The 117655-nt window shown below is 39.8% G+C and overlaps 4 protein-coding genes across 7 annotated transcripts; 1 reads left to right on the forward strand and 3 right to left on the reverse strand.

Moving 5' to 3' along the window:
• The first annotated feature begins 1866 nt into the window (after nucleotides 1-1866).
• Nucleotides 1867-5776, forward strand: LOC103718847 (cation/H(+) antiporter 15-like). Of its 2 annotated transcripts, XM_026809193.4 has the most exons (4): nucleotides 1867-2996; nucleotides 3099-4124; nucleotides 4250-4834; nucleotides 4976-5776. In XM_026809193.4, exons 1-4 carry the CDS (start codon nucleotides 2727-2729, stop codon nucleotides 5474-5476), a joined length of 2382 nt encoding a protein of 793 aa, XP_026664994.4. In that variant the 5' UTR covers nucleotides 1867-2726; the 3' UTR covers nucleotides 5477-5776. The 2 variants fall into 2 exon arrangements, with proteins under 2 accessions (XP_026664994.4, XP_089781431.1); XM_089925305.1 differs by having other exon boundaries at nucleotides 2658-4124; nucleotides 4976-5599.
• Nucleotides 5777-9749: 3973 nt separating this feature from the next.
• On the reverse strand, nucleotides 9750-78872 carry RIF10 (polyribonucleotide nucleotidyltransferase). Of its 3 annotated transcripts, XM_017845649.5 has the most exons (25): nucleotides 78406-78872; nucleotides 77916-77984; nucleotides 76354-76460; nucleotides 76234-76276; nucleotides 72629-72712; nucleotides 56271-56335; nucleotides 55977-56133; nucleotides 51291-51347; nucleotides 49370-49483; nucleotides 45776-46039; nucleotides 41717-41791; nucleotides 38280-38393; nucleotides 36551-36643; nucleotides 26158-26336; nucleotides 25799-25982; nucleotides 25608-25655; nucleotides 25349-25421; nucleotides 22826-22899; nucleotides 22610-22717; nucleotides 22435-22529; nucleotides 19864-19927; nucleotides 19498-19551; nucleotides 19373-19414; nucleotides 10331-10864; nucleotides 9750-10048 (listed from the first exon to the last, which is right to left on the reverse strand). In XM_017845649.5, the coding sequence occupies exons 1-24, from the start codon at nucleotides 78760-78762 to the stop codon at nucleotides 10454-10456; spliced, it is 2931 nt and encodes a 976-aa protein (XP_017701138.3). In that variant the 5' UTR covers nucleotides 78763-78872; the 3' UTR covers nucleotides 9750-10048; nucleotides 10331-10453. The 3 variants fall into 3 exon arrangements, with proteins under 3 accessions (XP_017701138.3, XP_088560319.1, XP_088560318.1); XM_088704193.2 differs by lacking the exon at nucleotides 76234-76276 and having other exon boundaries at nucleotides 78406-78861; XM_088704192.2 differs by lacking the exons at nucleotides 9750-10048; nucleotides 10331-10864; nucleotides 19373-19414; nucleotides 19498-19551; nucleotides 19864-19927 and adding an exon at nucleotides 21346-21575 and having other exon boundaries at nucleotides 78406-78866.
• A 5253-nt stretch (nucleotides 78873-84125) lies between these two features.
• On the reverse strand, nucleotides 84126-92203 carry LOC103718835 (DnaJ/Hsp40 cysteine-rich domain superfamily protein). Its single transcript, XM_008807826.6, has 4 exons — nucleotides 91890-92203; nucleotides 89857-90118; nucleotides 89186-89283; nucleotides 84126-84265 (listed from the first exon to the last, which is right to left on the reverse strand). The coding sequence occupies exons 1-3, from the start codon at nucleotides 92043-92045 to the stop codon at nucleotides 89216-89218; spliced, it is 486 nt and encodes a 161-aa protein (XP_008806048.1). The 5' UTR covers nucleotides 92046-92203; the 3' UTR covers nucleotides 84126-84265; nucleotides 89186-89215.
• A 12820-nt stretch (nucleotides 92204-105023) lies between these two features.
• LOC103718846 (pentatricopeptide repeat-containing protein ELI1, chloroplastic-like) lies at nucleotides 105024-108060 on the reverse strand. Its single transcript, XM_088704194.2, has 2 exons — nucleotides 107364-108060; nucleotides 105024-106855 (listed from the first exon to the last, which is right to left on the reverse strand). The coding sequence occupies exons 1-2, from the start codon at nucleotides 108053-108055 to the stop codon at nucleotides 105658-105660; spliced, it is 1890 nt and encodes a 629-aa protein (XP_088560320.2). The 5' UTR covers nucleotides 108056-108060; the 3' UTR covers nucleotides 105024-105657.
• Nucleotides 108061-117655: the final 9595 nt, after the last annotated feature.

A 117655-nucleotide genomic window follows, 5' to 3' on the forward strand; every position in this document is an offset into this window, starting at 1 on the left:
TTTCTGGTTCTCGTGAGATTTCTCTTAAATCTAACAAAATGTGGCATAGAGTGTTTCACAATTTGTGGGACAGAAGAGCTAGTTGTGTAAACCCTGATAGTTCATACCAACATCTTACTGTAAAAATGTTGAAGGTTTGGAAGCTAACCGGGCATGGAAATAAATTGGAAGAGTTCTAGCTCTAGCTATAGCACTGCATCATGTTAACACTTTTATATTGATTAATATTAATATTTATTAATTTTGAAAATAGCAAGGGATTTTCAAGAGTTTTCTTTTCAAAATAATACCAGAGTTTTATTTTCAGAATAACACTTTACCCGTTTTATCTATTTGAGGTAATTGTGTTTTGAAACTTTAACTGTTTGGCTCCCTTAACCAATCTTTTTATTCATTGGGAGGAAGTTTGAAACTTTTACCAATTATGTTTCTTTTACAATTAACACTGTGTTTCACTTCTATTTATATGATACAATGTAGCACATATGGATAATTTTTCCTTTAATTGTTACTACCATTTACAAAAAATCCCATACTCTCTTTATTACTAATTAACAAAGGCCAATACTCTCTCATACACTCTCTCTTCCACTATCTCATATCTTTTCTTAAGAAAGCAATGCCCTATCATCATCATCATTACTATTATTAATATAATACTTCATTAAGTGTGTGGGTGTTGATGTGCTATTTCCACGAAGTCCACTTGTATAGTGAAGAAACAATTATTTTTAAGAAAGTACCCTCTGCGGTGCGTCTAGCCAAAATTTAATTGTTTTTTGCAAGTTTTCTTTGATTTTTGTACATGAAGCCCCCAACCATTCATAAGCAAATGAGTTTGTTTAATCTACAAACTTATGTAAACTTTAGGACCCCACTTTCAAAACGAAAAACAAAAACAAAATGAAGACAAAATGTTGGAAAAAGCACTTGCAAGATTTCCAACTTAATATCGTATGTAAATAAATAATTCATAAAACTGCACAAGTGAGATAATTCAAACCTCTGGAAAATGGGATCCATGCACCTAGTAACATATTTAATAGTATAGTCAATCTATAATGGAGTATCATGGTGAGCATAGTTTTTTAGGATTTTCTTTTGTGCTTTTTTCTATTTTAGCAACATCTAAACATATTAGATCTCCAACCAATCTTCGATTTTAAATTTAAAATCTTTTTATATATAACAAATTTGGACCCACACCGATGGAGCAATCGGCCTGAGCTTGATCGAGCTTAAGTCTAAACAAGACCGATTTGTTTAATATTATTTTTGAGCTTAATTCAAGCCTAATCTCGAATCGGGCCAAATAGGAGTCAATCCAAGATGAAATCTAGTTCAACTTAAATTAAAGACTAATTCTTGATTTCATTTGTGGTTAACATTTAATTGATCTAAAGAACAAAAGAAATGCAGTAATCAAAACTTTAATCAATAATCCATTATATTACATAATATATATAATTTAAATCTATATTCAAGCAATATCAAGCCAAGCTTGATCAAGCTAGGTTAATTCTCTGCCTAGCTTGAAAGTAATTTCTAGCCTATTTGGTTTCTTCAAGCTTAGTTTATTTAGCTTCAAAATGACTTCAATTCATGCTTTTCCCAAGTCAAGACTAACACGAGCTCGAGCCACTCAGTTTGCTTGACACCTCTACTCATTACCCCTATTCCTATCCACCCTGCACCTTTTAACTTTGTTCTAAGTTTATCTCTTCTCGATCTTTTTCAACTCTTTATTTTCTTACAGTATCAGAATTTTTGTGAAGAAAAATCATGTGATTGTGGCAACCCTCCACTTCGATTCGCATTTTCAGCTCACCACACCCCATTTCCCATTTCTTATTTCCGTGGAGTGCCTTTTTTTTTTTTTTTGCAACCAAAGAGTCAGATTCCTACCAAAAATTAAAAGCATAGAGTCTAGTTTAGTTGACATTCCCTCTCTAACGTCCAAATATCTATAGCCTTTATTTTTCCCTAAGATGTTGGGGTGGGCTGTAACCAAGTCGGGTTGCGTTGGTTATGCGTCAAGCTAGAAATAGATCAGGTTTTTAATTGAACCTGACCTATTTATTAAATAGGTAAAAATTTAAAACCCAGATACCTGGTGTATAATAAGCAACTCAGCCTGTTCAATAAACAGGCCATATAAGATTGGGATCCACACTAAACCTATTTAATTGCCAATATGGGTAAAACGTTAAAATTGAACCTGGCTAAAACATATCACACCTAGTTTAGATGTGCAATCAAAATCACGTTAATTTGGATGAATGAGTTGCATGCCATCTGAGTACAGTATATGGTCAGATTAATTTCAGCCAAAGGTCTCCGGTGCAACCAGCAGGAGATCTGGTGAAAATTATTGGAGGGATTAATGCTGCGGAAGAGCAATTAATTCTGTTTTGCACGGTGCAAACATGGATCTTGCAACCACCAAATGCATGGCCGGCCGGCCGGCCTACCTCCACGGTTTGCAACGCGCCCACCCAAGTAGTTGTGGATGTGCGGCCGCGGGATGTCACTCCGCCAACTCCTCTTCCAACCGTTTCCTCTCTGTTCCCGACGTCGCTCCCAGCCGCCCGTCCTACAGATCAGTCGTTCGCTTGCTGTAGCCTCTCTCTGTTTATAGCTTCTTCTTTTTTTTGCTATTATTTCTCTTTCAAAGACATCCTCCTCTTCCAAGGCCGCCTCCACCTTTCCATCCCATCTTGGAGAAGATGGAATCTGGCACGGCAGATGCCACGATTCTGAAGCCGCCGACTTACCAAGGCATCTACAGCCCCGTGAACCTGAGCTACGAGGGGGACATCTGCGACTGGAAGAGGCCCATCAAAATTGCCTCCGACGGCTTCCTCCTCAACGACTCGTCCCTCGATTATGCCTTTCCCGTCCTCCTCCTCCAGCTTCTGCTCATCGCCGTCACCTCCCGCCTCGTCTACGCCCTCCTCCGCCCCCTCAAGCAGCCCCGCGTCGTCTGCGACATCATCGTATGTTGTTTCTTTTTCCATTCTCCTCTCCTATCTTTACTCTTTCTTGATGATGATGATGATGATGAAAGATCGATGGAGTACGTGCGTGCGTGGTTGCAGGGCGGCATACTCCTCGGGCCTTGCTTCCTTACTCGCAATTTGGAGTTCAGGGCCCGGGTGTTCCCCTACAAGTCGTTCGGCCAGCTCCGCGCCCTGGCTTCCTACGGGCTCATGTTCAAGCTCTTTGTGATGAACGTGAAGATGGACCCGTCCATCATCCTAAGGCCAGGGAAGAAGGCCCTCTCCATCGGCCTCGTCAGCATTCTCGTGCCCTTCGGCGTCCAGGTCGGCCTCTCCGAGCTGCTTAGAGACAACCACCGCATCGACCCCAAGTTCGCCACCGGCCCCTTCCTCGCCTTCATCGCCGTCAGCCTGAGCACCACCACCTACCCCGTCCTTGCCGACCTCCTGGACGAGCTCGGCCTCCTCAACACCGAGCTCGGCCGCCTCGCCATGTCGTCGTCGTCCGTCAACAGCGCGGTGGGATGGCTCTTCCTGGTCGTCTTCTCCGCCATCAAGCTGTCCGGTGGGGAGTCGTTACATGCGGCCCAGTCTCTGGCTACGTGTACCGTCCTCGTGCTCCTGGCCGTGTTCGTGTTCCGGCCCTGCATGCGGTGGATCGTCCGGCGGACCCCGCGGGGCGGGCGGGTCGGAGGCGGGGCCGTCATGGCCATACTGGCGGCGGTCGTGGTGTCGGGCTTGTTCAGCGACCTCGTCGGGGCGACGTTCATCTTCGGGCCCATCGTTCTGGGTCTCGCAGTGCCGGACGGGCCGCCCCTCGGGGCTCAGCTGGTGGAGAAGCTGGACATGATCGTGACGGAGATGTTGATGCCCATGCTCTTCCTCTCGGGTGGTCTGATCACAGACTTCTCGGGACTCGCAGACCATGAAGGCATCCAGGTTGGGAGCTCGACCATGTGGCTGTTCATCGTCGCGCTCATCGGGTTCGTCGCCAAGCTGGTGGCGACGCTGGTGCCGGCCATGTACTACGACATATCACCACACAACGCCTTGCTGCTGGGCCTCATCATGAACTTCAGAGGAATGATAGAGATGGTTATTTTACTGAACTTCAGGTCTTTCAAGGTGAAGTTCCCATTTAATTTTTAATTTTTATGCATGCATGCACATTTGAATGAAGTATATATACATGTCGCCAAATGCGATGTAATCCTAAGCAGTTGCTCACCCGCTGGGTCCATCGTCTCCAGATCCTTGATATCGGAAGCTACACGGTTCTGATATTCGCCATCGTGTTGATGACCGGGATCGCCGTCCCGCTGGTGAAACGCTACTACGATCCCCTGAGCGTGAACTACGTGGTGGGGCGGTGCAGCATCGAGCAGCTGAAGCCCCACGCAGAGCTGCGCATCCTGGCGTGCATGCACGAGGAGGGGGCGGTGCCGGCCATCATCAGCCTTCTGGATTCGTCGTGGGTGGAGGGGGCCAACCCGCTGTGCGTGTACGCGCTGCACTTGGTGGAGCAGCTGGGCAGCGCCAGCTCCAGCCTCGTCGCCCACAAGAACAGCAAGGACTTGGGCGACCCCAGCAAGATGGGCCACCTCCTCAACGCGCTCCTCCACTACGAGCACTTCAAGAAGGGCCACGTCGTCGTGCATCCCTTCACCGCCATCGCCCCCTACAAGACCATGCACCAGGACATCTGCTCCCTCGCCTTGCACAAGAGCGCCGCCATCATCGTCCTGCCCTTCATCATCAACATTAAGGACGCCGCCGACTCCGCCGCGGATGCCGACCGAGCCATCCGATGCATCGTCCCCAACGTCCTGTCCCAGGTGAGACGTATAAAATATTTATAGATTGGCGCACTGCAGTGCGTTGCATGTCGAACCCCATTTATTGAATTACGTACGAATACTACGATGGTGCTCCCGAATTATGTTTCTAAATCTATATTTTCAAATGCAAATTTATAGGCTCCTTGCTCGGTGGGCATCCTCATCGGCAAAAGCGCGGATCGCCCGGTGGTGCCGTCCCCTGGCCATTTCCAGCGGCACATCGGGGTGCTCTTCTGGGGCGGCCCCGACGACCGGGAGGCGCTCTCGTACGCCTCCCGCATGCTCTACCGCAAGGGCGTCCAGCTCACCGTCATCCGCTTCGTGCTGACGAACGACCACAAGGACAAAGAGGCCATCGAGAAGCTCCAGTCTGACAACATGAACAACGAGCACCTGAGGCTCCAGGAGGTGGTGGCCAAGGACATGGAGCAGACCATCTCGGCCATCAGGTCCACTGATAGCCAATTCGACCTCGTCATCGTGGGGCGGCGCCAGAGCTCGTCCTCGCTCCTGGTACAAGGGCTGGCGGAATGGAGCGAGTTCCCTGAGCTCGGGGTGGTGGGAGACATGCTTGCATCCTCGGATTTCCACAGCTTTTCCTCCGTCCTTGTCGTGCAAAAGCATGATGGTTCAAAATAAAAGTTGAAGGCGCAGCAAGAACTCTAGGAGTTTTACGTGCAGCAGGCTAGTGTTTGAAAAAGAAATATAAAAAAAAAAAAAAACTTCGACAACAAAGTTGATGGAATCACAAATAAAAGAAAAACATTGAAATACCTTTACGCTTCAATGCCTCTCTAAATTTCAGGTTGCTTGAGTGAGTTGTCACTGATTTGAATCACTTATGCTTTATTTTATTTTCTTTCTGTTGATGTAGCTGGTTGTACTCACTTAAGAACTATATGAAACGCGGCTTTTATCAACAACAAAAAAAAAAAAAAAGGGACTGGTTGGTTGGAATGAAAATAGAAATGAATATCTTCCATTCCAATTATTTAGTTAGAGAAAATTGTATTTTTTTTTCCAAAAGGGGATGGAAATACGACTCAATTTTTCGAAATCCAATTTCGACTCCTTCTCATTCAAATCCTATTCTGATTCCGATTCTGATTTCCGTCATAGACCAAATACATCGAAGAATATGGCTATTCCATTTCCATTCCAATCCTTTCTATTCTGATTCCGATTTTGATCACAAACTATATACACCCTATGTTGATTGTTGTATTCCAACTGAGATTTATGCAATCACTGATTTGATATGATTTCCTTGTGATTTTGCCGTTAAGAAATGAGATCTGTTAGTCTCTACTTGATTGAGACCATGTATACTGCTACATTTGGCTTTAGAAGATCGGTTAGATTATTGCTACGACAAGTGAATGCTAAATCTTATACTTCCAGCTTCCGAATGGGAGCTTTCTTCCTAATAATATCTAAATATTATTACAAAAGACAAACTATAATTTAAAAAAAAAAACTGTTGAAAAAATTTATCAAGCCATTAGTTTAAAGTTTTGTACTGTTAGGTCATAAAATATCATAATATTTATATAAGAAATGAAAGATTGTATGTAAATAATACCATGTATTTGCTAATGGATAGTACTCTCTCAAGCCCTTTTTAGAGAGAGAACCTCTGGGCAACCCATTTGAGTTTCCTGCCCAAATGGTTAGGGAATCTCTCCATTCCCCCTTATTTTCTTATCTTCTTCCCCTTTTCTTGTCTTCTTCCCCTTTTCTCCATTGGATTAGGGTTGCCATGATTGGAGTGGGGTCGGTCCAATTACATGGATTGAAAACATGAAGGGCTAGGATTAGCCCTTTAGTAATTAGGTCTAAAGGCTAATATTAGTTTATAAGCTGAGATTGCATACGGCTTAAGTGAGACATTTTTAATAATACCAAAATTAAGTATAAATTCTCACTAAATGTCATATCCCTTCCAATTATCCCACCTTAGGTCATTGGATGAGAAGGCTAGAATGCTCGTATTGAAAAGAAATTTTGCAAGATTAAAGTTGCATAAGAGAATGACTAATCAAGATCATACAAAATCGGAGATGGTCTAGCCATAATTTGACAAAGGATAGACCAACTATCAATAAGGCTAAAGTTAACGTAATTATAATGGCTTATCATATGAATTAGTCATTTTGGTACCTAAACCTTAATAGATGAAGAGTAGAAAGCTTGCTTAAATAATATAAAAAAAGTTATACTTCTATTATACCTTTTTATCTGTTTGATATGAACTTATTGCTGACAACTTAGCCTGAAAGAATCATTAAAGCTGGATTATAGAAAGAATCTGCATATATGGTTTCTTTTTGTCAACTTCTCTTTCAACTGCCAGACCTTATTAGTAGATTAAGAATTCAGATCAATTGGATCTCAATTATTCAAATAAAGATCGCCTCTTGAACAAATAAATGATTTTTATTATAACTACATTTATAAACAATGTACTTGTATTAAAAGATACAATGAGGATAGAGAATGGTGTTAACCTAGGGTTATTCTAAGGTTTGGGTCACGTGGTTGCTCTTTTATTTTTATTTTTATTTATTTATTTTTCCTACAATGATCTATGAATTATTTTGAAGTGCAAAGAGCCAAGAGAGGATGCCCAGTAGTGTCTACAAATATGGGTTGATTAGTTTAACTGACTTGAAAATAAGGACTAAAATGGGGGATTTGGAGGTGAGTCCACTTTAGAAGTATTTTCCTGGAGAGGTGAATCTAAGATAGGTGCTCGGTTGAACCATCTTGGGTTCGATGCCAATGTGGATGACCAAAATTGGCTCACAAGTAGACTGATTTTGAGAAATTAGGTATGGCCGAGGCGTAAAGATTGGCACAAAAGATGCTATATGATCAATAGCTAGTGACATTTTTGCAGGCACAACTAAAGGATAAAAAGATTTGTATCAACATGGAGCTAGGGCCATGTAATAGTTGGAGAAAGCATAGACACTGAACTTCGGTCAATTCCTCGAAACAAATTATCATCAAAAGCACACAAGTCGATATGAGTTTGAGAATTAAAAATTCTCTCTCCTGGAAATCTCCATGGAAAAATTGTCAAATCAAAGATCATATGCCTAGAAAATGTAAACCCAACCCTTGGCAGAATGGTAGCACCGGTATCCCCTATATCATCCTACAAAGATAAATGGAATTGAGCGAGAGTCAAACTTTGACTCGGCATAATCTCATACTTAAGGAAGGCACTGACAGACAAAGACATGCAACTAATCAAATTTTGGATTCTTATTCTTGTATGGAGACATGATTTCCAATACTCAGGAGGACAGATGATTGATCAACCAATATGCAGTGCTAAATGCTTCAACCCAAAACCTTGCAGACACATCACCATCACGTAACATGTTTAAGCCAAGCTTAGTTATTTCCCAATGTTTTTTTTTTTCAGTCAGACCGTTTTGTGCCAAGGTATAAGGACAAGATCTTTGATGGTAATACCATGATCAGGTAAATATGCCAAGAATTTGTCACCTAAAGTTTCACCACCCTCGCCGGATTGAAAAATCCTCATTTTCTGATCAAAATCATGTTGGAGCGAACTCATGAAAATGGATGAAGCATGATAAAAAATCTGAAGCGTTTTAAAGGAAAGAAACATTTGAATCTTGGACATTCATCAATAAATAAATAAAAAATAACATAATGGCGAGGCCTTTGAAATGAAATAATTGGAGTTTCACCCCATAAATCACAATGAATTCAAGCAAAAGATTCTTCAGATAATTCATGAGAATTCAGAGAAAGGCAACAAGTCCAAGTCAACAGGTTCGAGATATTGCTGGGCTTTCACAGGCTGTCCAGCCCCTGAAGAGTCTCGTCTTGAATCACAGATCTCTAGATGTGGTAAATCGTAGTCAGATGACAGCTAGCACAGGTTGTGAACAATGATTGCTCAATTTTGTTAATTAATTTATACATATATGGAGTAGGCCAATGTCATAATAGGATCTAATATGAAGGCAGACCTGTACATTTTTTGGGCAATCTAGTTGTTTTTGACTAACACTTGCACAAATCGGATTAAAAACTATCATCACAACACTGGACTAGCATCTCACACACACACACACACACACACACACAGAGAGAGAGAGAGAGAGAGAGAGAGAAGGTAAATGTTTTGGATATGTCTCTTGCTATTTCATATGTTCTGCACAAATTTGCTAAACACTAGCACAACTTTTAACATAAGAAAAATACAGGCTCTCTTATTTGCTGATCCTGTGCTTACATGTATCAATTGGCCAACTAGTATCGAATAGTTTTCTTTTCATGAAGAATAATATATAAATTTGTAAACTAGTCTTTTTCTGAGATAGGGAGAGACTTACTCTCAAGAACAAAAGAGAGAAAAATAACAAACAAAAGAGCTGATAGATGAAGCACCAACGATCCTTTATTCTCTATGTTTTTTTTCTCTAGATTAGGACAGGCATCCCTTTTTATAATAGATTTTGGAGCTTTTCAGTGTACAACCCAGACTACCATACTCTGGCTCATGTTCATGGTTGGCAATTCCATTTCTTCCTTAACTAGTTATTCTTCCGGGGAGATTACATAGCAAGTTAGCCAACTATGTCACATCATGCTATCAGTATAGATTAAATTTTAGATTCACATTGAACTTTAACATGGATAACCAAGGGGGAACAAAGTAGCTAGCGACACAACCTACCCCACAAGTTTAGAATCATAAAATGGTGCAACTTGCATAAATTTGCTTTCCCCCGGAAAGCATGCCAAAATTTAGGAGATGCTATCCTCTCTATGTGAATGTAAAACTTCTAAGATATTCTTATGATTGAACAAAAAATAACTAAGACACCAAAATGCATTTGCTGGTCTGCAGATATATTGGCAGATCAGATACAAGAAGCATAAGAATAAATAGATTAATGTACACCACTTGTATTAAAAACAAAATTGTAATCCATCCACTTATGTAGCTAGACCTCTGCTAAAAAGAAAAAGATAAATAATTAAAAAATATGAAATGTTCCATTTGTAATGTGAATAAATGAAGCCAGCAGATTTCTTGTTTCCAACACCAGCAGAAACGAATCACCAAATGTTATGAAGCGCTGGTCTTCCTCTAATCTGTATATGATTATCACACAAGCACTCTAGCTAGAGAGGAAATAAAGGAATTGCACCAAGGATGAGTTTCTGTTAAAAGAATCAAAAAATAAATGATGGATAGTTAGGAGACCAGTCTTATTAATGCAAACACAGCGTAAATATCAAGTTAACATAAAATAATAAATATGATAAGCATCTATTTTTTTTAAAGGGCTGCTAGCTTGCAGTGCTGGTCCAGTGGAGACTATTAACAGCCACTCAGAGGTGAAAATAGCAACAGACAAAATGACAACTGAATTTTTTTTTAAAAAAAAAAATTGTGCTAAAATTAGAATATAAGTTGTCCTGAAAATAAAGTTAAACACAAACCTGGATTATCCATCAGCATCATGAGATCCTCCATTGACCTTCATTTCCATAGTATGGAACAAGAGATTAGTTTGGCCCTGAATTCAGTATATTGAAATGTATCGCTCAATTTTAGCTTCTCCATTAACTTATTCCATTTTTAGAAGCAGACACCCCAGTAACTGTTTCGTCAAGGACCTTCTTCTGCCTTTCTTTGTTGATATATGGCCCACCTTTAACAGGGTTTGCTAATCGCTTCCCAGCCTTTTCCTGGTTTTTGTCAGTCAAACTTTCTTGCTCCGAGGTATCTGCTGACGGAGCTGTTACCTTTTGAGGGAGAACCTTAACTACCTTAGAATTCTCAGATGACTGTACAATCTGCTGACCTTCACCTTTCCTCAAAGGCTTTTTTGCCGTAACTTTAGCAGGTTGATGTTGGGGAGGTATATTTTCTTTCATGGTGCCAATGTTTTGTTGCTTGGTGCTGGCTTTCTCGGGGTCCACATCAGGAAGCAGAGCTCGATGGCTTAAGCGAAGTTGACCCTTCTCATTTATCTGGGCCAAAAGCTCATGACAGTCAGAAATTCGAAAAATCAAACAGATGACAAAATTTGGATGAAATTGTTAATGGAAATTTTGAAGATCCAAACATCTGTTTAACCCAACCTTTAAAATTCAGCAGCAACAAGGATATTCATATCTTGAACACAAATTAAAACTGAAAGAGTAGGAAATTGGTCCTGACTGACGTCAATAGAGTGCATGGAAGTATTTATTGGATTATGCTCATGATGCAAGGATAACATGCATGATCAGCAGAAGGATTAGTCACATACATGCGTAGAAAGGTTAGATATTAATCAGTAGACCCAAAATTAAAGTGTAGACTTCCAAAATAGAAGGGCATTAGTAAGAGATAAAATATAAGAAAACAATAGGCAGGAGCAGAACAGTAGAATTCCGAAAAACAATCTCAAATGCTCCTACAACAAACATAAGTGTTCTGTAGGTCTATTTCATCAAGAAACAATAATTGAGCTTTAAAAGGAAATGTTCAGCATTTGCTTAGTGCACAACAAAAATACCACAGTATTATAATGTGAATTTCTCAATTGGTACTCCATCAGATATTTGTGAAGGGCGGTGTGATCTTTCTAGTCTTTTAGGTTAAATGATGAAATTAACTCCCTTTTATCATCAACGCTCCCTAAGCAGTCTAGAAAATACTTTGGAGTTTCGACATGTATAAACAAAAGAGTCCAATAAATGAAAGTATTTGTGCATATAGACTTGAGCACTCCATAAGAATTCCCAAGTAAATGGAATATTGCATGGATAGACATGAGAATTAGATCTGGACATGCGGCCAAGTTTAACTCAATAAGAGGGAAAAAAGGATACAGAGATATGTAGAAAAAATTTTAAATACAATATTGGATGTTTAAATATTGTGCAAAAGAAAACAGAAAAGATATTATTTTTTAAGATCTTCTGAAATACATCAACTAAGGGTTAACCTAGTGGTCAGACCCCTTCACTTAAAAACAGGAGGTTCTGGGTTCAAGTCTTGAGTGGTGTATCCACAAGATTTTGATACCAAGTAATTTAATTTAACATGGACGGGACTCCTTCCTATTCTCGAAAAAAAGGTCATCTGATATACATTTTTCTCATTCAAACTTTCCAATGAGATTAAGAATTTTAGAAGAGCGACTTATTGAAAAGTTATTTTACTACCTATATTCTTTCCCAATCCATGAAAAACCTTTACCATTACTATAGTGGTTTGAATTTAATGTTGGAAGAGTGAACCCTCTGCCAGATTCTAAAGGCTGCAACTGGAAAAAAAATAGCCTAAGTATCGGAGGTGTATCTAATTCAGTTATGTATCCAATGCGTATTCTAGGAGCTGGATGCAAATGCATAGGTGACATAGAAATGTACCCCAAACACTCTTCTACATAATATTTAACTTAGAGAAACAAGAGGCACATAAACCAAAATTGGAATTGAATTCATCAATTCATAGCAAGGACCTCATAGCAAATGATCTAATTCTAAACATATAAAGAAACAATAAACGCGCAGATATACAATTAAGCAGAATCAAACCAGTAATTGAAACCAATGTGAGCTATTATATTATAACTGTGAGGACCCGTGCGGGCGTGTGTTTAGTCCCACATCGGTTATTCGCTGGGTAGATCTTGGGTACTTATACAGGATCAAGGAACTCAAATAATACCTTCCGGCTAGCCATTTTGGATGAGGTCCTGGATTGTTACAAATGGTATCAGAGCAGACCCGGCCTATAACCTATGTGGACTAGAGGACACTGCAGCACGGATCTATTGGAGCTGACCACGGGCTGATCGTGGTGTTTGTTATTAGATTCGAATGAATTTGAACCCTTAGTCTGACGAGGACGTCAGGACTTGAACGGGGGGAGTAAGGATCCGTGCGGGCGTGTATTTAGTCTCACATCGGTTATTCGCTGGGTAGATCTTGGGTACTTATACAGGATCAAAGAATCCAAATAATACCTTCCGACTAGTCATTTTGGGTGAGGTCCTGAATTGTTACAAATGGTATCAGAGCGGACCCGGCCCATAATCTTTGTGGACTAGGAAACACTGCAGCACGGATCCATTGGGGCTAACCACGGGCCACTCGTGGTGTTGGTGATTAGATTTGAATAGATTTGAACCCTTAGCCTGACGAGGACGTCAGGGCTTGAACGGGGGGAGTATGTGAGGACCTGTGCAGGCATGTGTTTAGTCCCACATCGATTATTCGCTGGGTAGATCTTGGGTATTTATACAGGATCAAGGAACCCAAATAATACCTTCCGGCTAGCCGTTTTGGGTGAGGTCCTGGATTGTTACAATAACATAGAAAAACAATAAACATACACAAACTAGCAAAAGGGCACATGTCATTGCATGCAATGCATGCATGGAGGAGGGGAATATTAAAAGACAACTGCATTAAATAAAGAATATAAAAGATAAAGATACAAATTCAAATAAAAAATCCAGAAAATGAGAATACGAAAAAAAGGATCAAAAGATGATGAACTAAAACATACAGTAAAAACTACAAAGTCCTGAAAAAGAGAATAGAACAATAAAGAAAATGTAAAATAAATTACAATAGAAACCAAGAATCTTAAAACAATATAAATAATCAAAAATAAAATAAAATAAATAATTCAAATGCAAGTAAAAAAAAAAAGAAACAGAACATTATAGAAATATAATTATCCCAATACGGTACCAGGATGCAAGATCATCCCAAGAGTCGGGACCGTATTGGGACCTAATAAAATACTGTTACAAGTCTTGGTACCAGTATTTCAAACCTTGACATTGGAAATATATAGAAAAGCAGAGGACTAAAAGCAAAATTTCTAATAGGATCCTACATATAAATAATACATGCAATCAGCTAGAATAAAGAAAGATTGTGGTGTGAAGCTTTTTAAGACAAATCTACAAGTATCCTTACAATTGACACCTTATTTTAGTTAATACTTAGTGGACATTATATTAATTTAGGATTTTATTTCTACCTTGACTATCCATGACTAGAACTAAAATCCTTGCTCCTCAATGAAGTTGTAAGCATTTTTTAGACTCTAATTTTAGCAATTTACTTGTTTACAGGAAAACTATATGCTATGGATCCTTGTATAGGAAATTAATAATAGTTTTTCCGATTTTTTGATCCTTTCTCCCTCCTGTCTCTCACATTTTGTGCTAAGCTAGTTTCAGAACTCTCAGATAAAAATGGTTTTTCAAACTATAGTAATACCTTTTATAAACGACCTTTCTTTAAAGATGTAACTAAAAACAAACTGAGACATCGTCATATGCCTATTCAATAATCAATAATTCCAAAGGCAACATCAAAAGATCGCCTCCATTTCATAACATAGATCCACTAGGGTTCTCATCAATCGTTCTGAGAAATTGTATGGAAGATAATGTGAGCTACAAAGCTGTGGAGTGATTGATTATAACCCTATTTGATTTTGATGAGCTCAAAGCATTTGAGTATATCTTATGTTATACTAATGAATTCAATCTAGTGTTTCAGCCAAATATTTGTGAATTTATGTTTAATTATCTCTAGCTTTGGTTCAAAACATTTTGGCTAAGTATGGAACTCAGTTTGAACCAAAGTCTGAAACTCGAGTCGACTCCGGAAGATTTCGAGTCAACTCCAAGTGTTTCAGACGTTCTGGCATAGGCTCGAATCGACTCCGGCACATTGCGAGTCGACTCCGACTGAGAACAGACAGCAGGACAGAAAGATGAATCTCAGACCCTGTCACCGAGTCGACTACGGAAGAATTCGAGTCGACTCCGATGCTTGCCGAGTCGACTCCAGCAAAGTGCGAGTCGACTCCAAGGAGTAACAGACAGAAAGACAGAGAAGTTGTTTTGGACTCTGAGAGCCGAGTCGACTTCAGAAGAACTCGAGTCGACTCCGACGGTTGGCGAGTCGACTCCCAAAGAAGCAAGAGTCGACTCTCAGAGGAATGCAAGACTAAAGTCAGAGAGCAAATTTCGGTGTCTGAGAGCCGAGTCGACTCCAGCAAAGTGCAAGTCGACTCCGAGGCAGTTCAACTCCAAAGACAGAAGACCAGTTTTTCGGTGTCTGAGAGCCGAGTCGACTCCAGCAAAGTGCGAGTCGACTCCGAGGCAGTTCAACTCCAAAGACAGAAGACCAGTTTTTCGGTGTCTGAGAGTCGAGTCGACTCCAGCAAAGTGCGAGTCGACTCCGAGGCAGTTCAACTCCAAAGACAGAAGACCAGTTTTTCTGGCTCTGAGAGCCGAGTCGACTCCAAGAGAATCCGAGTCGACTCGAGGAAGTAAACCCGAAAGAAAGATCTTTGGATTCCTGAAAAACGAGTCGTCTCCAGAAGGGAGAGTCATCTCCGGACATTGGCGAGTCGACTCCAGGTTTGGCCGAGTCGACTCCAGAACGGAACAGCACTTTATTTCAAATTTTGAACAGTGGGCGAGTCGTCTCCAGTAAAGCATGAGTCGACTCCAGCAACAGCCGAGTCGACTCCAGATCGAGCGAGTCGACTCCGATCCCAACGGACACTGTGTCAGGAGTTGCAGATTGTGCAGAACGGCTCTAAAAGTGTGTCTAACGGCTAGTTTTCGATGGGGATTGCTTAAATAGCCAGAGTGAACAGTAATAGAGATAGAGAGAGACACTCCATTCAAAGCAAAAGAGATTTCCACCTACCAAAGCTTCTAAAGAGTAAATACAAGTGAAAGAAGGAGAAGAGCATTAAAAAGTCTATCCTCCAAACGTCTTCCTCGCATTCAGCACACTCAAGAGGAGTTGCAGAGTTTGAGAAGCCCCCTTCTTCACATTCAAAAATCTATTTGAGGGCTTCTAACTCTTCTTTACTCATATCGTTTATATTTGCTTTTCAAGAAGCTATCCTTGTACTCTTTTCAAACTGCTTTTCTTACTTGATTCAATCATTGGATTGAATCAAGGGTGTTAAGGTTGGTTAGTGAGCCGAGGGTAAAACCAACGTGTAAGGGTTCGATTGTGATCCCGGAAAAACAATCGGGTGGTTCTAGTCGGTGAGCCTGTGAAAACCGACCGAGTTCGTTGTGATCTCGTGAAAACAACAAGTTGAGTTGTGAACTTGTAAAACAACCGGCTGTAATCCTAGAGATTATAGTGAACTCTCAAGTGAAGTTTGGGGAGTGGACGTAGGAGCAAGGGTTAGCTCTGAACCACTATAAAACCTCTTGTGTTTGTAATTGGTTCATTGTCTCTTCCATCCTCTCCACTCACTACAACTAGTAATCTAATTAATCAGCCTGCTATAATATTAATTAGTTACTCATTAAGTTTTAATTTGCAATTATTACTTAAAACCCAATTCACCCCCCCTCTTGGGTTGTCTTCTTGGGCAACAAAAGCTCAGCAAGTAAACCTCAACCATGATCAAAGAATTAAAGGATCTATAGAAAACAAATCACTTTAATAATGAAAACAACATTATCAATGAAAAACTTGAGCAGAAATTTGCTAAAAATCATTTTGTTATGAAATTCCAAAAGCGAAGTATTCGTTAAGAAACAAGGTGGCACAAAATATTCAAATTCATGTTTGCAAAAGAGTCCAAATAATTAACACAAAATTACAACTCAAATACTTGTTCAAAATCAAATGGCCAAAACATGTTGTGCCGTACCACCCGGTTCAGGGTGTGCTGAACCGAGCCAATGGCAAACCATCTCTGTTCTCCTTGTTGGTTCAGTAAACAAGCCAAAACTAATTAAAATGTCCCACGGTTAACCAGTCTGCTTAAATTGGCCGAACCCAATTCGCCCAGTTAGCCTATTAGGTTAAGTAGCCCCCACCCCTGCTTGCGATCCTCCCACCCTGATGGTTTGATGGATTCATGAAGGGTCTTGACATTTGCTCTCACTCTCTCTCATCTCTCTTTCTCTCAAGCAACACTAGGGATTCTTTCACATGGAGGGAGCAGAGAATGAGGCGACAGTGAAGGTGGTGAAAGAAGACGAGGCAGACTTATGGACGAGGCAGCAACGGAGATAGTGCTAAGGTTTCTCTCTCGGTAAGCCTCTCTCCCCCTCCCCCCTCCCTCTCCCTCCCTCCCTGCCACTCTCTTTCCTCTCTCTCCATCTCCCACCCTCCCCCTCCTGCTCTGCCTATGCCGATACGCCGTAGAACAGCACATGCCAAACCAATCATTTGTTGGTCCGCCCTCTGATATCGATTCGGCAAACCTTGGGCCAAAACATAATTTATATTTGCAAAACTTATACATTACAGAGTTCTATATTTTCTTATCGTTTTATCGAGGCCATATAAATCCCCATTGCAAATGAGGCCACATAAAGATCCTTACCAATGAACTGGATGTGGGCATATAAAACCCACTTGCAATGCATACAAGGCCATATAAAATCCTCGAGAATCCACATATACCACTGGGCAAAGGATCCACATAAATCTTAATCCATAATTTGAATTAGAACACATATGATGCCTAACTAGAAGACCAAAGAAATCTTCATCGATGAATAAGTATATATACATACATACATACATATATATATATATATATATAGAGAGAGAGAGAGAGAGAGAGGGAGAGAGATAGAAGAGCTAATATGTGGGTGTCTATACAGCAGACCTAATAAGATCAGTCCTAACTAGATGACTTGGGCTTCGTCCACTGATGATAAGTGTCATTGGATGTGAAGTGCTATCTTTGAACTGCATACTATGAAAAGACCAAGTGACTTAGAGATTCCTAGCCTAAGCATCATCTATACATCCAAGGGTCAAAAATGATCAGTCCAAAAAATATGAAATGAATGCATGTTTTTTTCTTACCACTAGATTTCATAGGCTAAAAATCTCTAAATAACGTATTAAGTAGTTTTGAGATTGCAGATCACATCCAATGAATCAAATCATTTTGGAGTCAAGCCCTCGGTCATTCAGTTAGGACCGACCTTATTATAGCTATTGGACACCCACATATTAACTCTAATGAGATATGTATTCTAACCAAATGTAATTAAACTTTGTTTAATTAAGGGCCATGAGTTGTAAAAGTTTAAAGTGGGCAAGATTTTAGTTTGCTCTATATGATCAAATGGCCATTTATGTTATGATTGCATGAATTGAAGTTTAATTTTGGAAATCATGTGCTTCCACAGCAACAAATTGAATTGATTTCAGGCCCCTGTTTCACCATATGTGTAGTCGCCCTCAAGACTCGGCACAGTCAGGTTCTGGGCCATGAAAACAATACATACAGATAGTCATAAGGCAACGGCCCTCTCCAACCCCTTGGCTCTTTAATGAAACTAGGCAAAGTGACCTCTAAGTCATCAAATTGGGCAAATCAAGTCATATTGACCTCTAATTCTTTAAACTAAGTAAAGTGACCTCTAAGCTATAAAATTGGATGAAATGACTCCTAAATTGTTGACTCGGTAAAATAAATTGACTGCTAAGTCATTAAATTGGGTAAATTGGCCTCCAAGTCATGAAACAAGGAAAAACAAACAAAATTGACCTCCAAAAATCAAAGCAACAAAATTAATTTGGAAAGGCAAAACAGACCTCTAAGCCCCTAAAGTACCCCTTTCTCTTTTTAGGACGTCAATCAAATGTGAAGTATATTCAGATACACATTGTGTATGCCACTAGTGAGATCATGAACTATGAATGAGTGTCAATGAAATTACAATGTTGTAGTTTTCTCTCAATACTTTCTTTAGGTCTCTTAATTGGAGCTATCTTCGTCGAGTAGGTTAAATAACAATGGACTCTTCAATTTGCTGGAAACCATGGATCCACAACAACAAAAAGTGCCCCCACATAAGGCAAATTTGATGGAATCAAGCAACAATTTTTTTATATCCCTTATCTACCACAACAGGTGTTGTATCCTTGAAGGGACAGACTAGTGGCTTCATAATTACCACTCATTTTGAAATCTTCTCCATCTCTTTAATTTTCTCATTTATGGATATTCTTTATTTATTTTCCTTTCCAATTTCTGAATTTGTGGTAGTTGCAAATTAGTAATATTTGAGATTGCCAGGATGGTGATAATGTTTTTGGGGCTTAGAATATCTTTCTAGTTTTTGTAAGAGAAAAAAAAGTCAATCCAAAGAAATCAAGAATTATGAATATTAAGGCTGCAGCATTTGATGTATCACTTTAATGTGGTTTTGTGAGTGCTATGTCATCTAATGACAACCATACAAGGACAAGGCCATTGTATAGTTGGACAGAAAACCTTGCAAAGAAGAGAAGCTCAGGCTGCACATGAATCTGAAAGCAGGGCGATGTGACCCTAATTTATGGTGCCTTTCATGTCTATTGTAAAATGTGTGTGTGACTACTAAAAGATTGTTCAGTGGCAGTGTGCGGTAGCAGATTCTTAATACAAAAAGGTTACAAAACTGAGGATAGTATAGTGTAAGTTTGTAACCAGATATCCCTACAGTGACATTATACATAAAGAGATCCACTAACCTCAATAAGTTTGACATCAATACGGTCTCCAACTTTAAATACCTGTAAATCATTAGAGCAAACAAAGGCCCTATTAATTGTTGGGCAAAAAACGAGGAATGAGGCAAAGGGCATTAAAATCTTACATCTTCAGCTTTTGCCAACCAGTTTGAACTCAGCTCGCTAATATGACATAGTCCCTATTAAAGAGAACCCATATGCCACCAATTACAAAGTGATGTATTCAGGTAAAAACGTGTCTAAAATGATAATCTTTATATGCAAATATGTGATGTCAGATGGATTCTTTTGTTTCTTATTTTTGTTTTGGCATTAGAATTATGGATTTATTAAGTATCACATAGTCCAAAAATTCCATTCCCATTATGGCTCGTTAACTCACAAATTGCATTTTCTGTGTATGGACCAAAAGAAGAAATGATCATTCATAACAAGTAGCCAAGTTGATCAACTTCATTTCTTAACCTACATTAAGGCAAAGTTAAACCTACCTCACGTCCTGGTGCAATCTCAACAAAAACTCCATAAGGTGCTATTGATTTGATCTCACAGCTCCTGACAAATTCAGTTAGAAAAGAAATAACAGGTTTCAGATTTTGAATATGATTGAAATACATGGAAGAAAAGAAATATGCAATCCTGAAACATCCCCACAACCAATATTATAACATAAAAAATTATTATAGATTTGCCAGCTGCCTCTTAGTTATGTGCTTTCTTAGAGTTTTTAGGGAGGTTATTTTGTTTCATATTAGTTTGGGTGTTACGAATATGGAACAGCAATGAATTTTCAAAGAAAAAAGTTTATCAATGGTAGACAGCAAGGTATACTGAACCAGTACCAGTAGGCGTACCGGTCGCCTACCGGACCGGTTCGTACCGGAACCAGTCCGGTATGAACCGATCTTCTGTTTCTTTTTTTTTTTTTTTTGGTTCCATCCGCACGCGAACGCGCCAAGCTAGCCACAAAGTGGCATTAAATGCCACTCTATGGCATTTATGAAGTGTGCGGGGCAGCGCGCCCGCTGTCCCACGCGGGCGAGGGAACCACGCGCGGGGCAGTTCCCAGCACGGTGGAATCGTGCTCGCGGCGGTTCCCAGCGTAGTGGAATCGCACCGCGCGCAGTGGAATCGCACCGCGCGCAGTGGAACCGCACAAGGAATCGCAGAAGGCAAACTTTTCTTTTTTGGTTCCCGTCCACGCGCGGATGCGCCAGGCTAGCCACAGAGTGGAATTAAATGCCCCTCTATGGCATTTATGAAGCGCGGGTGTGTAGCCCCGTGCGGGCGGGGGAATCGCGCCATGCGCCACGCGTGGCCCCACGCCCGCGGGGGGCACTCTGCCCCAAGGGAGTGCGTGGCCCGACATGGGGGGCACTCTTTCCCGAGGGAGCGCTGTGGTAAAAAAAAAAAATTGGTACCAGTGCGAGCCAGCCGGTTCGCACCGGTACGGCTCGGTATGTATGTGTATCGATCGGTACTAATCCGAAAATAGCTGGAACCGGTATTCGGACAGCTGGAACCGGTATCCACGCTGTCCGGATACCGGTTCCAAGCTGGACCGGTCGGTACCGGGCCGAACCGGCCGGTACGGACCGGTTCGGCAGACCATGGTAGACAGTCTATCTAATGTTCCTCAGACATGATAAACTACCAACGAGTAGATACACTTATGGATGCAGAGGGCTGATGGCTTGCTGTGTGCTGGTTATAGAAGGTTTACTTCATTGGACCAAAGCTTGATCTAGAGCTGACACCTAGAGATGAAATGGACCTTGTATTGTCAGTTTAAAGGTAAAGTTCTATTCTGGGCAAGACCTCCTGGCTACTAAATGTTCGTGGGTTAAAATTTGTAACTCTCATCGAGATGTTAAATAAATTATACTAGCCATGTTCTGCTCCAACCATTAGCAGTGTAATCAGTCTCTGCAAACAGAGAAAAAACAGAGATACCTTACAATTTGAATGCATACCCCATGTAAATTGCTTTTTGTGCAGTTATGCTCCCATGATTGATATGTTGTTTCTGAACATTAGAAAAGTGCTTCTTCAAGTGCAAAACGTCTAAAATATGCTTCTAAGTTTTGCACTGTCAACTTCAAAGATGGGCATAGTGGAAATGTTACAGGGACAGGTTATGTGCTAATCTGGTTGAATTGTAGTTAGCCCAAAGCTGCTGGACAGTCACTGACAAAAGAGATTCCTGCAGAAGAAAGCCATTTATGGGACATACATGCAAATTGAAAATTTACAAGTTCCGCATGCAGTGTACCGATGCCAAAAACTGGTGTATGATATTAGCAGATAAATGACACAGGTTTTAGCTGCAAGGACTGCAAAACTGGCCGAAATGCCTGGTTCAGGGAGTACCATACCAAACCTATGCTGAATCAGGTCGGTTTGCTAGGTCGGTACAGAAACCGGTCCGTACCGGTCCGAACCGTCCGGTTCCGCTTAGTACCAACCCACACTGCCCGATTTCAGGCAGAACCATGATAATAAGTGAGTAAAAAAAATCTAGGAGATGTCTCAGCATAGCATGTGTAACATACTATACTGATTGTACTGTACTGACTGTACCAAGATTGTGGACCTTGATTAGCTATTTAGGTGTGTTGAAGTTCTGATATAGAAACACTTAAGAACATTGACATAAAGGCCATGTAAACACATGAATTCATGCACATAATCAATAATCAAATGTTAATTTCGCTAAAGATCTACTTTCATGTAATGTTATAGTTGATACTCTTCAAGAAGAAACCAGAGATGTTTGCTTGGTATAATGACATCACTTTTTTCTAATCCAAAATGCTGAGAATGTTCTGAATTGCCATTAACTGCCCAAGAGTCAAAGTGTCTGAAGCATTAAAATGCCACACCATTTTGTAGTGTAGCTCATGACTTATAACTAGAATTAACTGATTAACTTATTAAGCTTGGTAAGGTAAACCTCCATGAACAGTGTAAGGAAAGTTATTATGGAAACTGCATTCACATATTGCGCATCACAGTTAATTATTCATATTTTCAAGTTAATTTTTCTGCAAGTGAACTCAGACCTGTATATATCACCCACTGTTGGAACCATTGTAAGATTGGTGATGATCGCTTTTGACTTCTCTAAGCTTGACAAGTCCTTCGCTGTAATTTTAACCTGCCAAATACAGTCAACTAAATCAGAAGCACTGCAGGATAGAAACACTGAATCAACATGATGTCATGTTTTATCCTTACCATGCCATCATCTTGGGCATCAATAGCTTCAATCCCAGTCTCCTCTATGATGCTTTTCACCTTCTTTCCACCAGAACCAATAATAAGATTCACTTTCTCAGGTTTGACCTGAAACATTGTTGCAGTTTAAGGGCATACTACAGACAAGCCATACACTAATAGCTGAACTACTGAATTGCAATAAAGAAGAAAAGGTGCTTGGCAGACAAGACAGACCTTCATAACATGAATCAATGGAGCATATTTGGAGAGTTTCTTACATGGTGGTCGTGAACACTTCAACATTTCATCTGAGTTAAAGAAAAAAATAATACACCTTAAATAATAAGAAATACATGATGTATATATATATACATATGTATATATTTTCTGGTTAATAGCATCTAATCTGACATGCATACAGTCTAAATTACAACTTTAGCCTTTGTGCAATCAATGCATGATTACTGCAAATAATGTAGCTGCAAGCGTTCCCTTTCACTACAAGATGTTGGAATTTTTAACTTCTTTCCTATCAAAGATCAGCTCTTTGCCATCAGTGATCAAATGATTACCGAAGAAATGATCAACAACAAGAAATCTGACAGGTTCTTTGATATGCCTCAATGAAGAGGACTTTAAAATTTGCTGTGCTATCAGTGAATGCAGCCATAATGCTAGCCTAGATTTGATTCTGGAGTTTTTCCCTGATTTGATTCCACCATTCAATAAGGTCTTCCTCTTCCATATGATTTATGGATGATCCCAAGTGATCGTCACTTGAACTAAAATCAACAGGGACAGGATCATCAATTGATCAAACCACGAGGGCATTCCATGATTTATCCATTGTAGGATAGAAATATTACAATGTCAAAGACTCAAAAAGTTCTAAAACTAAAATAATTCAAAGACTACAAAATATAAGAGATTCCAACCTAAAGTGGCTGAAGAAACATAAAAAGTAAATGACAGAGGTGTAGAAGCCCATTCTTGTTCAGAAATATAAGTCATGTCAGCATTGGGTACTATGTAGGTTAAGGTTTGTTGTACCATCCCAAATTGCCTGGCTCGGGACGTACCGAGCTATACTAAGGGCGAACTGCAACGGTTCATCCCTTAATTCAAGACACTAGTGCCGGGGGGGGGGGGGGGGGGGGGGGGAAGAGAGAAAGAAAGAGAGAGGGAGGGAGGGAGTGAAAGGGAGGGGGATGGTCGAAGGAGGGCCGAGGAGGCGTGGAGGAAGGGCTCAGCTCTTTGGTTCCCTTGTTTTATTCGAAACAAGACGACTTCATTTAAAGTTTCTGAAATAAAAAAGGGTCCCCCCACCAGGCCCCTGTTTCGAACCGGAGGGCAGAGCCCTTCCTTCGCCCCTTTCCTCCCTCTCCCTCCCTCCCTCCCTGTCTCTCTCTCTCTCTCTCTCTTTTCCTCTCGCCCCTTATTCCTCTCCCCTTCTCCCTCTCTCCCACCCTCCCCCAGCTCTGTTGTGTTGGTACGGGCCCAACATGGAATGGCACATTACTGCACCAAACCATATTGCCAGACAACCGATACTAGTCCCGGTACCGGCCCAGCAATCCTTGGTGTAGGAGATCCACTATTTGACAGCTTCTCTTAGCATTTATACAAAAATTTCTAACAGTTTATTCAATGAATAATTTCCTTTAGACAATTAGTTCCAGGAAAAATTACCATTTGTAGTTATTTTAGAAAAAACTACCCTATAAAGAAGGTTCATATGCATGTTTGTTGATAGCTTTCCCATATTTTCATTGGTAGGTTTTGCTATAGAAACTTCCCACAAGTGATTTTGTATCCATTGTTTAATCACCAACAAAATTAGGGTGTAAATACAAGGAAGACATATATAATTCACAATAGTACATTGGTTGCATAAACATCCATGTAAAACAAACATGTATTCTCAATGTTGGTCAAACTTAAAAACACTGTTTTATTACATTTATTGATTTCAAGTTTGGTCATTTGGGGATAGTTTGTGCAGTTCCCCATATTAAACCTTGTCTTTCATGTTTGCATTTATTTCCATGCACAGGAGAACGTTAATGCATTTGATAGATTTAAGAATCATGGCATTCCTCACTTTGGCCTGAAATGCTCCAACACAGGTGGTCTAGCACCAATTTGTAGAGAGTTAACATCACATTGAGAGCTGATCTAAAAGTTTGCTTGGATATGATGGATCATATTTTTGGCTAATTGGCTTACCCCATGAGTGGAACAAGGATTATTGGTCAAGGTCAATATCTGTTAGGCAAATGTTCAGAAAGATGGTTTAGATAAGCATGACCATAATGGGAAAAATTGATGTTGACATTTCAAGCAATTAATTGTGAAAGTTAAAATTTTACCTTTTTCTCCCATTTTACTATGTCAAATTAGTTGTAAGTAGTGCCAAGGGATAGTCAATTTTTTTCTTCTGTATGTTCTAGACTGAAACTGGTCATTTTCTTACCTTGTTAACATGGACATTGAGATATGTGCAATAAAAGTTTTGTCCTAGGTAATATAATATAACCTGGTGACATACTTATCATGGACATGGATAGTACGATAATACAAAGGACTAGCATCACATTCCAGTTTTATTGGGACAAATATAAAGTTTGAGTTAACTATTTGCATGTTTAACTGAATGAGGATAACAAAGCAGGAAATTTAAGTATGTGAACATTATGAATCATTGTTATAAATCAATAAAGACCATTAATACACCAGAAAGAATTAAATTGAACTTACATAGAACACGTTTTCGACCATCTCTTGCTTGAAGAAGTGCTTGCTCCATCACTGGAAGAGCAATTCCTCCAACCTGCCACAATAGTGGAAACATGATAACCAATACAGACTAAAATATTTACATATTTTATGAGCAGCACGAGTGGAAATAGTAAACTCTCTGTAATCAGACAATTGTTCATTAACTTTTAAAATAATGTACAAAAAGAACGTGCAAAGAAATAGCTTGACTGCTATCAGAAAGAGAATAAACAAGAACCTTAATGTCCATCTGGAAGGCAGTGATACCATTCTCATCACCAGCAACCTGCAAACTTAGATAATTAATTATATATAGGAGCTAATTCTCAAGACTAGATATGATAGCTTATAGAGTATAGCTTAATTGTAAGGTCACCAAATAAAAGCACCTTAAGAATAAGGCATCAAAGAAATAGAAATAGGTCAAACCTTAAGATCCATATCTCCGGAAGCATCTTCAGATCCACTGATATCAGAGAGAATGAGAGGAGTTCCATCTCCCCCAAATCCCTTCGTGTCCAAGACCATACCCATTGCTATCCCAGCAACAGAGCACTTGACAGGAACTCCAGCATCTAGAAGTGCTAAGCAACCTCCACATACAGATGCCATGCTGATAATGATTAGGAAAATCTTTAGCTGTCAGCAAACAAACTAGAACCTTGCAGCAGAAGCACAAGCTAAGGAAAACTGAAGGTAGCGTAGTGTGGAAACTTTGGTCACATGACAAGTTACTGCTTGTTTACATGCAATACAATTAAAAACTTTGATAGATTAAAGATAATCACCTCGAAGAGCCATTACTTTCAGTAATGGTACTCTCAACACGAATAGTGTAAGGAAAATCCTCTTCTGAAGGCAAAATGGGCTCCAGTGCTCTTTCAGCTAGCATTCCATGACCAATCTCCCTCCTACTGGGTGCTCCCATGCGCCCGACTTCACCAACACATGATGGTGGAAATGAGTACTGTAACACCGAAACAAAGAAGTTCTCATCAATTGTTGATTGAGGGGTAAAAGCATGAGATGCAAAGTATGCAGAAAATTATATGTTTCATTGGATGTTACCCTTGACATTAATCATGCAATAATTGTCAGCCTTGTTATTACACTAGTTGCTAGAATTAGGAGTAGGTGCAGACATTGGTGCACAGGCGGGATACTAGATACTTCACAAGCACTTTTAGTAAGATAGTGTATAGGAAGCAGGCGAGAAGTTCAAGATTTTATGAAGTGGGTACATTAACCTAAATAGAAGTTTTCTATGACCAAGTTCATTACAAGATACAGCTGGATCCACGCTCCACAAGACAAAACATTACATTGAATCATTATCAAAGTTAACCGTTGACAAATTGCCTTTATGACATTGCACCCTAGCCCCCACGACATTGTAGGAACAAGTTGATTGCTGAACCACATGGAAGACTGATATCAAGGATTCAAATATCAAGGTACAAAGACATTGAAGGCCGGCCGTTATAATATTCACCCTATTGATACACCCAATTTATCACTTGAGAAATCTGCCAGTCAGGCTACCCAGAAATTTAAATTTATGAAAAAGCTGATCACCTAAGTCGGTTGAATGGTTTATAGTTGAACGAATCATTATCCATTTGTTTCAAACATCAAAAGCTGGGGGAAAATTGACTTTTTAAGGCTCAATCTAACCAAGAAGAGAAGAGGCCAAATGAGGAAAAAAAAGGGGGCGGGGAATGGAGAAGGTTAGAGGAGGAAGGATTCCCTTACTAGATCCATGGAGGATAAGTTTATTGCCGTTGCCAGACCTTTCATGTCTGTCATCAACGGATTTGTTGTGTAGTTTGCCATCGCCGAATTTGTGGTGAACACCTATTTACAACCCGGGCAACCAACCTAGCCCGCTCAACCCCGAAGCCTATTTTCGGTGGGCTTGAGCTAAGGTTTTAGGCCCAACAGGCTAGGCAAGCTTGAAAAATAACCTTGTCTATGGAACGGGCTGCGCTCAGGCTTGGGAATTAAACTCGGCCTAACCCAGAATTTTTTACTCCAGGTTTTCTAACCCCAAGGCTGGTTCCCCGCTATTCACTCGGTACCTGCCTTCCTGGTGTGCTGCTTTTTTCCAAATTCAACTCAGATTTCCTCGCCTCTTCTTCTCCTCCCCTTCTCTTCTCCCATCGTAGCCGACAACCGCCCCTCTCCTCTTCCTCTTCTTCCATCGCAACCAGCAACTATCCCTCTTCTTCTCTTCTTCCATTCTCCAACCAACGCCTCCATCACCACCATCAACGACAGCAACACCACCAGTCCACCATCGACAACCACTCCCAGCTCCTCTAAGCTGTTGTCCACATTAGTGGTAGTTGTTGGTGGCGGACTGGTGGGTCAGTGCAATCTACATGCCAGCAAAGGGTATTGACTAGTATGCCTTGCAAGATCAATAGCTCTTGGCTTTGTTCTCCAAATTTTTGGACCTTTTCTTCATGTTTTGTTCTTTTATGCTATGTTTTTACATAAACATGGTAAATTTACTGATTTGAATGCCTTAATCATCATATTCTATGTAGGCTAAGGTTCTTTTCTAATAACAGCTTAACACTATAGTGAAAAGCTATTTCTGTGCATGAATAATTGAAATGTAACCAATTAATTGGAAATCAATGAATCAGTAAACAATACCAAAAATTAGTAGTCATTGAAGATCAATAGTGGACTACTAGAGATAAGTTGATGAAAGAACAAAGGATACATTTACCATATTATTAAACAAAAATGATCATATTTGATATAAAAATATAGCGTCTCACCTCAATAACACATCAAATGTCTAGCAGGCTCATAAGCATGTAATAACCCACCACATGTTGAGGAATGTATGTCTAGATGTCGGTAAGACTTGAATATGAATATTTTTGTTGAAGCATCAAGTAATGTTTAGTGGCATTTCACATGAGATGCTTTGCAGATAAGATATATTATTTTTGTTACCCAACAGTTGCATGCCGGTGCATACCAGCCTTATACCAGCCATGAGCCAATATGATAGGACCGGTGGGCATAGACATTTAGTGAGCCTAAGCCATATTGCACCATGCTACATAATATCAGAGAATATCAAACCCGTACTGATCCCATATCACTCTATACATTAGTGGCCTCTTTTTAACTTGTACCAAGATGCACCACCCCATACTGCCCCATGTCACACATCATATCATATCAACGAGCCATCAATACAATAGTAATCCTTAAGATTTCAGTCCTTGTTCTTACTAGACTTTTGAGTGTTACAATGTTTAGGTAAAAGAAAATTTAAGAACCCTTAAGGTTTGAGAAATACCTCAGCATTTAAAAGCTGAAATTTTGACCCACCCTTAAAAATCCTGGAATTTGAACTAAAGATGAGAATAGAAGGTTGTTAAGTTTTTACGAACACAAATAGAAGGTTGTTCGTTATTTACATGTAATATCATAAACGTATGTTTTGACCCACCCTTAAAAAACCTGAAATTTGAACTAAAGATGAGAATAGACGGTTGTTAAGTTTTTACGAATACAAATAGAAGGTTGTTCGTTATTTACATGTAATATCATAATTCATAAGCGTATGTCTAGTTATGATATTCATGTCAATAAGTTTGTAATTAATAGTCTACTTGTTTGTTTCTTAATAGTCCGCTTATTGCTCGTTTCCATCTTCAAATGGTCAAAAGTACAATGTAAAGGGGTTTAAAGGGCTTCTTTGGTTGGCACATCGAAACCTCTAGCAATCAATTAAGGACCTACTTAGGCTTGATCCTAGCAGTTTGGGCTTGCTTCAGCCAAACAGAGGCAATACCAACCCCGTCTATACCAACACCTAGCTGGTATAGTATGGTTATGTACCAGCTCGTACAGGCCACTATGGTCAAGATTTTGATCAAGACCAACTCTTACTTCATGTTATTCAGGTTTTCATGCACCCATTAAGAAATAACTCTTGTGAAAACACTTTTTTAATATTTATATTAATGTACAAAAATAATTTTAATCCAAATTCCTATGGATAAGAATTCAATAAGTGCTCAGAATATGCTTGGATCTTTGAGGTATCTTGATTCTGTTATAAACTGGATTTTATAATTTAGTTCATAAGCATGTGCGACACGTCTATGATTAAGGAGCTATTTGGGTGGGGAGAGGGGGAGGGGTTAGGGCAACGATTTTATGCATATCTTAGACTTCCCTTCCCACCTGAATCATGATGATACACTATCATAATATCTGTAAGAAGAATCCTGATCCCATGATTCAATCATGTTGAATGCCTGAAACTGATTTACAGTGCATAGCTGGTATGGTGACTATATTCCAAAGGAAAGCATCTTTTCTTTTAGGAATATGGTATGTCATCATGCAATGAGAAGTGACGAGAGAGAAGGACAGCCTAAATGAGAACTTTTTACTTAGCTCGAGTTGTATGGTACCTCTTCCCTTCAAGATATAAATGTTCTGTAAAGCCAACCACATAGTTGGGAAAAGGCTGATGGTTATAGTTATTGACACATTATAGAAATTTCCCTTTATCATAATCTCATGTCAATAGTCTAACTGCTTTCATGCATCCATAATGGCACAAATTAGTTCTCACAAGCTTCATCAAAACCTAGAGAGTTGCCAAGGAAACCCAACAAAACTAAATCATCAATTGTCAACCACCTTGACCATCAAACACTAACCACATGCCCAGAACATTAAAAAATTATCTAGGACATTAAGTCACCTTTCAAAGTTTATAGCAATCATCTATAATCCTACACCATAACCTTATCTAAGAACTTCAGGGAACCACAGTTTATGGTTGCAATATGTAGCCAAGGACCATAAAAAATGTTTGTTTAAACTTTAAAGCCTAAATTCCCTTAAGAACTTCAGCTTACCCCATTTAAAACTATGTTTCCTAGTTATTTTTTAAAAGGAGTAATTGTGTTGGAACAGGAAATGGCATCTTTTTCAATAATGCTCATGAAGATCTTTCAATCCCACCTAAGATTTTCAACATTGTGTTTGGATTCATGGATAAGGCCTTCTTTAATCTTGTATACCTAACCCTTGTATTTTTCTTAAATCCTTTATGCCTCCCTTAGATTGTCAAAATTGTTTTCTTCACCATGTTATTCTCGTTTTTAATAAATCATGAGGTAGACATCATAATTATGGTTTTTGATTCATCTCAAATCCAAGGTCTAATGACAATCATGATCTGAAGTTCATTCCAGAAAATCTTATCCAAGAACTTTTAGACATTTCAAAGTGACCGGTCAAGTGGAGTAAGCACTGGTATGCGGGGGTCAATACAAAGTTGCCACATAGGCTATTAGCTAGCTCAAAGGGACCGAAGATACCATGTTAAGGGTGAGGGTGAAGGTGAGGGTTCAGGATTTAAGGTAGGGGACAACAAGATAGTGCATCCTTACCCAAGGATCGAAATACCGAGGCTCGCACTCATGCTGACCAACAATAGGTGCAACATGCAGCATATTAAGGATCATATCAAGAAAGGTATCGATAGGTATGCACAATTACACCCTCAAACATATTGGTATGACGTTTTTTGGCATCCAAATTCTGATTTTTGGGTTTTTTTATCATGTTTTCTTTTATTGTAATGTTTTTCACAGAATAAGGTGGGAGTATCGAGTTAAGTGCTCAAGTTGTCGTTTTCTATGCATGCTGATGTCAACAGTATGCATATTTATCATACAAGCTAGATAACTTGGAATCTTAAATACATTTAAAACATGTGTTAAAATTATCAATTGAAAAGAAAATAGGTTCGTAGAAATCATAAGCTACAAGCTACAACAGAGAGTAGGTGTTAACTTATTTAGCAAAACTTTTTTAACAATTTTCTTAACTTTCCGAAACTATTGCAGCCTGAGTTGAAATGCAAGCTCATTTTAAGCACCTCATTGGTGCATACAAATTACATGCATAGGAGCATCAATGTATCTTCTAATTAACAATTTGCTTCTAAACTTTTTATATATTTTTAATTAATTAAAATAAAAATTAATAAAATAAATTTATTAGAAAAAATGCACTATCTATGTTAGAAGTTAGTCAACAATTATCTAACATAGTATGTATAATTTTCTCAAAACCATAAAATTTTCAATATTTCTGTAAATAATTAAGTCTAAATTATTTTTATATTTAAATAATCAAAAAAAATAATTTTAATTAAGAGCTTCTATAAATATGCCTAATACATAAATCATTAAAAAAAACAACCTGAACACTAATAATTTTGTTGGGTCAATTTTAAATTTAGGAAATTTTGGGCTTAAGCTGAGACGGAACTAAAGTACCACTCAGGTAAATGTTGAGAATTTGATAGTACGTGCACAGCAACAATGCAAACATGCTGCCAATTTTTTCCCAAATTTTTTTAATTTACTTTTTCAAAATTATTTATGAAAATTATTTTTTTGAGAAATAATAGCTCAAAAACAATAGTCTTCCAATACTACACACCCTCTCTCATTTTCTAGAACATATCCCACAAAGAACCCAAACAAACTATTTTCTCGAGTCAATTTCAAATTTACATGGATTTCGAGCATATGTTTCGGGCTTCAACCCAAAATCCACAAATTTCTAGAATTTGATCCTCGATTCATACCTAAATGCATGAATCCAAGAATCAAATGAGATTTAGATAAAATTTTGTTAATGTTTTAACTCAATGTAGCAATCAATAATTTATCTTTAGATTATTCCATTTTAAAAATGGGAGGAAAGAGAGTTCATTTCTTGAATAAAATAATTTGGTGTCGAAAAGCGGCTAAATCCAAGCTTGAATCCTTGCTTGAAACCCTCCTACAAGACTATGTCCTCTCCCTCTCTTTCTTTTCAGCTGAATGGAGTAAAATAAAAAGAAAAAGGCCCATAAATTTTATCCAAAGCTCAATCAAGCAATACCGCTCAATTCCAAAGCTGAACCAAGGGCAGTAAGCCCTACTCCCCCCACTCCTCTTAAATCACTCGATCTATGGTCAGTTTGGGGTCAGTTCGTCCAATCCCTTCCCAAACCAAGCCTCCCTATATTGAGAGGGGCTCAATCAGTACAAACCAAGCGATTAGTACTAAATCAAGTAGTATTTTAATCACCGCCCATCCCCCGTTACCAATGAGGTTCTTAAGTTTGATTTAAGGTGTAAAAGAGCTCATCCTTAAAAGAAAAAAAGGATCAATATATATCTGAAAATAGCAGAAAAACATTAAAAAAAGAAAGCAAAAGATGAGAAAGGATAGTGGTGGTAATGAGCATAGAATTACTTTGGCCATCATAGACTACTTGCTCCTACCACCCTCCTTAGTATCAGGTCTTCACTTAGGGGAAAACTCCAAGTAAGGAGGCTTGGTGGATCTTGTTTTCCTTAGCAGCTAGATGGGTGGTCGAGAGGTTAAAAGAGATGGTGGCAGTGGAGGCTAAGCTCGGAATGGATGTAAGAGAAGATGGGGAGGACAAGAAGCTCATAAAGATGGCTCTCTAAAATGGTTGTCTCCTCTAGGGTTCCAATTTAATCTTCGATTTGGGTGCAGAATTAGGGGTATTCATAAAGGAGTAACAGTATCATGAATAACTATGATGGATGCTTCTAAAAGACTCCTTAGATATAAGGTCATGGTGATTGGTGATACGAAGGCTTGTGATCATGGTATGCTGTACCAGTCGGTACCCGTCGATACCGGGCATACCGTACCGGTACCGATATGCAGTGACAGTACACCTGGCGAACCACGTACCATACCATACCGACACTCAGTACGCCTATGCTAGTGCGGCACCGGTACGAGGTCCGGTACCAGTACGGCGAACCTTGCTTGTGATTAAATGAGGGTTGTCATGAATTGATAAAGTGGACCACACATGATTAGCTTTCAAAGGGTTCTTTTGTTTCCCATGAATGTTGGATGGCAAGGATTAAAAGCACAAGCACGAGATTTAGAGACTCACAGAGAGTTAAGGGGAAATAATCTTGATGGCATGTTGGTTAGTTTTAAGATATCTGGGGTAGAGAAACTAATAGAATACTAGGGCTAGATACAATAGCATTGTTGAGATTTGTGAGAGAAAGAGGATAGGATGGCAAGAACTATGATGGTCTGAAGAGCCAAACATGAAACATGTATACAAAGCTAGTGTATGGTACAGATCTAGCTTGGAGAGGATGCACAGTTAGTAGAGATCAAATATTCTTCTCTTTTCATATAAGGAAGAAGATGGTGTAGGAAGCAACATGAATTGGAGAGGGACAAATAGCAAGAGGAGGTTAAGATAGGTGCGCGTAGGGGCCTTCTAGAAATTTTTGTCTAGGAGTGCACATGAGTGTGACAAGTGTCCTATGCCTTCCTAGGGTGTGATGTGGGTGCAAGGCTAGGTGCATATATATATGCACAAGGGTTGTTAGAAGGGACAAGGTGTGCTTGTGCGTGCATGACGTGTCCAATGTAGCTTGTTGATATAATATATGCAGAGATCTATTAGAGGAGAAAGATTAGGGGAAAATGAGGATGAGAGTAACAAATGTTCAATGAGGTGTAATATTAGGTGCTAGAAATTTATGGATTTCTGCATACATCTGAGCGAGGAAATCGGGAAGAAAATAGGCTTCGAATATGGGCGTGCTTTATACAATAAGAGGAACTCGACATGGTACAGTTTGGTGCTAACTGTAGATTTATAAGTGTGAGCATGCTTCGCTGCCTGGGGGAATTGATTTGTGTGGGGTTAGAAGCTAATTAAGAATTCTCTAGAGCCTTATTAGAGATAAATGGGGGCACAAAAAATAGAAAAATAGGAATTATTAAGAATGAAATTGGGGTGATTTAGAACACAGGATATAGGGATAAGATGTGAGAGCTAGGGTTCTAGCCTTTAAATTGGAACAAGATATTCTTCGTTATTGGAAGTAGGGGGTGTCTATAGCTAGAAGATTATGCAAAATGACAGATGCAAGTCAAGTTACAAACAAGATGGAAGATGATTTGAACAAAAGAAATGTTGTGAATGCACCATGAGAAAGATACTTCAAATCAAAATAGCCATGTGTTGGAGATGAGCTGAAGTTAGGAACCATTGGCTTCAAATACAGCAAGCAGTAAGCAAGTACATACATCAGGTGTGCAGAGCAGGTCATAAGAGAAATTCATGCTTGGAGTCAAAATATGAAGCTACGAACATGCAAGATTTGGCCAGTGCCCCTACAGGCATATGACCTTTCTCAACAAAGTCAAAGCCACAACCAATGCAAGTCTTAAAGAAGACTAAAGAAGCCGTCCTCTTGAAGTGAAAAGAGAGTAACACAGATGCAAGTGAGGATGTGAAAGATGAAGTATTTTCAACAGAATCATCGTTTGCTCATTCTCCAACACCTAGCATGAAGATGACAAAATGATTAGTGAAGTAGCATCTTTAATGCCAAATGTGGTGTATTGGCCTACTATACACAACAATTTGTACACAAAAAAAAATGATTTAAAAGCAAGGTTTGGAAATAACAGCCCATCTTCGTCATGAAATAGTGTGGTTAAAGAACACAAACCTAAAGCTCATTTAGTTGCTGCTACGGATGTCAATGAAAAGTGTTTGCATTTCAAAAGCATCACATGATCCAGATTCTGCCCAGCATAGGAGATGACTTGCTCCGCATTTGTAAGGAGAGATTTCATTGGAAGTTTTAGTAATTTTGAGAGTTTTTAGTAGTCCTCTTTGGACTCCCAACTCAAGGTAAATTTTGTTTTCTTTTATTTGGTTACTATTCTGAAAGTTGAGGATATCATGGAGTATTAGGTGGGAGACAAGTGTCTTGGGGAGTCAAACAATTTTGAGAAAGTCTTAAGAGTTCATTTAGACTAGAAAACATTGTTTCCTAATTCCTAGCAATCTTGTTCTCCATAAATAAGGGTTCATGCAGAAAATGAATTTAGAAGAATTCAAAGCTGTTCTTGCTCAAGGAACAGAAAGAGAAACCAAAATGTCACTGTTCTCCCTCTTATATTATTTCCTTCTGTAACTTTCCTTATCTAAACTAGTGTTTCCCCATTATTTGACAAGTCTTTTACTTGTACTGTTCTTCCTTATCTGTTGTTAGTGACTACGCTCAATCTGAGCATATATGAAATAATTCTCAGGCCTCTTTGAACTATTGTAACCAGTAGAAGATAGCCAACAAATCATTAATAATTTTAACTTTGAATTCACCATCCATTCAAATCTGCACTCATAGACATGATTTCTTGAAAAACGGAAAGAAATGTCACAACTACGGATGACCAGAATTTTCATTTTGATCAACATTGAACCAACTCCATTAGCATTAAAATCTTTAGAATCCCTTTCCTAGGACTCCTCCCAAATTTTTAACTATTAGGGCAGGTTCAAGGCCCTCTACCATGTCCTGCAATTGTTATCACAAATTGGACAGCAAGTAATTTTGAACCTAAGCTTAGGATTCCGTCCCTTTACATCCACCACTGCACACATGCTGACCCCACCTATTGCTCCTGCATTAATGCAAGTCTAAGCACATGATGATGACATTGTCATGATGGCAAAAAGCATCAAAGCACGGTTTTGTGATAGAGTGGTGACATATATAAAGTGTCTGCACTTCCAAAAACCCAAAATTGACAGACCACAACAACACTCTTTGACAATAAAAATATTTATATTTTCACCTAAGATATGATTCAGATTTGTAGTTACTTAATTATTGACTTTAACTATGTGATACTGATGCCATCCAACAGTAAATTACTTTCACTAGATCCCATCTTAAATGCTGAGCAAATCCCGTGGATTCAGCTTGCAAATAGCTACTCATCCCCTCTGTAAAAACATCAACCATTGATAATTTATATATGCATTTAGTCAAAATATGAAATTTCATGCCAAACTGAATATTTTCATGTGTTTTTGCAAATGTAACCGAAAATTACTAAAATCATTCAATACCAGACACATTTGGCTAGACAAGATTGACAATTAAGAATGGTGCGGTGAAACAATTAAATTGCTGACAAATGTCATTTGCCTTATTAACGGAATATTTACTAAAAATATGGGAAATAACTATTTAATTGCAATATATTGGTTCTATTATTTGGGGAGACGTACATACTAAATTTAACATAAGAAATCCTAAAACATACCTGAAGATAGAATCTTTTTAACTCCTCTGTGTCCACAAGGTTGTCTATCCTTTGTGCCATTTGTTTGTCTCCAAGAGTAACCACAGCAAGTGACTACAAAATAAAGAATATTTCACAATCAAAGTAACACCAGTAACCCTATATTTAATGTATATTTCCAGAGAACTGAGATCACCAGAACAATTTTTAATTATATTTGCCAGAATTTCAATGTAAAAAATATCCATTTGCATGTGACATGTCAAACATAGTAGTGTATATAATTGACTTTCTTTTTTGTTCAAGACACTCAAGGTTTTAGCGTTCATCTCAGTGAAACAAAAGATAGATGATGATAAAGTAATCATAGAAAAGAATGTTGTACTAATTAGTGTAAAAGTCGGATACCAACCTAAGGAAAAAAAACACTCAAGTCCAAGGTTCGCCGTCTCAGTACCGGACCTCGTACGGTTGTCATACTAACACAATATCAGTCCGGTATGGTATTAATTTTTTGGCGTACCGAGTGTCGGTACCCCACTTTTTTACCAAAAATTCTCAAGTTTATGATCTCTCACAGGACTTTAATTAATACCTTGACCTTGAGCCTATGGAGGAGCATTTGGATAAGGCATCCAGCTTTTAATCTTCATAACATACTAAAACTAAAGAGGTGTTCTATGATCAGTTGCTGAGATGATAATATGGTTATGCAGCAACTACATTCACGAGCTGAGGCCATGTGGGCTGAGTCAAATTCATATACGTCGGGCACTTGGCTCAAGTTTGCGGAAACAAGAACATGCAAAAAGGTACCTTGGAAGTACTATTTATATCGGTTCATTAGAGGAAGTTTTCATAGTATAAAGTGGTACAAAATATTTCAATACACAAACTTCCTCCAAAGTTAGCCTGCTTTACTAGCAGATACATAGAAATTGCATATTTTTGGTCGTAGCGGATGTATAACTCCACAAGAATATATCAAACACATAAAAGGAATGCAAACATGCAAGAAAGATTTGTAGACATTTGCCAACTAAATAACAGATATTAATGGTTGAGGGCAGAAGCAATAAAGTGGTCATATATGCAAGTACTTTCCACATAAACCACCATATATAATTTGCATTCCTTTATTGAAAAGAAAATGATAGCATAAGGTAAATCTATCATGCATAGAGAGTAGATGACATGGAGCCATAAAAAGTTCAAATGGTTAGTATCCAGATAATTGTTGAAAAATATGGAAAAATACAGCATAGTAAGAAGATTTGTACTAGCATATTGCTTGCCAAGAATATGTATTATCTCTAAATATTTAAGGAATCTGATAACGTTTCAACAAAGAAGCTTTATATTCAACACTGAAAATCACCATAAGAAAGAAATCTTAAAATATGCTATTTTGGCTAACATGCTTCAAAACAATCATAGAATTCATAAGATATTTTAGATGAAAATAAAGGAAAGAAAAGAAAAGAAAACCAAGAGATACACATTGCTACAACTTGGCCCAACTTCTTGTGTTAACTAACCAGCAGATTCCCCTTTGAACCATAAATTTGAACATCAGTTTTCCTTTCATTGATAGTACGAGTTAAATTACATAATTGACAAAACTTAAAACTTAATGTCTCAATTGGAAATATGCAAATGACATGAAAAGATAAGTTTAAAAAATAAATATGAACTATGAAAAGCACTGAATTTCCTAGTTTGGTGATGCTAAAAATTTAAATCTCCTCACCTGTGTTTCACCGCGTGTGAAAAGTGCACTCCCATGTGCTCTAGGAAGTACTCCACATTGTGAGTTAATTGGACGAATCTCTAGAGGGTTTCGTCCATCGCTTCGTTTTCCACCCTGATATGGAACGTGTGCAAATACAATCTTATTAGAATACCAACATGTGGCTATAATGTAATTTATTGATGTTTAGCCTACTATTATAGGCTGAATGACATATCCAAAATTTATGGATTGATGGTGCCAGCTGTCAAGGAACGCAAAAGGTTGACTCATGCTGGCTTTCCTGAGTCAAATATGATGATACTTTCAATGGAATAAGTTTCCCGGTGCCAAATATACAAGGAAAAAAGAAAATGTATGCACAAAGTAAAAGGAAGTTGAGCCGGAAACTTATAACTACCATAATCAGCCAGAAGCATAATATGGGATAACAATGATACATCTTACTTGAAGAAAAAAACATAAAAGAAGTCCATGAAGAAGATAAAACAGATAAATATGAAATTATTTTTCCACAAATGTTCACATACATGAACAAATCACAAGCCATTTTATCCCATATGACTACTGAAATTATTCAGGTTTTAAGATGAATGAAAAACTAATACTGAAAATCTTCTTTTCTACTGAAGAAAGAAAGAATATATCTTATCCATTGCTTTGTTTCAGGTCTGAATTCAGGTATTAGATCAAATAAAGCCATTGATCTAATCGTTCATAAGAAAGGTAAATATCCATGGTATGCCATACCGTACCGAACCAAGTGGTACGGGGCATAGCGTACTGATTCGGTACCTGTACACAGTACGGAGGGACGTACCGACACTCAGTGCGCCGAACCAGCTCCCATACCAGGCGTACCGATATAGTAACAAGATGGCACCAGTACAGGCCCGGTACTGAGATGGCGTATCTTGGAATACCCGATTTCAACGATGAATTGATTTGATAGATCAGATGTTGTCGTTAACAATATTGGTTCAAATCGGTATCATCAGAATTCAGAATTCAAATCATCCCATGGAATTGACAAGAGTCAAATTTCTTAGTGGTTGCTCACATGCGTGTGGTATGCTTCCATACATATACATACATATATAGGTGCAGTTATAATACACATGGGGTGTAAAGAGACGATTTTGTGCCACTATAAAAATTAAGGTTTGAAAAATAAAATTATAAACCATTGGAAATGGTCTAATAAAATTAAAATGCCTATGTATAAAAGATAATTTGTTTCTGCACTCCTAGCCTATACATCAGGTTGCCCTGAAATCAAAAAATTATATCATGCCATAAGAACCATATATTTGGGAGGATTTGATGCAAAACAAGAGGTAACATTACTACATGATATTTCAGAATTTATAGAGCATATCCAAGGTTTAGATTTTTATTTTGCAACTTAGATCATTGAATTTTGTAGTATGTATTATGTCCTCACTTTTAAACCCTTTGTGTATTATGGCTGCACCCAATATGGGTGAGATACAAAAGACATAGCGGTCAAAATAGGAGTCTACGACCAGCATCAAATTCAATGATCAGAGTTGCAAAACAGAAATCTAGACCGTTGAATATGATTTGCAGGTATAACATGCATCCATACCAAAAGTACAATATTTTGCAGACATACTTGTCTATGCATCAAACCCTCTATAACTCAGCACATTATATCGTAACACTATAAATATTGATGTGGGATAATTTGAGGCAAAGTCAAGAGGCTGCACAACATATACTTTTGTTTACAGGCATTGAATGCTGTTAAGAACACCCAATATTTTAAATTTACATTTAGCTTATTGAATTTGACAGCAGCTGTAAGTCCTTTGTTTACATCCTATATGCAACATAACTGTATCAGTATTCACCTTATTCATGGCCACCTTTACCTATTTCTTGAATCAAAAATATCAATGAAGCGAAGGAAGGGGCTCCAGTGAGGATCTCGGTGATGGATGGCATGGGGCAGGCTCCAACAAGCAGTAAAGAGTAAGAAAATGGCTGCATTGAGAATCTTGATGGAAGGATAACCCAGGACAGGCACCGGTGGCCAACAAAAGGAAGAAAAATGGCACTCACAAGCATGGCATGCCGTACCGGCCTAAACCGGACGGTATGGAATGTACCGTACCATACCGGTTCGGTACTGGTACTCGGTACGGGTGGCGTACCGACACTCGGTATAAAAAAAATCTGTACCATACCATACCGATACTATGCTAGTGTGGCACTGGTATGGAGTCCGATACCGAGACGGCGAACCTTGCTCACAAGCCAACAATGGCACTTCGAATGTTCCTAAGATGGGGCCCATCAAAGAGAAGAGGGCTAAGCTTTAGGTTTAGAGAGAAAAGAGGGAAAGTGACTCGATGATGGGAGAGGCAGAACTCAACTCATTTTCTCCAATTCATTTTGCTTCCTCAAGTCAAGCCCAACTAACACCTGGTCTCTCCATCTATCCAAGATGTAACGATCCAAGGGTGGGCATGATCATCGATCCACCAAATGGTCTGATGACAATCGGACCTAACCCAAGACCCCAACCATTATGAGTAATGGTACCAGAACTTATAACCCTTAAGATCAAATTTACAATTCACAAAATTAAAAATAGATGTGTAGACAAAGAAATCTTTTCTTTCTTTACCATGTTGTTTTTTTCTTTTTTCCTTATTTGCGTTGCATGATTAATCAATTATAGTTGTTTCTTATTAGTAATGATTGTATAATGCCTCCTAAAATTAGAAGGATGTCTATCTTCACATTATAGCAAAATCCTAAAACAAAAGGATTAGGGACGAGAAGAGAACAGAATTAATCTCTTAGACAATTCTCATTTCTCACATTTTTATTCTCCCTGCATTCCTTCTTCTCCTCTCTTCTCATCTCCCATTTTTATTCTTCTTTGCTTCTTTCTCTTTCACTCCATAATTTCAAATCTCATCCAATTTGAATTTAACCTGAGGAAAAAGACAATACGGAGTAGAAGACATGGTGCATTGATTTGTATTCAAAAATTTGATCACATCCACCAGATTATATGCTTTGGAAAATGGATATGAGAACCTAAACATCTTGGTGGTGCATAAAAAGACAACAGGGCATGCACCTTTGATAAGAGCTGCATCTATTGAATTACCACAGCCACATAAAGAAAGAATTCGGAGAATCAGTATAGAACCAGTAATTCTCAGCAGATTAACATACCGATGCATTATCAAGAGGCAAATTTTTGCATGAATATGCTATCTTAAAGAAAGTGTGGCATGTCTCTACAAAAGTTTACTGACTGACAATTGTATTGGTCAATGGTGCAAAACATAGTACAAACCAGCCTGCTCCATACAAGCTCAAGACAAGCAGTGTAAAGATATCTATGAAACTGGAACACTTCATGGTGATGTAATGCTACAACATTGGCCATTGCTTACCTCCACAATACGCTTGCGCAAAAATTTGGACGTCACTTCCTTGAAGACCAACTTCACATCCACTTCAGAAAATAACTACATGAGAAAAAGGCGACATATGTCAGATATATAATCAACTTTATAGTACTTCCGACCAATAAAATTGTATTATAAGACTAAAGTTCATGAGTACAAATCCATAATCTGGTAGCTTAGAAATAACAATGAAGCTTAGTAAAGTAGGGATGGAAAATCTATGAATTGCCCAACTTTAACTCACGAAGGATGGTGTTGAGACTTCTCTCCATTATAAAACAAGGTTATAAGAAACTAAGGCAGAGCAATTCTCAGAAATTTTAATATTAACTGCAAGAGTACCATTGATAGCTGCAGTGAATTAACATGTCAGAGTTCTCCGTGTCAAAGAAGGAAGTCATAAATAAGATGAATAATGATTTCGTTTAACTCAAAAAGATAATTTACATTTAGGATACAAATGCATGGAAAGGCAAAACTAGTTAGAACTACAAAAATCTTGTCAGACATCAAAGCAAGGCTGATCACATCTAGCTTGAGACCTCTCTCAACCACTGCATGGTGAATCAAGCAGAACCACATATTTGTCTAGTAGGTGTTTAAGAAGATATGTGACAGATTGTTTTGTTGAAGATTACATATTGGCTATGGGTGTTGTAAAGTGGCAAAATGGCAAAAAGGCGCTTCGTCAGGGTCAAAACATTTATAAGGGAAATTATATGACCTGAGTAACATCTATGTTAAAACCCCAACATATCCTTCCCTAGATTGAAGAGAGAAAAAACATGAGTATCGAAATAACTAGAAGGTGGAGATTCTTTAGAATGCATCAATTGTCGAGTTATAAAATATTATTGTTATTAAGGTACGCCGCCTTGGTATTGGGCCCTGTATTGATGCCACCCAGTCACTGTATCCGTATGCCAGGTACGAGGGCTAGTTCGGCATATCGAATATTTGTACACCCCCATATCATGTACCGGTACCAAACCGGTACGGTACAGTATGCCCGGTACCGCCCAGTTCGGTATAGTATCGCGTACCATGATTGTCATTATCCATGATACTCCTTTTTTAATGAAGATTCCTTGGTGAATAATAGTTATCAAACTCAACATTTATCCCAACTTATTTATTCTCTGAAGTCCATTTTGTGTTCTCAGAATTAATGAAGTTTTATTGAAAAACATATTTTCTACAATATATTAACTTCTCCGACCAAAAATTTCATGTACAAGTGAAATTTCTGCTTTTCAACAATTTCCACTAACCACTTTGGACAATAGGGAGGGTCCATCTTAAAAATAAACAGGACCAAATTTGGAATATCCATGAGTTATGGCATAGGAATTTTGCATAGGTTGGGACATGAAATAACTCAAGTTAAATGTTGAAATATCTAAAAGGAAATCAGACAGTAGAGCATATGTACAGGGTTTAGATCAAATAATTTGCTAAAAGTTTTACGCAGGAAGTTGATAAGAAAAGACATGAAAGAAAGAATTCTGATGCCGCAAAGCATGAAGTGTGGATTAAGATAGATAGCACACACAAGCAGATCGATACGAGTGCCATATTGAGTGATAAAATGTTTTACAAGTGAATAAAGTTTGTTACACCACCAGGCTTTAACTAGAATAAACAAATACAAGCATATCTTATGCGCTAGAGAAGGAACATATATCCCTGGGAGATAAACGAGTCAAAAGTGGGATGTCCCAGATTCCAAAAAGCTGAACATAATGAAAAAACAAAAAGGGAAGTAGTAAGAAAGACAGATAAAGGCATACATTTTGGGTAACAAAATCGGAGAGAAAGAGAGAACTTTTTGGGTTATACTAAACATTAAATGTGAAATCTTTGGTAAGAGATTAACAACTCAAAATCGATGATAAAACCTCCAAATTGAAGAGCTGCACTGTTTGATTGTGATACATACCACTAAAAGTACCTAGAAAGCAAAAATCATACATCTTTGTGGTTTGTGGTCTCTACCTATGCATCAAGTGCATGCAAAAAATGGATGGCTCTAATAAAATGATATGAAGTTCTGCTATGATCAAAGCATCGAAATCCATCAATTTTCAATCTATACATATTTTGAGATGTACAGATCATGATGAACATAGTTGATTCTCAACTAAAATGCCGTATCATGTATTTAGCACACTGGCCCAATGCGCACAGTTTTTGCACTTACTGGATGTATCAATTAGAGATCTCCAAAAAGATGGTCCTTCTTTCGATGCTTTTAAAGGTGTAGCTCAAAAACATAGGTGTGGATTTTTTTTCCCATTTGCGTTGCAAATCAATAATGAGGTGAGTTGTATTTCTAGCATGACTCTCGTTAAGCTGCCAGTGCTCAGACATAACAGCGATTATAAGTGTTAATAAGACCACGCATATTTGTTAGATTAAAATCAAACAATATTTATGCTGTAGAAACAATTTCTATATTATACTGTATAGTGATTTCTAAACACTGTTTAACTTGTATATTTTGTTATATTTCAATAGTTTTCAAAGTTTACATTTCTTTTAAAAATTTAAATTATCATTTACAACTTTACATAGCTTTAGACTCAAAGCACTTCAATTATATATCCAAATAACATAACATGCTTTAAGATAATGTACCATATGTTATTTCCTCCTGAGTTGTGTTTATTTTATTATTACTTCTTAAACTTTCTTCATTTTCACTTATTTCTAGTGTTTTGTTTTGTTTTTACACATATCTAGTTATTCCCAACTAAATACTGAAATTGAGTATAAATAAATTGCTTGTGAATTTACAAAGAAAATAATGGATTAAATGATGCAAAACAATTCATTTTAGGAGTTCTGACAAGGTTGGAAAACGCAAGGAGAAAGGATTGGATCCTATAGAGAAAAACTGAATCTTGCATACTAAAGTATATTGGCATATGGAACTAGAGTAGGATTGGCGAGGATAAACAAAAATATGAACAACAACCCAAGACTAAGAGAAGGATGTGGGTTGATAAATTAAAATTATCTTAATTTTAAAGTTGAGCAAGAAAGCACCCACCAACAAGGTCGAACCACTCAACAGCTAGGCAGTTACTTAACTTGAAAAGTTGAAATAGAAAATGAATCCCGCTATTACAATTATTGAGAGGAAATGCCAACATCAGATATATAATAAATAAGAAACCAGCTGAGTTACCACTGGTACAATTAATAGACCAAGGATTGAAATAATTCATGCCGGTGGCATGCTGAACTGTGCCAGTGTTTGGCATGCCCTGCACGGCAGCATGCCAGGTACTGGAACACAGCCCATATCATACCAGTATCAAGTGCCATTAAGGTACTGGCTCAGTATGTATATGAGTTTCATTTCATATCATGCTGAACAGCACTTAAATCCATGTTATAAATTAAATTAAATTTTTAATTTTAGTGCACCAGTAAGGACCTATAGCCTTCTTAAAGACTTTTATGAGTCACAAATAGACCAGACCTCTAAGCTACCAACAGGCTCATTACATTCTACAGATTCTACATTTACTAAGAGACACAACAGTCAATACCAAATCATTTGAAGAAAATGAGTGTCCAAAATATGAGCCAGATCAAACACATTGTGTGCTGCTACATATTTTGTTTCGCTGAAATTAGGCTGATGAACTGATTGGAAATAGAGAATAGATAGATGCGGTCAACCTGAAACTATAGGAGCCCCATGTGCTAGACTCATTGTTAATGGAGGGAACAATCTCTCTCTCTCTCTCTCTCTCTCTCTCTCTCTCTGTGCACGTGTGCACGCCTGCATGTGCTTTTGTATGTTATAATGCAATGTAGTTAATAGTCGGGTACTAACCTTGACTCTTACCGTGTTATAATGCGGTAAATGACATGTAGAATTAAAAAGGAAAGATAAATATTAGGTTGTAATAAATAAAAATAATTATGTGCCCCATGCCTCATCTCATGAGAATAAAATCATTGCCCAGAAAAGCAATAATCAGTGAAGCATTGAAATTATCACATTAAGGCCAGAAAATAAGAAAACCTTACCAAGGGAATGGGTTTCCGTGAATTCGGCTTTATATGAACATCACCTTCATCCACCTCTCCATCAACAACTACTACCTCATCCTCATCCTCATCCTCATAAGCAACTGGTACACCTTCAGCATCTCCTGGAGCTTCACCTTTGACAATATAACCTTTTTCAGTAAGTATTGTTAAAACTTTGTCTTCTATTGCAGAAAGAGCCCTTCTCCTTGGTATTTTATTTTTTATTTGGAGTGCCTTTACCAATTCATCACCAGAAATATCCTGAGGAACAAGTAACAAGATCTTGTTCAGCAGTAAAATAGGCAAATTAACCTGTAAAAGTGTATAATTGGTCCTCAAAAAAAAAAAAAAAGGATGGTGAGATTTAACAAAAAAAATAATTTGATGAAAGGATTACCATAAGTGGCACATATCAATGAATAACATGCATACGCATGCATGCGTGCTGACATGCACACATTCATTTGTGTGTGTGCGTGTGTGTATTATTTGGCAACATACATTTACAAGGACAGAATCATGCATATGTACATAAAACATGGATGACAAATAAATGAAGGGAAAATCAACCATAAAGAAAGAACCAAAGATTGAATACTTCAAAAGTTCAAATATAAGAACAAGTGATGGTCGCTAGCTGATAAACAAACTGAGCTCAAGCAAACCACACGAATTCAATTTCACCTTGTTTTGAAATCGAGCAAGCCATTTAATTTTGAGCAGAACATAAGCTGTTTATGAACAACTCATTTAAGAGATCTCGTGAGAGCTTGAGGTCTCCCAAAACATTCATTCCTATACTTTAAGCTAGCCATCCACATTATATCTTAAAGTTATAATTGAAATGCATTCTATTCTAGACAAATTACATTGCCAAAATAAATATCAAAAGAATTTTAAATAGAAAATAATGACTAAAACAATGCAATGGTATTTACGAATTAGTTAAACCGAGCTCTAGCCCAGCTTGTTTACTAATAGAGCAAGTAGAAGCCAAGGTAAACACAAGCAAGCTCAAAAATAGCTTGCTTGATTGACAGTCCTAATGGTCAATTGACTTCAGCATTTTAGTATGACATAGGCACCATGCCTCAAGTAATATTTAATTAAATGATATTACATGTAAATAAGCATCTGGCTATCTATCTCTCTTTTAATCTGCCTACTGAGTCACCTAATTATTGGGCCTCCTTACCCAACCTTCATGACCGACCTACTTGCAACTAGCCTAAGGTGGGGCCCACCTACTTAAGGAACCAACCTCGGTAAGTGAATTAACATAGTGGGCCCTACTTTTGACCGGCCTACCTTGGCTAGAGGAAGAGTAGGGGTAGAAGAAGACAATGATGATGATATTGAAATAAATCAAGACAAGAAGTACATGGTTTGTTTTGCATCATGAGGTAAGTACCTTTCTGCCTTTAAAATTAGTTATGACTTACTTAGTATTTCTGATCTCCCAGACAATTTTAAGCTTATAAATGATTCTAAATATTCTAAGCAAGGTTCGTTGTCTCAATATCGGACCCCACACCGTTACCACCCTATTACAGTGTTGGTACCCTATTATAGTATTGGTATGCAGTACGGTATGAGCCGACGAGGCGTCCCGAGGGACAGTATGGTATGAGACTGCTAAGATACTGGGTGGACATAATACAAAGCTGGAGTCAAGTCCTAGGGACCGACTACAAGCGTGACCTAGGATCTATGAGAGACAACGACACTCAACTTGAAGTTGAACAGATACAAGTATATTGTACTTCCAATTTTTAATTTAAATATTCTATATTTTCAATGTTACACTTAGTTAATTAACATATATTATTCAATCATACCATTCTTAGTATGTAACATAAAAAATTAAAGTATAATACATTTAAACATAAAAAATGAAACCACAAAACCTATTATCCACTCAAAACTAAAAGGAAAGATTAAAATCCTTGAAAACAAAAAATAAAAAATATATACTTTTGATACCTTACCGTACCTACCTCCTACTGGTATGCATTCCAATACTGAGGCCGCTAACCTTGCAGACCAAGACTAGTTATGTTTGTATTCAAAAAAATTTCACTTTTTGCTAGAGTGCAAGGTCTGCGATACTGATAGTACTGGTGTACCAGTGAAGACCGGTTTCCGTACGGTACCGGTACCAAACCGGTCGAGATAGAAAAAAGACACGCGTCCAACGCGGGAACGCCCGCGCGTTACCACAGAGGGGCATTAAATGCCACTTTGTGCGGCATTTAAAGCCCACACAGGGCAGCCCGCGTGGGCCCACTGCCCCGAGCGGCGAGCCCGCATGGGGAATTGAGGCAGCGCAGGAAACCACGTGCAGGCACGGTTCCCTACGAGCAGGCGCGAGTGGGTTCGCGGTTCCCCACTCGGCCCCACGCGGGGTTTTTCTTCCCTCTATTTTTTTCCTCCCCTTCTTCTTCCCAAGCCCTCCTTCCCCTCTCTCCTCTCTTCTCCTCTCTTTTCCGGCTCCCCCCATTCTCCTGCGAGCAAGGAAGGAAGAGAGGTCCTCCTTTTTTTGGTACTTGTCTTCTCTTCTTCCCCCCTTTTTCTTCTCTTCTTTCTTCCTCTTCTTCCCCGCTTCTTCTCTTCTTTCTTCCTCTTCTTCCTCCTCTTCTTCCCTACTTCTACAGATGCCGGTCGCCCTGGTTTCGGTTTGGTACCGGTTTTCACAGTCGAACCATACCGATAGCTATCGGCACTGGTTCGGTACAGCCTGAACCTACCGGCTCCGATCGGTTCGGCAGACCATGCTATTGTATTTGTTAACGCAATTAGTATTACCCGAACTATCGCGTCTCAAAGCAAAGAATTATATCATGAGGTTGAAACATGTTTAGATCTCAAATTCTTACAATATAATGAAATGTATACAAGAGAAGAAATCAGATAATGCAATAACATGAAGAATAAAGGAAGTAAACTACCACAGCATGCCACTAGAAATGAAAATAAGAGACGGTTAATTTCCGGACTTCAAGCTTAAAGTAAAGAACATACTAATATACCACTGACAAGATATACAACGTATTACTATATTCACAGATGTTGATATCTTGCTCCTCTCAAGTGCCTAAATTTAGCAATTTGTCCCTAGCATACGCTCATGTTATTTTGAATAATATTAATTAATGTTCAAAGAAATTGAAAGCATAACAAGAGCTGGCTTTTAAATTAATATGACTTTTCCAAATTTGTTTCATGGACAACTAGTGACAATTATCCAGCTAGTGCTTAGTAGATAATTGGACAAGAGAAAGAAATCATTATCCAAAGTATGCTAGCTTGCTCACTAAAACAATCGTTGCATCTGAAATAACAAAGATTGGAGTCAATTGCAAAAGCCTTCCAATGCTAAATATGTACTTATGTATTCAGTGCTTACATCACTAATCTGTTAGACAGTAGCTCCGTACTCCTCCAACAGAGGTTGCTCTAAGAAATAGTGTTATATAATGGCCATAAATAACAGTAAAGAGGCAAATTAATTTTAAAAAGAAAGATAAAATGGACTATAACTACATGAAAACTTATACTATCAATCAAATGAAAAACGACATATGTTCATACTTCAACATGCCTATAGAGCTCGAGAGGAGGTAACTTGATAGCTTCAATCATTTTCAGTTTTCCACACTTCTTGACTAAAGCCTCCACCTCATTGCATATATCTCTTACTGCAGCCTGGTATTGGAAGAAAATAAGAAATATGATCATAGCATAAACAATATTGTGAAAAAGATTTCAACTGAATCTTGATTGCTTTATTTATAAATAAAAAGAAAGAAAGAAACCCAAACAATTTACATTAGACTGTAATAGATTTCAACTGAATCAGATATTTTAAAAAGCATAACTTTCAGACTAACTAGTGGACAATTCAACAATCCAATATGGTACGAAACTTAGAATTATGTCCACAAGCAATGAAGAAGGACAAAATGGAGTTCACAGATCAATTAAATTTATCTTTGTTTGATTGTTTCTGTAAAGGTGTTTGATAAGATCAGTTCAGGGTTGCTCCGGATCTGATCCAAGAGAGAACTCTGATCCAATTGTCCAATGGACCAGCATGACAACGCATAAAATTCAGACTTATTAAGGATTGGACATCTGATCTGAAAACCTATTCTGATATGACCTATTATAGAGGAGGGTGATGGAGTGAGAACAGAAGGGAACAGTAGATTTAGGTTGAGGATAGGGAAGGGAGACACTAGGGCTGGGGCTGAGGTACATAGATAAGGCAGGGGCAGGGGTAGGGTGAGAGAAGAGAGGGTTGATGCTGCATCATTGCCAGAATTGAGCCATAGCAGGGCAAAAGGTGGGTGGCACAAGTTGGAGTGGAAATAGACAGCTGAAGGTAAGATTTGGAAAAGATGAGGGAAATGGGGGTTAGTATTAGGATAACAATAGGACATGAGGGAAATGTTTTGCATCAAGCCAGGTTTTTACCAAATCAGGTCCCATCTCAGGTTCAGTCTGATTAATAGTTTAGGTAATTGGATAGGGTCATTATTCAATAGCCTCGGTTAAAGCCGACTTTGACATCATAGCAATTTAAAATCTATACATAGTGTCTATAAACTCATTAACATATAAAAAAAAATGGAAAGATTTCACAATAAATTCATGTAAATATTAGAGTTGTAAATGATCCCTATAATGCAAAACCTCAATACAAAGGAGCCAAGATTAAAATAACTCTACAGATATTATAAAGTTTATCAGGATGGGCACGTAATCCAACTATATAGATCATTATTCACACAAAAGAAAACATATATACATCATTATTCACACAAGAAAACCATATATTCAGGATGTAGAGCTGTCACATTACATGTTTGCTAACTGCTAGTTACCATGTGAAATATTGTTGGATACATTACTGCAGGGTCTGGAAGCCAAAAAAAATAAAATAAAAAACTTATACCAAAAATTTGACAATTTGCATTTCACGCTCAAGGATCAAAATATCATGTGCCAGTGCTCTGCTGCCCTTGCACTGGCACAGTACATGCAGTAACAATGCCATGCCATTGCAAAGCTGGGCACACACTGGCCAGAACCATGCCAGCAAGGCATCAGCATGGCATATACCATGTTGTGCTGATTTTGCCAACCAGTACATTAGTCCATGGTCATGCTTCACTAAAAATCAGAGATTTAGTGTATTTCGATCATAGACTAGGCATCAAGCAAAATCATCCAAATAAGATAAAAAATAGAAAAAGTTAGGCAAAAGATAATGCAAACAAACATAAAATTTTCAATAACAAAATCACCTGTTGTCAAAAAAGAATATACAAGACATGTATTCTAGGTAGCCAATAGTAATTGCCAACTAATGCATTATAGTATGCAATCATGGGAGGAAAAGAAATCCTCCTAGAACTAATATTACAGTAAGAGTACTACATACATTTGCAGCTTATCAGCTTCAGAGCATAAACCTTTCTACGGCTTAACACAATAAACATAAGGATACCTGCCCAATTTCCACAGCTTTTAGCAACCTCTCCTCTGTGAGAAAGTTACAGTAGCCCTGCAAAGAAACAAGATACACTTTTACAGCTTCTTCAAAAGATTGTTAATCATTTCTCAACATCTAAAAGAAAAAAAAATGTTGCAAAGCCTGAAATGAGCATGTTATCTATTTATTGCATAATATCTCCTCCATCAAGAAGTAACAGAGAGAATGCACTTGTAAAACCCATAGAAGAAGAAAGTTGCAACTTGCGAGCAAGATTCTGAATATCGTGGGACAGTACCATCTCAGTTTTGACAGGACTCGCCGCATGTCAACACTCGGAGCGGTGGATATCCTATCCCATCCTGGTCCATTCCCAACTCATCCTATCCCAAGACTTGAGATGGTGTCCCGTCCCACTAGTATTTAAAATCTTGGTTGCAGTTAGAAAATATGCATGAAAATAGGGGGAACATAAGCTAAATTATACCACCTTCCAAATAAACTTTGAAATAGTATATCTTAAGGTATTTACGCAGAAACCTAAATTCTATCAAAGAATATACTTGTGTTGCATTACATATTAAGCAATGTTATCCACAATGCCATTTGCTAACTCACACCTTTTTGTTATTAGCATTCTTCCTTTAAGAACCACAGCAACAGCTAGCCATCCATCAAGTAGATATAAAGTTTGAAAATAGTCAGCAAAACACAAATCGAAGGTGGTAGGGAAATGACTAAACATTAAATGCAAATGTCCAAATGTGAAAATATATGGTACCACTTTGAGAAATTATTCATCGTATACTTTACGTAATACAAGGCAAGAAGAAAGATGCTAGAGGATACTCACGACCAGGGAAACAAGTGGCAAAAGAAAATGAAATAAATTTTTAGCAATAGATGATGAACACATACTTGAGAAACAAGAAGTGCAAAACCACATTTAACCTTCATAACAACTGTCGATAAAGCTCAATCAACCATAACCATAGCCATGAAGCCTTGTCCCAACTACTTAAGGCCAATTTTAAGATCCCCATTTCCCAATCATTCTTGCCAGTGGAAAGGTTACTACAAGTTTCTAATAATCCTGTCCCGACACTCAAGATACAAACATGAGAATCAGACTGGGACATATATCCAAGTATCTGAACTTGACAAGAGCATAAAATGGAGACATGGGGATAGTAGGACAAAATATAATTCTAACTAAACATTTAAATATTGTATAACAGAAAATATAAAAGATTAATTCTTGTAAGGCCTTTCAATACACATGTTTCTCATCCTAGATGCCCATTTAACTAAAAAAATAAGAAATTTGACATTTATCAAGTTTATTTTAATATCTACATCCTAATGAATCTTTACAAAAAGCAAATGCTTGTCACCACCATCAAGCATGGAGAGCTGAACTCATTGTTGGCAAAGTTCAGCTCTCCAATCTTTGAAAACATTCAGGACAACAAACAAATATGGACACAGCAACAAAATAGGCATCCGAACAGATCTACATATTATTTACTTATAGGAAGGGGGAGATGGAATTTTTTTCTTCAAGTGATTCTGATACAAGATGGTCTGATAGTAATTCAGCGAATCATGCACGATATCAGGCATACTTTTATTCTTGCAAAGAAAACCATGACAAATAATGGTGGGAACTTCATGGTTGTCCCAACTAGTACTTGGACACATAGGGATAAAACACGCACACTTGCTTATTAAAAGCTCCTACTTATGAAGGGTTTGGAAGTATCCCCTATCCATTCTTGTAAACACAACACGCTTGTTTATTAAAAGCTCCTACTTGTAAAGACACTGTTTTAAGTGGTACTTCAAAGTTCAAACTTTCTTATAGACTTTTAACAATACTTTGTTGCAACATGAAGCTTACTCTTTCTTGCATGTTCAAGAATGGTCCATACTTCATTGGATGATATTGTCATTTTATCAGGTTAATTTGTCACGTTATGTTAGAATACACACTCAAAAGTCTCAAATAAGTCTGAATGTCAATTGTTAATCCTTAATTCCTTATTATTCTTTTCTGAATCTTTCTGATTTACTTCTACTGTTTTAACCATTTATATATATGTATATAAATATACTTTTTTTTAAGTATGTAAAAATGAAAAAATGATGTATATAAATATATTTTATTTATTGTTAAGCATGTAAAAAATGTGAACCACATGTACAACTGTATATGTTCCCCGCATACTCGATATGCGCTATGCAGTGACCTGACCAAATGCATACAGCTTCCACTTTTTAAAACACTGGTGAAAAGTTTGGAAATATCCCCTATCCATTCTTTAATAAAATTTTCCATATTTTGGATTGACCTTGACACGTTTGGGGACTTAGGGTCTACAAATCGCATGTAGCACGGGTATAGCAGATACAACAAGGGCCATTGCAAAACACAAGGATAGAACCAGCAACAAGAGTCACATAGCATCCACTATGTGTGGGAAGTTGAGGGATCAAGGGAGGAACATTTCGAGATCAGGAAGCTTGTGGTATAATAAGTGGCTCTATTGGCAGTAGAGAAACCTTCTGATAGCTTGTTGTAGCTCGTGGACGCTGGTTTCATCAGAACTTTTGGTTTTTCACCATAACGATTCCCAATCAGACCTGACATGTTGCTTCTTTATTATTTAACTTCTTATTTTGGTGCTTTTGATCTTTTTTAACTTGGCATATGTAGACTCAGTCAAACATGGTTTCTGAAGTTATACCTTACATTGTCTACATTTTCTGACACTTCACATTTTTCTCAGCAAAATCTAGTGTGTTTTACCCGTTCCGACAAAAAAGGTGTAAATCAGTATCAAGATACTTCTTAATTTATCTAGCAATTACCTTATTCCCAAGATATCACTAATGAGCTTTTGAACCAAATTGACTTACTGTTGCTATTATCTGTTATACCCCTATAGGTTTTCTTCCAGTCCTAACATCAGATCCTTTCGCATCTACAGAACTTCCTCATCTGCAGTAACCTGTTGCAGTTTGGTACTCCGTGACCCTAAAAAGTAGATGTTATAAATCAGTGCCTTTAGTAAAATCCTTACAAAAACTTTAGGTACAGAAATCATTGTTAATTCAGCTTATGTGATCAATATCTCAGTTTTAATCATCTTAGTTGACTTGAGGGTAAAATTCACCTGTTCTCCTGAGTGCAATCAGCAATATAAATTACAGACACAGCTAAACTTACATTTTGGTGAACATTTTCCTTCATTTTCTTTCCTTATAAACTCTAAGAAATATCATACTTTTTACTCTGCAGCAAATGCCAGCATCATGGGGTCAGATGATATCATTTTAATTCCTAGCCATGTATCTTTTACTGTTGGAAACTATGAGAAAGAATAAGTAGTGATTGGAATATATGTACTATATCATTACAATAGATATAGGTATATAATTTTTCTCTTAGTAGATCCAAACAAAATCATAAATTTGTTTATATAATTTGATTTTAATATAAACCCAAACAAAAAAAGTTCCATATGGACAGTTTGCAATCATTGTTTAAATTATCATACTGAGCGAGTCAATGCTAATACAGCACCTACCATGCCGACAAGGTATCGAGTATCGACACAATAAAGGGCCAAGTCCCAGTACTTGTCAATCTGTCCCTATCTGTGACCGTTCAGCACTCACCAATCTATGCTGGCACAGATCGCTTCAGAGCAACAAGGATCGTTTTTGTTTTACAAAACCCCAAGCATGTGACCAGCACGGTTTGACACAACACAGCGTGGTACAACCCACATACCACACCAATCAGTGACCAGAACAAGCACAGCCTCTGGTACTATAATTCTCATTTTGACATGTTGTTATTGACAGATTACGATACGGTACAAATCACATACCGTACCAACCAGTGATGGCACAAGCATGGCCTGTTGTACTTAAATTCTCATTTTTGATGTGTTTGCTAGTGTTGATATGAGCAAGGTTTTAAGTCCCGCCAGGATGGGGGACGTCCCAGCCATCCTGTCCCATTTCTGTGAGAAAACAGGACCGGGATGGGGTTAGGACTACGAAACTCATCTATGTGGGAAGAAAAGAAGAAAGAGGAAAGAAAAAGAGGAAGGAAATATGAAGAAAAGGAAAAAGTGAAAAGAAAGAAGAAGAAGAAAAGGTAAAGAAAGAAAGGAAGGGAGAAGAAAAAGAAAGGAAGGAAAGAATTAGAAAGGATAGAGAAAGAAGAAGAAAAAGAAAAAAAAGAAATAAAGGAAGGGATAAGAAAGAGAGAAAAAAAGGACAAGAAAAAGAAAGGAAGGAAGGAAGGAAAGAACGAAGAAAAAAAGAAGAAAAGAAAAGAAAGAAGAAGGAGAGAGAGATGGGGGATATCTACAAGGATACATGACCAGGACCACTGCCGGGACAGGGCGAAACAACGGGGCATCCTATTCCATGGAGAAACCAGAACACCCCCATCCCACGAGAGTTTAAACTTTGGATATGAGTGTCCTTTCTAGATAATTGTATAGAATTCAAATTGCTATAGAAGCCTCTTCAGACATCCTGCTATCGAAAAAATAGATGCCCGCAAATATTCCTCCAGAAAAAAGTAACAAATGGCTCCATTTTCAGTATCAGACTCATACAACAGGTGGTAAAGACATCAGAAATCATGTAACTTCAGTAGATTAAGAGCAACCAAGAGTAGACCTCTATCATCAATATAGCATTATCAGTCCCTGCCAGTATCAAGTCCAACTCTGACTCCTCCATCTCTTTGGTAGTTGGATTGACAATGAACTGATCACCAACGAGGCCAATTCTAACTCCAGCAACTATTTTGGTATTTGGCACTTCCGAGAGAGCTCTGAAATTAAGCAATAATCAAGCATAAGGATATATGAAATAAATTTCATGGCCAGAGTTGAAGATGCAGGGTAAAAGCATTAAACTTAGTAAGAACAAGATAAATAATAGGATATAGAAGCCTTTATGTAAACTTACACTGCTATGCCTGCTGCTGTGACAGCCAAGCAATCTGGGGAATGAATACCGTCATAGCTAAAAACCTACAGGCAGTCAACAAGGATTTTTCAACTGATGATGAAACTGTAAACCAGGTTTGAGCATCAATGCATCACAAAAACCAAGTGAAACAATGAATCTGAAATAATAATAAATGGCAAAGTTACAAATCTAGTCACAAATATGTGAATTGCTAAATATAAGAACAAGCAACATGCTAAAACTTGGAAGGTAAATCATCATGAAATTAAAAGAAATTACCATCCCTTTAGTTCAAATAAGAGCAAACTTTTGGAGTTCTAATTATATCATTTTTGTTGTTACCTACTCCATATAAAATAAATATGGGCATGCAGTCTTAGATAGAAGAAATTTTCTACTAGGGTGGCACACTTGCTTCCGAATTTGCTGGAAGTTCATCCCCGCACCTGCTTCCTAAGTGTTTTCTTAGTTTTTTTTTAAGAGACCATCCACTTCACCATGCCTGAACCAGACCCATTTCTAAAAACTAGGGGTGTAGTTATAGTGTAACAACTCAAAACCTCGCCCAACATGGCCAATATCTTTCTAGTGCACAACCAATGTGGGACTAAAGATGCCCATATGGATCCTCACACATCCTTCCTTGAAGCATTGGTGTCCTCTTAAGGCTAAAGGTCCTAATCCAATCACAATCACCACAATCTACCCGTGGTTAGCCCTAAAAAGGACCGTGCTACATCTCCCCTAGTCCACATAAGCTGTGGGCTGGGTCTGCTCTGATACCTTCTGTAACGACCCAGAACCTAGTCCAAAAAGGCTAGCCAAAAGTTGTTATTTAGGTTTTTTGGCCTATATAAGTATCCAAGACAAAGTCTAACGAACCAGCCCGTACCGGCCGGTTCGGACCTGTCCGGCCTGTAACCAGTATGCCAGAGCAGTAGAAAGCGATACGGGCCGATTCTGTGCCGAAGATGAAGAAGACGAAGAGAATGAGAGAGAACGCGGGGAAGAGAGGGAGGGAGGAGACCTGTGGCCTCCGCCACGCTCGCGGCGGGGGGGGGGGCCTCCGCCGTGCGACCACGGGTTCTCCCGCCCCCCGGCCTCCGCCGCTCTCCAATGGCGGCCACAGGTCTCCTCCCTCTCTTCCCCGCGCTGTCTCTCGTTCTCTTCTTCTTTTCCGGCTCCAGCAGGGAAGAGCTGGCCGGTTTATACTGGCCGGTTCCGGTACGAACCGGAACCGTACCGGTCCAATAGGTGACCAGTACGCCTACCGGATCTGGTACGGCGAACCTTGATCCAAGATCTTCCCAATGCACAACCAATGTGGGACTAAACACACATCCACACAGGTCGTCGTATGTAGTACCCACGAGGTGTAAGGAGGAGACTTTAGATCCACCAGCAAATTCAACATTACTGGTTAAAAACGAAAATATAAACTATTGAACATGAGTTAGAAACCTAAAAAATATCCATGTACAAAAAATCATATTTGGAGAATGGCGGCCCTTGTTCTATGCATCAAATTGCCTCAAATATATAGTTATCATGGGGTGATACGGTGTATTGATTTTGGGATGCTAGACGTCTAGAAAATATATAATTTTTTTATAAAAGGCCTTTTAGATCACATCCAATGGATCAGATTTTTGTTTTTTCACCATTAACATTGAATTTGGCGGTGGGTGTAAAACCCTTTCTTTACACATTAGGTGCATTATTACCTCATCCTATATATAGTCAAATTCCAATGAAAAAAAAGCAAAGTTCTACAATCATGCAGACCACAAGTGCAAAGAAAAAGCTTTACAGCTTCAATCAATCATCAATCACAAGCAATAAAGTGTACAGAGCACACCAAATTCAAACCAATGCTAAAGACAAGCAAATTGGATATGTATGCAAGGGGAGAAGGTGAGTGTTTCTTTTTTTTTTCTTTTTTTCTTTTTTTTTTGCAAGTGGGGAGGCCACCCAGGGGATATGTGTTTGTGTTTAGCTTGAATCTCACCAAGATGATTTGATCAAGAGTCCTACTGACAACTTGTATGATGGCCAATTTAAATTGAGAATCCACACAATCAACCATGATCCGCACTACTAAGAATTCCCAAAAAAAGAAAAAAGAGTTGTAGAGGTTTCCTACTGGATCCACATTTCCTCATCACCTTCTCTTCAATTGTTTTCCTTCTTTTTTCTCAATCTTTCTTTCATAGATTCCGCATTGTAATCTGCCCTAGATCATCCTTTTATTCCCAAGATAGCTTATATGCTTTTTGACTGAAAACTCTAATCATTGAAGCAATAAGTTTCTTCACTCATGTCCTAAAACCTGATTTCAGCATCCTTATGTTCCTAGAAATTTATCTACACCAGCAATAAACCCTTAGGTTGAACCTAAAATCCAAAAGTGTAGATTCAAACCTAGTAGGTCTTATCATTATCCTACATCATGATGTATGTCTCGAAAGTAAAAATAGGGGGCACCAGGTAACTGCAGATATAATACTACTTTAAACAGTCATCAATCACCCAAAGGAAGATTGATTAAGATTTTAAAAGATCTGCAATAACTATTCTAATATATTCTGATGTAGCTTTCTTGCACCACAAAACCATTTAGACCAACGAATTAACCATGTTCATCAGTAGATCAAATTCATTATCCAACTCCTTTAGTTATGATCAATATATTTGGTGCAGTTACATAGTATCATTTTTCTAATATTTCATCATATGAGAACAACTTCCTGTTTTAGGAGTTGAATGTTGATCAATTTGTAATTTGTCCAAAAGTACTTCTAGGCTTCTGGTGCATCTATCAGATTGTTTATCATACATTTATTTCATGAGTTTCAGCATTTTTGGAGGGTTATGTGATTGATGCACACCATGGAGACTTAAAGAAAAATTATATAGAACAACAAAAGACCTACAATCATGGTATGTTGAACCGGTCCGTACCGGACTAGTCCGGTCTCTAACCGGTCCGGTTCCGCAATGAAAAACGGTTCTGGCCCCAATGAGGCAGGAACCGAGTGGTACAGAGCCCGTACCGGCCTGAACCAGCCAGTATAAAAGCGTACCGGACGGAACCCTGGTTCTGTCCGATTCAGCCTGCGAACCGGATGCCACTCTGTGGCATTCCACAGCGCGCCACTCTGTGGCATCCAATTTGCCAAAGAGTGGCATTGCCGCTCTATGGCATTTAATGCTATAGAGTGGCATTTGCCACTCTGTGGCTACAGCACGCTGTTAGCCAGTTCAATACCAGTATAAACTAGTCCGAACCAGTCTTGTACCAATCCGGTCGGCGACCGATACGCCTACCGGTACCGGTACAGCATACCTTGCCTGCAATGTTATATGGCTTGAAATACTACACAACTAAGAGAGTTCATGAAAATAAGTTGAGTGATGCAAAAATGAGAATGTTGAGATGAATGTGTGGTAAACCTAACAAGGATAGATTGAGAAGAGAATAAATTAAAAAAAAATGCAGGAGCTACACAAATTAAGGACAGAGCAACGAAAAATCAACTAAAATGGTATAAGCATATGTGAGCAGATTATAAGAAGGTGGGATACTTTTTTTGGTTACATGTAATGAGGGGTGTTTTAATTTAAGTTGAAGGTTACAGTAAAAGAAGGGGAAGACCCTAAGATTAGCATTGATAGACATTGTGAGGAAAGAAATGGACAAGCTTAAAATAACATCAGAGATGGCCCTATATAAGAATACTTAGTCAATGAAGACCCAAGATCCATGAAACTGACCCAAATAGTTGGGAAAAGGCTAGATGGTTAGTTACAGTGTTTGCCCACTTTGGTGTGGGGCACTGCTAAAACCATTACATGCCTATCACATGATGACTCAATTAATTTGATTACATGATGACTATAGCTCATCATAAAAAGAGGAGCACCAAATATAGGAAATCAAGGGTCATAATTAGATGGAAAATAAGGTGACCAAAGGCTTTTGGTGCATAGCTAGAGCATCAGGATGATGCGGAAGGCTTTTGGTGCATAGCTAGGTGGTTGGCCCCTCTCTTTATGTCCTCTTCTTGCATGAATGGCAACCTCTTTCTCTATCCCCCCTCCTGAATACACACCCCACTCCTCTCTTCACCATTTTTCGCGCTAGAAATTCCCTCAAGCTACAATTTTACAAATTGTTTTTCCAATGCTATACATCTGTATGATTACATAAATGTAGCACTATGAGATACCTTCCTCATATCCTACCAAAAGAACTGCAAATGATATTCTTCATATGCTTCTTCCATGTCTTATTCTTTCTGAGCAAAAGGAAGGGGTTATCCCCACTTACCCACTTGGGTGCAGGCAGATTTGAACCAAGGTCATTGGACACTATGCCCAAGTGACTTTACCAACTCACTTGTTGGTACCAACATGCTTCCTCCGTGTTAATGAAAACTATATCTAGCGTTCCTAACTTCCTCGGCATAAGGGGCATGATGACTTGACGTCATCCTCACATTACTTGATCTTCCTTGCATGAGACCAAATTGGTCAAGTTAAATGCTTGCCAAATGCATATCATATTGTTTAGATGGCCCACATGCTATTAGAGTATATTTACAAGGAGTTCATTGCATCTCAAACTAAAAGTAAATATGCTGGGATCCTTAACATGTGTTCTAACTGGGGAGTCTTGAAGGGTTGTGATTGATGCACACCATGGAGACTTGAAGAAAAATTATATAGAACAACAAAAGACCTACAATCATGGTATGTTGAACCGGTCAGTACCGGACTAGTCCGGTCTCTGACCGGTCCGGTTCCGCAATGAAAAACGGTTCTGGCCCCAAAGAGGCCGGAACCGAGTGGTACAGAGCTCATACCAGCCTGAACCAGCTAGTATAAAAGCGTACCTGAGGGAACCCTGGTTCCGTCCGATTCGGCCTGCAAACTGGATGCCACTCTATGGCATTCCGCAGCGTGCCACTCTATGGCATCCAATTTGCCAAAGAGTGGCATTGCCGCTCTATGGCATTTAATGCTACAGAGTGGCATTTGCCACTCTGTGGTTACAGCACGCTGTTAGCCGGTTCAATACTAGTATAAACTAGTCCGAACCGGTACTGTACCAATCCGGTAGGCGACCGATACGCCTACCAGTACCGGTACAGCATACCTTGCCTACAATGTTATATGGCTTGAAATACTACACAACTAAGAGAGTTCATGAAAATAAGTTGAGTGATGCAAAAATGAGAATGTTAAGATGAATATGTGGTAAACCTAACAAGGATAGATTGAGAACAGAATAAATTAAAAAAAAATTGCAGGAGCTACACAAATTAAGGACAGAGCAACGAAAAATCAACTAAAATGGTATAAGCATATGTGAGCAGATTACAAGAAGGTGGGATAAATTTTTTGGTTACATGTAATGAGGGGTATTTTAATTTAAGTTGAAGGTTACAGTAAAAGAAGAGGAAGACCTAAGATTAGCATTGATAGACATTGTAAGGAAAGATATGGACAAGCTTAAAATAACATCAGAGATGGCCCTATATAAGAATACTTGGTCAATGAGGACCCAAGATCCATGAAACGGACCCAAATAGTTGGGAAAAGGCTAGATGGTTAGTTACAGTGTTTGCCCACTTTGGTGTGGGGCACTGCTAAAACCATTACATGCCTATCACATGATGACTCAATTAATTTGATTACATGATGATTATAGCTCATCATAAAAAGAGGAGCACCAAATATAGGAAATCAAGGGTCATAATTAGATGGAAAATAAGGTGACCAAAGGCTTTTGGTGCATAGCTAGAGCATCAGGATGATGTGGAAGCCTTTTGGTGCATAGCTAGAGCATCAGGATGATGTGGAAGGCTTTTGGTGCATAGCTAGGTGGTTGGCCCCTCTCTTTATGTCCTCTTCTTGCATGAATGGCAACCTCTTTCTCTATCCCCCCTCCTGAATACACACCCCACTCCTCTCTACACCATTTTTTGCGCTAGAAATTCCCTCAAGCTACAATTTTACAAATTGTTTTTCCAATGCTATACATCTGTATGATTACATAAATGTAGCACTATGAGATACCTTCCTCATATCCTACCAAAGAACTGCAAATGATATTCTTCATATGCTTCTTCCATGTCTTATTCTTTCTGAGCAAAAGGAAGGGGTTATCCCCACTTACCCACTTGGGTGCAGGCAGAATTTGAACCAAGGTCATTGGACACTATGCCCAAGTGACTTTACCAACTCACTTGTTGGTACCAACATGCTTCCTCCGTGTTAATGAAAACTATATCTAGCATTCCTAACTTCCTATTTTTTCAGCCAAAATCTCCTCATTAATTACCCCAAGAAAATCACATTACTTGATCTTCCTTGCATGAGACCAAATTGGTCAAGTTAAATGCTTGCCAAATGCATATCATATTGTTTAGATGGCCCAACATGCTATTAGAGTATATTTACAAGGAATTCATTGCATCTCAAACTAAAAGTAAATATGCTGGGATCCTTAACATGTATGTTCTAACTGTGGAGTCTTCAACATCATATACATTCAAGACTTCGAAATCCTTCTACAAGATATGCAACAATTTTTTTTAGGAATATTGCAGTATCTAGTCTTTTTTGCTTTCCTCCTCATTAATCGTCATAGTTAGACACTCCCAACCATAGTTTGAAACCCCGCCAGAATGAGACGGTACTAGTATAGTATCATTTTGGCCAGAAAACGACATAGAGATCAACCTCGAGTCGCCAAAACAACTGAAAACAGGTTGTCCCAACCAAAATGAGATCAAAACCAGTCTATATCAACCGATATCGATTCTAACTCGGCCGGTACGACCTACAAATCATGCATCCCAATCAAAATGGGTTGATACCGACCAATACCAAGACCGCTTCAATCAATACACACATTGTCTCAAACAGGGTGGTGATTTAAAAACAAACAAGGGGGAATAGCATGCCCATGCGGGGTGTCCTTCCAACCTTTTAGGCCTTCATGTGAACCTTTTCGCTGTTGACCACAAGTGAGAGGGAGGGCGGAGAAAGAGAAAGAGGGGAATTGAGAGAAGGGGGCTGGAGGGTAAGGCGGAGAGCTATTGAGGGCAGCGTGCACATTGGAGCAGTCCGGATCCAATAACACTCACCCCCTTTTTTAGGCCAAATATTAGCAAAAAGTGAGAAAATTATGGAAATTCATGCCATATTTTTTGTTTACTATGAAATATGGGTATTTTGTAATGTTGGCAGTAACTTACAACATATTGGTTTTTGTTTTTCCTAATATATAATTTTATTTTTAACCTATTATTTTTGGGTTAGAATGTTAATATCAAATAAAACCAAGGTCTGCTGAACAGGCCTAAACCGGCCGGTTCAGCGCGTACCGTACCGGTACCGGTCCCAACCAGTACGGTTTGGCTGGAAAAAACGGTTCTGGCCTCTATCGGCTAATTTTCGTTGTGTACCAGTACGAACTGGGCCCGTTAGCACCGGCCCAGGCGCAGCTTTCTCGCGTGCGAGGTGGGGCACGGGGCAGTGCGCCTCGCGCGCAGGAAAGATTTGAGGACCCCTGCAAGCCACGCCGCAAGAGGAGCAACAACCGCCCACCAACCGAGGGCCAAAGTAGCCATGCCAACCAAGGAGGGCCATCAGGCCACAAGGAGACCAACAGAGGGTCAAGCCAAGGCCAACTACTTTGCTTGGAAAGCTTTGGCCAAGCCCTTCCATTCGGCCGAGCACGCCCAACCTCGGCCGAGCCAAACATGCGCCCATGCATGCCCAAGCCTCGGCCAAGCATGCCCAATCTTGGCCGAACCCGCTGCACGCGCAACCCCGCCGAAGCCATGCCGCAGCCAAATCCTGCCGCAGCCAACCTCACTTGCTACAGTGCGGCGAGGTTCTTGGGCAAGAACCTCGCCAGCTACAGTGCCCGCACACAGCCAGCCAGCCAGGAGGCCTACTACATTGCGGCGAGGTTCAGCAGGACGAACCTCGCGTGCTACAATGCCCGCGTGCCCAGGCCCGCGCCCAGCAGCGCGCGCGCCCAGGCCAGCACATGCCCGCCCGCGCACGCCCGCATGCGCCCGCGTCCGCCAGCCTAGCGCGCGCCCCAGTCCAAGTCCCACCCGGACTTGGACACGGCCAGCCGGGACGCGCAACCCGGCCAACCGGGACACGCGTCCCATGCGCCCAGCCCACGCAACCCGGGCAGATCCAGCCATCCATCCTTGCTCATCCAATGGCCAAAAATCAAGCCTATGTCCAGCCGTGGGAGGGCCCTTCTTGGGTGATCTTTAGCCATTCATCTCATGCTAATCAACAGTCGAAAAGCCTTGGATCCATGGGAAGATAAATTGCCATGTTTTCCTAAGGGGAGTTACTTAGTTTTGTCTAGGGCTTAGCCTATAAAAAGAGATGTAGAGGACCATTGAAAGGCATCCAGAGTTATTCTAGAGCTATGTTGTTTTGTCGGCCATAAGGCTTCGGCAGCGCTTGTGCCGAATTCGGTCCTTAGATCTTGTGTTCTAGGACTTGGGCTAGTGGTAGATTCATCAATCTCCACTAGATTGGGCTAGGGAGAGATCTCTTCAATCTCTTCCTAGATTTCTTTTGCTTTCTTTATTATTGTTCTTCGTTCTTCAATTTAGTGGAACATAAATCAAGTTTGCTTTCATTGTTGATCTTCTTCTTGAGTTATTCCAACGGGCGTTGCCTACAATCAGTCCATCGTCATCATTTTTGAAGGCGCACGCGAGGAACGCAAGGAAAGGGACTTGGTGAGGGGCTTTGGACCGTGAGCCCCCATCAGAAGAATGCCTGCAAAGGTGCGGGGCCGCGCGCCCGTGCGGCCACTTGCCAACCACACCAATGTGTTCCCTTTTGCTCCTTTGGCGTTGGCCTTTGATGTTCTGCCTGGACTGAATTGAGGTAACGCCGAGCTGATTTAGAACTTTGGCACTTGTGACTCCTAACTCCAAGTTCTACTTGGCTAAGAATGGAGGATGAAACCTTTCTTGGAACCTTAGGCAATCTCGGCAATTGAAGACAACTCAATGTGATGAAGAAGGCAACAATTGGTTGCTTTTGATTCCACTAGTAGAAAGGAATTACAAAGAAATCTAAGGAGGGAATGGTGTCCCAACCTTAGCCTAATCTAAGGAGGGTTGATTTATCCCACCTTAGCCCAAGTCCCTTAGGACCGAATTAGGCACTATGCCTATCCAAGCCTATGCGGCCGAACACACTCAATGGTGGCTAATACAATGCTGCAAAAGTCTCCCAAACTCTCCTCACTTAGGCCTTTATATAGGCCTTTACAATGCATGAGAAGGCGCCATGTGTTGCTACAGTTTTATCTTCTCCATGGCCGAATAACTAGTTGGCAACCGCTGCAAATCTTACACTTGTGATGGCTGATGAGATGGCATGGTGGCCATTCGGTTGCTGATTAGTTTGGCTAGTGGTTCTTGGCATTGCCTTGGCTGTGGCTACGGCTGTGGCTATGGCCTGCGGATTGACTGTGGATGTGGCCCTGCGGATTGACTGTGGCCCTGCGGTTGGCTATGGCCTTGACCGGTGGTTTCCTGCTGTTGGCTGGCGCTGCATCCTGTTGTGGCTTGTGGTTGTTGGCTGTTGGCTGGCGCTGGCATGGCTGCTGGCCAGTCCCTTGGCGCGCATGGTCTGGCAGTCTGCGCATGGGCGTGGGTTGGCCAGGTGTCGCCCGTTGCTTCTTGGTCTAGCTCGGACTGGGTGCTGATGGTCTGGCCGCTGGGCGCCTGAACGTCGGACACTTGGGCACTGGGCACTTGCCCTGGGCACGCCTGGTCAGGCAGGCCGCACACGCGGTCAAGAACCTCAGGCCTCGGCCGGCGTGCGCGTGGGCTGCTTGTTCGTGCCTCTTCCAGGCATGCGCGCGCGGTCTGCTGGCCGCGTGCCTGGTCCTCGTGCGCACACTCGATTTGCTAGCTCCGCACTTGAATCTGGTGCGTACGCTCGATCTGCTGGCCGTGCGCCTGCTCCATGCGTGTGCGCACGGGCTAGTGGTCGTACGCCTGTTGTCTTCAAATGCGCTCGGTCTTCTAGCTGTGCGCTTGTTCCTTGCTTGTGCAGTGGCCTGTGGCGCCCGAATGGCTCGTGCGCACATGTCATTGGGCATGGCCGTGCCAAACCCCTGCGCACGGCCTTTAGCCAGGCGTGCAGGTCTGGCGCATGCCGAGCCTAATGCCAATAGATCCGAATGATTTGCGCCAAGCCTAACATGAGGTTCGGCTTGGCATGGCAATAAAGAGAAACGGCTAACCTCGATAGATATCAAATGGGCACTTGGCAAGGTTGGTTGAGCACTTGGCGAGGTTGGGCTTGGCTTGGCCTCTGCCTTGGCTTCATGTCTTTGCTTGCTTCCCTTGGCTTGGCCGCCATCAAGGGAGGAATCTGAGGAAACCTCACTACTAGGAATCGTGTGCCTGCGCGCTGCCCCGCGCGGGATATTTAATGCCACTGTGGCATTTAACAGGGGGCGTGCACTTAGCGGAAAAGGTACTGGTTTAAGCCGGTATGAACCGGAACCGTATCGGTACCAATGCCCACCGATACGTCAGTACGGTCGGTACGGCGGACCTATAAAACTAAGTGAATTTAAGAATGAAAATTATAGCATTTGTGCATCTATAATGTGTGGAGCTACAATTTTTGGCTCAAATCGGACGATCTAGTGGCACAAAAGCTCAAAATTGTGAACAATTTTAAATTTTCCCATCAAAAGAGCTTCTAACAAACTGCTAAAAAATATATGTAGTATCATTGGAGATGCCTACAAAAGCACTCAAAGAAATCTATTTTTAAAAATATCTATAGTTTTTATTTATTTTTTATAAATTAAAAATATAGAAAATTCAAAAAAATCTAAAATATATGAACAAAATATCGATAATAGAACTACATTTTATACAAGTGATCGTCATGATTTTCATTAATTAATATTTTTTGTTATTTTTAAACTATTTTAAAAGGAAAATTTATTTTCAAATCAAAAAATGGATTAAATGTAAAAAGCATGGAACACACATTTTAAAATCATTGTCTTGTATTCATTAATTAACATATTTTTTATGATTCATAAGCTATTTTTAAAGAAAAAACACTTAAAAATCTGATTAATTGTGAAAAGCATGGAACATACATTCATTGTTAACAAGAAAAATTTTAAACTAATTATCTTGCATTTCGTTCCTTAACAAAATTTATATTATAGAATTTAAATTAAATTTTGAAAATGTGGAATATGCACCAATAATCAAAAAAGTGAATCGTGGTTGTCTACTATGAAAATGCAAGGAGCACAAATTTTTACGTTGGAAGATGGCTTTCAATAAATATGGTCGGAAAGAACCAAATATTAGATGGCAACATGGGAATATGGGTCCATAGAGGCATACTTGATTCTACAACTAGTGTGGAGTGGATAACAAAAGAGGTGGGATCACCTAATTGAAATAGCATCTAGCAGATGGCTATAGTGATCTTGTAAAGTGTATCAAAGTGCCTAGGAAAGTCAAATGAGTAATGAGAGCCCCTTGTTCAGCCTAAAGGAAGCAAAGAAGGTGGCCAAAAACAAGAGGGCTCAAAAGGGCCCAGGGTAGCTAAGTCCAACAGTCAGCCTATTAGGGATGAATGGACATGTACAAAGAGTCCGATCCATATAGTATGAAGGTTGCTTAGATGCGTGAGGCTATCCAAGCTCAAGCCAGCAATGGCAGTCAAGAGGTGAGGAGGCATCGTGGCCAATTTGAACCTTTGCACTGCGAGAAGGGTGGTGCCCCTAGCGCATCAAGGGGCACATAACCAAAGGCACTCCCGAGTTATAATGTCAGTCAATTATAGAAAAAGGCAGAGACATTAAATCCATGGTCACTTTATATGGGAAGCAAGAAAAAATAACCAAATCAAGGCCCAGTATTCATGACATTGATCCGTGTGCCTACCCAAACCCAAAAGCCAAGCAATCTCGGATGGATGATTATATCAGGAAGGAGAACAAGTCTACGATAATGACAGCCATCGCAAGGAGTTCTACACAGTTACATTTCAGCTTTTGCAGCGGCGAACATTTTTCCATAACATGATCACTGAAATGCAAAAGTAAGGTCTAAGTATTGAGCCTCTTAAGCCACATAAGATATACAGGTCATATCTAAGGAATGAGGTTGAGGGTCTAAATAATTGGATCGACTCATATAAGCCTCGGCATAGGTTATATGGTTTGACATTGATATGTGATAGCTGCTCCGAGTTGATAAAAGGAGCATCATCAACTTCCTAGTATATTATAATGGGTTGACTTTGTCCTACAAGGCCAATGATGTATTTGACAAGGTCCACAATGCTAATTACATCCTAAGGCTGATGAGGTAGGAGATTTGGAGGTTGGTGAGGATTATGTCATTCAGGGGGTAACAGACAACGGCAAGGGAGGATCTGATGGAAGAGAAGCCACATATATACTAGATACCCTATGTAGATTTGATGCTGAAGGACGTGAGGGACATCCCACAGTGAAGTCAGCTGTGGACATGGGTATTACAATTATGAGACAGCATGTGGGAGGGAAGCTACTGAGGCCAGGTGTCACATAGTTTGTCATGAACATAGCCATGAAGAGGCTCCTTGAAAGAAACAATGTTCAATGTTTACCAGCAATAAGTGGATAAAATCCAAGCATTGTGAGTCATGTGAGACCCAGAAAATCAAGGGTATTGTTGAGTCAGCACTTCTGGGGAAAATGTACAGAAATGGTTAATGCATCAGAGCCCTTATATATGGTGCTACAAATGGTTGACAGTGAGAAGTGGCCACAAATGTGCTTTCTTTACCCAAAGATGCGGGAACTCAAGCAGTAAATTATTGATGCCATGGGTGTGAAAAGGCTTAACATACTTTCCCATCATAGAGGACAAATGGGACTTGCAGATGGGTAGCGAGTTGCTCTAGCAGGTTAACATGAATGAACGACATAGCTTGACCTATAATGTTTACTTGAATGACCTTTCTTACATCTTCACGAATGTGAACTTTGTCCTTCATTATATATAGCCTACTATTTGAATCCCACATACCAACACACTAAGAAAATAGGCCTTGACAAGGAGCTGCCGCAAGAAGTCAAGGCGGTGGTGCAGTGGATGTTGAAGGATCTAGGATTTGGCTATAGAAGCAATCAGTGAGGTAATAAATTTCTAAGATGTTTCCAGGTACCGCTAGGAAATTGTTCTAATGAGTCATTCTTTTAGTATTCATAAGGCTTTAGTGTCTCCAAGTCTAATGTAACCTTGAATTATCTAGATGCAGGGAACTGGTAGGTCTAATGAAGCAATAATGCACCTAATTTGAGGAAGATTACCATCTGAATCCTTTCGCAGACCCTCTCGTTCAATGAATGTGAGTAGAATTGGAGTTATCTTTGCCCTAATCCACACCAAGGTACAAAACCATCTGACGAGCCTGAGGCCGCACAACTTAGCGTTCGCACACTATAACAGGAGGCTGAGATAGAAGTACTTGATCAGGACAAGGAGAACAGACAAGAAGACCTGTTGATGGATTTTTGTTAGTGATGATAAGTTTGGATGGGATGCAAATCAGCAAGCCCAAGAGGTGCCCATGCCAGATGAGCTAAGGGATCCTCCACAACCTAACAGAACCGTCGTGAAATGTGGACAGATGAAGAAAGGAGAATATTTCACCCACCAAGAGTGAGACCTAAGAGGAGACCTAACTGGAGTTAGAGGACTATGACCAGCAATTCAATTGCAAAATGTTCGGGTCATGGCACGGTACATGGGCCTAAAAGGCCAATCAGGGTAGTAGGAAAGGCAGGTCCAAGGGGAAAGTGCCAGTTGTCAATCTGGTTGAGCGAGCTGATAGCATACCATTTCGGGAACATGACAGCAAGACACCAAAGCCATCAGATCTAGGATTCCTTAGATCATATAGTGATACCAGCGACGATGATAATAACAATTCCAATGATGGTGTTGAAGGTCAGGGTGAATAGGGTGATCAATCTAGAGGTGGTAGTGGTTATACTCGAAGGCTCGATTCCATCCACTGATGAAGCAGATTTCACACGTGATACAGGATCGTGACCATAGAGCCTAGACAAAATCCAGACATACAGGAAGATGTTGTCCTACAAAAGAAGAGGATCTAAAGGCGGTGTAACTCTGAGCACACAAGATCAAGGTTATGGGGTTAGGTGCATAAAGAGATGGAGTGATAGTCACAAGAAGCTATGTTCAGGAGTCGAAGGATTCTATGCACACCTAGCATATTAGAAGTTAAATTGATGGAAAAAATTAGATGGGTGCAAAAGAAAATGAGTAGTACCAAGATACTCAAGCATTGTTACATCGAATAGAGGGAGCGAGGATTAATGACAAATCCACCCAAGATTCGCCATTTCGGTACCAGACCCCGAACCAGTGCCACAATTGCACAGTGTCGGTATGGTACGAAATTTTTTCGTCATCCTGAGTGTCCGTACACCTACCGCCACCCGTATCGAGTATTGGCACCGAGCTAGTACAGTACGGTATGCCCATACCGCCTGGTTATGGCCAGTACAACGAACCATGAATCCACCAGTATATCAAATAGCTATAGCGCATAACAAATATCATCATATATCGAAGGCGGATCTCCTAGACAAGGTAGACATTATGCTCCATCCACGTACGGTCCACATGCTTTCTTCCACTCATCTTATCTAGGGGATCCAACTCCACATATTCCCCCTCCTACGGATATGGGTATAGCCAAGGGTTAGACTACGATGCTGGCTCCTACTACATAAGCAGGGATGGACTAGTTCCTACAACTACCACACTTACTGCAACCGCAATATTAGGTGCAACAGTCAGGTCACTATCAGGCATTATTTGACCAACAGGAATGGAGACAGTATCCAAGATGATATAATATCGATGGTCTCTGGACCATGAACAAAACCTCGATGTCTCTAAGGATCATAGACAGTTCACTTAAAATTGATTTACAAAGTGAGGTATTATACATTTTCCTTTTACAATACCATTCTTATATCATTTTTCACTTATAGATATTGCTAGTTTACTAATCCATGTTGACTCAACAAGTATCAATATCAGTATCGACAATCTGGTGTTACACCCCTATTAAAAATGCAATTAGATCACTAAAAGACAAAAGAAAGTCAGCCCAATAGCCTCATATATATAGAAATTAAAAAACTATAAATAAAAATGGAATTTTTGTGTCCAGGCACGGCACTAGGACAGTGCCCATATCGTTTCTCGATACAACACAAACTAATAATGCACTGGTCTAGCCAAAAACTAGTATACCACCTCTGATACCAATTTTTAAAACCTTCCTCCTAATATAGTCGTGCCCGAGCATATTTGCTTTACATCCAATACCAAGGCATCCAAACACCATTTCATCTTAGTTTGATATCACAATAGTTGGCTTAGTCTAGTACTTTGCCTTTATTCCTACAAACAAGATCCGATGTAGTGCTCTAGTTATCAATCATTTTCAGTACTTTCAAAATCTAAGTAAATGTATTTATTAACCTAACAAATCTTACTTCACCCATAAGTTTTCAAAAATATTGGAATGTCATATGGTTTCAATGCCTTGCCCATGATCAAACTTTTAGCTTTGCTTTGATTATATTACATGACATTATGACTTTTCAAAACAAAAAAATCCATATGACCCCTTTCATATCAGCAATCCAAATAATTGATCAATTCATCGATCACGAATTGGCAAGTTTGTTCATTTCTTCTACCCCCCCCCCCCCAACCCCTTGATCTCATCACTAACATATGGCATGCATGCCTTTTCCTCTTCCCTCCAATCAATTCCAACTACCCATGTATTAGATTATCCATCAATTGAACACGCATCAGATTTACCTTTTCTATGCTCCCCTCCCAATATTAGCAATGTATGCACTCATTGATAATTTGAAGCAAAACTTATGTGCATTCATATGCACAATGCATGAGTGCATATCGGAATATGACAAATATTATTTATTATCAAAAGTAAACAATTTGAAAAGTCATTATTCTCTTTACTGCATGAAAAGAGCGGATACAGGAAAGATTAAGACAAAGTTGAGCAAGTTGTCATGTAAAAACTACCTATAGTTTTGATATGTGAAAATGTATGGTCTAGATGATACATCTATTCTGCTACTTAGATGAAAGTACAAGTATAAAATGTTTAAAAAATAATAATATTAAAATGCAACTAAATTATGCAGCTGCTTTTTGGGTTACAATACTAATAGAAATGTTTACCCATGACAGTATTTGTGTTTCATAGTAGAAACCCTTCGGCATTGTTGGACGCAAGGGTCTATCTATCAATCTGCAAATAAGAACCTGCATGCAACAAGTATACAAATCATTTCAACGACATTGAAAAGATAAAAACAGCAATTTTCATAAAGAATATGCTATATCTGTGGGGAAAGGATATGGTATAGAATAACTACTTCATTCATGTTCATATCTATACTCGTATAGGAAGCCAAGTACGAATAGGAAAAGAAAATGACATGGCGAAATCTTCTAAATTCCTACCATGAAATCACAATGTCGTACCAACAAGACAGAGAAAGAGCCAACTTTATGGCATTGGCCCCCAAGTCACTCATCTCTATATACCACCCTCATCACCTGCCTTTCTCTATTTAGTTAAGAATCATCCCCTACTCTCCTTCCTGATACCTAATTTACCACTCCCCTACATTTCCCCAGAGCCTGCACACTCACTTTCTCCAACCACACCCCCTACCCCTACTGCTACTCTCTCTCCAACAACCACCCTATCCAGTCCTCTACATATAACCTAGTCTCGTGGGAAAGGAGTTGATGCATTCCACTTGTAACTAAATTTTTCTTGATTTATTTGCTTGTTTCCCTTTTTCTTACTTCAGCAATCTATTTAAATCATTTCTTTTTCTTTCATTATCCACACATGAAGCATCATCATAAACTTTACTAACACATAATTTTGTTTTTGTTTTCTTTTTTTTTTACTTGAGTTATCCTTTTACTTCATTTTTACCTCCTTCAGGAACCATTAGCACAATCCCTTTTATTGTATACACTTCATTTACCTGTAAGAACATGCATGCAACTTAATTTTATATATTTGGGCTATGGTTCGAGGTTGTTTTGTTCTCTTATTTTATTTTATTCGACTAACCATGGGTTGACACCCATCGGAATCAGCATTAAAATAATTAAGTAGATATTTGACTCTTAATGTATATTAAGCGTTTCTTGTAAGTACCCCTTAACTGTTATTTTTCTACTTTTTGAGTCATTATTCACCATTACAACAGAAATTACATGGTACTAATTTGCACACATGGACCGGGCAGTTTGGTCGGGTTCGGCCATCCTTGCTCGAGCCCCAAGTTTGGACATAAGTAGTAGAAGTATACAATTTGGGCCAGCTGTAACATATTATGTTTATTTTATCAAATCAGATTATATTAGTACTCCAGTGAAACTACACATTCCAAATCAAGTCCAATCTCAATCAGAAGATCTTTGGTTGGTCCATTGGATTTTGTGTATGCTACACCTATATCCAAAATCTAACCCAATAAGGTCGTGGTGCCAATTAAACCCAATCTTAAGCCTATTAGAACCAAGTTTTGGAACCAAAATTGAGATATCAGGATTGAACCCTAAAGCTCCTCTAATATGCTGATTTCTCAATCCATCATTTCTCGTTTTACTACATATCCACATTAACGTTCTCATTTCTCCTAACTCAAGTTGTTTTCTTAAACCCTCTTTATTGCTCAACATTTTATTCAGAGCCTTATTGTTGTTCTATAAAATTTCCGTGTCAATTTCCAAGGAATTCATCAATGACATAGTACCAGAATGACCTCTCCATTTAACTCTTTATTATTTTATATAAAGATCCCAATTATGAAATATATTACTTTGTGATATCGCTTGTCCATCAATCTAATTGGGCCTCAACTTAATTTTGATTTTAACTTAAATCGAATTCCATATACTCCATCTTTATCCTACTATCCTTAGGCCTTTATTCTCTAAGGCTTTCTAGCATAAATTCAATTTAGTATTTACTTTTCTTTTCTCATCATCCAACACTATATCATCTCTGAGTAAAACACACCATAGTACATCTTCTTGAATATTGGCCAAAAGTGCATCTATAATTAAAATAGACCTGGTGCCAATTCATGGTGCAATTCTAGTGCGAATGGAAATATATTCATCGTACCAAAGCAACTCCTAACGCTTTCAAAGCTCCAATATATGTAATTAGGTATCTTGAATGATTTTAATGTATTCTTGACACCATATCATAAGCTTTCTTCAAGTCAATAAAGAACACAAGTAGCAAGGTCCATAGTATCAGAACCGGCACTAAAACCTGTAGGCGTGCGGTATGGTACGGTACACCCCCTGTGTCATGCCACTCCGACGTGAACCAACAAGAAAACCGACAAGGGAGAGGGAGAGATGGAGAAGGAGAGAGAAAAATATTTTCCTTTTTTCCATGTTTTTTAATAATTTCTTAAAATAAGATAATCTTCATTGATTGGATCTTTCATGTATAAATTCAATTTTGCTCTACAAGATAATTTGTCTCCTACATACAATGATGATTTCGACCATATGTTCTCTGTCTGACCAAGTATTTCCAGTTAACATGGTCAGCAAACAAATTTGGCACTGTGTCATCAAACTAGGGAAACAAATGGAAGCACATGAGAGACAATACTAAAACAAGCGAAGGTTGGTGATTAGTCTTGGTGAAATGAGCAGAAAGGAGTTTCACAATGATTTTTAAAGAGTTGCCTGTTGGTTTCCAGGTTTTCTAGCCATGTTTATGGTATCCTTCTATGTTCGTTTGCCAAAACTCATCTCTTGCTTCAATTTCATGAAATACTTTGTTGATGTAGCCCTAGGGTTAGGAGTTAGGACTATGCAATAGATGTTCTGCAGGCCCTTTTTAATGTTTTACTAGGCTTTCAAGAAAATTATTGGGTGCTATCTAGAAATTCCAGAATACTAATCAATAAACCACCAGCCAAACAAAGAAAAATAAATATTTATAAGAAGAACAAGAAAACAGAGAGAAGAGGAAGGAGAAGAGATGAAGAGGAAGGTGGGGAGAGGAGGAAGAGAACACCATATCTCTCAGGAGAAGAGGAAAAACCTTTCTTTTTTTTCTCTCCAAACTCCAAAACCAATTACATGGGTTCAATGGACCCTATTTTGTACTAAAGAAACCGTAATATAAAAAACTTAGATCCCTGAAATTCCCTCCATAAGCACCTGACTATTATTCATGAGTATTGTAGTTTGAACAGTCCTGCTATCATACCTGATTAGCTACCTATTAAGGCTTCAGATCTTTTAATCTCTGCTGCAGACGAACACAAACCCACTACTGACCAAAGAGAAGAGAAATTACCCAAAAAATTAAAAACTAGACAGACCTATGCCTGATTTCAATGATTCACAACCCTTTAGATGCATGATTTTTTGACCCATTTCACAATATGACAACTGCTTTGTGCATCAGTAAAGTCTTCCTTCACTTAATGGACAAGCTTTTCTCCCTTTAACTTGTTATTCTCCCCATATCCCATCTCTGTATTCATTATTTTTATTTATGCTCCTTTTTTTCACGCATGAGGTTCTCAGGGTGTTGCATGTAGTGATGGGGTGGCCAGTGGTTGCGTGGGTCTATGTCAAGGGTCAACTTGCAGAAATGGTTACTAATGATCCACTTGTACAAACAAGATTATGTGTAAAAAAACAGAAATAATATACAGCAAGACGTGAAATTGTTTCATAATCTGAACAAAATGGTTGTTCTTAACAAAGGTAATTCCTCGCACCTCATGGTCTTTCGCCCTCCCTTCCCGTTTGAAAAACCCACCACTGAAACCATGCCGCACCATAAGTAATAAGAAAAATATGAAAGCTATTGACTCAAATAAACTTTATGTTTCTTATACCTTGTGCGGCCTGCAGCTGAAAGACGCTCCTGATAATTTACTGCGAGTGGGAAGAAATCAGCAGGCTCACTCGGAACATCAGACAGACAGACCGAACAATAGACAATCTGCAAAACCCATCATAAAGACAACATCAAATCTGGATGGCATGTGTCGTTGGACTAAATAGAGAGAATATCAACTCTCCAACAGCAGCTTCTAGACATGCATCACTAAATAAAGGACATTTTTTGAAGTGACTAGAAAAATGATAAAAAAATAAATAGAGTAAGAATCAAATATTTTGGATTTACTTTCAAGATAAGTATTTCAGTTAATGATGCAAATGATGCCATAGGAAATGATTAACCCTTAAAATTATTTTTTTCTCCTCTTTCCCCTCAAAGCTAGGTGACTTCCGAGTAAATACAAGTGAAGCTTTCACCGTTAGCAAGCCAAACAATTAAAGTTTCTTAGATTACACCCTTGTTAAACTACTGGGAAAATAGGAAATTATCACCAAGGGCACATTACTTACGAAAATAGATATAGAATGAGTGATAGATGGGCTACAAAAATAGGTATAATGTTCATTACATATTAAACTCCATTTTCCAACCTAACCATGTTTTCTATGCACAAAATAGGCCCGCCAACTGAATAGGGAACAAGATAGCAAAAGCCAAGTTTTATATGCTTACAAAGTAAGAGGAATGGAAAACAATGGAGATGGTAAATGTGGGGCACCTCAATATATCAATCAATAGGTATAGAGAATGTACTAAATATCTTAATGTGGGAAAATCATGTGCAGTCCTACCATTATTCACACAATTTTAGAAATCTCCGTAGCTATATGCTAAAATAAATGATGACGCAAATAGAAAAGAAGTAATCCAACCCAAGGCGCTTGCGCTTGAAAGCGGCCGGCTGTCAAGAGTGAGGATCCCCCCCCGTCCCGCACCATATGCTTAACACTCTCAAGTTCTAAGGACTAGGTCCTATATTTTATGGCACCGCTGTATCTTTGAGCTTCAACCAAGGGTGATATTTCATGTAGTTCTGAACACAACAGATGCACATGATGGTGGATCAATGACACAAGCCAAAAGAATATTATCAAAGGATCATATAAAGAGAGCAGGTCATCATTTTCTTTCTCTAACTAGGCATTCCAAACCAACAATTGTCATCATCCAGTAAACCATCTCCGACCTACTTTATGCAACATCCGACATGAAATCCATTAATAATTCCGCCCATGAGGAACTAATATTTTCTTGATCACCAATATCAACAACAAAGTTCATATGCAATGTCATCAGGCCCTCAGCCCATGGATTGATTGAAAATGGCCTAGATCATCATAATTCAATCAATATACACAGTATCTTCCTTTGTGGACAGTGCTACGAAGTTTCTGGGAATGACTCTCGCCTTTCAGGTTTGTACAAAGGTCAACAGTTTCTAACCCTTTTGTCTCTAAATGTGTTACTCGCAATTTTATCACATCATAAGACCATTTCAAGATAGTGAACTAAGAAGATAAGTCACTATTGAAGCAGTTAAAATACACCGCTTACGGTTTCCCCATCGGTTACTGTCACAGAAGCACTAGCTTGCCTCCCAATGTGGCCTGTCTCCACCAAGATCTGGAAAGATAAAAGAGGACGGTTAAAATAAAAGAAACAAATTTGCATCCAAAAAAGATTAAAAAAAAAAGGTTGGAGCTTGTGCTCAGGTCAAAAACGAGCATCCAAAAAATTAAGAAAAGAATAAGTCAAAATTCATTCCAAACAAGATTTAGTAGACACTCTCGAAAATTCAGGTTTTCTTTTTGCCATTTCTTTTCGAATAATATGCCCTGAAAATAAGGAATATTTTTGCTCGGCAGACCAAAAGTAAGTCCATCCATCCATTGTGGCATTAGATGGAATGATAGATAAGCAACAACCAAACAGAATTCCCTCCCCTTCCCCAAGGTGGAAAAAAAGGCCCAAAGGAAGACGAGAAAAGAAGAAAAGGAAAGAGGAAAGGAAGAGCGAGACGAGAAGGAGGTAGCGGAGCGCTCACATGGCGGTTGCCGAAGGGGATCTTAACGGAGTACTTGTGCGGGGCGGAAGTGGCGGTGCCCTCGTCGCCCCTCTCTTCCGACTGCTCTGCGGAGATGCTACTGCGAGGAGGAGGCAGCCTGCGCTGCGTTGCCCTCAGCCTCCGAAGCGATTGAAACGGGAAACGAGGGAGGGAGTGGAAGAAGAGAGGCAACCCGCCTCGTCCTCGAGACGAATGGCACGAAGAGGAGGAGGAGGACGCGGCGGCGAAGAAGAGGCTTCTGTTGCTGTCTCTTGTTCTGGTTCGCAGAAGCAGAGAAGGAGCAGGTCCGCCGCCATGGACATGGAGGAGGGTAGGAGGTGAGGCGTTCGCTAGCATTTCGTTGCTTTCCCCTTGGGCTCGGGCTTCAGCTTCGCCCTCGGCCACTGAGGAGGGTGCGAGAGTGCGCGGGCGGCCACGCTTTATTATCCGTTCGCTAGCTTCTCCTAATGATATTTTTTTCTTTTGTATATCTACTTTAAATTTTCCGAAGGGATCTGGACTCCGGGTTTGAGAGTCGAGACTTGAGAGTGGGGGCGGCAGATGGGGCCGGGTTGGATCAAATAGAAATTGGATCATAGATTTTTTTTATCTATTAAATGGATCAAAAATTTAAATCTAAATTTGACCTATTTAATGACTTCATAATCGGACTTGATCCGCATAAGTGATGATTTGATTTAATTATTAAATAGATTAAAATAGATTAAATGAATAAAAGTCTAAATTTGATTTCAATTTATTTAATAAATAGATTTAGACGAGTGTTTATGACCAAAATCTATTTATATCAAATCCAAATATACTTAAAGCAGGTTGTTTACAGGTCTGGTCATAAATTGCTATTCTTACTTGAGAGGCACTTTTTTTATGGATTGGAACTTATGTTTAGCTGAGCAATAGGGTCCGACAATGATTATTTTTTTTATTGATGAATAGTTGTATCGTCTTCATTAGACTCTAACCATCTATTTGGTTGGGTCGTGAAAGGGAGGATGAATGAGGTTGGAAGAAATAAAAAGAACGGATTGCCCATCCATCCTAACCCACCAATTTACAACCTCCTAAATTGGAACAATACGAGGAAGGAAGGATTAACAAAACCCTAACACCTCTTCACTTTTTCATTTATTTTATTTATATTTCTTATTTTATCTATGCTATTAACCCTATATTATTAAATTTTGTTACTAATTATTTTAATTTAGTACATAATTTTCATAATTATAACAAATAATCAGAATTGCCTTCTATCTTTTATTTATATTCACTATTTTTAGTTAAATATTTATATAAAATTAACTAATTGTATAAATTATACTATAAATTAATTAGTTATTTATATAATTAATATGTAAATAAATTAATTTACATATAATTAATTTATAAGATCATTTATTAAATTAAATTAAATTAAATTAAAATTAAATATTTATATAATTATAAATTCTAAATATTATAAGTTTATATGTTCCCTTACTTCTTTAGTATAAATAAGTATTATAAATTGATAATAATAATATTTTTTATCAAAGGGTAGTTTAATAAAAATGTTATGTAGATATCATCCATCCTCCCTATCAACCCAAGGTCTCCTAGCGCAAATTATGCGAGAGAAAAAAAAACTCCAAAGTATCTTCCTTCCTTTCCACAGACCAAATAGGTCCATAAACTTGGATTTAGGGTAAAACTTCGATGGGCCTTTTGAAGACTGTAAATTGATTAAGCTAGTAGGTTTGATTCTTACAAAGTAATTCTGTAGAATTATCCAAACATACCCTAATAAGTAAGGTCGAGTAGCCAAGCCGAGCAAGTGAGACCGGCTCTTCTCTTTCTTGCGTTATAATTATTTGAAAATATGGCCACAAACCACTTGCCTAGATGGTATTATATCTAGTCCTTTTGAGCAAGAGGTTGGGAGGTTTGATTTCCAAGTGATGTTGTCCCCCACCTGGATCCCTAATGAAGAAAAGAAAATCCTAGTTTCATGAGCTCTTCTCTGGTCTATATTGGAATAACTATAGCCAAAACATTGAGAAAAATAAATTTCAAAATTAGCAAACTAGAAGACAAAAGCTCTGCTGGCAAAAGTTCTGTTGCCCAATACTATTTAGGCAAAAGCTCTGCTTGCTATAGCAAAACCCTACTGAGAGAAAAGACAAAATAGACTTTGACTTGGATGTAGATCAGTAAATTATAAAGGGACATAATGAGTTGTTGTGAAGTATGGCTCCGTGAATTGTGGTTAGTGCAAAGAAGATGTTCTTCTGGGGTGTTTGTTGTGTATGAGGGAGAGAAAAGAGAAGAAGAAAGAGAAAAAGTGGAGAGAGAAAGAGAAGTAGAAAGAAGAAACATTAGTTGGTTCGTCTCAATTCAACATGGCTCGACTTTAGTTTTAATGTCAACTCTCGAACTCCTCTTGTTATTCTTTGGTATTCTCTCATATTTTTTGAAATAAAATTAACTTGTGATCTCTATAGATATTTTCTTTGGTGAGTCTTTCTCATGTGATTTCCTCTAACATTGTACCGAAGCCTAGTTGAGTAGTGTAGGTTTTTGTAATATACCCTATAGCCTATTAAATATAACAATAATCATGTTAAATCTTGATGTACGGTGCTAGTTTTATTCTCTATATTTTTCTATTACTTTATTTTGTTATTCTTGGGGTTATAAAATTTGGTTTCAAAGCTTGGAGCTGAGTTAGAGAAAAACAATAGTTTGTTCAATACGACAAGCAATCCAACTAGATTTGAAACTTCAAGATTTAATGGCACTAAATTTGCATTTTCAAAAATAAAGATGGAGGTCATGTCCGTAAAGAATGGTTCAACATGATATTTGAAGGCAAGGAGAAGAAGCTTGTTACTATGATAGATGAAGAGTTCACCAAGAATGATAAGAAGGCCATGGCGAATCTTTTTGTAGCAATCGATAGATTGGACAAGTCTGGATATGTCTATATTGGTTGTACTTTCATCATATGATGTAATCTAATTGAGCTAATTTTATTGTTCAAATCCTTAAGGGTACTCATGTATGTTTTCTATAAAGTATATTATGAATTAAAGAATCTATGCAACAACATTAAAGGAGTACGACTTCCCTCAAGAGTGTTCCAAAATGCAGTGGTGCTGCGTTTTCAATGAGGCAGGCCCATTAAAATCTCTTTCAGAACTAGCATAGAATCGTAGCTTGCACTCTGCCTGCTATAGCTTCCAAGTCGTACAACAATTCCTTTGCTCCTCGCTTGCAGGTTGACACCACTGCGAATGAGGCACCACCAACAGCCAACTTCGCCGGTCATCTCGCCAAGGTCCTCTGCTTCACCACCCACCTCCTTGCCCCTGTCATCTTCATCACCTTCCTCTCCATTCATGGCTTCCTTGCCAAGGCCGGCCCCTATATTCCATCCCCCCATCCCGCATGCATATCAAATCCTCTCTGCCGCAGTCCCTGCCGTCCAACCCTTCGTCGCCATCGGAAAGTACATGGCTGTCGTACGTTCTCCCCGCCAGCCTCGCCTAATCGCAGACGACAAAGCCTCGAGATTCGGCCAACTTTACGTGGTAATGCCGCTGCCGAGCCTGGGGTGGACCATGCAGGTGAAGTGATACTTGGTTCACGTCGCAGTGGCAAGGCGTTCCGGAGAGCGACGCGCGCACGGTGGCTCGGGGACGTGTGTTTTGGAGCGGCGGTGGTGCCAGGGGCCAGGGTGATAAAGAGGCTCGACACGGGCGATGGGCCTGGTGGCAGGGGACTCGGACGGACCGGTGGCATGGGGAACTGGGGATTGCCTTTGCTCCGTGCGCTACTGGTCCCTGTAGTAGTTTGGTTCCTATGGTGGTGCACTGAGATACATGTTTGATGGACAAGGCCTATACTCTATAGAAACCAGCGGCCATTATTGACTGTTTGCACGGCGTATAGGCAATAATTTCTTAAACTAGGGGGTTGGTGAATGTGGGGGCGTATAATAAGGTCTTCGGAATGGCATCCGCAAACACATGGGAGATGCATCGATCAAGATCTCAGCAGGCCTGTTCTGCTTTTTATGCGCGGTCACCGGAGGTGCGGCATTGAGGTCAAAGGTGGGTTTGCTCGATGCTGGCTGTGGCGACACTGCACGCCTTCATCAACAGCTACCATAAGGCTACTTACTATACATTTGCTAAAACTAGTTTTTTTTTTTTTTTTTCTTTTGGATTTTTGTTGCTATTCCTTCTCTCTTCTCTTTAATTAATTTCATGTACGAAGTCACAATATTACGACCATATAACTGACCTTAGTTGTAGGAATTCATGATCATACTCCTGTAAATATTTTTAACTAAGATCTCATTTGGTTGAGTGTAATCGAATATGGCAAAATAAATTTCATGTCAAATTACCATACATGGTATAAAAAATAGACGAGAGAGATGGAAAAGAGATTGATGGATTTTATGTCTATTTTTTTTGAGAAAGAAGATAAAATAAATACCAACAGGGAGTGATTTGTTTTTCCATCCTGGACTACCGATTGGAGATAATCTAAAAATATTATTTTTTGATGAAAATAAGCTCACTTATATTATATTAATTATATTATATAATTAATATTAATCATATTAATATATTTATAATTAATTTATAATTAATAGTATATTTAATATATTAATACATGTATTAATAAACATTAATTGTTAACAAATGAGTATTAATTATCAATAAATTTAACATAAGATTTATTAATAATCAATATATTTATTTATATACCAAAACATACTAAAAGTTGTTTATAATAAGAAATATTTTCTAATATATATAATTAACTTAAAAATATTTACTGACTCATTTAAATATTTAAAAATTTAAAAATATTGTTATTTAAATTATTTGTTCAAGGGTATTGTTGGGAATTGAGCAATATTTTCATATAAAATTATCTCTAACTAAATATAGTAATATTCTTCGGATGTCATTTTTCAAAGTAATTTTTTCTCTAACAAAATGCAGTAAAATTTATTTTTCTTCGTAATCATTTTTTCAGATAAATAATCCCTAAGAATCATCAAATTATTCCATAATCTAACATATCCCAACCAAACAAATCCTAGCTATCTAGTACCAAACCGTAGTCTGATGCTGCTGAATGATAGATTCGGAATGTTATGGCCTGGCCTCAGCCATGTGTGGCAGCATACCATGCGGCATATGCAGAGAGCCTGAAGAAGAACCATCCAGGATCCTTGATGCCTCATTGAATAGGAGAGCTGCAATCTTCCCTAGATTGAACTCACCAGATTGGATACTTGACTGAAATATGAGTGCACTGTAAATAATTTCAGACAAGTGCTGTAGCCACAGTTAAACAAAGTACATTTTTGATTCCTTTGTTTCTTTTGTTTCTTTCAACCTGGTTGCTGATTTGCACAACTCAGCATTCATGAGCAGGATACAGATTTTGGCAGTACTTCTAGTGCAGTTTAACGATTCAATTTAGAGTTGTGTATGGATTTTCTTTATATTTCCACAAAGTTATCAGGTACCCTCAAAACAAACGAGAGCAAATTTTGTTCTGAATCAACTTCCAAAATGATGACTAATCATGCTAATTCAAATGGGATGTCATAAAAGAAGTCAATGCAAACAGAAAGCAACAAAAAAAAAAGGTAAATATCTGAACTTAGGACAAAACAATTACAGAATGCTAAGAATCACAGAAGTTAAATAGAAGTTGGCCAAGCCGTGCTAGCAAGAACCAGCTCCCTTTTTACGTAGTTTTTAATAAGGAACATTACCGCATAGCTCATAAGTGCAACGAGGGAGTTTACTTTCCGCTATGAAAGGAGAGCAGACAACTGCACATTGAGAAAATATGATTATGTCACAAACAATTAACAGCATCTCATTATAGTCACAATCAAGGTCCGCCGTACCGGTCCGAATCGGCGTACCGGTGGCCGGCCGGACCGGTACGGTACCGGTCCGGACCGGTACCGTACCGGTCCGGACCACTTTCTTTCCCATCAAAAAAAAAAAAAAAAACCACAGCGAGGCGCTGTGGTTCCCCCCCCTCCCAAAAAAAACACCGTACCGGCCGGTTCACAGAAGAAAACCGGAAATACCGGTTTTCATCTGTGTCCGGTACCGGTCAGGGACCGGACCGGTACGTACCGGCCCGTACCGGCCGGTACGGACCGGTACGGCATTCCTTGGTCACAATAATCAAAGACTTGGAATTTTCTCTCTTTTTTTTGTCTTAGAAGAAAAATGCATGGGCGTGCTTCTGGTGTTTCAGAATATACTGAATATGGAGAATGAAGAATATAGGATGGTGCATGTGGTTTTTGATACACTGGATGTAAGAAAGTGATGGAACACCAGATTAACATAAAGTGGCAGTGATTCTTGATGTCCTCAATCTGCTTACTCAAAAAATCTATTAGAAACATCCAAGTGCACAAGTCTAAGAGATGGAGAAATATATAACCTCTTTTGTACCTATAAGCCATTGCACAATAGCGAAAAACGTAAGTTTAAATTAAGAAGATGCAGAAAATAGTCTAGAATGAAACATGGCCCAATCAGCACCAGTGGAGGCTCTGAACTCCTCAAAAAAGGGAGAAAAACAAAGAGGAAAGACAGACAAGCTACCATCTTTCTCCTGTAGGTACCAGTGAATGCAAAAGTCGCAGAAGCAGTGAAAGGCACCAACATGCCATGTGCATGCACATGCAATGTTTAGATGGAAGTCACATAACATAACCCATTATTTGACAATACTAAGGCACGGATGAGGTTTCATTATCAGGTTGCTAGGAGTCACAATGAAACTTCATACAAAGGAGGCACAACTAAAAAGGTGCCAAAAAGAACCTAGTTTTACTTCAAACCACCATTTGATATGTTGCTTCATTTGACTATAAAATCATCACCTCAAGAACCATGTCTTCAAACATTACTGCTGGATGAGTAACATGTAAAAAACACAGCCATAAGTAACTTTATGAAGTTCCACATCAGGAACAAAGATAAAAATTGTCTTAGTAAGGCCCATATAAAGCCTGCTGGAAGCAGCAAACATCTTCTAGAGAGTGTAACAAGCCATCTTGGGTTGCACGTTGCACGTAGGGCAGTTCAGAAAGCTTGCCATGAAAGAAGCATCCTTCACATCCTTCTCATTCAAAAGGCTAGCCTGAACCATCTGCATCTTATATTTTAATGGGAGAGGCTTTTGTGACTGGTTTCTTCCTTTGCAATCACACTATTTTTTCTTCAAAACCAGACTTTTTAATGACTGAATTTCCCATTGTAGAGTTCCAATACAACTAAAAGAGAGGAGAAAAAATTAGCTTAGGAAATATCAACCTTCCTAATCTAGAAAGTGCTCTAGAATTCTAGCCAAAGTCCCAAGCTAAGGAATGCTCTAGAATCCTAATGTAATTGGAAAGACAGCAAAATCTCGGAACAAATATTTTCTTTGGGGGTGAATGTAGAAAAGCCTATTCTTGCAAATATCATAGCAATGCTTCAGTTGACATGCACAGCATGCACCTGACCCTATACTACTATATAATAGGAACTCCAGAGTGCAACTCCACCCATGAAATTCCACTCACTGTGGTGCCTAAATGTAATGGATTCTACATATTTGAAGCACAGCTCCATCTCTTCGTTTGTTTTTCTCTCCGGGAAAATGCTCTGTCTTCCCCAAAATTTCACCGGCTCCCTAGTTTTTACAAACAATTCAGGTAAAGTTGGCACCCCATGTTAACAATCAAACCCCATGACATGTTTACACCTTTTCTAGGGAGGTATTGTAAGGTTGCAAATAAGCCAAGCAAGCCAAGTATTAAGCTACTCGAGCTGGGCTAGTCAAGTTAGTTGATTTTCAAGCTCAGCTTGAGCTCAAATCAAGCTTAAGGACCTTTGTTCAAGCTTGGTCACCATCAAACAGACAAGCTCAAGCTCAGCTTGTGACTGGCTTGATTGGTTAAACAAGCCAAGTTCAAGCTCAAATAAAGGGATTCCCAAACAAAGTTGACACTAACCCTGGAGTAAAGAAGAGGTTGAGAGGAGGAGGAGGAGAAGTAAAGATTGAGAGGTGGCTTGGAAAGAGTTGGATTGGAAGGATGTAGAACCATGATCACTAGAATGATCCTGGCATTGTAGGGAGAGAGAACTGCACCAAGGTAGAGATATTGTGGCACTAAACGAAGGAACATAGGCAAGTAGTGGTCCCAGTTGGGTGAGATATCTGATGGTAGGGCAAGCTGGCGAGCACCTCTATGCTTGGGGGGACCTATGAGTTGAGAGGAGCATGACAGACAATAAGAAGGTGAAGAGTTCTAGAGAACAACTAGGGATTTTGATTTGAATGTTGGACTTTTGAGGTGAGATTTGAGATCAGCTAATTTAAATATCAAAGCTCTGATTGGCATGGTTGCAGAATCTAGTTTACTTTTTCAAAAACACAGGAACCGAGGTAAAAATGGTGTTTGGTAACCTCAATGATTCAAGAGGAGCATGACATACAATAAGAAAGTGGAGTTCTAGAGAACGACTAGGAATTTTGATTGGGGGCTGGGCTTTTGAGATGAGATTTGAGATCAGCTAATTCAAATATTACGGTTCTAATTGGCATGGCTGTAGTATCAGTTCAAGGACGGCGGAACCAGTACCGGGCACCATACCAGTTGCCTGGCGGGACGAGTCGGTACAGGCCCGCACCGTGCTGTGCCGAGCTCGTATTGACGCATTTTCTACGGCGGGGGAGAAGGAGAACAAGAGAAGAAAAGAGAGAGAGCAGGGAAGGAAGGGAGAGGCTCTCTCTTTTCCTCTTCTCCTTCTCCTCCAATGAGGCATCTTGGTTTCAATGACAGAATTGTCCCAGTCAGTTGCGGTACAGCTCGGGACGCCCCGAATCGAGCAATTCGGAACGGTTCCGTAGACTTTGATCTAATGTATGATTTTTTCAAAAACACAAGAACCTGGTGTTTGATGACTTTATTTCTAATTTTAGTTTTTTAGACTCTTTTCTAGTTCCTAGAAAGTGTGAAAGCTGAAACATCTGACTTTTAAAGTTATCAAAAATCAAAACCCTCTATACCATTGCCCTCACCACCCCAGCCACCGATGATGGCCAGCATCATCCATGCCAGCCACCAGCCTGCCGGAGTCACCAACTATTGGCCACCAACTGCCAGAGTCCACCGTCACTATAGCAATCACCAAACCCAACCTAAGTGACTGCTAAACAGGTTTCAGGCTTTCGGTTTTTCAAAAGGAAAAAAATGGAAACCGGTTTAAGATTTTAAAAAACTAAAAACTAGAAGTGATCCAAACTGTACCTAAATAAAATAATATATATACTTTGGTTCTATTCGCGAGCCTAACCAAATGTAGATCCATCTTCCTAGGTTCGGCTTTATTATTACACAATCTATATTCTAGGTTTGAGATCAGCTCATTTGGAAGTTGAACAAGCCCGTGCTGTTCTCAGAAAATGTGAGGACCCGTGCGGGCGTGTGTTTAGTCCCACATTGGTTATTCGCTGGGTAGATCTTGGGTACTTATATAGGATCAAGGAATCCAAATAATACCATCCGGCTAGCCATTTTGGGTGAGATCCTGAGTTGTTACAAATGGTATCAGAGCGGACTCGGCCCATAACTTATGTGAACTAGGGGACACTGCAGCACGGATCCATTGGGGCTGACCACGGGCCAATCATGGTGTTTGAGATTAGATTTGAATAAATATGAACCCTTAGCTTGACGAGAACGTCAGAACTTGAACAGGAGGAGTATGTGAGGACCCGTGCGGGCGTGTGTTTAGTCTCACATTGGTTATTCGCTGGATAGATCTTGGGTACAGGATCAAAGGACCCAAATAATACCTTCCGGCTAGCCATTTTGGGTGAGATCCTGAGTTGTTACAGAAAGCTAGGTTCGTTTTAGGCCCAGTACTATGTAATAGCATCCATTCTTTTCCTCAACTCTACATTTGTGCTTCTCTCATCTTCCCCCACACCCCCCAAGCCCTCCTATGCATTGCATGCACCACATATTAGTGACAATTAAAGCATTCACTTTCAGTGCTTTGGCAAAGGTCATCAGTCAAACAAAGGTGAATTCAAGCTTATGATCATATCTGGAAGAGATACATCATAAAGGAGCAAGAACTGAAAAATTGGAAAGAAGGCAAGAATAGAAAACAAACATCAAAGATATTATCATTGAGCCAGAAATGGAAGACAATCGAGAGTAAAATGGAACCATGCAAAATGGGGAGGAGGTTACAACAAAGACCAGCAAGCTTAAGGGTGCAAAAGATAGGGTACTACATTTGCATGGCTTGGAAGAAAAGGCAAAACATAAAGGAAGAGAATGAGAAGAATAACACTAAATGACGTTTTTGATTGTAAATTAAGTACCTATGAGGTATTAAGGTCTTAAATCTAGATAAATTTAAAGACGAAAATGAATTAGATTTTTTAGAGGCCAAACAATTACAATAAGCATGTAGAAATTCAAACCATGCAAACTCACGTTTATGATTTTGGACCAATTTACGATTTTGCACTAGTTATAAGATGTTGTCATAGAAATTAAGTGAATTTGTCCCTAGTGATTGCTAACCTAGTAGATCTACTCTATACAATTTTTCAATTGCAATGAGCCTCATTTTCAAAAAGAACTGTCCTAACACATTTAGTTTGTCGACCCTTCAATACAGACTTTAGACTACAGATGAATGGTACTGAAAAATGGTCATACCAGAAGGCAAGGAAGAAAATAACCGCAGACTTAATCTATTCTTCCATGACCTCGCCCTCCACATCTTGAACACATGATGTTTCCAGTGCCTCCACAACCTACACATTAGAAAGTTCGAATAAACCAAGGAAGTAAACTAAAGTAATGCAAATTGTATAAATGTAGAGCATCGAATTAGGCATACGGAAGACCAAATGCAACCTCAGATGGGGATGTACAATTACTATATTTCAATGAATTACTATATCTTGATGACAATTTCATTCTAAAAACATAGCATAAAGGAAAGCATGTATGAACAAGCAAAATTTTATTGTATTGTCATGTTATTGTTATTTGAGGTAGCATTTCTGTAAATTCAGAAACAAAATCTTAGTCAAGATATAGTGCATAGATCCTAGATTAAACCACTATCTGAAACTTCTTAATTTTCGTTTTTGAAAGACAACAAGCACAGATTTTGATCCTGAAAAGATTTTATATCGCACAATAATTGGCACAAAATGATGAATAAGAAGTATACATATCTCCAAAGAGCTCTTCTACAGATATTGCTACTCAAGTTCCATATTTTAGTGATACATGTGCTTGATATAGATTATTGTTTCAAATGATACTGTAAACTATGGTTAGAAATAATGGCGAGAATGAAGAAGAAAAGAGCTTATTACCTAGGCACCTAACTTTCACAATGATTCCCTGACTCTCCAGTATTGAGTCAATGTACAAACCCGAACCTGAGCAAGTAGCACAGAGGACAGCACCTTTAGCTTGACAATCCATGCAAGGTGGGTTGTTCCCTATTTCCTTTTTACTCAAAGATACACCAACCGGTTCCTCAATGACTTCCTCCGGGATGGACTTGTCATAACAGAATAAAGATTCAAGTTTGCTTCTGCATCTTTGCAAGTCATTTATTGAACCTAATTTAATCTGTAAGATTAAAAAAATAAAAAGATTACTTTGAAATTCATGTTATGGATATGGCAGCCATATTAGCAAGGGAAACAAATATTGATTCTGCATAGCTTTTGTTGTCTATAAATACATCTCTTATTTGCAGATATGCCTTCTTTTATGCAAATGTAAAAAAAAAAGAAGAAAAATCTTTGTACTTATAATGAACATTTACCACAAATATACACGAGAAGGCGCAGAGAGAGAAAGAGAGAGAGTTTACTTTCTTCTGAAATAGAATGTCAATCTTCCAGGTTTAACAAGCATACCATATCATGTCTAGCATTCATTACATCAGGGCTTCCTTATAAGAACTTTCATGATAAATGAGAGGCCAAGAACAAAGATAGATGATCAAAGAGTTGTTTAATAATCCCCATTGCCCTTTCACATGTCATATAATGAAATAAATGAGATGAAGGTTAATAATACAGGCACCCCAATTTGGATGGGTATGGCTCAACTTAGGAAAGAAAAGAAAAAAAAGAGAGAGGGCAAAAGGTTTATCAAACACATATGGAAAAACAATGGCACTAGTATAACACATAAGATTCATTTCATTATTCCCTCTAGTAGCTGAAAGGTATCCAGTCTACATATGTACTAACAGAGCTGTGCATGTACTTCATTTACATATATATATCCTAACTGCATGCACAAAAAAAGTTCCTGCTATAGAAGATGAAAATGATCCGAACACTCTTTGAATATAAAGGTATGGTAAACAACAAAAGGATAAAGCTAATTTCATCACATTATCATATTTTAGTTTAGCAGTACCCAATGGCTTAATCTGTGCATGACATCAACATTTAGCGCACACAATCAATTTGCCTCTGTAGCAGATAAATTATTTTGGATAACAAATATGCAATGTACTGCCAGTAATCCCTTTAGACATCTTTAAAAAGTTTTAGTTGATATACTACTGAAAGATATGAGGAAAGATTATATGCGCCTTAAGCCCATAGACCAGTTGATAAAGAATTTTGCAAGCTAAAGTCTTGCAAACCAGAACCAGGTTACCCATTAAAATGATTGCCATGGATTAGTACATGTACATAATTCCTTTATACACAGACATTTTTCAATTGATTGTTCGAACAGATAGTTCCTACGGCACCAGAAGTATCCAGATTATATACTTGATTTTCTTAAAACACTAAGGGAAAAATTAGCTAGGAAACATGACTCACGACTCAAAATACAAGGTAGCCTCTACCCTATAGATTTTTTTCGACTGCTCCTAGAACTTAACTGAAGCCTTATTAGGAAACCCAAACACCTCACTCAAGTTCAGACTTTTATTCGAAGTTATCTAACAGCTCATTCCTAACCCCTTCATTAACCTCTACATTATTATCCTTTTTTTGTTGGTGAAACATTACCATCCTTGCAAAGCCCATCTTATAATGCATCTGGACATCTTTCTATAAATCCACAGACAGAGAGAAGGAAAAAAGGATCCTTTTTCGTCCAGGATCAAATCAAGCCAAGACAGAATGAATATATTTTCTATAACTATATTCATTCGGACCTCAATTTGCCTTCAAATATCAAAGAAAAACCACACATTTCTATTCAGCTATGCAGCACTATCAGCAAATCGTGGCCAATCAGCAGCACCAATAATATATTAATCAGGGGAAAGAAAAAAAAATCAAACGCAAATTGATTAAATTGCTTAAAAATTTCAGCTTCGAAGCAAAAAATGACGGATCGTCCACATATAAACAAATTTCCTCACCCGAAGCCGTGTCGAATTACATCGAGAAAACGGAGAATTGGCAGGAAAAGCGAGAAATCTGGAGGTGGGCAGACCCTCTTTGATCCGAAACGGAGGAAGAATCCGTCGATCAGAGCACGGTGAGGCGACGGAAGGGGGTTTCATCGAAATCTCCATCTCTCTCTCTCTCTCTCTCTCCCTCCCTCCACTTCCAAGTTTCAACGACTCAGGAGGCGAAATATTGGAATAAGTATTCGAAAAGGATTCGACAAACAAAGGGGGAACTCTGGCTTTGGGCGTATCGCGCAGCCGCCCCCGAACTCGCCTTACCCAAGGGTGGTTCTATATACACCCCCCCTATTGCTCAGGACACCCCCCAAAAATTAAAAAAAAATTAAATACTCTCTACACCCCCCCATTTGCTAAGGACACCCCTAAAAAATTAAAAATTCCTAAATTACCCCTCACCCTCCCCACCCCCTCACCTAAATTGCTCTCTACACCCCCCAAACCCCCCCCACCCCGCTCTTCCCCTCCAAAACACCCGCCGGCTTCTCCCTTCCGCCCAAAAAACCTCGTCTCAAGCACCTCGCCGGCGGCCAAACCCCCTCCGTCTCCCTTTGAACTGTTCCGCCCAAAGCACCTCGCCAACGCCCAAAACCCCCCCGTTCCCCCTTCTCCCTCTCGTCGCCGGCATTCTCCCGATCTCCGACCACCTCGCCGGCTTCTCCCGGAACCACCTCCCCGGCCATCTCCCGAGCAACGAGCACCTCGCCGGCGCCTCCACGACCACCTCGAGGTAGCTCCCCCCCCCCCCGCCTCCCCAAATCGTTCGGCACTGGTTCTTTGAACCAGTGCCTTCGGTTCGGCCCCATGGGGCCGACCCGCTGCAATTGGGTCGGCCCCATGGGGCCGACCAACGAACCAATGTATCTTGGTCCCCATGGGGCCGAATCCAAATTTTTTTTTTTTTCTGTTGCTAGACTAAGGATTATTTTTATTCCCAAATTTTAGCCTAGATCACGTCCTTAGGGTGAATTGGATACCCAACATCAAGGACAAGTTTTTCATTACTAGATTAGATAGTAATTTGAGAAGTAGGGATAATTTAGAATCATTATCATATAGCATTAACATGGTGCATCCAAATATGATGATCTTGTTACCTTCATCGATGTCATTCTTGATCTTGGAATGATTATCTCATATCAAATGCTCTATCAAATAATAAAACCACAACATTAGTTAACGAACAAAAACTAAAAACAAAAACTAAGAACTGCGGCATAGTTTTAGGTAAAGTCTATTATTGAGTTATGTCTTGAGTTTACGAGTCGTATACTTTTGAATTATCATTTATGTATGCAATTGAAGTAACATTGAATTATTTATCACAAAACCCAATCATGTAGATTCCAAGAAGTAACTTGTTTCTTTTTTGGCTTGTTTTATCATTTATCATTTATGTATGCAATTGAATTATTTTCTTTGATATAGCCTAACATTGAATTTCTATATTTTCAGACATGGATCCCGGTCCCTCCAGAGTTAGACCTACGGCGTCAGCTAGGAGACGTCGTGCTAGGATTGCTTCTCCCGAGCCTGCTCATATGCCATCGCCCTCTCCTGAGTCAGAGCATGATGATATGCCCGCTAGGGGCGAAGACGATGAGTCCGTTGGACCATGTCCAGGAGGTCCAGAGGATGAGTCCGTCCTGATCAGTTTCAGGACGCATATAGCAGCTTCCATCTGGAGGCAACAGGTATTGTTTATTTGTTATAGCATTATATTTTGTTTATTGATGTTTTATAAAGTAGTAGTAATTATACATTTATATTACAGGAACGGGCTCCACTAAAGTGCATGAACCATACTGCCAAGGTTGGTGAATGGAAGTGGTGGTCTTCAAACCAACCAAATACCAGGTTCAAAGCACTATTGAGGCAGTCGGGCCTCATAGAGTTAGTACAGTGCTCTTATCGATTCACCGATAAGATTCTGATTTCGGGCTTCGTAGAGAGATGGCAGCCCGAGACGAACACCTTCCATATACCATTTGGCGAGATCACTATCACGTTGGATGATGTATCCGCCATTTTAGGGATTCCTGTCGCAGGTGCCTCAGTAGCAGTTTCTCCTGAGAGGATGAGTGATCGGGATGCTGAGGAGCTACTTGTGGAGTTGTTGGGGGTGTCAGCTGGAGACGCGCGTCAGGAGGTACTGTCATCGCGCGGTCAGTCTGTGAGGATGGAGTGGCTGAGGACTCAGTTTCACTCTGTATCTGATAGAGACAGCCAGCAGAGGATAGAGTGTGCAGCACGAGCCTATTTGTTATTTTTGTTAGGCTGCACACTCTTTGCTGATAAGAGTGGGACCAGGGTGCCTATAGCGTATCTGTGTTTACTGCGGGATCTGGATAGGGTGAGCACATATGCCTGGGGTACAGCTGCCTTAGCATATTTGTATCGGCAGTTGGGGATTGCGTCGAGGTCATCAGTGAGACAGATCAGTGGTTATATGACGCTTCTGCAGGCATGGATTTATGAGCATTTTCCAGCACTCAGTCCTCACCCGTCGCTTGAGTATACTGATGCCAGTCCCCGCGTGCACCGCTGGATGCCCGGTACTCCATCCCGTACCACGATGGACCATTTAGTGGTTCTACGTGAGTCATTGGACCTTTTGAGCATCGATGAGGTACGTATCATATTACCATTTGCTTGTGTTTGTCAGTATTTTAATATGCGATATAGTATAAAACTGAAATGGACCTTTTGTTTTGCAGGTTATTTGGGATCCCCATCATCGGCTTCGGGGAGATCGCCCATATGTTGATATCGCATTTTTTAGTGGCTCCATCAAGTGCCTTGATATCGTAGAACCCTATCATCCAGAAAGGGTTCTTAGACAGTTTGGTTGTATTCAGACCATCCCTCGAGCGCCACTAGCCCCTACGCGAGCCAACAGAGGTTCCACAGCAGGCTCGTACCGGATACATTACTCCTATATGGATCAGCTTTGGGAGCGGTGGGAGGACCACGTGCTGAGCCAGGCGAGCAGGAGCCACCCAGTTACCCGGCCATCAGACAGCGTACCGGGATACATGGAGTGGTATCTCCGTATCACGCACGTTGCAGTTCAGCCTCCTCATCTGCGCTCGAGTACTCATTCTGGAGCTAGGGGAGGTCATGATGATGCTGACATGCACCGGCGGCGTATTGCAGATGCACTCGGTATCAGTACCGACATTGTACGGATGGGTCCCTCAGAGGCTACGTCACTAGGTGCCGGGCACCTATTTCATGCTATTTGTCAGATGCATCAGTTACTTCTGGGTGATGAGCCTGGCCCGAGTACAGCACCCTCTCATTCGGATCCAGCACCCTCTCATTCGGACGTACAGCAGTACACGCGTCGACGACGGCGTCATAGGGATTGATGATGGAGCCTTTATTTTGATTATGTAGCTTCGACTTTTTTTTTTTGTGTAATTTGAAACTGTTGATATTAATGAAAAATATATATTTTTGGTACATTTACGTGTAATCTTTGTAAAGCCTGGCCCGTTCTATTTTACACAAATATAACAGTGCACATAACAATCAATCTAACAATGCGAAGACAGATATTTTTTGATTTATATTGATGATGGAGTTTCACAGTACATGACTCTAAGAGCCCAAAAAAATTTACAACTTTCAAAAATTGTACATATATAAACAATCAATCTAACTCTACTGTCTCGCTAATTATAACATTAGGTGAGATGCTCTCTTTGAACTGTTGAATCCGGGCTTCATATGAATTTTCCCATCCGGTAGCACAAGGAAGATGATATTTTCGCCAGTTGGTCGCTACTGGCGGAACGGGATGTCCCGGCAACAAGAACACCTTCAAAATTAGAAATAAGAAAATATTAATAGCTACAAAATTATAAATAAGCAAAATTAAATAAGCAAAATTAAATATTCGCAAGTGTTGTGAACGTAGTACCTCAACAAAATGATTTCTATTTACGAATCTGATAGCGATATCTTTGCGGGATAGAAGAGGTACTGGCACAGAACGGAGAGGTAGGAAGGTCAGACATTGTTGCAACGAGAGATGGTATAGGACAACATTATAGCAGGATGCTATAAGATGACCCATGTCCGGCATAGTCATCCATCTGTCATATGGTGGACAATCATCATAATATGATAATGCATGAGTGATCTCAGCAATCGTCCCTTCCACACCATATAATGTGCGATAGTGGTCCGAATGACATTGCAACTCTTGCAATAAATCCTTCCTAACACGCACCCAGTCATCTTCTCCAAATCCCAGTAAGTCAGCTATTGCCCTAAATCCGCAATTCCCATCAGCTTTTACATCCTTGATATGCTGGATGTATGGTCTCAAGGCAGAAGGAATAGCATCAATATAGATAATGGGCGTATGTGACTGGGCTCTAGTACGAAAAACCTGCAAATAATATCAAATGATAGAAAATATGTAACAATGGCAGAAATATCCAAATAGTTATCCGTCTCAGTACATCCCGTACCGGCACGGCACGGCACGTCCCGACATGTCCCGTATCGGCACATCTCGGCACGGCACGTACCGACATGTCCCGTATCGGCACATCTCGGCACGGCACATCCCGTATCGGCACATCTCGGCACGGCACATCCCGTATCGGCACATCTCGGCACGGCACGTCCCGACATGTCCCGTATCGGCACATCTTGGCACGGCACGTCCCGACATGTCCCGTATCGGCACATCACATACCGGCACGGCACGGACCGTCCCGTAGACGTTGTGATACCTATTGTAAGGAAATAAATATTTGGTACTTACCTTTTGCTTGGGCCGCCTCTTTTGAATCTGAGTAGATGGATTGCGGATGGTAACTTTCTCAACACCAGGTGAATAACTATCCTGTCCAGATAGAACCAACTCAAACGCAGACGGGTCACGTCGAGTAGACGTATCAACCTTCATTGAAGCGCGCCCACGTGAACCGGTCTTCCGTTTTGCAGGCTCTAAAAGAGGTGTACTATCTGGACTTGCAATCTCTCGTAACTTCTTGATCATCTGCAATTGAGAAGCCCCATCTAACTTCTTGAATCGTAGCGCAATCAAATCTAACTCTGCATTACAACTCAACTGAATTGGCTGCACGGGGGGGGTAGGCACAATATCAAGTTTCCTCCAATGAGGATCTATGCAGTCGAGAGGAATGGGCCGACCTTCCACCCTGTGCAGCCGAACAGAAGGCTTCTGTTCGGTTGAGGGTTGCCGAACAGAAGGCTTCTGTTCGGCACTGTTCAGCCGAACAGAAGCCTTTTGTTCGGCGATCCAGTGCCGAACGGAGCACGAACCGTGAAAAAAAAAATTTCGAAACAAGGTGGAACACGTACCTTTGCGGCCGATTCTTCGTCCCAAATCACTAGTTGCTTGTCCATGCTTCGAATGGGGCTTAAATCTCCTTCAAAGATCGCCTAAACGATGTAAATGGATCGAGGGGTTTAAGGGGGGTTTGAGGGGTTTTTTTTTTTTCTTTTCAAAACGAAACGGAGGAGGAGGAAGGGGGGGTGTATGAGAAAATTTCAAGGGCAATATGGTAATTACGCTAAAGGTTAGTTTGGGTATTTTCTTTTTGGTTTTTGGGGGTGTCCTTAGCAATAGGGGGGGTGTATATAGAACCACCCCTTACCCAAATGTCCTTCCTGATCCGAATGACTAATCCGCCCCTCCTTAATTCCAAAAACCTTTAAGGGCGCATTGGTTAAACGAGCACGGTCATGAAGGTTACCTGATTAAATGAAAAGGTTGTTCCTATGAGCTCCAATAACAAATCGTTAGTTTAACTGAAGAATTAAAAAAATAAATAGATCGTTCTTTTCGTCTCATGTCGATGGACCTTCTCAATTGGAAGATCTCTCATATAAATAATACACATTTTAGTTGTAGAGCCTAATTCTAATTATTTTGTTTTTTGTTTTTTTTGGTATGGCGGCTGCCCACTCTACTCTAGTGTATGACCTGCCAAAAGAATCAGAGACTAAAACCTAGCTCATATGTGAGGGAGGGGCCTCCCGATGTGGCTAAAGTACCTCTCCAGAATATTGCGCAGCATAGGATGCAATCCAGTCTGCAGCCCTGTTCGCATTTCGGTACGCGTGCACCATCTGGAAGGCGCTGCAATCTCTCAGCATCAGCCTGATGTCGCTCAGTAGGGAACTGCCATCCCCCAATTATTTTGTTTCGAAACAAAGATATTAAACATGTTAAATGGATCGACTTGTTTATAATTCAAACTCATTTAGTCCAAATCCAAATCTAGTTATAATAGGTCGAATATGGGCTGGATCATTCTTTGCCGGCCCTAAGAACAAGATGAAGCCCAAATAAGCTAGCTCACTTTTAAGCAATGAGCCCTCTTCTGCAACTTTCTGCACAATGCAGGGGGATAATGGAGGAGATAATAGGGGGAGGAGGTTTTGAGCCACAACGGTTTGAGATGTTGACCACGTCTGGGCTAAGTTAAGCATCGATCAAAACTTAGCCTAAACTTGATTAAGTTTCAATTTCGCCCAAGCCTAACCTGAACCTTTTTCAAATCGGACCATAGTTCTGACCTATACCTACCTTGGCCTGATAGACCTCGCACTGACCCAAGCCTACTTTCAGTCTGAGGTGTGCTCTCATTAGAGTATGAAAAAAATAAGTCATATCATTTTCTATATGGAATTATAAAAAATAGATGTTTTTCAAAAGAAAAAAAATGAGAACAAAAAATGGAGGGTAGAGATGGGCACTGGGCCGGGCCGCCCACGGCCCGGCACGGCACGGCACGAAGCGGGCCGTGCCTGGCACGGTCCGCCAGCTACAGTGACGGGCCGTGCCAGGCACGGCCCTTTGATAGGGCCGTGCTGGGCTAGCGAATCCTGGCCAGCGGGCCGTGCCAGGCACGGCCCGCTTCGGGCCTGGGCCGGCACGGCCCGGTCTAGGCACGCGGGCCAAGCACGGCACGGCCCGCGTGCCAGCACGGCACGGCCCATAAGGGCCTGGGCCGGGCTGGCACGCGGGCCTGGCACGGTCCGGGCCTGGGCCCGGCTCGGCCCGATAAAATTTTTTTAATACATTAATAAATTATGAACACTAAGAAATCTTGATTTATGAATATAAAGCCACCTTAATGGTGGGGGGTTTGGCATAGACCCCTACCAGTTTATTAATTTCAATCAAAATGGTACATGAAGGGAGGTTTGGACCTTGGTCTGACCTCTAGATTCTAGAATACAATAAGAAACTAAGAAAGGGCCGAGGTTTGGACCTTGGTCTGACCTCCAGAATACAATAAAAATGTACAATTATAAAAAATTAAGAAATCTTACTAATCATCAGTGATTCAGTGAATCAGTCTTCACTCTTCAGTCTTCAGTCTTCAGTCTTCAGTCTTCAGTCTTCACTCTTCAGTAGTGTTTGTATCATCATCATCAGAAGATGTTGTACTATGTCCACCTTTATCTTGAAGTCTTGCCTCAGCATCCAGCCAATCCTTGAAGCAGAGAAGCATCTCCACCGTTTCGCCCGTCATCCTACTTCTCTTTTCGTCAAGAACACGCCGACCTGCACTAAAAGCGGATTCCGATGCTACCGTGGACATCGGCACAGCTAAAATATCGCGTGCAATTGCAGACATAACAGGATATTGATTTCTAACACTCTTCCACCAAGATAATACATCTAGATTCTCTATTTGATTTTCATCATATGCAGACTGAAGATCATTTCGTAAATAAAATTCTAGTTCACTACTTAAAGATGAAGAAGATGAAGAGGAACTTGAAGCATGTGTGTGTCTTCTCTGTGCAATGAATGAAAAAATAGATGACGAACGAGAACTACTAGAAGGAGGAATAGAGGTTTGTATTTGTGTTCTAGATCCACGAATTTTTTCATCATATATAGCATAAATATCATAAAGAAGTTGTCTTACCTCATCTTTAGCAGATTCAGCATCTTGATTCATATTTTCAGCGTATGCATCAAGTAAAATTAGCACGCCATTTAATTTAACTCTAGGATCAAATACAGCAGCTAAGTTATGCATAGGATATATCCTGTCCCAATACTCATTCCATTTAGATTCCATTAGGTGAATAATAGGCATTAAAACATCATCATATCTATGTTCTGCAAATTTTTGACTAATTATATATGCTTGTTGTAAAAATGAACATGAAGTAGGGTAATAAATACCAGAAAGAACATTGGTAGCATTATAAAAACTAAGCAAAAAATCTTCCAAAATTTTTCCTTTATTCCAATCAGTTTCAGTCAATGTAAATCCTAATCCACGATCATTAATATATGCACTTAATAAATTTTTATATGGGTATGCATCATGTATCATGCTATATGTGGAGTTCCAACGAGTAATTACATCAAGTTTAGATTTTTTAAAACGTTTACCATGATTTATGCATAATTCCTTAAATTCTTGAAGTCTTGATCTAGAAGCATGAATAAAAGAAACTGCATTTCTAATTTTTGAAATCACATCTTGAATCATGCCCATGCCAGCTTGAACAGAAAGATTTAAGATATGACATGCACATCTAATATGCAGTAAATTTCCATCTAATATGGGATGCAATGAGTCTCTTAATAATACAACAGCAGAATTATTATTAGATGCATTATCAAAAGTAATAGACATAATTTTATCATTAATATTATATGAACATGCAGTTTGATAAATTATATTTGAAATTTGTTGCCCAGAATGTGGAAAATCAAAAGCACGAAAAGCAAGAATACGTTTATTTAATTGCCAATCATTATCAATATAATGAGCAGTAATGGCAATAAAAGAATTACTACCTACAGATGCTGACCAAATATCAGAAGTTAATGAAATTTTTACATTTAAAGTAGAAAGTGTTTCAATTAAATTTTGTTTCATTGCTAAAAAATTGGTCATAGCTACTCTTCTAAATGTACGCCTACTAGTTCTTTTGTAAGCAGGTTGTAGGTTTAATTGAACATATTCTTCAAAATTAAAAGATTCACATAAACTAAAAGGTAATTCATCCTTAACTATCCATTTTACAAGTGCTTTTCTTTGATTTTCATGATTATATGCAAAATTACCTACAAGTAATCCCCCTTGTATATTAAGGCTACTTTGAGTTTGAGCATGAGAATCATGCATCCTATGACTCTCTTGATGTCTTTTTAAATGCCCTGTTCCCCCACTACTACTACAACTATAAAGTTTGGCACATTTTTTACATTTAGCTTTCCAGACTCCCTCAACCATAACTCTATCAAATTCATTCCATACAGTACTAGTCCTCTTACGAGAAGAGGTTTGACCTTCACTCGGTTCACCAGTTCTAGAGGAACTAGGAACAGGGGGTTGGGGATTAGTTTCTTCGCCCTCAGAAACAGGAATGCCAAACTGACTTTCCTCAAAAGATGACATATCTATGATTAATTCAAAAAATAAAAACTAACCGCAAGGAGGAATTGAGTAGAGGGTCGGAGGGCAGAGGCAGCGCCGAGATTCCGAGCTTCCTCTTGTGCTCTCAACAGAAGCGACCTTCTCTTCTCAACAGGAACCTCCTCTTGTATAGCACTTGAACAAACTAAAAATTAAATTGCTAGAAGAGCACTTTAGAAGAGAGAAATAATAGCAGTAGAGAAGGAGAGAATGAGAGGTTTGGTGTGGTGAGAATGAGGGAGGAATGGGCTATTTATAGAAGCCCAAAAATTTTTTTTTCCCAAAATACCCCTCAATTCAGCCGTTATAGGACTGTTGGGAGGGGCAAAACCGTCTTTTTCCTGAAAATAGCCGTTGGAAACGGCTATTTTCTTCCCCCTCTCCAGACGGGCCGTGCCAGGCACGGCCCGTCTAGAGCCGTTACGGGCCGTGCCTGGCACGGCCCGTTACCGCCCGTTACGGGCCGTGCCTGGCACGGCCCGTGCCGTGCCTGGGGGGCCTGGGCCGGGGGGCCTGGGCCGGGCCGGCCCGGCACGGCCCGTTGCCCAACTCTATTGGAGGGTAACATGCGGAGAATAGATAGTGGTAACAGTGAAGTATGATGATATGTCTATTCCATAAGTCCTAGCACTACAAAAGAAATGATATATTCTGGCGCTTTGTTTGGTCTTTACCGACGCTTTTAAGCATCGGTAGATTTCCTGCCAACGCCCCCCAAAGCATGGTAAGACGTCGGGCGGGTGGGGGTGGGCTCAGTTTACGCTCACGCTTCCAGAAAGTGTCGGCCTAAAACAAAATGTATGCCAACACTTTTAAGCGTCGTTCATCTGCGAGTTAACCGACGCTTAAAAGCGTCAGCCAATATGGATCGACGCTTAAAACCGTAGGTTTGTGCCGGACTAGACGGACGCTTAAGAGCGTTAAGCATCGGCTTATTTTCGTTTTTGTCCGACGCTATAAAGTGTCGGTAAAGGCGTGCTAGATATTGCTATTGCCGGTGCTCTTTACGTCCCTACCAGATATATATAGAGAGGTGTAATTGAAGTTCAAAGTTCGAAGAAGGCACAATTTTAGCTCCTCTTCCCTGCGTAACCACTCTTTACGTCCCATACCACATTCCAAGCGTTACTCATGGGTTTTGAAAATGTGCTGCTCTCATACAATCTAAAATATTTGAAACTGGATAGCTGCGATGAAGGAGAGGAACCCCCATTACCTTATGGATATGGCAAATTTCTTATGTTTACAACTTCAAATTTCTCAGTAGTAAAAAATTTATAAAAGATGCTTAGCGATGTAAGAATGAGCAATTTACTGGAGCTAGGCAGCTCCAAAACCAAGAGGCAAATGACCAAACGGTGTAGGAGGATATGTGACTGATAATATAACACAACTGCATTATATGTTTTTTTTCTTATTTTCTTATTAACACTCTACTGATATTAAGTTACATAAAACCAACTAATAGAGTTGAGATCGCAATATAGCAGCTACACATTAGCAGATTCCTAATTCTTTCTTACAACATATGCATGCATGCATGTCCGTATGTATGCATGCAGTATGCATGTATGAATGGATTCATTCATGTATGCATATATGTATGGATGTATTCTTGCATGCAGATACATACATACATACATACATACATACATGCATGCATATATATATATATATATATATTATATATATGTATATATATATATATATGCATGTATGTATGAATGTGTGCATGTATGCATGCATTTAGATATGTATATATGCACATATGCATGCAGGTATGCATGTATGGATGTATGTATGTACACATGGATGGATAGATGAACGTGCGGATGTATGCATGTATGTATGTATAGGCGGAAAACTACCGAAACAGATCTTTTTTTTTTTTTATATTCGGGAAAGCTCTAATGAAGAAAACTCATACTTATTAGCAAAAGCTTTAGATCAAAACAAGATTTCCTTCACCAACAAGTATAACAAGGATTCAGCCAAAGCTATCTAGACACAATCAAACTGAATTTTGCATGACATAACCAGCAGCAAAAAATTGGAAATTTGTTTTAAGGCCCACTCTAGAAGATCTTATATTTAGTAGCCCAAACATTCCGTACATCGATGCCGTCCTGCATGACTGCAAGAAATAAATAGTTGGATACTCCAAGCAAGCCCCTAAAGCTAATAGTCTGCAAGTCTGTCCTAAGCCTCCTTCCAGTCTGACTTCCCTAATGTTAGGTGGTAGCGCTCATCTAAAACTGCTCACACACAGCAACCCCAACTGCAACTGCCCAAAAAAGAGGTTGCACGGATTCTGGATGGGTGTACGAATGTATGCATGTATATATGGATGGATGCATGCATGTATGTATGCCTACTTGTATGTATGGATGGATATATGTATGCATGTATGGATGGATGTATGCAGCGTGTGTGTGTGTATATATATATATATATGCATGCATGCATCCATTTTAATTTTTTTTTGATACAATGGCTGCTCACCCTACTCTGGTGTAGGTGCAACCAGCAGAATCAAGAGATACAGCTCAACATAACTATAGAGGAGGGGTCTCTTGATGAGTCTAGAGGACCTCCCCGGAATACTACGCTGTATAGGAGGCAACCTAGTTGGCGGCCCTGTTCGCCTCCCTATACACGTGTTCCGCCTGAAACTTACTACAATCTTGTGCCATCCGTCGAATGTCATCAATTAGAGGGCATCCGTCCTCCCTTCGCCCCCTCTCTCGTATCCAACCAATCACTACGGCCGAATCTCCCTCGAGGATGATACGTTCCGCCCCAATCTCCTCCTCGTATGGGAGATGCCTTCTCATGTTGTTCTGAGTTCAGTCCCTAAAGCTGTCAACCCATAAGTGCATCCCTTGCCTACAATTATAATCTGTAAGTCATGACCCCTGATCACAAAACTCACTCCTGCTCTGTCTTCATCATCGACAGCACTACCGTTAAAGTTTACCTTAAGATGGCCGAGGAGTGGGGGCTTTCATGAAACAAGGACGAATTTGGGTGCTGAATCAGTATAGCGGAAGTCTCAGATATCCTTAGCCATCCTAGCTGGAACAGTCACAGTAGCCTTGATAATTTTTGCTGCTTGATGGGAAGCTCTCTCAGCAATGCACCTTGGTGCTTCCTGTCTGTCATCGAGCACCCGGGCATTCTGTCCAACTAAATGTGATATGCTATGTAGGTACACATAATCTCCCACTTTCGTCCTCAGGCTCTGCATGGCCGCCCGTATCTGGCACAAAAGGTCATCAACTGACCGGGTAGCCCAGGCCCAGAGCGTCCTACTCCAGATCTGCTCTGCCCGCAGACAGCCTAGCAGGGTATCGTAAGTTTTCATGGAAGTGGGAATTTCAGACTGTATGGTTGCCCAAAATGCTTGTAGTAAGGATTCCATGGAATTTTGGCATGCTAGAATTACAAATCGGCTTCAAGAGGAGCGTCTGAAATCACCCGAACCACTTTGACTTTCACCACTTTTGAGCAACCAAACACACCCTCAATATGCTTCCCTTCTTGATTGATGGGACTAGAGGGAAAGAACCTGGTTGACCAACGGTACGGTCCAACATAATGATGCATTACTAAGCTTGTCAAAGAAGTACATTATAAATAGAAACAAAGGTGACAGGATAACTAATCTTGGCCAATCGATCAGTAAATGACATTAACATTTAGATTCTGTTTTCAATAAATAGTACGTCACAAATCTTTACATTCAAATATATCAAGCATGTACATGCTAAACGTAGAAATTTTTTTAGAAAAGTAAAAACAATCAAAAAGAAAAGAAATTGATCAGCTTACAACGACATACTGCATTGGATGTTATCCCATCAAAAGGTATCAATCTTAAGGGGCTAGCTTGGACCGTCAATGGCTGGAAACTGTGAAGCTCCGTGATCTCCATGTCTACGGCTGTTCAATCAATTTTTTTAAAGAACTATGGATGCAAAGATTTGATAGCTCCAGAGCATTGCATACTAAATAGCAGAATCAATGTATCTACAACAGATTCCTACTCTCGGATTCTCCAAATAGCACGTATGTGCTTTCCTAAGACTACTAACTATAGTAATTTATTTCAGAACAAAAGATCTCTAAGGGAAAATCCGCATTAATAGGACTTGCATCAGATTTATGGCAACTAGAAGGTAGATTCAGGAATCTCATACTGCATAAGCCAACATATCAACTCAAGTAGTCTCCGCAATCACCCTATATCCTAATACACACTTGAGCAGTTAAGACTAGCAATTTCACCAGTAGTCTCCGCAAGAGCACACCCCATCTTTGAAATGGTGGAATCTTCTGGCATCTCTAACTATAATCTCCCTCTTCACAATCTTGGATATGAACTTGGTTGCAGTATGACAATCCATACATACCCTCAAGTTCTTAATCACTCTCAAGACCTCCCCTTCCTTTGTGCTTAAAATCCCAAAAGCAATTGCCAGTCTCTCACTGTGCCCACATAGCTTGTCTTCCTTTGCTTCTTCGTTCAAATTCACCAGCACACATTTTGTTTCTGCAATGTATCCCTCCGATTGCATCCTCTCCTCCAGGTTCTTTATAAGCATGTAGATCTCGTCAGACCTCGGGTGGGACCGATCAAATGAAAGGAAGCTGTGTCTCTGCCCTCCAATCTCGATCGAACTCCAGCCAGGAGACTTTGAAACCTTCCTCTCTTTCATTAGCAGTCTCATCTTTGCAACCCCGTCCCAATGTCTCACAGTTGCGTAGATGTTAGACATCAAGACATACCAACCTGCATTGCATGGGTCTATTCGTAAGACTTGTTCTACAACTCTCTCACCCATGGCAACATTCCCATGAATCTTGCAAGCATTCAACAGTCCACCCCATACTCCAGGATCAGGCTCCAGATGCATTTTCCTAATGAACTCCTCTGCCTCAACTAGTCTTCCAGCCCTACCAAGCAAATCAACCATGCAACTACAATGCTCCAAAGTAGGCTTAATACAGTACTCTTCAGTCATTTTCTTAAAATATATCTGACCCTTATGAACCATCCCTTTATGACTAAATCCTGATAGAAGTCCAACAAAAGTAATGCTATCAGGGCTAAATCCAGATTCCATCATTTGGTTAAATAGAGATTCTGCATCATCGGCTAATCCGTGCATCCCATATCCACATATAATCGCCGTCCAACTGATAAGATCTCTTCTTGGCATCTCATTGAAGACTCTTCGTGATTCTTCAATGCTCCCACATCGAGCATACATATTTATGAGTGCTGCACCCAAGTGAACATTTATCTCCATGTGGGCACTTATTACCTGTTCGTGAACCCATCTTCCTTTCTGCAGGGCTCCAAGAGAAGCGCAGGCCTGCACGATGCTCACCATTGTCATTGCATCATACTGGACCCCCAATCTCTGCATTTGGTCAAATATGGACATGGCTTCCTCACATTTCCCATTCCATATATACCTGTGTGATATTCACATATGTATAGGAGACCGATGTTAGCTAAGCAAATAACGATTACTGAACCTTAAATCTCAAAGATACTCATGAATGAGTACAGAACAAAAGAAAAAAAACAGTGAATTCAAGCAACAATAACAGAACAAGAACACTGTTGCAGGCTCTGGGATATGTAGATCGATCATTATGTAGCATTTACAAACAATCAAAGCACGATAAAGAACATAACTTTCTTAGTGTTGGTGGCATTAGAATGTCTTAAAAGATAAAATGCTATTCTTTTAAATCAAATCATGGTCCTCTTCCCTCTTCATGTAGACTATTTCCCGAGTCTTGGACTACCATAGATAGATAAAATGGTGGCAGTCTCATTTTGTGAATCTGGACTGCCTAACTAGTAAGGTAGGATTTCTACTCCCAAACTGCTTGGAGTAACTAAAAATGTAACTAAATACTTTGGACAGCACCAAGAAGTTATCCATATAAGCATATTGGAATTTTTAAGACCCACCCAGCAATCATAGCATTGAAGGTGGCGGTACCTCGCTGGGGCATTCCATCGAACATCTCCCTCGCGGCGCGAATCTCCCCACACTTGGAATACATGTCAACAAGAGCCGTGGCCACAAAGAGGTTGGAGTCGCACCCGAACCTGACGGCGTCCTCGTGGACCCTCCGGCCGTCGGGAGCCGAGCGCACGCCCGCGCAGGCGGGGAGGACGAAGGTGAAGGTGAAGGCGTTGGGGCGGAGCCCGCGGGCGAGCATCCGCCGGTAGACGTCGATGGATTCTCGGAAGCAGCCGTTCCGGGAGTGGGCCTTGATGGTCTCGTTCCAGAGGAAGAGAGGCGGCGGGGAGGTCTCGGAAAAGGCCTTGGCGAGGATTCGCTCGGCGGGAGGCAGGTGGTTGGAGAGGAGGTAGGCGTGGGCGAGGCGGGTAAGGAGGAAGGGGTGCTTGGAGTGCTGGGGGGATTTGAGGATTCTGGCGTGGAGTTGGGGAAGAAACGATAAGCTACCATGTCGCTGGAGCTCGGAGAGGAGGCTTTTGAGGCTGTCTGCTCGTCGGAGGGGCTCTTTTGGCTGCTTTCCTGGGGATCTCGCGATGTCATGGAGTTTTGGAAGAGGTACACTTCTGCTCATTCTGGGCAACGCCAGGCCCTGGGCGTCGTTCAAGCGGTAGTTTTGAGTTGTTTCTCCGAGAAACATATTACTCAGCTCAACTCAATCAAATTTTAATCTCAGGATTTTCGGGTACATCAGCGCGAAATAATCTAATAATTCTTAAAAATTATTTATCTGAAAATAATTATAAAAAATAAATTTTACTATATTTGGTTAATAGAAAACTAACTGAAAAAAATGAGAAAAAAAATACTATATTTTTTTATATGAAGGTCAATGTGAACCATTTTGAATATTGAATATATTTACATAAATTAATAAATATTTAAAATTAATTATATATATTAAAAAGTATATTTTTATTATAAATAAATTTTAGTATTTTTAATTTTTTATTAAATAAATATATTAAACACAACACCATTAATTAATTAATCTGGAAAAAACTATATCTTTAGATAGAGAATTAAAAATTTGGATTTAGGATAATCTTATATTGAGATAAGATTAATAATTTATAGATTTGAATAAAAAAATTGAGATATTTTCATCAAGCAGTGATAATTTTGTATTACCTCTACCCGGTAGTCTGGCATATGAACAAAAATATCACCCTCCGCATAGTATGTGTTTTACTTTTTCTTTTAGTAAAATAAGCATGAGAACCACCATTTATTTTACCATCTCTTGCATCCCCGTTTTATACTAAATATAGTAATCTGACATGAGATTTGAAGTTCAGCTCCTTCACTCTGCCTGAGTATAATAAAGAGAAGGATGCTGAGGAGCGAGAAGAGGATGAGGCTGAGGTCGAAGAACATAAGGAGGGCACCGAGGAGCAGGTGTAGCATGGTGAAAGCACCACTGATCCAACTTTACCCATTGCCTTCTTCCATAGCCCAAGGTGGCCAAGGTTACCTCACTAGGTCCCGAGAAATAGGATTTGGTATATGTCTTCTTCTTGCACTTCTTGGCGCCACTGCCAAAGTGCAAGACAAGATGGATGGTTTCTTTTTGAGCTTGATGACCATGTTGGTGTCGTCGGCCCACGGCGAGCGTGACCTTCTTCAAATCCACCAATCTCGTAAGACTTAGCTTAAGTGGATCTTCTCAGCATACTTACATTTCTCGGTTGCCAAGATACTTCTATCCTATAATATTTGGAATTTATAAATGTAAGTACTTTTGTTCGTACTTTGTGATGGTTTGCCATGATCATTCCATGGCTTAAAGTTGCATAGCTCATTTCTATGTACCTTGGTTGGCCGAGCTTTGATCAGACTGCCTTGGCAGGTTGTTATCTAGTTGCCTTATCAGTCACTTGAACTGATCTATCAAGGAAGGGGTTATCTGCACAAAGCTGGCGCTTTGCCCTCCATTCTCAATGCTGCTATGTCGAGGTCGAGGACTTCAATTTTATGAGCATAGACCTGTAGGTTGAGATTGCGCGGGGGGATGTACCTTAGTTCCAAGCTATGTTGCTTGTCAATGAGACCTTTTGACATCCCAAGGTCAGAGATTGGAGGTTGTAGATCGGAGATTGAAGTTCCTCAGGGCTCCTACTCCAACCTGATGAGGTAGGGGGATTGAGATTGAGGTGTCTAAGAGCAGATTTCAGGAGGCTTGTGTTTATGGTTAGCTCGGACCTTTGCCCCCTGCTTATCGTTGCTTTTAAGTTGGTGGGCTGTGCACACTCTGTCGTTGCTGGCAGCTTGGCTTCTTACCCCGGTGCCTTCTTCTCCTACCCAAAGAGGTGGGTTGTTTGGCTTGCTGGGTCTTCTATTGGTTAGATTTCTGGATGGCTAGTACCTAGGTGATCAGGCCAGACATGCTTCCTCCCATCTGAGCCTAGTTTCGACTAGGTATTTTATCAACTCTTGGCTAGTAGCCTCTTAGGAGGCTTATCCGGCTTGTGATGCTTGAGTGCAGTGCTATTGGTGGTCTTTGCGAGACTTGTCTGACACTTCGTCCATAGTTGGCGATTCTTGGCAAACTTGATAAGGCGCACAGGGATAATAGATAGGTGGAAAGCTTGCTCGATTTGCAGTGCTGGAGTGTGGCACCGTTAGTGATCTTTGGAGACTCATTCGACATTTTGGCCATGGTCGACAATACTTGGCACACTTGCTACGCCAACGACGATCGTGATCAGTGGTTTGTTGGAGACTTATCAAATCAGTTGCTTTGGGAGATTTTTTTTATTGATGATCGACGCACCCGACCTAGAGCACTTGGCTATTTTTGGAGCACCGAAATGAGCTTCATTTATTATCAGTAATAAAGAAGTACAGAGTTAAAAATTACAATTCTTGTTGATGATACGCTTAGAGGTATTAGAGTTCCATGCCTATGGTATTGATGTTCATCAAGATGCTCAAATCGGTAAGCACTAGGTTGGATGATTTCTATGATTCCGAAAGACCCTTCCTACTTAGTTGCACGTTTTCCATGGTCATCCTGCCGAGTCACCTTGGTTTTTCTAAACACAAGATCTCCTAGTTGAAAGTGCTTTACCTTAACTTAGGAGTTGAAGTACCGGGCCACTCATTATGATAGGCCGCCATCTTGACTCGTGCTCGTTCTGTCTCTTCTTCCAATAGGTCCAGGTCGGCATAAAGATTTTCGGTATTTACTTGCTCGTTGTACGACTCTACTATAGGATGGGAGGCCGATCTCCACCGCAATTACAACTTTGGTGCTGAAAGCAAGATTGAAAGGGGTCTCTTTAGTTGAAATTCGATGAGTGGTATGATAGACCTAGAGAATGCTAGGCAATTTATCTACTTAGAGGCCTTTGGCTCAATCAAGTCTGATCCTTAAATGTTGCAAAATAGTATGGTTAGTTATCTTAGCTTCTCCATTGGCTTGAGGATGATCAACCGAGGTGAGCCGGTGGTTCATGCCAAGTTTGGGAAGAATTTCTTGAACCGAGTTATCAAACTATCGATCATTGTCGGTGATGAGGACTCGAGAGATTCCAAACCGACAAATTATAGATTTTTAGATGAAACTTCGAGTATTCTCCTTGGTAAGGCTGCAAATGGGTCGGGTTGACATGTGACCCGACCCGATTAGATCCGACTTGACCTGTTTTGGAAGACCCGCGGGTTCAGGTCGGGTCCTCAAATTGGATTCGAACTATTTTTTGGGTCGGGTCTGAGTTTACTGAATCTGAATCCAATCCGATCCATTATTTTCTTGAATCTATTTTGGGTCGTTTACACTACGATCCGATCTGACCCGAACACCTGACCTGAACCTGAAATCCCGCACTGGCGCACTGCTGACTGCTGCGGCCTAGACATTTGGACCCACGACCTGAACTCGGAGAGGTATAAATTGAATGCACAGACAGCGCTGGGGTTTCTTCTCCGCATCCCTATTGCCATTCTTCATCCTCCGAGCGCCGCCTCCTCCGAGCGCCTCCTCCTCCGAGGGCCTCCTCCGAGCCCCTCCTCCGAGCGTCGTCTCCTCCAAGCACCTGCTCCTCCGAGCGCCTCCTCTGGCTCTGAGCGCCTCCTCCTCTGAGCGTCGCCTCCCGACTCCCGACTCTGGTGAGTCCCGACTCCCGACTTCGCTACTCCCAACAGAGGTTCGATTCCTTTTATTTTTTTTTCTTGTTTACAGTGATTTATTCTTTCTGAAGCTGTGAAGCATGCTCCGAGTCCAAATCTGAAGTGTATTCCAAATGTTTCTGTAACCATGATTGCTGTTTGCTTGTTGGCTGATTTATTCTTTGATTTTATATCAGTAACCATGGAGTCGCTAACAAGTAACAAGTGACTGAATTTTGGCCCTTCATCGATAGTTTGTGTAATTTTTCTTCTTTTGCAGCCAGTTGCTTCTACAATAAACACATTGGCAGTTGCTTCTTTTGCACCTATTGCTTCTAGAAGAACTTATTTACATGCACTCATACATGATTTCTCGAGTTTGATTAGCAATGGAAAATTCTAGAATTGAATGGGAAAAAGAATATGGAAGAGTCGTATCAAGTATGTCGAAGAGGATGTGAGGATGATAGTGTTATTTTGATGATTAACAAGCAATTATTTAGAGTATGTTATAAGTTAAATTGATACTTCATTTATAAGACTGTTACTCTCAGGATATTTGTATAAATTGATATAGATACATTTCATTGTTTATTTGAATGAATCTAACCTTGAGATGCAGCAAAGTGTGGATTGAGTCGACCCAAAGGATGATTGAGTCGACCCCGGCACATCAAGAAATCATTTGGCACACTTCTGCAAAAATGGCACAGATGAACAGTGAGTTGGGTCGACCCAAGGAAAGCATGAGTCGACCCAAACATCAAGATCCTCAAAACAAGATAGAACAATGGTTCTTTGGATTCACTGAGAGGGTCGACCCAAGAAGTAGTTGAGTCGACCCAAGCTTGAGTCGACCCAAACCCTGAGAGGGTCGACCCAAAGGCAAGACAGAAAAGAAGACAGAAAATGGTTCTCTGGAATTACTGAGAGGGTCGACCCAAGAAGAAGTTGAGTCGACCCAAGTGAACCTTGAGTCGACCCAAAGAATGGTTGGGTCGACCCAAGGGAAGGAAGGCTGAATTTCAAGTTTCTGTGTTTTCTGAGAGGGTCGACCCAAGGAATGTTTGAGTCGACCCAAGTGAAAGTTGGGTCGACCCAAGGACAGGTTGAGCCGACCCAAACACGGGCTGAAGCATAACGGCTAGTTTTTGAATTCTAACCATTGGGGCTTGTCCAATGGATGTAGGAGACTATTTAAAGTGGCACTATTCATCAGATAGAACAACTTTTGAAAGGGATATCAAAGAGTACACAAGAAAACAAAAGTGCCCTAATCTTCTTCATCCAAGTGCTTCATTCAAGAATCAAAAAAAGAGGTTGAGCAGATTCAAAGAGTCATCAAGAGCTCCATCCTCCCTTGTAGAGTGAAGCATCCTTGACAAAGAAGAGAGAAGCCACTTCAAAGCGATAAATATTTTCTATACTCTTCCTTGTAGTTTATATTGTTTCATTTGCTCATTTAGGAGTTTAAATCTTCTTTCTTTATTTGTTAAACAACTTGTAAAGGTTGGTTGGTGAGCCCGGAAAACCAACGGAGTAGGTTGATTGGTGAACCCGGAAAACCAATTGCAAAGGTTCGTTGGTGAGCCCGTAAAACCAACAAAGGTTTTTGGTGAATCCGGAAAACCAAAGTGTAAAGGTTCGTTGGTGAGCCCGTAAAACAAACAAAGGTTTTTGGATTGTGAGCCCGGAAAATAATCCAACTGTAATCCGCGAGATTATAGTGAATTCCCAAGGGGTCGCTTGGGGAGTGGACGTAGGTGCTAAGGAGAGCACCGAACCACTATACTTTGTGTTGTTTGTGTTGTGATTTGCTTTAGCTTACTAACCATCCATTTGACTTGAGTAAGATAGTTTAAATTTAAAAGAAACCAATTCACCCCCCCTCTTGGCTTGTCACCTTGGGCAACAAGTGGTATCAGAGCAAGGTGCTCTAATAGTACTCATTGATCTCACAATTAAGAGTTAAAGATCATGACAACCCAAGTGGGATGTTCTATGAGTGAGGGGCAATCCACAAATAGACCACCTCTATTTAATGGCACAAACTACACATACTGGAAAGCTAGGATGAGGATATTCATTCAAGCTTCCGACTATGAACTATGGTACATCATCACTAGAGGACCTCACACACCCACACTTAATATAGAGGGCACTATCATACCCAAACCAGAAATGGATTGGAATGAAAGTGATAGAAGATTAGCACAGTTAAATGCAAAAGCTATAAATATACTTTACTGTTCATTAGATGTAAGTGAATTTAATAGAATATCTACTTGCACTACTGCCAAAGAAATTTGGGACAAATTTGAGGTCACCCATGAAGGGACCAATCAAGTTAAAGAGTCAAAGATAAACATATTAGTACACAAGTATGAATTGTTTAAAATGGAATCTACTGAGTCCATAACTGATATGTTTACTCGTTTTACTGACATTATAAATGGGCTTAAGAGTTTAGAAAAGTTTTACTCTAACTCTGATTTGGTGCGAAAAATTCTCAGGTCTCTACCAAGAATTTGGGAGGCCAAGGTAACCGCAATTCAAGAAGCTAAGGACCTTAACACACTGCAATTAGAGGAGCTTCTAGGATCACTCATGACCCATGAGTTGACAATGAGGCAAAATTCAGAAGATGAGGTCAAGAGAAGAAAGCCCATTGCCCTAAAGACTACCACCCCTAAACAACAAACTGAATCGGAAGATTCAGATGATGATGAAGAAATTGATGAAGAAGGGATGGCTATGCTTGGAAGAAAATTCAGAAAATTTATGAGAGGTAAGAATAGATTCTATAGAAAGAAACCCTTCATCAAAGGTAACTCAAGCAAAGAAAAGGGTAAGGACAAAGAAAAGGAAAAAGAAACTCCCATTTGCTATAAGTGTAACAAACCCGGGCATTATAAGATAGATTGCCCAGATTTGAAATGGATGGCAAGAAAACTGAAAAAGAAGAACTTCATGGCTGATTGGAGTGAAAGTGAGGAATCAAGTTCGGAAGAGGAAGATCATCAAGAGACGGCCCAAATGTGTCATATGGCCAATGACGATGAGGTAGATTCTGAACTTGACTGTGATTTTACTGTTGATGAATTACATGATGCATTCTTAGAACTCATGGAAGAACATAAGAAACTAATTAATAAAAATAAAGTTCTAAAAGAAGAAAATCAATCTCTTGTTAAAGATAAGTTAAAACTGTCTCATAACTGTGAAACATTAAGTAGGAAACTTGCAAATGAAACCAAGAATCTAATTGCTGAAAATATCAAGCTAAAAGAAGATGCTGAAAAATATAAATCCTTGGTAGATAAATTTACACTTAATTCTACCAAATTAAATATGATTCTTGATAGTCAAAAAGCTGTATATGATAAGGCTGGCTTAGGATATAGAACAAATATGAAACAAAAATTCTTAAAGAACATTTTTGTAAAAGCTAAAAGTGAAAATATCACTTGTTATTGCTGCAATAAGTTAGGTGTTGCCCAGATAGACAACCCAAGAGGGGGGGTGAATTGGGTTTTTAAATTAACTTAGCTAATTAAAACTTTGTGGATGATTAACGAAATACTATAGCCAGTTATTTAATTAAAGCTAAGTGCTGTGAGTAATGTGTGGGGAAGAAGATGAGAGACAATGCACTACAAACACAAAGTTTTATAGTGGTTCGGAGCTAACCCTTGCTCCTACGTCCACTCCCCAAGTCTCACTTGGGAATTTCACTATAACCCCCTTGGATTACAGCCGGTTGTTTTGCAAGCTCACAACCGAACTTGTTGTTTTACGAGCTCACAACGAACTCGGTCGGTTTTCCCAGGCTCACCGACTAGAACCAACCCCGATTGTTTTCCCGGGCTCACAATCAAACCCTTACACTCGTTGGTTTTAAACCGGCTCACCAACCAACCTTAATCCCATTGATTCAATCCCCCAATTGAATCAAGTAAATACACGAGATAGAAGAAAACAGAAAATAGCTTCTCAAAAAGCAGATTTAAAACAATATAATCGTAAAGGAGTTAGAAGCCCTCAAACGCTTTTAAGATGGTGAAGAGGTGTGGCTTCTGGAACTCCGGTCTCCTCTTGAAAGAGTGATCGACTTGAAAGCAGGAGGAGGAAGCTTTGAATGCTGGGAAGATGTTGGTGGAGCAGTAAATGCAGATCTTCCCTTTTTCTCGTTGAAGAGCACTTAGAGAGCTTGAAGACTTGAATGCTAGGAGTGGAATATGTGTTCTCTACCTTGCTACAATCTTCTGTGGCTATTTAAGTCAACCCCCACGGAAACTAGCCGTTACTCTGCTTTTTCTGGCCGTTCTGCACACTCTGCGCAGCCTGACAATGTGACCGTTGGTGGGTTGGAGTCGACTCGCGCGATCAGGAGTCGACTCGGCTGTAGCAGGAGTCGACTCGAGCTTTTCCGGAGTCGACTCGGCAACTGTTCCCAGTTTGAATTAAAGTTGCCGTCTTGACTGGGAGTCGACTCGTCTTGACCCGGAGTCGACTCGCCAACTTCTGGCGCTGACCTGGCAATTTTGGAGTCGGCTCATCCTCTGTAGTCCGTGGATCCAAATTTGAATTTTGTCCACTCGAGTCGACTCGACTGTCCTGGGAGTCGACTCGAATCTCAGAGCCCGAACTCCCGATTCTCTGTCTTTTGGCTCATCCAGTCTTGGAGTCGACTCGAACTTCCTTGGAGTCGACTCGGCTCTCAGTTTCCGAAAGTTGGTCTTCTGCCTTTTGACGTGAAGCTTGTCTTGGAGTCGACTCGAGCTGTCTGGGAGTCGACTCGAATCTCAGAGGCAGTAACATGGTCTTCTGTCTGTCGATGGTCGCACAGTCTCGGAGTCGACTCGCGTACTGCGGGAGTCGACTCGAATCTCAGAGTCCATAAAACGCTCTCTGACTTTTTCTTTGTGTACCGCTGGGAGTCGACTCGCGTTCCACTGGAGTCGACTCGAATCTCAGAGTCCATAAAACGCTCTCTGACTTTTTCTGTGTGTACCGCTGGGAGTCGACTCGCATTCCACTGGAGTCGACTCGAATCTCAGACCTGAAAAACTGCTCTTCTGTCCTTCTGTCTGTTTTCAGTCGGAGTCGACTCGTACTGATCAGGAGTCGACTCGAGCTCGTGCCAGTGACCTTGATACGCTTGGAGTCGACTCGTGAAACTCGGGAGTCGACTCGTATCTCAGACATTGGTTCATGCAGACTTCTTAACTTATCCAAAATGCTATGAACCAAGTCTAGAGACACTTAGACAGGATTTTCACTGAAACACTCAATTGAATTCATTAGTAATCACAAGATATACTCAAATGCTTTGAGCTCATCAAAATCAAACGGGGTTTTAATCGATCACTCCACAATCTCTCCCTTTTTGATGATGACAAAACTTTGAGTATATGTAAAATGAGTTGCTCAGTAAATAATGAAATAAACTCCATAAATGAATTCAAATGTCTTGATAATTTAATTTATCCAAGTTTGAAAGGAGTGAAACATTAAGTTTCGGAGTTAAAGTTCTCCCTTTCATTTGGAATTATATAAGCCTTCATATTCTGCAATCAATTGTTTGGCTTATATGACATTAATGATTTAGCTTGATTAAAATTCAGATTCTCCCCCTCAACATATGCATTCAACTATGTTTTGATTTTCTGAATTTCCTTTTAATGCTTTGAAATTTTTGAACTAAAATTTTTGTTTTTAGAGGGAAAATCTGTCAATTTGTTCTTGAGTAGGATTCAGCTAATCTCCGAATATCCCTTGAATAGATTCTGGAGATCACTCTATTAGGAGCCCCAAAAGAGAGATAATGAGCCTCGAGGTACCGAATCCACTTAGAACAAATTTATGTGTGTTTTTAAGAGTTTATCATTTTATTTATTTCCATTGATTTCTTTTACATATTTTTTAATATTTCTCCCCTTTTACATATTTTACACATTTCTCCCCCTTTTTGTCATCATACCAAAAAGGAGGTAATCACACACAATCAATGGCACAAATGGCACAGTCAATCATCAAATGGCACAGAAATGAAGATAAGATGTCTACTCATTGTATTGATATGAAGGTGAATACATTTGAGCATACAATAGGTAAAGCAAGAACAATA

The sequence above is a fragment of the Phoenix dactylifera genome, chromosome 9, assembly GCF_051530095.1.
Source record: "Phoenix dactylifera cultivar Ajwa chromosome 9, Ajwa_hap1_PhDact_Kaust_v1.1, whole genome shotgun sequence".
NCBI classification, from domain to species: Eukaryota; Viridiplantae; Streptophyta; class Magnoliopsida; order Arecales; family Arecaceae; genus Phoenix; species Phoenix dactylifera.

What these genes read in the sequence shown, in the direction of transcription:
- LOC103718847 (XM_089925305.1), top strand. Translation starts at nt 2,727, where the DNA reads ATGGAATCTGGCACGGCAGATGCCACGATTCTGAAGCCGCCGACTTAC. An exon ending in TGAACTTCAGGTCTTTCAAG is followed by an intron (nt 4,125 to 4,249) that starts GTGAAGTTCCCA and finishes CATCGTCTCCAG; the next exon opens with ATCCTTGATATCGGAAGCTA. An exon ending in TCCCCAACGTCCTGTCCCAG is followed by an intron (nt 4,835 to 4,975) that starts GTGAGACGTATA and finishes GCAAATTTATAG; the next exon opens with GCTCCTTGCTCGGTGGGCAT.
- RIF10 (XM_017845649.5), bottom strand. Translation starts at nt 78,762, where the DNA reads ATGCTAGCGAACGCCTCACCTCCTACCCTCCTCCATGTCCATGGCGGC. An exon ending in GGAGGGCGAAAGACCATGAG is followed by an intron (nt 72,713 to 76,233) that starts GTGCGAGGAATT and finishes TGTTGCATGCAG; the next exon opens with GTTCTTATTTGCAGATTGAT. An exon ending in CATTGATTCATGTTATGAAG is followed by an intron (nt 22,718 to 22,825) that starts GTCTGTCTTGTC and finishes ACAATGTTTCAG; the next exon opens with GTCAAACCTGAGAAAGTGAA.
- LOC103718835 (XM_008807826.6), bottom strand. Translation starts at nt 92,045, where the DNA reads ATGGAGATTTCGATGAAACCCCCTTCCGTCGCCTCACCGTGCTCTGAT. An exon ending in GTAATTCGACACGGCTTCGG is followed by an intron (nt 90,119 to 91,889) that starts GTGAGGAAATTT and finishes TTAATCTTACAG; the next exon opens with ATTAAATTAGGTTCAATAAA. An exon ending in TGTGAAAGTTAGGTGCCTAG is followed by an intron (nt 89,284 to 89,856) that starts GTAATAAGCTCT and finishes TCTAATGTGTAG; the next exon opens with GTTGTGGAGGCACTGGAAAC.
- LOC103718846 (XM_088704194.2), bottom strand. Translation starts at nt 108,055, where the DNA reads ATGTTTCTCGGAGAAACAACTCAAAACTACCGCTTGAACGACGCCCAG. An exon ending in TTCAATGCTATGATTGCTGG is followed by an intron (nt 106,856 to 107,363) that starts GTGGGTCTTAAA and finishes AATATCACACAG; the next exon opens with GTATATATGGAATGGGAAAT.